The 144179-nt window shown below is 41.4% G+C and overlaps 1 protein-coding gene across 3 annotated transcripts; it reads left to right on the top strand.

Moving 5' to 3' along the window:
• Nucleotides 1–62659: 62659 nt before the first annotated feature.
• SLC38A4 (solute carrier family 38 member 4) lies at nt 62660–121565 on the top strand. Of its 3 annotated transcripts, XM_054025011.1 has the most exons (18): nt 62660–62745; nt 92718–92792; nt 93121–93182; nt 97845–98063; nt 99804–99894; nt 101745–101860; nt 105274–105347; nt 105463–105555; nt 107165–107246; nt 107348–107430; nt 107542–107600; nt 108019–108297; nt 108418–108497; nt 109632–109732; nt 110873–110997; nt 113478–113622; nt 114896–114993; nt 118809–121565. In XM_054025011.1, the coding sequence occupies exons 4-18, from the start codon at nt 97945–97947 to the stop codon at nt 118908–118910; spliced, it is 1647 nt and encodes a 548-aa protein (XP_053880986.1). In that variant the 5' UTR covers nt 62660–62745; nt 92718–92792; nt 93121–93182; nt 97845–97944; the 3' UTR covers nt 118911–121565. The 3 variants fall into 3 exon arrangements, with proteins under 3 accessions (XP_053880986.1, XP_053880995.1, XP_053881003.1); XM_054025020.1 differs by lacking the exon at nt 93121–93182; XM_054025028.1 differs by lacking the exons at nt 62660–62745; nt 92718–92792; nt 93121–93182 and adding an exon at nt 96200–96279.
• Nucleotides 121566–144179: the final 22614 nt, after the last annotated feature.

The raw sequence follows: 144179 nt of genomic DNA, 5'->3' as shown, positions 1-144179 counted from the left end.
TGAAAATAATGACATTTCCTTTCTCCCATTCTTTGTACAGCCCATTTGGAGTGATATTGTAGGGGGAGATAGGTGCCTATCCCCTCTTTGTACCATTGATATTTCCCTTTAAATTATAAATTCTTTGAGGCAGGCAGTGTCACACTATGCAATTGTACATTGCTTCTCACAATGGGCCCCAGTCATGGTTGAGACCTCTAGGTACTAACATAATACAAATAATCCTAATAAAAATAAATCACATGCAGCTAGGACTCCACTGCTGAACATGTTTGTTTATTCCCTTCTCTATCGTCTCAAGCAATCAGTACTTTTATGCTTGTCTACACCTAGACAGAAGAACGGAAGAGTGCTCTCAGCTCGGGACTAGAAGCAAGGAACCCTTGTATTCTAATTCTGACTGACGCGGATTCTCTCCATGGCCTTGGACAAATCACTTAACTCCCTTTTTCATTTCCCGAATTTGCAAGAGAAAGCTAAATTACGTTTTTCACAAGGGGGGCTGTGAGGCTTAATGCAGCCAGACACTTTGCAGATTAAAAGTACCGTTTAAACTAACATTATTGCTCAGGAGGCTGTCTAGTACGTAAACACTGAAAGCCATTGTTTTGTAATATCTGTAGTAAGGATAAGGCGTTGGTTTGTTATTTTCTGTAGGTGTTCATGCGGCTATAAAGATACGTTAAAGGTACCGAAAGCTTAGGCTAAGTGTTCCTGTAATACAGGCATAAAGCAAAATAACAATTAAAAACTACTCCACTCCATTTGTAGGGTCTAATCTAGCACTGGGGATGTTCAAATGGTAGGATATATTTACACATACTTGCACACTGCAGCATTCATTACCTCCTATTGCACAGTGACCTCAGCCGCCCATCTGTAAAATAGGGATAATATTTACCTACTCCAGATGGTTAGGCACCCTATGGCCCTCTTGCTTAAAGTTACACAGGCGCTCTATTTCTTGTCACTCAATTGTTGACACGGGGAGGTGTTTTACAGAAACAACACTGCAGATCTGTGGACCAGTGATCAGACAGTTAGCACTATATGTGGAAGCCCACCTGGGGATGCTTTAGGGAGAACCTAGAACAAGGCAGAATGCCACACAAACTGCTTGTAATAGGGAGTGGGAGGATGGAGTGGCGTTATATGAGATGCTGAACAACACGTCCATCTTTTCCAGATTCGTTGCCTCAAACCCGAAGTGATGCACATGGAGCAGGGTTGCCAACGCTGGCCCAAACACCAAGTAAACCCTGCCCCATGTCCACTTCAGTCCCACCCACAAAGCAACTTCATCTTCTCAGACTCCCCACAAAATTTTACTTGAACTTTTACCCAAAATGCTGCAATTTGGTAAGTGGAAATTTCATTGGAGGGCAAGGAGGGAGGAGAGGGAAATCCCTTTTTATTATGGGAATTTTACCTTGCTCGAGAACTGTGATCCTGGCTGCTAAGATTTAGTGTTCCATATCTAAAACTCAAAGGTGCCTGGAGCCCTACTGTGACACGCTGTACCTCAAAGTAGTACCCTGGACCCCCCTTATTCACCACTGTGATAGGATTATGATATGTTTTGTACAATGCATGTTCTGTGAGGTATCATTTTAAAAGTCTTGATCTATTGAACATTAATATCCTGTTGGATTGTGTGTACTATCACTGTATGTGAAGTTATGAAGTATTGCTGTACGTGTTACTGAAATATATTGGGAGGTTGGGAGACACCCACAGCTGGCCTTTCAGTAGGGACAAAGGAGCAACCATCACTGGCCAGACAGGCCTATCAAGAAGAATCCACTCTCCCAGAGGCTTTTTAGAGAGGGCACATATGCAACAGGACTGCCTGACCTCCACATCACAGCAAGGATCTTTCTAGCACCTGGAAGAAAGTATAAAAGAGGGACAGTGACATCATCATTTGCCTCTCTCTCCTCTCCCATCTCAACACCTGGAAAATCAAAAAGACTTTGAACTGGAGAGGTTGGTCCCAGGCTGGGAAGGATCCAGCCTAAGTATTGAGAACTGTGAGCTGCTTGTAACATCTATTAGGGTGAGAGACTGCTTGATTCTAATCTTGCTTAGTCTGTAAAATTTAAACTGTGTATTTATTCTTATTACTTGTGTAACCAACTTTGATCTCTACGCCTGCTAGTTATAATCACTTAAAATCTATCTTTCTGTAGTTAATAAATCTGTTTTATATTTTACCTAAAACACTATGGTTTTGGTTGAAATGTTTGGGGAATCTCAACTCAGGTAAACAAGGGCTGTTGCACATCCACTGCCTTTCGTTGGAGTTGCAAACTAATTAATGAGCTTGCACTGTCCAAGGAAGTTTTGAGTAGTGTAAGACAATATATTTCTGGGATGCAATACTGGGGGCTGGTATGATTGGCTGGTGCCTCTCTCTTAGGGATACCATACGTCTGGATTTTCCCGAACATGTCCGGCTTTTGGGGCCTCAAATCCCTGTCTGGGGGGAAATCCCAAAAAGCCAGACATGTCCGGGAAAATAGGGAGGGAGGGTGCGGTGGTGCTCGGCCGGGGCCGCTGGGGCTGGGGCCGGCGGTGCAGGGCCGGTGGTGCGGAGCCGGCGGTGCTCGGCAGGGGCTGGGGGCCGGCGCGGTGCTCGGCGCAGTGCTCGGCCGGAGCCAGGGCCGGGGGCGCGGGCACTTGGCCAGAGGTGCGGTGCTGGGCCGGGGCCGTGGTGCTCAGCCGGGGCCGGGGGCACGGGCACTTGGCCGGGGGCCGGCGCCCCAGGGCCCGAGCCACGCCAGGTGGGAGACGCCGGGGCCAGAGCCTCTTGGCCTGGGCCGGCTGGCCGCCAAAGGGAGCCACTTGGCCAGGGGGGCGGGACTGGGCCGCGCCACGCCGCACCCAGCCCCAGCCCCAGCTTACCTGCTGCCTCCCTGTTTCAGGCTTCCTGCGAACATTTGATTCGCGGGAAGCAGGGGAGGGGGAGGAGCAGGGGGCAGAGCGTTCAGGGGAGGGCGCAGAGTTGGGGCAGGGCTGGGGCCGGGGCCAGGGCCCCATGGAGTGTCCTCCTTTTTAAAAATTAAAATATGGGAACCCTACTCTCTCTGTAAGATTGAGTGGCTCAGGGAGCATTCATGCAATTTAGCTGGGTGTGGGGCTCCACATGCTGATGGCTGAGAGATCACAGCGCCTGGAGGGGTTTTGCTGCTTGTCACTAGCATAGCATTGTGTGAGACAGCCCAGGCTGGAGAATTAAGGGCGCACAGCAGTCCCACAGTTCCAAGTTGTACCCTAGGGATCCTGTCACACCCACTTTTTGTAATTTGGATGAGGGTAGTTATGCATTCTCATTCTAGTGCTATACCTTTAAACCAACTCACATTCCACAGTTCAAGAACTGCTGATCAAGAAATGATCATACCTTAGTTATATTGGTGTAAATGGCTTGAGGCTGAAGGAGAAGTAGTAGCTTTTAAACATGGGAGTAGTATAGTAATCTTGACAAGAACTGCACTGGGTTTATCAGATCTAACATACAAATAAAAATTTTAAAAGGCACAACAATGCATTTAGTAAGAGTTACAGACATAGATAATCCTTCATCCAGTCTTTTGCCATTCTGATAGCTTAAATTGTATTATATTAGAATAAAGTATCAGTTGATCATTTAACTGCTTTCAGATGGAGCACTCATCACTTGAATGCATCTAGTTAATCATACAATTAAGGAATAAGATTTGAATACAAGTTTCTGTTTGCACTTGAAGTTCTATATTTTAAATAGCTATCATTGCCTGTTAACATATTATTATTATTTTTTAAATCTTGCTAAATAAAACAGTATTGTGCCAGCACTTTTTTTACTTTATTTAAGAACAAGGCAGTTTTGGATGTCTTTTGCAACCCTTCCCAAATTGTTTGATTTAAATGACTCTTAAAAATTCAGGGACAGTCTGCTATATAAATAGACTGACAAATGTCAGAAGTATTAGTTTAGGAGATAACAGTTAATGATTAAAGATGATGATATGAAAGTGTACTGTGCTTTTGTGGCCTTTGGCGCTAGGAAATTATTGCAAAGACAAAGAGGAGTCACAGTCAGTTAGGGCACATCTCCACTACAACAAAAGACTCATGGCACAGCTGCCGCTGGCCCAAATCAGCTGACTCAGGCTTGTAGGGCTCAGGCTGCCAGGCTAAAAACTGCAATATAGTCATTCAGGCTTGGGCTGCCGAGCTCTGAGACCCTGCAATGGGGTGGGGTCTCAAAGCCCAGACTCCAGCCCAAGCCCAAACATCTGCACTGAATTTTAAGCCCCACAGCCCAAGCCCAAGCCCGCAAGTCAATTGACCTGGACTCTGAGACTCAGTGATGTGGGTTTTTTATTGCAGTGCAGACAACCTTTAAAACAGAAAGCTAAGATGGGCCAAATAAAATATACAGCTGAGAGCCACAGCAAGCTTTATACTGGGGATAGCCTCTATCTGGCTGCATTTTATAAGTGTATGTGTGCCAAGAGTGTGGAGGGAGGAATAATGAGGAAGAAAGGAGCCTTCCTACCATTGTGAGGCTGCCCAGAATTTCAACCCTTGAGGTGAGGTGAGTGCAGAGCCTGATACCCAGGTAGATGCAACTTAGTGGAAAGCAAGCAGGGGAGGAATGGAGAGTAGGTAGAGCCATGACTCTGTCCCTCACAGCCTGCCAGCTAGTAGAACTAGGCCAGGTTGGGTTGGAGGGAGGAGGATGGTCCGTTCCTGTGGAAACAGTCCTTACCAGCTGGTCATTTTTAGACAAGTCAAGACTGACAAACTTGACCAACTGCATCTGTTTAAACTGCACCCTAATGGCCCTACTGCCAGGTTCTACTTCAGGGGTCGGCAACGTTCGGCACGCGGCTCGCCAGGGTAAGCACCCTGGCGGGCCGGGCCAGTTTTATTTACCTGCTGACGCGGCAGGTTCAGCCGATCGCAGCCCCCACTGGCCGCGGTTCGCCGTCCCGGGCCAATGGGGGCGGCGAGAAGCGGCGCGGGTGAGCAATGTGCTGGCCGCGGCTTCTCGCCGCCCCCATTGGCCCGGGATGGCCAACCGTGGCCTGTGGGGGCCGCGATCGGCCGAACCTGCCGCGTCAGCAGGTAAATAAAACTGGCCCGGCCTGCCAGGGTGCTTACCCTGGCGAGCCGCGTGCCAAACGTTGCCAACCCCTGTTCTACTTCAATCTGTGTAATCAACCTCACTTTTCTGTTCAGCTTTGGATCTGGCATAGCATCCCTGCAGTGGCAGATGTGTGGCCTGCATAGGGCACCTCGTGTCATCACTGTATCTCCCATCCACACTGATTTTAAATATCAGGAGGAGGCGGTCACACAGTCTGGGTTTGCTTCCTTTGCAGCAAGGCTGTCTCCACAAGCTCCCAATTGGCTGCAGCTGCTGAGCAGTTTTCAAAGCTGCTCGACTGCAGGTTGATCTTGCTTGCAGTCAGTGAGCCAAGGATACAATGCTTTTATGTAGGGTTCACATATGGTATGTCCAGGTGCCTGAAGGGAAGATTTCTGCCCAAGGATTTTTCTGCATATCTGCTCAGATCTGCTCATTGACACTTTTTTTTGGGGGGGGGGGGGGGGACGGGATGCATATCTGATACTATTGCCACATTCTGCTCACCCTGCACACAGTGGGTGAATTGCAGCCATAAAGCAGAGTCAGGCTCTCAGGGTATCGCTGTTTGACACAGTATGATAAAAAAGAGAGAGAGTCAAAGCTTTTCTACTAACTTTTGTTTTAGTTCAATAACTTTTACGTCTGTGCCTTTGACAGTGCAAGGAACGGTGATTTCTAATCACAGACTTAGCTGTGCTAGGAAAGCCGTAGTTTTTAGGTAGAATTAGTTGCATTGTGAGGTGGAATTAAGATTTTACCTTTTCTCTGAAACCTCCTACTTTATTTCAGCCACTCTGTGAGAAAAAACACAGGACTAATGTGTCTATTCCAGTAGCACAGTTTGTATGTCTTTAAGTAAAAGAGCTGGTTAGACCTGTGAAATGATCTATAAAACACCTATATTAAACAAAAACAGCACAAGAGAGCTGTTAATAATGCCATATCTAGTTTCCCTTTATCATTATGACCCTTTCTTACGTTTTCTCATTTCCCCTCACTAAGTTTTTTTTTTAAATAAACCTTACTCCGCAGTTAACTTTGATCTTTTAATCATCACTCTTTCACACTCCAATCCCTGCTTAATTTATGCAGGACATCTTCTCTCTGACTCTCAAAGTTTACTTGAGCTATAATTCAAGTGCTACCCCTATCTTGTGTCCTATCCACAAACAAAAACCCTCAACTCAAATGCATTCAGTGCTTTAAACTTGAATTGGCCAGCCTGAGAGGCAGTATAGCCTAACATTCAAGTGAATTGAGCTCATCAACTGCTAATACACCTATCCCATAGTATGGCTGGAGGCTAGTGCCACTTGAGTGCCACTAGTTCTCCAATGCCTTACCACAACTCCCATTGTTTGCCCAGAAAGGACAGACAAGTTCTCTCACAATTACTGGGAAAGAATCCTTAGAGTGGCTCAGCTTACTACTTTCCAAAGAATTATGAGATGTATCCCCAGAAGTCTTAGCACCACACACAAATGAGTTCAGTGCCCATGTGAACACAGCATCTCAACTGTTATTTTGCAGTGTGACCATTTTCACTCAAGCTAGGATTGAGAAGAGTAACTTGAGCATAAGGGGGAGAATTTGCACAGAGCTTATCACTTGTGTGGCTTCAGTCAGCCAGTAGATTCATTTTTTCACTTTCATGAGCACTAGAACTACCTACATGCCCATTTCTCTCAAGGTGATGATGGTTAGTGTGTGAAAACAGATTAAAAGGAAACATTAATTGCAGTTGCTGTTATATCAATTTATACAATACCTTGAATACTGCATACTGGGCCCTGGTATAATTCCAGATGATAATTACAACAGGTGTGAATTTGGTATTGATACATGGGAGGAGTAGACAATGGGTCAGAGACCCAAAGGACAAAAAGATTTGGTTTTATTGTCAGTTAATCACCAAAGATGTGTCCTAAAAAGAGTTTTACCCCTTTAAGAGACCAGCAGAGCATGGCTTACCTGAGCCCAAGATTAAAACAAACAAGTCAGGACCTCCAGCCTACTTCCCAGTTTCAGTCCCTGGTGGTCGGGGGGATTCAAAGGGCTCTTTCAGACCAGTTATCAAAAGAAATTAAACAAAAGACTCAAGGCTGGCTTTAGACTTCCCTGAATCCATGAACCTAACTCCATCTTTCAGCATCCACGCTCTTATAAGAACAGAAGAAGGGTCTGCCCTTTTCCACAGCTCTATCTGCCCCTTCCTGAGGGTTTGTGCAGCTAAGGTGCACAGCTGTGGCCCTTCCCACAGAAAAATGGTTAACCATTTGCCTGCCAGCCCAAAGACAGTCTCTACAGGCCTGCTGAGTTCTAGCATGTCATATATGATGGGACAGAAATTACTATTGCGTCATGATCAATAGATATACAAATATAAAATGGAGGAATGGAATGTGACACAATACGAGTCAGGCATAGGCTTAAATTAATTTAAAAATATTGTTTAAATGTTGTCCCTTAATATTGCTAGAGCAAATTACTTGATTAATTATAAATTCCTCTGAGTTGGCTGACATCAGCGTGTGCGCTATAGGCTAGTGAATTTTTTTCCCTAAATGGTAACTTCATTATGTTTTCAGTGACCTTTGGTGAGCTGCAGTATTATCAGGGACTGTATTTATTAATTTGACTGATGTGCTACAGGTCTGAACAATTGTATTGTTGCTTTCCCCCCATGAAACAGTCAGTTGCTGATTCAATAAAATAAACTTGGCCTGTTATCTCATAAACTAGAGAAGTGAGCTCCCCAGGGCTTCCTCCTAGCGTTCACATTTTCTAAGCTTTGTCATGTGGAAGAGTTTACTGTAGGCTTTAAAAAAATTGACATGCAATATCTGCTCTCTTCTACCAGTCCCTGGTAGGATTGACAAGAATCCCAGTAGTACTTTTCAGAACCAACAGATTGAAAAATAAAGGATTACATATTCTTTTATCGTCCTGCACTGCAAGCACCAGATACTGGAAGAGAGCCATTATAGAATGGGATCCCTCTGGTCAGTCCCTAATTTTCAGTAGACATATTTTGTGACATTATTATTCCATAAATATTTATCCATTCGGGAGTAAAAAAAAATACTGATTGTATCATCTCACGATTCGCTCAAGGCTGCTTGTACTATGAGGCACTTTAGATTTAAATTTTGTGGCTAAGACAGGTGCCAGAGCGGCACTAAATTATGCAGCAGCATTAGCTGATTATACAGTCATTCAGTCATTTACAAAAATATGTCTAAAAATGCATCATGACAATATAACTAGTGTGCATTGCTGCTGGCATTGTAGCAGAGCAATATTACCACCGTATCTGAGGCACAGATCTTCATATGGATTTAGTTGCCATTGAAAGCAGTGGGAGTTAGGCTCCTAAATATCTTTGAGGCTCTGGGCCTGAGTGCCTGTACACAAGTACTGTCAGGCTATTTAAGGCTCCACATTAACTTACATCCAGAGTTGTTCATTAATGGTCTGAAACACATTCATTATCCGACCTTAGTGTTTTTTTAAACTGGTTCTTCCATTATTTCAGTTAGGGCCTGATCCTGTGAAGTGCTGAATGCCTTCCTCCCAGGCCTGAGCCCTTAAAAAGGTAGCACTTTGTGTGGATTCCAAAGGCCAACAAAGTTCCCCACATCATGCGATTCCCAGCCATGACATTTGTGTTTGTTTTTAGAAGAAGGAGGGCCTACATCATATTGGTGCATTTTAAAAAAAAATCATTGCTAGAATAATGGATTTTAAACAGTCATTTAGAGAGACAACGTCAGGGTTTGAATTTGATGGTGTCAAATGCTCACAAACTATTCTCTTGAGATTTTTGCCTCAAATGAAGTAAATATTATGAGATGAGCCTTTCTCATGAGATAGTCTCCATCATCAGATCCAAAACAGAGTACACATTCTGGTAGTGCAAAGCAAAGAAGCTCTAAAACCAGTTGAACCAACCATTTAAGGATTCATCCTGCATAGCGGGGAATCCTTGGAAGTGTAAAGCTTCCATGGTGACTCTTTTGCCACCGGCAGTGGCAGTTACTTGTGCATAGGGTATGGCAAAAAAGAAAGGATAGGGTGGTCAGGGCATCCACACCTCCTGCTAATCCCCAATTGCCAGACTGGTCCCTTTGGGTCATAAGCAACCAATATAAACTAGAGCAACCCTGGGACCTCAGAGCAGTTATCAAAAGAAATTTGACAATGTTTTTAATAGTAAGTTGTTTTTTAAATGAAAAAAAGCACAAATTTATTGTACTATTTTTAAAACTTTAGAATTAAATTAGCCCTCAGTTACATGAGTGCATCTCCCATTTAAGTCAATAAGATTTGTGAATGCATAACTGGGAGCAAAACTTGTCTTCTGCCCTACCTTTTCTTCAGCCACATAACACAATTCATATTGGAGTGCCAGAACAAATCATGGGTGGGTGGGTGGGCATGGGCCCATAGGAACAAAGATCTTTCAAGCTATATATATATATATTTTTTGTGTGTGTGTAAAGTATTTTAAATGAGAGTGAAACATAGATGAGTTTAGGACCCAAATGTGCCTAACACCATCAGGGGTTTTCAGTTTAGAACAGAGTAGCTGTCATACTGGCAATTGGCAGCTCCCTTTGAAACCAAGGTCGCTCAAGGGGAGATTGTGTTGCTTCAGAAAAGCAGTTTGTTAAACAAACTTTTTTTTCCTGCCCAGAGTGGAGTTTTTATGGTCTTCAAAACTCATTATTGATCGGATATAAAATTGATCATCTGTCAACCAACTGAACATAAATAGCCCATGCTGTGCCTGTCCACTGGTGGCCACACGCTAGAGTGGAGTAAAGAAATTAGCAGATCCCATCTTGCTGCATGTGTGTCCCACAATGCACCACAGCTGTCACTCGAACTAAGACTTTTCAACATGGTCTGCAGGCCAATATGTTACAAAGGGAGGCAAAGAGAAACCTCCCACTGGGTAAACCAATAAAATCTCACTGTGTGAAGCTGGTAGCAGAGTCATTCTCTCTTTATCTCACTGCTCAGGTTTGCTCAGGGACTTGAGGGCTTCAAAAGCAGACTGCCAGGGGAGTGACAGCCTCTCCAAAGGAAATTAAAAGATAAGCAAAGTCTGCTTCTTGCCCACTGCACTGCAGGGTCCCAAGCCACATGTATTTAGGAGGCTTTTAATAAGAAAGTACTAAACATGCTGTAGCAGGCAGTTACATGAGACACACACACACAAAAAAAAACTATATGCCTTACACAACCTAAAAATTATTAGAAACCCCAATTAATGCCAGAAAAGTTTGTTTTTAAGCACATATGGTTTTTGCTAGAAGTCATATCACATTTTAGGATGATATCTGAAACTTTTGTAAAATCATAATGGGAAGGACACAGGCATTTTGGATAGAGATCTCTGCAAAATGTGAGCTTGTACAATTATGCCTGACACTCGCCTCCCGAAGCAAGTACTCTTCTCTCAGTTAAGTCAAGGAAGAAGGGCTCGTGGAGAGCAATGGAAGTGTTTCAAAGACGTACTAAAAGTACATCTTAAAAAGGGAGGCATCAACCCAACAAATTGGGAGGATTTGGCGCAGAACAGAACACAGTGGTGCCACACTATAAACCAAGGCACAGCTCACTTTGAGGAGAACAGATGTGCTCATGAGACAGAAGCAACAAAGGAGGAAAGAAAGGGCACAACAGTCCAGCCAACAACTATGTCTCCTCCACGATTACACCTCTCACTTCTGTGGGAAAATCTGCAGGGCAAAAATTGGGCTCCTCAGCCACTTAAAACTCACCAATGAACTTCCTTGGCAGACATCCTCACATCGAGGGATAGCTGAAGAGCTCTTTGAAGAGCTACTGTTTTAAAGGATAGTTTTTGTTCATTTCATGTAAACTCTGAAAGAATGGAGGCATTTAGGGAAAACATTATTTATGATCACTTTCCCAAATCTTTATTTTTATATTGTATTTACTGACTTTTTAGTAACGAATGACATTAATTGGTTACAGTGCTATGATAACTACATAGCCATTAATACAGAGGTAAATTACAAAGATAAACACAAATGCATGCTGTGAGGTGTCATTCCATATTCTTTATGAAAATATGCTTATGATATGAATGACATAACAGGTATACTTTATGCAAGATGGCTCATGTGAGATATCATTGGAAAGGTTTGATTTACTGAATGCGATTATCCTATTTGTATGAATTATCATTTTTTGTATCTGACGTTAGGAATATTGACCTGTGTATCTGTATTTCATATTTGCTGCTTTGGGTCACTCCCACTGCTGACACTTCAGGGACTACAATGGAAAAGCCAGACAGTGCTGATGGCACATCAGCAAGAGACAATGGACTGTAAAAGAGCTTAGTCTTCTTGTGAACGTGTGGGTCAGCCTGAGAAGAATGGCTACAGGGGCCCCACAGAGTCAGATGGTCTTGTCACCTGATTCTAAAACATTACCTGGGACTTCTTGTAACTTTCCACTGTAAGGGAAGGAGGGTCAAACTAGGAAACAAAAGACTCCTGCCTTATGCAAATCCTATTTAAGGGTGGGAAGTGAGGTAATCCTGGTCGTCAGTTCTCCCCTGCTACCTCACCCAAGATGACTGCTGGAAACAACTAACACTCAACTGGGGGAAAGAACTGAACCCAGGCTGGAAGAGCATCTGGCCTGTGAAGAAGGTTATTAGAACCACATTTAGGGTGAGAACTTGCATATAACTAGTTTCTTTAGTGTATTAAGCTTAGTTTGCGTGCTCTGTTTTGTTTTCGTAGTAATCTGTTTTGTTCTGTCTGCTACCTCCTTAACTACATAAAATACACCTGTTATAGTTAATACATTTATTTCTGGTTTATAATACAACCCAGTTTAGGTGATTTCTAACTGGGGGCACAAGAAATTGTGCATACCCTCTTCCACATTGAGGGAAGAGGCAAATAGAATATCTCTTTGGGTCTGTATTCCAAGGGAGGTGGACATCTCAGTGCTGGAGCAAGTCCCTTAAGCTAAGTCTTTCCAAAGATGATCTGCAACTGGGTGTGGCCTTGCCTGTATGTGTGTTAGAGGAGGTTTTAAGAGCCTGGCTCAGCAAGACAGGTTAAAGGGGGCCCAGGCTGGCAGAACAGGTAGACTCAGTGGTATCTCAGCACATCAGGTGACTTCCCAAGGGGTCCAACCCATCAGACATGCCTTGCATGTTATACAAAGATACAAATGTATGTATACACAGAAGTAAATTGTAGGAAAAAAGCAAATGAAATGGGCCTGATCCAAAGCCCATTGGCATCACTGAGATTTGGATCAGATCCATAATGATTCACAACAAAACAAATATGGAAAATTACTATGTAAAAATGTCACTTTCTTACTCAGAGATGTGGATTTAGGTACCCAACTTTAGGTACCCAACTTTGAACATTTTGGCCTTAATAAAAATATCAGCTGATGATACATGAGATCAAATAAACTCCAACACCCTTCACTTTGTTGACTGTTCAGGACTAAGACTAAAAACTTATTTTTGTCCCTAAATAAACAGATGAAACTCTGAACCCCAAGGAGCAGATCTGTTGAGTGACCACCTCCATCATATTACCCCTGCTGCTCAGTCATAATTTGTATTTAATTCAGACACTCTGCTTCCTTCCCCAGAGTTTAAGAAGAGCTCTGTGTAGCTCGAAAGCTTGTACCTTCGATCAACAGAAGTTGGTCCAGTAAAAGATATTCCTTCATGTACCTTGTCTCTCTCAGATTCTGGGACCAACACAGCTCCAATAATACTGAAAATGAGTATGAATGTGACATTGTACAGTAGTTTTTCAGAGTGGAATGATATTTTGTTTTGTTGTCACAATTTTTTTTTAATAACGTCAGGTGTTCAGTACCTCTCAAAAACCAGGTCCCTTTTATTTAGATACCTAAATATAGATTTTAGGCACCAAGGCTGACAATGTTGCCCTCAGTTCCAATCAGTGAAGCATCTATAAGGATGATGCATGAGATGGAATGAACCCCGCTTGATTCTGAGAGCCTTGGATAAGTTTACAGGGTTGGTGGTTGTGAAAACCAAATAAACTGAGCACATTAGATTCAGGATTCATTGAGAGTCAATAACTATGCAAGTGCACAATGCTAAATTTATAGTCACTTTTCGGAATAGAGACTCATTTAAATGTAGCTAAGCAGTCTATATGGTATCCTATGATTAAAACCAGTGTTTTTGTTGTAATATATAGTTTAGTATAATGACCACACTGACCAGCAGCGGATACATATCAACATGCAACAAGGTGGGTGTTTTGACTGACATTATCTATTCAGTCAATTGAATCCCCATCTTATATAGCTGATGTTTTTCTCCATTTGATACATAATTTCCTCTCTTGCTGCTGCCTTCATCTCATTGAGGATCATGGATTCAATCAGTGACTTTGGAGAGCTATTCTACATTTGGCTAACAGCAGTGCTATGGGCACAAATGTTTTAGCTCTCGAGTTAAAACAATTAGCTGTGATGTCCATTGTTGCTCTCTGATGACAATGCCAGACAACGAAGTTAGCCAAACTTTCAGTCTGGTAATATGTATACTATACAAGTTAGATTTTTTCATATTATATAATTTAAGCAGCAATATAACCCTGATGAAGCAATTTAAAGTTCATTATAAATCTAGCATTAATAAAAATCTGTTTTCTTTGTAGATATTCAACCATTGAATAGCTTCTCTCTTAGTATCCACTATTTTTTCACAAAAGTCAACGGGGAAAGGGATTCTTCTATTTCTTTAAGGGAGCATATTTAAAATCAAAGTGTAAGTGCCACCTTGGCCTTTCTCAAATCTTATTAATGTGTTGGTGAAATAGTTGGCTGCAGACCCCCAAAGCCTGCTTCAGAAGCTTGTAGCAAAGAGACACCACTAAGACTTCTTCAAAGCAATCATATTTTCCATGTAAGAGTTTACTACAGCCTTAGAGAAATCAAAATACAATACATGCTCTTTTCTACTAAACCCTGCAGGATTTCCAAGAATCCAAGCAAAAATTTTTAAAGCTAAATGACTAAGTTTTTTGTAGTGTACAGTAAGGTCCCAAATGTAATTTTCTCATAGGTAGTGATCTTGAGTAATACCACTTAAATCCCTTTCATAGACTTAGGCAGTAGAAAGAAGAAAAGATAAAATCTGCAACAATGAACAAAATTTGTCTGTGATACTAACACCCTTTGGCTCATACAGACATCCTTCTAAAATCACTTTGAAAGTCATGCAGCTGAAGGTCATTACAGCAAATTCCGCATTTACAATAGCTAGAAGTATGTATTTCACTGTGTTAACAAGCATAACCCACATGATATGCTGACCAGATCTCTATTTGAAAATGGAAAGTTTATGGTCTGAGGTTAAGGCTTTCCATTAGAAGCAGTGACTTGCAATATTGGTAGTACAGGACTTCATTTTTCACTGTAAAACAAAAGCTAAGCTTCTCCTTAGAATAAACTAGCAACTTTACATTGCCTTAATTTTAGTTATATTTCTCTATTTTCTGTTAGATTTCAACCCCAAATAATTTTTTAGAAGATTATGATTATTTATTCCAATCCCCCTGAAAAAGGGATTGGAGTAAAAGTTGGAATTCAATTTACGAGGGGTGCCAGTAGCTATCGTTAAAGTTGAAGTTTCCCAGTTTTAGTGATAATCCAGACAGGAGGCAGAACTTCCAGTTTGTTCAGCCCTGCTATATTCTATTTTTGCAACCATTGTTTTTTATTATAATTTCAAGTATTTGGATTAAATATTGAGACCATTTGGGTTATAATTTCCTTCCCGAAGCTTAGTTACATGGAGTGTTACAAGTCTGTGAACCATCTAAAATTCTAATCAAGAATGAAAAACAATTTGTGTGATTAACAGGAAAGAAAAAAGTTAATGGCAAAAATGAACATATTTTATAGGAAAAGTAAAGCACAAACACTAAATGTCCATAAAAAAAGTGCTACTTCAATGCATTAAGTAGAATGAAAGGAGAGTTTCTAAAGACTGGTCATGTAATGTAACAGCTATTGGTTTTATGTTATTTCTAAAGTCTAGAGTACTCTCTTTGTAAACACCCCATGGCAAAGAAAATAATTGAAATACCAGTTTAGCAATCTGTTACCAGGATGTGATCTCAACCTATTAACTCTGTAAAACAAAATGATTTTTTTTTTAGATGGACCTAAAACACACCCCACGATTCTGAAACATATTAATCTAGGTATTTATGAGGCCCTTATCACCATAGCATCTGAGCGCCTCACAGTCATTAATGGATTATCTTCACAACATATCTGTGAGGTAGGGAGATATTATACTCATTTGACAAATGGGGAACTGAGGCTGAGCCCTGATCTATACTATAAAATTACTTCACTATAATTTACGTTGCTCAGGGGTGTGAATAATCCACACCCCTGAGCAACATAATTATACTGACCTAAGTGCCGGCATAGACAGTGCTATGTTGGTGGGAGAGCTACCACCGACATAGCTACCACCTCTCGTGGAGGTGGAGTTATTAAACCAACAGGAGAGCTCTTTCCCTTTGACTTAGAGCATCTTCACCAGAAGTGCTACAGAGGTGCAGATGCATCGGTGCAGCTGCACCGTTGTAAATTTGTAGTGTAGACCTGCCCACAGAATAGATTTAATGATTTGTCCCAGCTCACACAGGAAGACTGTGGCTGAGTCAGGATTAAAACCAAGGTCTGCTCAGGACTGATCAGTTTTCATACTAGATCAGTTTAGAAACAGATTGCTACAGAGCTTCAACCCCTAGTTCAGGACATGACTATAAACAGTTATAGAAGTGCTTAGTGGTAGAGCTTAGAGGTGGACGTGCCTTAAGAATAATAAAGGGTGGCATAAAAAGAACTGTGTGGTATCTATAACCATGGGCAGTCACTATGTCAACCGTCTCTTAAGAGAAAGTAAGCAGGTGTGATTGGGCAGCCTGTCTGTGTTGGGCGTAAGGCAGGGAACTGCATCTTGGAAATACCCAGGTCAGAAGCGGAAAAATCATTGGTCTTTTGCTTCACTAAATTAATTCATTAACTATCTGGATACGTTTTGTAAAGAAGTACAGAACATTGGCAGTAAATAAAGTTAAGGTAAAAATCTTGGCAGAGTTACCATTTTTATAACATTAATTCTGCTAAACCAGTTGATAATACGATTAGACTAATCTTTCCAATCCAGTGAGATTTGTTTTAGTAAGACTATGAAAGTTAAATCATAAAGTTGGTCAAATTTGTAAAGTAAGTTGGATTCCTAGGCATCTGAAGCCAGTATCTGTGTAATTTTGAAACGTGATATCCTTTAATCTAGTTTCTTTGGAGATCAAGATTTTGGATGAGGGGTTGAGGGAGAGAGTACTGATTTACTTTGAAGTCTAAAATTGAACCATGCAGTTCCAAAGTTTATTACTTCAGAATAGGCTATTTCAGGGTCTGTCAGATGATCAGGTGGCCTACACACACACACAGAATATTTAGATGGATCAACTTTAATTCCTTTTATTTTAGGGCTGATCTTAATGATTTGTGCCAAGGGTAACATGGCAAAGGGGCCAGATGGAGATGCCCTTTCTATTCCCCAGGCCTCCCTTGAAATGGCTGGTTTTGCCTCTGTCAGCTATGAGAGAGGTTCTAAGAGCTGCACTGGTGCCCTGAATTAAACAGAAATTCCCACTCCATGACCATATTGGAAAGATCTTTAAAAGTTTTGCTTGATTCAATCAACTGCCTTTTCATCCTAATGTTATGCATTTTAGTGGATGGTCAGGTTGAAGGATTTTTCAAACATTGCCTGCTGTATACCTATCATTCATAAACCAATCCTGGTCTTGGTGAATTTATATATATTTGCAATTTTGTCCAGAAACAGAATTTTTCTGCATTTCTCCCTCTGTCCCACTCCTGTCAGTGTTGCAAAATGATATAATGTAACTGGAGCAGTAATCCAGAGACCTGCCTTCCTTTAAATGATAGAGCCACATTGGTATTATTTATTGAAGTTTTTAATTGTAACAGTGCCTTGCTTATGTTAAATGATCTTATCTTTATAAAATTTATGTATTTTTCTATACCTGTGAGTTTAAATAGAATTTTTTTAAAGATGCAATAAACATGCATGAAAAAAGCAGCAATTTTATAGCCCATATTCATCCATTGATTTCAGTAGTCTTAACTCAGATATAAATATGGCTCTTTGAGCCAAGGGCTTTGTAAAGAACTCTGCGGGAAAGCCATCTGGGCCTGGGGAATGCTTTTATTGTATGGACACCCTCTAATATGTCTTTTTTGACTGATGTTAATTTCCTGTAATTGTTCTTCTGACAACTTGGGTCAATTAAATGGGTATAAAAGGTGATATTTGCTTTGTAGGCTTCTTGGAGATATCTGGAGGGTATTGTGCATCATAACCTGGGTGTGTCTGTGTGAAAGCTTCATGTCCTGTGCAGCTGTCTCCCACCCCCACCTCAAAAATTGTTTCCCTTCAGAAGTTGGGCAGGTTACCAAACAACTTTAACCACAAAGATATCCTGGTAATGCCTCACCTCTGTTTTTCAAAGTTTGTTACTCAGATCCGGACATAACAATTGGTTATATTAAAATGCATTTTTGTAATTTTCCCCTGTCTCTTACTATCAGTTCTTTGTCCTGAGATCACAGTAAGTTGCTATACTTGCCTTATGGATCTTGTTATCTTCAAGCCAGGGCATTAAGTGCACTAACCCCTTTACTGTGCAGTTTCGCTGGCCTCTCCTTTTCTTTAAATTAAAATAATGCCTTAAGTACGTATCCCACAACAGAAATATCTCCTCCTAATCCTCCTGTTACTTCAATGGCGTGGATGTCAAAAACAGAAATACACACAGCCCACCAGTCTCCTGGGATATTTTCTAATAAGAAATCTATGTCCACTCTGATATATATCATTATTTTCTGGCATGCTTTCTCTGGGCTAAGTTATAACAAACAAATACATGTGTGGAGGGAAAGAATCCCATGTAAATACAGGCTTCATTGGGCGTATGTGCCAAAGTGGCAAAATGAGCCCAAGCAACATCCTTCTCCTTCCTCACAAAGGCTCAGAGAAGTATCTATAGCAAAAATCCTTTGCAAAATCCCTATCCTGGCCTGTTCACATTCTGGGCCAGTGCTCTGGCACTACTGAAAGAAGCACTGAGGCTGCCCTAAGTTACATTTGGATTTCCAGGGCTCCGAGAAGCTGATCCAGCAACTAGAGATTGTGGATATGTTCCACTTATGGCCTTGTTTCCAGGCTACACCCACTCCAAGGGGCCCAGGAGGGGCATTTTTCAAGTGGGATGGAATTCAGTTGTAACACTGTTCAAAAATTAATCATATACAATGGGAATCTTGAGAGGAGAAATTAAGATAGCTTTCTGGCTGCTTTGTGCCAATAGCACAGGGAAGGAGCAAGGCCATTGTATTTTTACCATCTGTCCCCTAAATCTGAAATCTGAGTTTAATACATTTTTCCCCTCACAAATTGGGCACCTTAGTGAGCAGATTGATTACCAACCTTTTGTTTGACAGATTTTGCAATTATAATAATAAATCTTAATAGCAATTAGTATATCTGCTGTGCAAGACAGAGCTTGTTTGTAAGTAGGTAAATATACAAAATGTTATTAAAGTGTCACAAGTTTGGTAACTCAATATGATTGATTGTACTGACCTACTTTTCATGAGTACCTGATCCCATACAGTTTAATTTGTATGTCTCAAAATTTCTAATACCATAGATGAACATTTCTTCTTGCTCACTCTTTATAATAAGCTAAACTAAAATATTTTTCAGCTTTTGTCTGAATTTATACAGGTGCTAGTTGTGATCTTAACATACATTTTTTGCTTAAAGACTTAATGGCTTAATTATTTAATGGGATACTTTAATATACCTTTTATTTTAAGGAGTTTTAAAATAAACTTAGTATTTTCTTATTCCCTTTGATTTGGAATTGTCTTTTTAAAATGTTAATAATCAGCATTACTAATAATATTTTGTAAACCATCCTGGGCTTGAAATAGGTTCCCATCTAGGATAACATCTATATTAGAAATAGTGTATCTGGTGAAATTTTTAAATTCTTACAGTGTTTAGCAATCCATTATATGTTTTTACAACTTTTTATGGATAGCTCCAATTGCTGGTGCTTCATACCTCTTTGAAATGAGCATTGATCTTCCACAGGTTCTTTATCTTAGATTAAAAGAAGGGAGTGCATTAGCTAGTCAACGGTTTTCTTGTAATTAAAACAAGGTATATCACTATGTTTATTCCTCATAGCAACACTTAATTTTGAAAAACAACCCACTATGTTTTATTTGTGCTAATGGATTGGCATGTATAAAACAGAATGTATAACACATCTGAGATGACTGCTGTGAAAATGCATGAGTTGCTGCTCTCTCTAAATAGAGCACAATTATGGCACACATTTGCAGTGTTTTTACCTGTACTACCACTGCTGGAAATCTAACTGTATATGGGACTTGCATAGTTAAAGCACAATGGAAAATTCCATAAATGTAGCATAGCATGAAAGTACAGAACAGCCATCATTAATATTATGTCCAATACAAACTATCGCCAAATGATTACTACCAAACCACAGTACCATCTTAAGCATATTCTGTCTCTTATATTGATACAATATTCTTAGAGTCCCTTTTTAAAATGCCATGACTCTAGGCAACTTGCATAATAGGTTTTCTGTATATTGCATGTCTGTAAATCATTATCTACTGTATGCAGTTCATAGAATACCAGGGCTGGAAAAGACCTGAGGAGGTCATCTAGTCCAACCCCCTGCTCAAAGCAGGACCAATCCCCAGACAGATTTTTGCCCCTGCTCCTTAAATGGCCCCCTCAAGGATTGAACTCATAACCCTGGGTTTATAGCAGGCCAATGCTCAAACCACTGAGCTATCTCAGAGGTAGAAAACACTGTATGTAGCTCTCAGGTCCTGTGCCTTTTGTTTGATTTATTCAGAATAGGTTCTAAAAGCCACTACCAAGCTCGAAAGCAGAGCAAACATGAAACAGAAAGTGACCTGCAATTTATGTTCTCAGGTGTCTTATTACACTGGAATAGAATGAAAACCCATTCCTGCATCCCTGATTCCACAGCATCACTGGAGATAACACCCATATAACATTTCTTTGGAAGTTCTCTTCTACCATCATTTGTTACAATAGCACCAAATGAGGTCTGGAACGCATTGTGTTAAGCAGGGTGCAAACACACAGCAAGAGACAGTCTTGGCCTAAAGATCTTACAATCCAAATAGAAAAAAGACCAAAAGTAGAAGAGAAACAGAGGCAAAGTGACTTGACCAAGATCACAGAGCAGGTCAATGGTAGAGCCTGGATTAGTTCCCTAATCTCCTGAGTCCTAGTCCAGTGCTCTATCACTAAGCTACACTCTCTATTCAGCCATTGCTAGCAAGGGATGTATTCCACCTCTGCTTGGGCATGGGGGAGCTGCCTCTAGAACCTTTATTATTTAAGTGGAAAGCATAACAGGATGTGAATCTCTTCCCCTACCTTTGCAGGGAAGGCAGATGGGTAAATGTAGAGCTATTATAATTCTCAGACACAAATCTTTGTTAACTTGATGTTAAAATTGGTAAAATAAGAGAAAAACCAACATCCTGATGGTCAGAGCCCTTACTCAATGGCTCAGAGAGTGAGAGGCCTGCTCAGACTGGGACTCTAGCAGTGTGTGAGAAGAGCAGGGACTGCTCACCCAATGCTCTCTGTGACGGGTTGATCACAGAAACCCCCTTGGGAGCTGCCACCTAATGTACCAGGACTACCTCTGCTCCTGTTTTCCCTGCCAGCTCAGGACTCCAGCACCCTGTCTTGCTGAGCCAGACACTCCCATCTGCTCCAACACAGACCCAGGGTCTGAATTACCTGCCCCAAAGCTGCAGGTTTACTTGAAAACAGCTCCCAGAAGTGTGCTTGTCTTTAGACTCAGATGCCCAACTCCCAATGTGGTCTAAACCCAAATAAATCCGTTTTACCCTGCATAAAGGTTATATAGGGTAAACTCATAAATAGTTCACCCTCTAAAACACTGATAGAGAGATATGCACAGTTGTTTGCTCCCCCAGGTATTAATACATACTCTGAGTTAATTAATAAGTAAAACGTGATTTTATTAAATACAGAAAGTAGGATTTAAGTGGTTCCAAGTAGTAACAGACAGAACAAAGTAAGTCACCAAACAAATTAAAATAAAATGTGCAAATCTATGTCTAATCAAACTAAATACAGATAAGATCCTCACCAGTTCCAGAATGCTCCCTTTTACAGGCTAATCTCCTTTTAGCCTGGGTCCAGCAATCACTCACACCCCCTGCAGTTACTGTCCTTTGTTCCAGTTTCCTTCAAGTATCCTGTGGGGGGGGGAATTTGGAGAGGCTCCTTCTTTAGCCAGCTGAAGACAAAATGGAGGGGTCTCCCACGGGTTTAAATAGACTCTCTCTTGTGGGTGGAGACCCCCCTCCTCACTCCTATCCAAAGTCCAGCTCCAAGATGGAGTTCTGGAGTCACCTGGGCAAGTCACATGTCCATGCATGACTCAGTCTTTACAGGAAGAAGCCATTGTCCACATGGTATCTTGTATGTCTCCAGGAAGACTTCTTATGTGGATTGGGGCATTCCAGGATGCATTGTTCCCCAAATGCTTCCTGATCAGGTACTTAATCTTGTGAATTCCTTCCTAAAGAAGCTGACCAAATGCCTCACAAAGCTTACTTGGAAATCAAGCACGTATACATAACTTTGAACACACAAATGGTGCCTGCATACAACTAGGATGAACATAACAAGTAGATCATAACCTTTACATAGATATGTTACATGGCATATGTAGCAAAACCCTATTCCAGTTATATCATATATACATTTATAAGCACCCTCCCCCATAAAGCCTTATGGGGTACACTGTCACACTCTCCTCTACAAGCAAGTGGGTCTGAAGTGGGCAGAGAATGGGATGAACCTTACTTCTGCCTCCCCCTCTTCGCCAGTTAGGGTGGCTCAGTGCACACCAGGAAATAAGCTGCTCCCTGAAAAGGAGTGAAGTAATTCACTCCCTGCTCAGAGCATAGGGAGAAGAGAAGAACTGTGACCAATTCACAGTTTGTTCTCTGAGTGGCTCCTGGGAGATCCCATCCTACATGGTCAAGATTGATAGTAACACTACGGGCTTTATCCATGAATGTTACAGTTAAGAAACCAAAGAACCCTACCGCTCATTAAGAAGCATGGAAGTGATTAAAAGTGCTCCAGGATCTGCCTTAGCTGCTTTTTGGTCTGCAGGCACTAAGGCATTGATTCTGACTCTGAAAGCCTTAACTGACCCAGGACCTTTCTACTCAAGAGACCACGTGGAAGCCAATATGCAGGTTCCCTACCCACAGGAGGCAAAACAGTCAACTACAGGTCTCTTCACGTTCCATTCTTCAGGGCTGACTTTAGTTCTAAAAGTACAAACTCAAACTCAGAAGAAATCAACTCAAACTACCTTTCCAACTGCAGCCAGATGATACAGATATATCATTCACATAGGAGAGCCAAGCCACCTTCTGCACTGGCTTCCCCAGCTAGCCCCACCCAGATCAGTAATGTGACGAGTTACTGGGATCTTGCCTTTCACATGCTGGAGCACCTTTACGTCTTATCATGCCACCTCTTCTGTGTGATATTTCCTCGGTATGGGAAAACTTCAGTTTCATTTCTAATATGGGTGTGCCGGATCTTTTTATTTTAACTAGTGTAGGATACATAGATTTAAAAATATTTGACTGGGTATTAGCTGAAGTAAATTTCAAGACCCTCCCAGCAGTAACTATCTTTTAATGAAGATTTTGCAGGGCCTTCTCAGGTTCAACATTCACATTATTCTGGAACCTGTCTTCTCACAAGAGCAGAACAAACCAAGACTGCTGGGATGGCACAATCCCAAAATTCAGGTCCTGATTTTCACTCCAGGACTACATGCCTATTTTGTATCATGTTCTCACGTATGTGTGCACACATACATACGCACAAGCTAAGGATTCAAGAATGCACAGGGCTAGATCAGTAGAGTGTACATTGGCAAATCCCCAAACTATCTCTGCTCATGCAGTGGTACACACACAAAGCAGTATGGAACAGGAAAAGATGACATTAAAAAGCATTATGGATCTGACTCAGGAAAGTGCTTGTCCCATTCATTCAGTTCCAAATGCAAAAACTGCAAAAAGTTGCAGCAAATCTAAAATATCTATTTCAGGTCACATAAAACATGTTTGATCCAAAACATGTTTTGGGGCATTTGGAATGGGCTACATTCACAAAACAAGAGCAGCAGGTGCTGGCAGCCTCCTTGTAACTTTTAACCCAGTGGCTAGGGGTACTCACCTAGAATGTGGAAAACCAAGATTCACTCCCCAACCCTGGGATGTGGAAAAGGGATTTGAACTTGGGTCATCCACATTGCAGGAGAGTGCTCTAACCACAGAGATTTGGGATATTCTGATACAAGTCACTCACAGTCTCTCCTGCTGAAGCTGTTGTTCTTTGTATAATTAAATAAACGTTGGAGCAAGGATTTGAACTTGGGTCTCCCATATTCTAGGTGAGACCTAACCATAAAGACATTTTAATTCTTTCTCTGGGCCAATGACTATTCATGCTCACTCATGGGGGCAGTTCATAGCTCTATCACTGAATATAGATTAGTAATACACTGAAACCATAATTCCAAGCTCCTGCCTTGTTATTCTCGAAAACAAAATACTGTTAGGCTTTGCTAATTTATTTGCATATTTCTACTTTCCAATATCAGTCATCTGTAGTGAGCTTTAAAGTCTTCATATAATGCACTATTAATAATTGAATAACAAGAGAATAGGAAAGTTGTTTGGGGGTGGATATTGACTGCATTTGTGAAAGTAATTAAAATGGTAAAGAGTTAAATATACTAAGCATTATACTAATTATTGGCTTTGTTTCATATTATCATTAATGTTCACACTGTATTCAGAATTGCAATGCAAATGCCACTATTGTAATGTAAAGTATTTTTAAAAAATCAGCTTTTTCTAAGATTAGTAATTTCTTCCCCTGCATTGGTGATTTAAACCTTGCTATAATGATATGCCCTGCTCGTGCAATCAGATCTGCCAATACAGATCCCCATGCCGAAATTTTACCATTGACTTCCATGGGAACAGGAGACTCTGTTGCCAACTCTCAAGATTTAATTGAGAGTCTCATGGTATTTGGTGCTTTTCTTAAAGCCTTGGCTCCTGACGTCGTGGTTAGATGTGAATATCAGCTTTCATCTAAATAAAAGTAAATTTTTAGCCCTCATGGCTATGGAGATAAGCTTGAAAATGGGAACTCAGGACTACAACACTGGAAGGCAACTAAAAGGAATCCAAAAGTTATTTTTTAAAAAAACCACAAGATTTTAAAGACATCATGATTTTTTGTGGCCTGATTCATGAGGTGTTGTGTTCACAAAAGCAATTTTGAATACTTGCATTTGGTAATACTGGCAGCAGGTCTCAGCAGAATGCAAAAGTGAGAAGCTCTATCTGATTAATGCTCAGGCCCTGTAAGCACATGGTACATCACAATTTCACCAATAAACCTAGCCATTAAGTTTACGTGAAGAATTATTTTCATTTGGCTTTGGGACTGGAAACGTAAAGTGATGCCAGCTTCCATCCCAACAGAAAAATGCTGGGAATTCCTCTACACCTCTCCTGCTCCACAGTTTAATGACTCCTCTAATTATAGCTAAATCCTTCCAAGAAATTTTTTTGCATATATCAGCCAAAATATTGTTCTAAACAAACGTTGGGGGTGAGGTTAGAGTAGAGGCAGGCAAGAACTGGAAGAGTCAATGCACTGCCAAAGTGACAAACAGCCTTTCACCTCTCGATTGCTAGTATGAGTCCAGGCCACATGACCAGGCATTATTACCACATGACAGTTGAGTAACCTATGTGAAATAAGGTAATGATCTCAGTCCACTTCCTAGTGGGCAGTGTCTACACCAAAAAAACCCACAGCCAGCACCGCATTTGTCACTGACTGAAACTCTTGCTTGTAGTCTCAGCAGAGGCCAAGACTGAATTATCCCCTCAACTCTAGGTGGTGCTTCTGAGGCCAGAGTTGAAGCACATTGGAGCTAGTGTGCAGAGACCACTGCCTATCATGCTGGCTAACATTGTCTCACTGTTTCCATATACTCCCTTGCCTGTCTCTATCTATCTGTGGTCTCTTGTCTTATACAGGGAAACCCCGCTATAACGCGCCCTGCGATAATGTGCCCTAAGCGCAAAAAGAAAAAAGAAAAAAGGCGGCCGGAGCACCGCTGAAGAAAAACAAAAAAAGGAACGTGCCTTCCCCACTACCTCTACCCCCGCTTCTCCTTTTGGCGGGAAGAGCCAGTCTCCTCCCCAGCTGCTCCTCGCTCCTCCTCTGCCCCTTGCACGTCTCCCCTGCTCTCTGCCCAAGAGAAATTGACCGGCTTGAAACTGACCGGCTTGAAATGGTAAAATTTTCGTAACCCCGCTATACCGCGACCCTGCATTTATCGCGATCGAATTTTTTGGACCCCAATCATCGCGTTATAGCAGGGTTTCCCTGTACTTAATTTATAAGCGCCTTGCGGCTTGGGCCATCTTTGTTGCATGTGTATATAGACCATAGTATAATGGGGTCCTAGTCCCTGGCTGGGGTTCCTTGGTACCACATTCATATAAATAATGTGTGTAAGGAAGCTTGGGCATCTGCTGCTCATAAGATATTAATTATTATTTATTTGTATCGCGATAGCACCTAGGAGCCCCCAGTCAAGGACCAACACCCTATTGTGCTAGGTGCTGTACAAACACAGAACAAAATGTTGGTCTCTGCTGCAAAAAGATGTGCTCTGTACACAGATACCTCCATTTTCTAGGCCTGTCATTGTTGCCTGGAAGGCGGTTGCAGCTCTGTCCCTGTCTGTCAGGGCGGGAGCCCACGGCCCCTCACTACGACACTTCTGGAGTGCTTCAGTTCAGGGGCAATCAGGATGGGGCTGTAATCCAGTAGAGGCTCTGACCTACAGTCAGTTAGGTAGAGCAGTAGAGAGTCTATTCGCCTGGGCCCTCAATCAGGGCAGGGCAGCAATCAGTTCCAGTATGGGGCTCTTCCCTGCTGTCAGGCAGAGCAACAGTGCAGTCTAGGGGAGATCAGCTCTCTGGTGAGAGAGTCAGCAAACCATCTGGCGCCGTAGTTCAGAGGGGGCCAGACCAATGCAGGCCTCCTGACCACAAAGTGGTGAGGCTGCCACCCCAATGGTTGGGTGGCAGGGGGACGCAGGCCCTCCCGTTCTACTGCGTCCCAGCTCAGGGCCCTAACAGTGGCAGAGTGGTCCACCACTGGGTCGTGGGGAAATCCGACCACAACACACTGGCCAGCTTGCAATCAGTCACACAGCCAAACCCTATTCAGTTTTCCTGGGCTCCTTCCTACACTCGCAGTCCAGGGGTACCTGGGTTCGGGGTTGTTGTTGGTCTCACTCGGGTAAATGGCAAGCAGCAGCTCCTCGGTGTCCCTGGTGTCTGGCAGCTCCAGCAGTCCTTCCAGGTCTCTGGCACGGGAGCAGCCTCCATCAAGTCCAGGCTCCAGCAGTGGGGGAGAGACATCCTGCTCCTCTAGCTGCTCTGCCCCAACTGAGCTAGAGGGCTGGCCTTTTATAGTTCTGGTTCCTGTCCCGCCCCTCTGCTGCTGGCGGGGTGGCTGCGGGTATCCTGGTTCTGCCCACCAGGGGGCGGTCGTGGCTCTCTATGTCCGTCAGGGCAGGAGACAACGCCTCCCTCGCTACGTTGCCCCTTTCGCAAGCACTAGAATTAGTTTAATGTTTTTAAATTACTTTTTTTTAAATGTAAATATCTGTTTTTGCTAAATTTCCTCAGAGATTCCTTTCTTGTTTTCATTTAGTGTCTTAATGTTTGATGGGAAAAAGGAGTAGTGTTTCTTGGACATCTTTATTGACCATCTTAAGACCTACTTTATCTAGTGAAAGATATTTCTCAACTAATTTTGCCTTGTAGGACACTAAATTATGCTATTTTCATAGGCAGGAAACACCACTGAGTGAAAGCAAAGCAAGAAGCAGCTATTCCCTGCATTGTCTGATGTATGTAGCAATAGTAAACAGCAGATGTCAGCACTAACCCAGAACTTGAAAGGTTCACAAGAAGTTTAATGACACATTTCAATATTTCTAAACCATATACATTTAAACTATGATTAAGAGTATCCGTTTTGAGTGAACACTTCTAGACTGAATTAAAAACACTATTCAGCACAGCTTTTAAATGCTACTCCCATTTTAGTAGTCTTACCTATCGAGATTCTTATACCATATTTAAAAAACTGGGACTTGGATGAGAGTTAGTGGTCTGAAACAGGCAATCAAACTGCTGATGAGAGCCATAGTGAGCAGCCAGTACATAAGGGGCTTGAGAGATGGGGCAGAGCCAGAGAGCAGCAGGGGAAGTGCAGGGGGCCAAGATGAAGAGGGTCAGAATCTGGAGGTTCTGAGGGATGGCATATATAGACTATGGGATTCACCAGCCACTGGCTGCAGCACAACACTCTGCCACATTAGGAGAGGGGTATGATGTGGCAAGTGAAGGAAAGGAGAAGAAAAACAAGGTTGATTTTGGCTCAGAGACAGAGGTGGCATCCACACCCTCCAACCAGGATCTAGGAGCCAAGAAAGTCCTGCCTTGAAAAGAGGCATAGGTAATCGAGCAGTAACCCAGAAGCCATCACACACCTATGTGATGAGCTGAGTGGGGATTTGGAGATGGCAACACTCTCAGTCCCAGTCAGGGTCATCACTGCTCTAAGCAAAGGGTCTTCTCAGGAAACTATATCTGGCATAAGCCAACCTGCTGCCTCCCAAGCCTGGAGGACTTCATCAGTATCACGGGGAGGTGGTCAGAAACAAGCAACTAATAAATTATCTACCATTCTGTGGGAAAGCATATTATCCATCAGTGCTGTGCATAGTGGATGGGACCAGTATCCCTCAGGATTTCCAGCATAGTTAAGGCTACTTACAGAAACAGGAAACACGCATACCCCATGAACATGATACACATGTGCACCCAAAGTTGCTCTCTGTGGTGACTGGCAAGATTCTTTGAATCATGCCACAGCTCATGTCTTCAGCAAATTATCCCTGCCAGGACTGCTCCGGAGTGGAGCAACTGAGAGGAGATTCTTTTTTGATAACACTATTTGTCATATTAAACAGCTAAGTGGTATTGAGGCACCATGCCTAAAGGACAGCTGCTCTATCTTTCCTCATTTATTTGTTTTTCGGTTTATTAAAGCACCCACCAAAGTCTGAGAGCTGCACAAAATGTAAAAACAACAACCTATTGAATGGCATTGTCTTACTACAGCTGCTACTTGGGAATTATGAGTCACCACACACTCTAATAACCGGTGATGGGAGGAAAGACAGAAATATAGCCATGGTCTAGTATGTACCAAAAGTATCTGGTTGGCTGTTTTTTAAACCTTGTAAAAGGTTGACTAGTTCTGATTACAAAAGTCAGTGTAACATCCATTCAGAGTTGTTTATTACCCCTTTCATAGACATAGCAGAGTTAGACAGCTCCATCCTGAACTGAGAACTATGCCGTAACCTGAAGGAATTTGCTTAGCCCTGTGAGCAGCTGTTTAGGGCTTTGTCTCAGACTCCTTTTGGTTCCAGCCAATCAATCCCACTCCACCTCCACAAGCTATTTTCCACCATTATTTCACTGTCCCTGCTACCAAAACCACACTCCTTTCTGTATGTGCTTTTTTGGGGAGAGGGACAGGATTTGGGTTGTTTTATTTTTTAACTAGGAAAAAAAAGTCACCACCTTAAGTTTCTCTGGCCAGGAGAATGGAACAGCCTACCAACGCCAGCCACCTGTGACAAAACGAAGATGTCAAACAAGATTTAGAACAAACCAACCAAAAAAATAGGAAGCTTTAATCTTGCTACCAGGTGATGCTGTGTGAGGCTACAAACCAGAAGCATTCTGTGGTGTTTAGATGCTGCTTGTGATTATTAGAACTGGGAACACTGGCTGTTGGGAGTCTGAAAGGACAGGAAACAGGAAGGAGGGGGGAGGAGTTGACTCCAAAGTCCATTCATTGGATTGAAGATGGTGTTCCCCATCAAGTATTGCTAGGTTCTCCTGGATCCAGAGGTAACTCAGAACAGTCTTAAAAATACTCCTCTGAATTAAGAATGCCCAGATCTTTACTTCTTGTAATATAAAGGTCAGGAGGAAAACAGCTCCACACGCTGTACACCTGTGGTTAACTTCTCCCTCTTTATTTCATATAATATTCCAGTGAACGATTTTTAAATTAGGACACCCTTCTGTATTAACATATGACTAGGTCTCCACTTGGGTTCTCTCTCATCCTAAGTGGTGGCTTGCTCTCTTTCAAGTATAAACACCAAAAACTTATTTCTCCACCGATTGCAACACATACTTTCCAAAACTCAACCACACTCAGGCCAAAGCCTGAGAGATGCATTGGGCCTTAACACTATGTTCTGAAGATCAGCAAGCTCTGGTAGATCAGAGGGGAAATCAGATTTTATAGACAAGAGCCCTCCATTACAAATATCCTGCCTCCTGACTTCAGATCTAGAAACTGAGAGCCAAAGCAGCTCAGCTGTCCTCTACTGCCGTGTTGGCAATTACATGTAGGGTGAGAGCAGGACTCAAGCAATTTAGACTCTATAATCAGTGTCAACACATTGCATTGCCCTCAGAAATCCAATGCAGTGTGAGCTAATGTAGTCTTTGAACAGTTGGTGTATGCCCTCTTTGGCTAATAATGCCAATTCAGAGGGAAGCCATATTCTCCAGCAATGTTTTTTTCCAAGTGATTTCAGGAGTAGCAACATATAGAACATAGAACAGTTGTCCAGAGTTTACCAAGGTATGCAGAACCATGGTGAGGTCTGCACCAGAGAGAAACTGCTGCAAACCATTAACAAATGATAAACTAAATTTGAGACACTAACGATATCCAGGAATCTAGAAGCAATTGAGGATGACAAAGCAGATGGAAACCACTTAGAAGATACTATCCTTACCATATCTTCTATCAAGTATCCTCTATATGCTTCCTCTTTCTCTTGTGTGGACTGGACTTCTGCTCACTCATTCTCAGGCAAGATCTTGTCTCAACCAGACACTGGAAAGCAAAAGAACCAACTGAGTTTAACAGAAAAGGAGACAGAGCTTTTCTGTTTGTCATTTGCATGCTGATATCATTGCAGCCTAAATCATTCCATCTCCTCCAGTGGTCTCACATTCTTTTTGAATGGAAGACAAAGACTAGAACCCCGTGGAACTCCACAAAAAGAGATTTGTCCACTCAGCCCTTCCCTCAGGATTTCTCTTAGAAGAAAGAGCAAAGCCTCTTATGCAATGCTGCCTACCCCTTCCATGGTCTACAGGAGAGTTAACAAAAACCTGATAATCAAAGGTTATCAAACATTCCCCAGTAGATCTAAGAGAACCAACATGAACACTTTACTTCTGTCTATTCCTGGAGGGACATCATCATCAAAGAAGACTAGCTCCAGCCCCATGCCATACCTAGGTTCAAAGCCAGGTTGATAAAGAACAGGAAAATCTTAGGGTTTGACATATGGCAAAGCTAATGTGTCAGCACAACCTTGTCAATACCCCTACTTAAAAAGTGAACGTTTGAGATTTGGAAATAACCAGCCAGCTTATCAAAATCAAGGGACATTAAATTTGCAGTCACAAAGGAAGTAAGGAACTATTTCCTTTACATGTATCTGTCACATTTTAATCAAAATTTTCTATTTAAAAAGATGTGTTTCTGTCTAAGTAAAGGTTAGTAACTTCACAAAAGTCATTCACCATTTGCAAACATATCATTAGTTGCAGGGTTTTGAGATTCTGGGTGAACAGAACAAAAGAAACCCGTTCATTTCCTAAATGCAATCTTTCTTTAGATTGCAGTTTGCTGTTTTATTAGAACTACCGTAAATCTATGTCCCTGCATAACATCTATATAAGAAGATATGCTATATAAGACTAACTAAAGGGAACCTTCATAAAACGTGTTGTTTGTGAACGCACGGCTTGCCATTTGTGTGCAAATGAGTGGTCCTGGTTGAAATTTTTCAACCATCTCTACAAAAAAGACCCAAAAGTTAATGAGGTGCTGTTTAAACCAGAAGTGGGATGGTTCTCTCAGCACTGCTACTGACATTTTATTAAATATGTGTCAAATGAGATGTTGGAAAATACATTAAATCCTTTGTACTTCATATTTTTATGACTGATTCCAGGTGTCACAGGATACCCTCTGCATCCTTGGCTAATACATACCTAACTCTCAATAGGCATCCTCATCTTAAAGCAGATAAAATATCCATGAATCCAATATATACACACACAACACTACATCACTGAGCATGCTTCAGGACAATAAAATTGCCTTTTCACTCTCACTCTACAAAGACATGACATCGTGAAATTCTGAAGTGGGTGTGACATCCATCCACTTTGCATCATATACTATAGTTCTTGACTGTCGCTTTACATAAATGGTTTAGCAGAAGAGTATCTGACATGATTATTACAGCTTAGATCCTCCAGGAATGGACAAAGAAGACGTTGGGTGAGTTTATTGGTTCTACTAACATTTTTCTGTCTTGAAATACCATACAGCGGGACAAGTTCTGCTGTGTTACACCTACACTACCATATTCAGGGAACAGAATTTGGTCAGTCATGTCCTATCAGAGATGGGTGTCTTATATGGCAGCTAGAACACTGTTTCCTATCCAGTGAAGACCTTTGACAAATTACTGTCCACTGGGCCTGCACAACTCTGGATTCTATTTTTTTTTTTTTAATCACAACACATTGCCATGCAGGAATGAGATTAAACATGTTATTTTCTTCCAATTGTTCAATGTGTGGTCCCAGGCCTTATTTACTGCACACTATTCAAACCCTGCTCTGAAGACTGAATTATTTCCTCCTGGGCTTTCCTACAGCACCCATCACTAGAGTATCTGAGCTGTTCACAACCATCAATGAACTTTTCATAACACCCCTGTAAGGTTCAGGGGGCTATTATCTCCATTTTACAGATGGGGAATGGAGGTCTAGAGAGAGTAAGATCAAAAGAATCAACAGATCTGGGGTGTCCAATCTGAGATGTCTACGGTCTGATTTCTCAGAGTTCTTAGCATTATACAGCATGTAATATGTTCAAAGCACAGCTCCCATTGACTTCAGTTGCAACTGAGTGCTCAGCACTTCTGCAAATCAGACCTCAGGGTCTCAAGCACTCAGAAAAATTAGGCACACACAATTAGTGACCACCTGTGAAATGTCTAGTTTAAGTGATTGGCCCAGCATCAAACAGGAACTGTGTGGGCAGAGACAGGGATAGAATCGCATTCTCAAAGACAGCATTCAACTGCCTTAACCATGAGACCATCCTGCCTCTTCCTGCAATCCCCTGCCTTGTTCTTAACACCTCCCAACTTCTGCAAAAATTGAGGCAAGGGTCCTACAGATTGACAGCCTCTTCCACTGTATCTGATTCATCCACACTGAATGAGGCAGGGGACCTCTGAAAAATAGTATGCGATCATGTAAAGTCTATCATAATGCATATGCACAAGGGAGATGAATAAAGGATGCATAGTCAACTTTATACATATTTCTTGCTCTGATCCTGCTAGTTGTATCCTCTGTCCCACTTCTGCATTTTCAATTATTTGCTCTTTTCTTTGACCAGATCTAATCCTCACCTCAAGGTCTCTCACCTTCTTCACTTCCCAGCATCCCTGCAGGAACCCTCTTCCTCTCAGTCTCCCCACCTCCATATTTCCTGTTTCCTCTTAGCCCACTCCATGGCTACTGGACACACTCTCCATGTCTCCTCTCTCCCTGCCAAAGCCAACACACAGGTCTAAAGATCTTTCTCCCAGTGGGTCAGGAGCTGCCCTCTGCTGTTGCATTGCATTCCTTCAGCAGATGCTGTCTTTGTGCCACTCTGCTGTCACTGGAAGCAGAAGTGGCTTCTGCTCACCAGCTGATTAGCCAGCAAAGGAATGGGGAGAAACCGAGGAGGCAGCTGAAGGAGGCACACACAGCAAAGCTAATGGAGAAAACAGGTGGGCGGTCCTCAGATTTACTGAGGCTGATTTAAGTAAAACCAGTTGGAGTACCAGGACTATTCCTCTAGACCAGAACAAACCTTGCAAACCAGGATTCTGACCAACCTACTCTTTGCCCAGGAAAAAAAAATGGCTGCTTTAATGCTAGGAAACATACACAATACCATATCCTCCAAGAAGTGTAATTTCAAGCCACTGATGGTACGTTGACAACTGATCTCAGAGGCCATTAAAAATACTTCAGCATCTCACTGATTCCTAAAACATGGCATTCATCAGTGCTTGTAATAGAGGGGGAAAGGGATGGTTCCCCCCTCCCCCGGCTCATCACCATTTTTTCCTAAATGGCAGCAGTGAGGAATGTGGCTGTAGCATTCCCACTTATAACCCCCAGTTGGAGCACTGTCATACACATCACATTTTAACAAAAAACTGAAACGCATTGGACATGAAGTATTAAAATGAAGCCTCTTTTCTAAAATTTTCAGTTTGCCAGCTCTATGTCTTTAGTTATATATTGGTAAAGGTATCTAGGCACCCAGAAAGGCAGATAAGCACTTAGGGGAATTTTCAAAAGTACCTAGAAGCCTAACTTCCATTGATGTCAGGCCTAAACGCCTTTAAAAATCTAGCCCAACACCACAGTATCTGGGCTCTCTTTCCCCTATCCACCACTTGGGAACTTTAGCTTTGAATATATAATTATACCCAATTATTACACTTATTTCCAACAGATGATTATCAAAGCTGTTTTTAAATGCAATAAACTAGTCCATGATGTGTGCACTGCTTAACTATCTCCATTTTTTGTTTGCTGTTCCATTCCTCAATATTTAACAAAATACCTGATGTATGATATTCTATCAATAAATACACCATATTGGGTCTTGATAGTTAAGTGCATTGTAACTGAGTGTTTTACCTTGACCTGGGCTCTCAATTTTAAACATTGGGAAACATTATTTTGATCGGAGTGACATTAAACGTGAGAGACAAAAACAGGTATGAGTATTTTACCATATTTGTAAAAGAGAATTGATTTTTGAGAGACTAACAGCTGTATTAAGCCACTGAATAAGACAGACTGACAGTGGTTATTCATTTACTCGCATGGGCAGAATACGGCTCAACCTATAACTGTCACATCCTGTTGCTGAATTGTGCAATGTGTGATCATGTGGAGCATGCCCTCCTCACCCTCACTTTAGTTATGAAAAAGTTGCTTGCTTGCACCTTTGCAACAAATCTCTCTCCTCCCCTCCCCACTTATGTAATTCTGTCACATCCTTGGAAGACTTGGAAGACCCTCTGATTCCACTGGCATATAGATACTTCACATTAGCTACACTGAGCCTTATTCTCCAATAATGTACTATGGCCTGTAATTTATAAATTGCTCTAGTGATTTTTGGAGGAAAGTCAGCCTAAAAAAGAAATGAGACTTATGTAATACTAGCACAGACAGATAAAGACAGGATACTTGGCATATCTGGTGTCCCAGAAATAATGGTAAGATACATGTGGCTAGGGTCTAAGCAAAAGCTAAAGAATATTTTGAGTCCTGTTTTGCATGGCTAATGAGTTTAACATACTGACTTCTAATGCCATATAATTTTTGTTTGTATACATTTAAAAAACAGTGAAAAGTGAGAAGATTGACCCACCAATACTTAGAAAGAACTGAGTCAAGCCATGTAATAGGAACAGCTTTGATGTATTCTTGGGAGTGATCCTGCTGTTTGGCAGTTTGCTTCTACCCACACTGTATTGCTCACTCATTCATTAGTGAAGAACGTCTATCTTCTTTGCCAAATCACACTTGTCTATGCCAACTTAGTTTAGTCAGGCAGCATTGGTTCCTTTGCATGGCATGCACATAACTTTTTCACAAAGGCCACATATTAATCCTGATAACATTTGAATGTCTGTACCATAAAAAGGGAATGTTTGTTTGGAAACTTAGTGAACAGGTAGCAGCTAACAGCAGAGTTTGAGTGGGAGTTTGGTGGGAGAAGGTGGTCAGATGCAGAAGGTGCAGAATGTGCATCATCCTTGAATGGGTATAAAATTTCACCTGAGAGAGCTCATGGCAGAGAACATCCAAGAATTAGACATGCAGCTATAGGAATTGAGATGGATATATGAAAGTAATGCAGGTGAGGACAGAAGAGGTGGTACAGACAACTCAAGATTTGCAGACACCTGCTGAACAAAAGGACCTGCAGGGAGGACAGCCAGAAGCGGAGAGTGATCCATGGAAGAACATGACCACGAGGACAAAGCCCCGGAAAAGAGGAGCAAGTGGCAGTGAAGATGAGTTGATTAACAGTTTGCTACACTGGGCACGATGAAGAGAAACAGGCAAAAGATGGGATGGCAGCAAATAAAAGAAGGGATGCAGTCCTGGCAGAAGTGAGGAAGAGATGATGGAGGTAATCAGGGACCAGAGCCCAAAGAAAAATGAGGATGATGTACAGGAGCTGTGAGAGAGAACACCAGGAAGAGACAGGTCTGTGTGACTGGGAGTTCCAAACTCAGAAGAATCAACAGGCCTGTCACCAGACCAGATACAGAGAACTGAGATCCAGAGAACAGAAGAGTGTGCTCTCTGCCAGGAGCAAGGATCTGAGATGTGAACAAGAGGCTGAAAAGGATCCTGATGGGAGAGGGGAAAATCTACTTATTGTGCTGTATGTTGGAACAAATAACACTGCTAGATTCCCACTGGAATGGATCAAGAATGACTTTACTTGTTAAAAAATAATGTATTAATTAAATATGTGACTGAACTTCTTGGGAGAGAATTGTATGTCCCCTATTCTGTTTTACCCACATTCTGCCATATATTTCATATTATAGCAGTCTTGGATGATGGCCCAACACATGTTCGTTTTAAGAACACTGTCACTGCAGATTTGACGAAATGCAAAGAAGGTATCAATGTGAGATTTCTAAAGATAGCTACAGTACTCACCCCAAAGTTTAAGAATATGAAGTTCCTTCCAAAATTTGAGAGGGATGAAGTGTGGAGCATGCTTTCAAAAGTCTTAAAAGAGCAACACTCCGATGCAGAAACTACAGAACCCGAACCACCAAAAAAGAAAAACAACCTTCTGCTGGTGGCATCTGACTTAGATAATGAAAATGAACATGCGTCCATCCACACTTCTTTGGATTGTTATCAAGCATAACCAGTCATCAGCATGGACGCATGTCCTCTGAAATGGTGGTTGAAGCATGAAGGGATATATGAATCTTTAGCGCACCTGAATAAATATCTTGCGACGCCGGCTACAACAGTGCCATGAGAATGCCTGTTCTCACTTTCAGGTAATATTGTTAACAAGAAGCAGGCAGCATTATCTCCTGCAAATGTGAAGAAACTTGTTTGTCTGAGCAATTGGCTGAACACGAAGTAGGACTAAGTGGACTTGCAGGCTTGAATGCAGGGGAGTTTGAGAGGGAGTTTGCAGGGGGAGGTAAAGGGGGAGGCAGGAGGGCGCGGTGTGGTGTGTGTTCTGGTTCCCCAGGTGCTGTGGGCAGAGACTGCAGCAGCCATGAGCCAAGCAGCAGCAGCAGACAGAATGCAGATGGCGACATGTGGGAGCTGTGGTATGTATATAGTCCTAGCAGGGGAGCTGGAACACAGGTATGTGTGTATGAAGTGTCGCCTTATAGTGTTACTGGAGGAAAAGATTAAGGGGCTGGAGATGCAGGTAGAGACCCTGGTGGAGTTTAGACGGGGGTTTGAGCAGCTGATGGAGGATAGGCAAGGCGGGGCTGAAGGGGAATGCTCTAGGGTGCAGAAGGAGGCAGTAGTAGATGACAGCGAGAGGAGAATGGAAGGGGGAGAACAAGGGCAGTGGAAGCATGTGACTGTGAGAAGCAGGCCAAGGAAAAGGAGGGCCAGTGAGGGGGGAATAGAACTCAGGAATAGGTTTGAGTGTTTGGATAACGAGCTAGAGGGGCAGCAGGTGGTGACTGAAGGTGGGAGGGTGAGGAAGAAGAGAAGAGCGGCTAGTCCGAGAGAGAGGGGGGAGGAGTTGATGGAGACAGCACCAATTATGGGCCACCAGAGGATACAGGAAGGCATAAGGGGGAGCATAAGGGAAGATAGGAACAGACACAGGTCAGGACTAGAGGGATCGGAGACTAGATTACTAGATCGCACTGTTGCCAGGTGACGGCAGGTGTATTGAATTGGAGACTCTTTACTGAGGAGATTGGACAGGCCTGTGACCAGGGCGGACCCGGAGAACAGAAGGGTGTGCTGTCTACCGGGCGCGAAGATACGCGATGTGGACCTGCGGTTGAAAAGAATCCTAAAAGGAGCAGGTAAGAACCCCTTGATAATCCTTCATGTAGGAACAAATGACACAGCTAGGTTCTCGTTAGAGAGAATCAAGGGAGATTATGCCAGGCTGGGGAAGACTCTCAAGGAGATAGAGGCTCAGATTATCTTTAGTGGGATTCTGCCTGTTCCGAGGGAAGGGCAGCAAAGGGTTGATAGGATTGTGAGAATAAATAGTTGGCTAAGGGAGTGGTGCTATAAGGAGGGCTTTGGGATGTATGGCCACTGGGAGGCTTTCGGGGACAGACACCTGTTCTCGCGAGATGGGCTTCACCTGAGTAGGGAAGGAAATAGACTTCTGGGAGGAAGGCTGGCTCATCTTATCAAAAGAGCTTTAAACTAGGAAGTTTGGGGAGAAGGTTGGGAGATGCACAGTTAATCTCCACGCCAGATTCCAGTATTGAAAAGCTGAGTGAAATAAGAGGAGACATAGCCGGAGAGATGAGATTGGACTTAGGAAGGACAGGGGGGACGGACACAAAGAGGCCCGCAACATACAGTGCTACTAATGGGAGACAGGCTAAACGATATACATTAGGGTGTTTGTACACCAATGCAAGAAGCCTAGGTAATAAAATGGAGGAATTGGAGCTCTTGGTCCGAGAATTGAAACCGGATATCGTAGGAATAACTGAAACGTGGTGGAATGGCAGTCACGACTGGAACGCAGGTATGGAGGGATATGCGCTGTTTAGGAAAGACCGGGATAAAGGTAAAGGTGGGGGGGTGGCATTGTATGTCAATAGTGAAATAAGCTGTAAAGAAATAATAGTGGATGGAATAGATAACACGGAGTCCGTCTGGGCAATACTCACACTGGGTAAAAGGACTACTAGAGCCTCTCCGGGGATAGTGCTTGGGGTGTGCTATAGACCGCCGGGATCGACCCAGGATATGGATAAGGAACTATTTAATGTATTAAGGGAAGTAAATACTAATAGAAACTGTGTAATTATGGGGGACTTTAACTTCCCGGATATAGATTGGGGAACAAATGCTAGTAGCAATAATAGGGCTCAGATGTTCCTAGATGTGCTTGCTGATCAATTCCTTCATCAAGTGGTAGCTGAACCGACGAGGGGGGAGGCCATTTTAGATTTGATTCTGGTAAGTAGTGAGGACCTCGTTGAGGAAGTGGTAGTGGGGGACAACTTGGGCTCCAGTGATCATGAGCTAATTCGGTTTAAACTAAATGGAAGGAGTAACAGAATTAAGTCAAAGACTAGGGTTTATAATTTTAAAAAGGCCAATTTTAACAAATTAAGGGGACTGGTAAGGGAAGTGGATTGGGCAAACGTATTAAGGGATCTAAAGGCAGAAGAAGCCTGGGATTACTTTAAATTAAAGATGCATGAGCTGTCAGAGGCCTGTATCCCCAAAAAGGGAAAAAGATTACTAAGCAAGAGATTTAGACCAAGCTGGATGAGCTTGGATGACTCAAAGGGGCGATTAGGAAAAAACAGAAAGCGTACAAAGAGTGGAAGAGGGGAGGGATCAGTAAGGAAACTTACCTTAGTGAAGTCAGAGAATGTAGAGATAGAGTGAGAAAGGCCAAAGGCCGTGTAGAGTTGGACCTAGCGAGGGGAATTAAAAGCAATAGTAAAAGGTTTTACAGCCATATAAATAGGAAGAAAGCAAAGAAAGAAGAAGTGGGACCGCTGAAGACTATAGCCGTAGAGGAGATTAAAGATAATCTAGGCATGGCGCAATATCTCAATGAATATTTTGCATCGGTGTTTAATGAGGCCAATGAAGGTATTAGGGATACTAGCACCGTTACAGAGGGGCATACAGGATGGGGGATTACCGCATCCGAGGTAGAAACAAAACTTGAACGCCTTAATGGGACTAAGTCGGGAGGACCGGACGATCTTCATCCGAGAATATTGAAGGAATTGGCACGGGAAATAGCAGGCCCATTAGCGATAATATTTAATGAATCTGTAAACTCGGGGGTGGTCCAGTTAGACTGGAGAATAGCCAACGTGGTTCCTATTTTCAAGAAAGGGAAAAAAAGTGATCCGGGTAACTACAGGCCTGTTAGTTTAACATCTGTAGTGTGCAAGGTGCTGGAGAAGATTCTGAAAGAGAAACTAGTTGAGGACCTAGAGGTTAATGGCAAATGCGATAAATTACAGCATGGTTTTACGAAGGGCAGATCATGCCAAACGAATCTGATCTCCTTCTTTGAGAAAGTAACGGACTTATTAGATAAGGGAAATGCGGTGGACCTGATATACCTGGATTTCAGTAAAGCGTTTGATACTGTACCCCATGAGGAATTATTGGTTAAACTGGAAAACATGGGGATCGATATGAAAATCCAGAGGTGGATAAGGAATTGGTTAATGGGGAGAATGCAGCGGGTCGTATTAAAGGGTGAACTGTCGGGTTGGAGGGAGGTTACTAGTGGAGTGCCTCAAGGTTCGGTTTTGGGACCCATTTTATTTAATCTATTTATAACTGACCTCGGAACCGATTGCAAGAGTGGGCTGATAAAGTTTGCGGATGATATGAAAGTGGGAGGAGTTGCAAATTCGGAGGAGGATAGGGATATTCTGCAGGGAGACTTGAATGAGCTTGTGAATTGGAGTATCAGAAATAAGATGAAATTTAATAGTGAAAAGTGTAAGGTGATGCACTTGGGGATGACTAATAACAATTTTAGTTACAAGATGGGGACGCATTGGTTAGAAGTAACGGAAGAGGAGAAGGACCTAGGGGTCCTTGTAGACCGCAGGATGACTATGAGTCGACAATGTGACGTGGCGGTGAAAAAAGCCAATGCGGTCTTGGGATGTATTAGGCGAGGTATATCTAGTAGGGATAGGGAGGTCCTGCTTCTGTTGTATAAGGCGCTGGTGAGACCTCATTTGGAGTACTGTGTGCAGTTCTGGTCTCCCATGTTTAAAAAAGATGAACTCAAACTGGAACGGGTGCAGAGAAGGGCGACTAGGATGATCAGAGGAATGGAAAACCTGTCGTATGAAAAGAGATTAGAGGAGCTTGGGTTGTTTAGTCTGACAAAGCGAAGGCTGAGGGGGGATATGATTGCTATCTTTAAATATATCAGAGGGATAAATACAAGGGAGGGAGAGGAATTATTCCAGCTTAGTACTAATGTGGACACGAGAACAAATGGATATAAACTGGCCGTGGGGAAGTTCAGGCTTGAAATTAGACGAAGGTTTCTGACCGTCAGAGGGGTGAAATATTGGAACGGCCTTCCGAGGGAAACGGTGGGGGCGACGGACCTGTCTGGTTTTAAGATTAAGTTAGATAAGTTTATGGAGGGAATGGTTTAATGGTAAAACATAGTAGCCGAGGAAAACCAAGCAATGGTACGTAAATAGCATAATGGCCAACAAGGGTCAGGCTAGAGACTCTTGCCTACATGCTCGGGGTATTACTGATCGCCATATTTGGGGTCGGGAAGGAATTTTCCTCCAGGGTAGATTGGCTGAGCCTCTGGAGGTTTTTCGCCTTCCTCCGCAGCATGGGGCAGGGATCACTAGCAGGAGGGTCTCTGCCGATTGAAGTCACTAAAACACAGGATTGGGGACTTCAACGGCAGAGTCCAGGGAAGGGTCTTGTGGCCTGCAGCATGCAGGGGGTCAGACCAGATGATCATAATGGTCCCTTCTGACCTTAAAGTCTATGAGTCTATGAGTTGTTTTTTTTTACATAATTCTACGTTTGTAAGTTCAATGTTCATGATAAAGAGATTGCACTACAGTACTTGTATTAGGTGAATTGAAAAATACTATTTCTTTTGTTTTTTACAGTGCAAATACTTGTAATCAAAAATATAAAGTGAGTACTGTACACTTTGTACTCTGTAATTGAAATAAATATATCTGAAAATGTAGAAAACATCCACAAATATTTAAGTAAATGGTATTCTATTATTGTTTAACAGTGCAACTAATCACATGATTAATCATGATTAATTTTTTTAATCCCTTGACAGCCCTAATAAATATACATATACATTTGCAGGAATTACCTATAATTATTAAGAGGCTAAGTTTTTTTCTGAATTTTCAGCTCAGTTGAGATGAATCTTATGAACTAAGATTGTCTTGTAAATAATCTGCCATGGAAAAGCATATAACATGTATTTGTATTGACACCTACCAATATATTAAGTTTATTATTGGGAGTTGTATCTAAAGGAGTTAGATGCAAATCTCACTGGGAATTGGGTGCTTGGAAAATCTCATTCAAAGTCCCTGCCCAAAGAACTTTACATTCTGATAAAAATTGATCCTATATTCTCTGTGCACCAAAGGTTGCACTTGCTTGTCAGGAAAAGTGTAAGATTGGGACCTAAATGAGACTGAAAACATGAGCAGTGTCAGTAGAGCATGACTGTGGTTACTGAGGGAAAGTAGGGAAGCGGGAAGAGAGACTCAATGAAAAAGGAAAAAATTTATTTACAAAACAAGTCAGTCCTGTAAATTTAGATGCTGTCTTTGTGCCACTCTGCTGTCACTGGAAGCAAGTGGCTTCTGCTCACCAGCTGATTAGCCAGCAAAGGAATGGGGAGAAACCGAGGAGGCAGCTGAAGGAGGCACACACAGCAAAGCTAATGCAGAAAACAGGTGGGCGGTCCTCAGATTTACTGAGGCTGATTTAAGTAAAACCAGTTGGAGTACCAGGACTATTCCTCTAGACCAGAACAAACCTTGCAAACCAGGATTCTGACCAACCTACTCTTTGCCCAGGAAAAAAAAATGGCTGCTTTAATGCTAGGAAACATACACAATACCATATCCTCCAAGAAGTGTAATTTCAAGCCACTGATGGTACATTGACAACTGATCTCAGAGGCCATTAAAAATACTTCAGCATCTCACTGATTCCTAAAACATGGCATTCATCAGTGCTTGTAATAGAGGGGGAAAGGGATGGTTCCCCACCCCCCGGGCTCATCACCTTTTTTTCCTAAATGGCAGCAGTGAGGAATGTGGCTGTAGCATTCCCACTTATAACCCCCAGTTGGAGCACTGTCATACACATCACATTTTAACAAAAGACTAAAACGCATTGGACATGAAGTATTAAAATGAAGCCTCTTTTCTAAAATTTTCAGTTTGCCAGCTCTATGTCTTTAGTTATATATTGGTAAAGGTATCTAGGCACCCAGAAAGGCAGATAAGCACTTAGGGGAATTTTCAAAAGTACCTAGAAGCCTAACTTCCATTGATGTCAGGCCTAAACGCCTTTAAAAATCTAGCCCAACACCACAGTATCTGGGCTCTCTTTCCCCTATCCACCACTTGGGAACTTTAGCTTTGAATATATAATTATACCCAATTATTACACTTATTTCCAACAGATGATTATCAAAGCTGTTTTTAAATGCAATAAACTAGTCCATGATGTGTGCACTGCTTAACTATCTCCATTTTTTGTTTGCTGTTCCATTCCTCAATATTTAACAAAATACCTGATGTATGATATTCTATCAATAACTATACCATATTGGGTCTTGATAGTTAAGTGCATTGTAACTGAGTGTTTTACCTTGACCTGGGCTCTCAATTTTAAACATTGGGAAACATTATTTTGATTGGAGTGACATTAAACGTGAGAGACAAAAACAGGTAGGAGAGTATTTTACCATATTTGTAAAAGAGAATTGATTTTTGAGAGACTAACAGCTGTATTAAGCCACTGAATAAGACAGGCTGACAGTGGTTATTCATTTACTCACATGGGCAGAATACGGCTCAACCTATAACTGTCACATCCTGTTGCTGAATTGTGCAATGTGTGATCATGTGGAGCATGCCCTCCTCACCCTCACTTTAGTTATGAAAAAGTTGCTTGCTTGCACCTTTGCAACAAATCTCTCTCCTCCCCTCCCCACTTATGTAATTCTGTCACATCCTTGGAAGACTTGGAAGACCCTCTGATTCCACTGGCATATAGATACTTCACATTAGCTACACTGAGCCTTATTCTCCAATAATGTACTATGGCCTGTAATTTATAAATTGCTCTAGTGATTTTTGGAGGAAAGTCAGCCTAAAAAGAAATGAGACTCATGTAATACTAGCACAGACAGATAAAGACAGGATACTTGGCATATCTGGTGTCCCAGAAATAATGGTAAGATACATGTGGCTAGGGTCTAAAGCTAAAGAATATTTTGAGTCCTGTTTTGCATAGCTAATGAGTTTAACATACTGACTTCTAATGCCATATAATTTTTGTTTGTATACATTTAAAAAACAGTGAAAAGTGAGAAGATTGACCCACCAATACTTAGAAAGAACTGAGTCAAGCCATGTAATAGGAACAGCTTTGATGTATTCTTGGGAGTGATCCTGCTGTTTGGCAGTTTGCTTCTACCCACACTGTATTGCTCACTCATTCATTAGTGAAGAACGTCTGTCTTCTTTGCCAAATCACACTTGTCTATGCCAACTTAGTTTATTCAGGCAGCATGGGTTCCTTTGCATGGCATGCACATAACTTTCTCACAAAGGCCACATATTAATCCTGATAACATTTAAATGTCTGTGCCATAAAAAGGGAATGTTTGTTTGGAAACTTAGTGAACAGGTAGCAGCTAACAGCAGAGTTTGAGTGGGATTTTGGTGGGAGAAGGTGGTCAGATGCAGAAGGTGCAGAATGTGCATCATCCTTGAATGGGTATAAAATTTCACCTGAGAGAGCTCATGGCAGAGAACATCCAAGAATTAGACATGCAGCTATAGGAATTGAGATGGATATATGAAAGTAATGCAGGTGAGGACAGAAGAGGTGGTACAGACAACTCAAGATTTGCAGACACCTGCTGAACAAAAGGACCTGCAGGGTGGACAGCCAGAAGCGGAGAGAGATCCATGGAAGAACATGACCACGAGGACAAAGCCCCGGAAAAGAGGAGCAAGTGGCAGTGAAGATGAGTTGATTAACAGTTTGCTACACTGGGCACGATGAAGAGAAACAGGCAAAAGATGGGAAGGCAGCAAATAAAAGAAGGGATGCAGTCCTGGCAGAAGTGAGGAAGAGATGATGGAGATAATCAGGGACCAGAGCCCAAAGAAAAATGAGGATGATGTACAGGGCTGTGAGAGAGAACACCAGGAAGAGACAGGTCTGTGTGACTGGGAGTTCCAACATAATTCTACGTTTGTAAGTTCAATGTTCGTGATAAAGAGATTGCACCACAGTACTTGTATTAGGTGGATTGAAAAATACTATTTCTTTTGTTTTTTTACAGTGCAAATACTTGTAATCAAAAATATAAAGTGAGTACTGTACACTTTGTACTCTGTAATTGAAATAAATATATTTGAAAATGTAGAAAACATCCACAAATATTTAAGTAAATGGTATTCTATTATTTTTTAACAGTGCAACTAATCACATGATTAATCAATATTAATTTTTTTAATCCCTTGACAGCCCTAATAAATATACATATACATTTGCAGGAATTACCTATAATTATTAAGAGGCTAAGTTTTTTTCTGAATTTTCAGCTCAGTTGAGATGAATCTGCCATGGAAAAGCATATAACATGTATTTGTATTGACACCTACCAATATATTAAATTTATTATTGGGAGTTGTATCTAAAGGAGTTAGATGCAAATCTCACTGGGAATTGGATGCTTGGAAAATCTCATTCGAAGACCCTGCCCAAAGAACTTTACATTCTGATAAAAATTGATCCTATATTCTCTGTGCACCAAATGTTGCACTTGCTTGTCAGAAAAAGTGTAAGATTGGGACCTAAATGAGACTGAAAACATGAGCAGTGTCAGTAGAGCATGACTGCGGTTACTGAGGGAAAGAAGGGAAGCGGGAAGAGAGACTCAATGAAAAAGGAAAGATTTTATTTACAAAACAAGTCAGTCCTGTAAATTTAGTTTATCTTTCTTCCCAGTTTAACTTTCTATTTTTAATCAATTTATGTACATTGTTTTATTTTACATCTTAATTATAAGCCTGTTTGATTTGCTCTTTTACAGTGTTCAGTCAAAGAGCAGAAGACTGTGCTGAAACAGATTCTGTGATGAAAAGCTAGTCAGAAGGTACTGCAGTGTGTATAAGATGATTTGTTGCATACCTAGATAGGTATATCTAGCTATTGTTAAACCAATATTGTTCTTAGTCATGGATTTTACATGCTTTCTCCCTTTGTCTTGCAAGAGGAGAACCAAGTTACTGGCATCTCAGACCTTCCAAAAATAACAGCAACTATTCTCACAATTTCTGAGAAAGCTTCAAAGTGGTAGTATCCTTTTATATATACCTATAAAAAGATAATCCATTTTAGGAGAATTGGATTTGTTACCATAGCAGTTTATCAACCACAATACTTTGAGACTGAGTGTATGTGGAAATGCTCTACTGTACCTGTGCTCACTTTAAATTACAAGCACAAAAGAGTAGACTAATATTAACTTTTGACAGTTGCACTGTGTGAGAGGAAGTCATTCTCTACATGACTTATGGTGTACAAAATCTGAAAAAAATTATCCTTGAAATAAACAAAGAAAGCTCTGTAAACTCCCCACGCCAGAGGGCTGCATATGCTCAGTGAATAGCTGGGTTCTCTGTCAAACATATATAGATGTTCTAAAAATAGATCCAATAAATGTTATGAAAGTTTAAATTTATTCAGACTGCAAAAGGTACTTTTGTATTTGTATTGTATTGTAAGGCATTACTAGCTAAAGAAATGAGGCACTCATAAAGCATAGTCAAAGATAGCTTCACCTAGAGAGCAAGTTTCTTTCAGAAAAATATAAAAAAAGAGTCTTTAAGAGAGCAAAAGTAATTTTACGACAGAAAAAGGATGTTTTAAATGTTTTTCTGTTTAGATCATGACTATGTGTAGTTAGAAAGTAGGAATGAGTAGATGCTACCTGAAGGAGACAGATGAGTAACTATGAACATCTATATGTCATTTGGACAGAGCTGGCCAGAAAATTGTGATGGAAGTGAAGTTTCAAACAAACAAAAAAATGTTTGCATTTTCTTTCCTAGTTTACCAACCAGCTGTACTCTTGAAGATTACTAGTTTCAGAGCTTGGGCTTAACCCTATTTTGTTTCTTGACCCATTTAAGAAAATTCCTGATTAACATTTAGTTAAATAGGTATAGAGACCGCACATTTAACACAATTTGATTACTAAGATTATATTTAGCATTTAACAGCTCATTTGGTTACATATCACGATCCAAGTAATATTTAAATGGCTCTCTTAGGCCTTGGCTGCACTCAGGAATTCACAGCGCTGCCGCGGCAGCACTGTGAAGCGCGAGTGTAGTCGCGCCGCCAGCGCTGCGAGAGCTCTCTCGCAGTGCTGTATGTACTCCACCTCTCCGAGGGGAATAGCGTGCAGCACTGCGAGTGAGCGTGCAGCGCTGCAGGCTCTGATCACACTGGTGCTTTACAGCGCTGCACTCGCTGCGCTTGGGGGGGGCGTTTTCACACCCCTGAGCGCAGCAAGTGCAGCGCTGTACAGCGCCAGTGTAGCCAAGGCGTAAGTGTCTAAAATATGGTCATTCTCATGTTCTTAAAGCTGAGCCTAGCTTGCTTTAAAATGTCAGCAGCCAGCCTGTGACAGGGACAAACCTCCCACATCCCTCAACTAAGGAATGAAGTAACAGTCACTGTGAGCTTAAAATTATCCATGAATATCTAGAAATGTACTCCCTCAGTTTCACAATACTAGAAACCAACACATTGTAGCTTCATCATGCTGCTCTAGTATAATGTTTCATGTCATCCTAGGGAAAGTACAACAAAGAAGGCTAATGGAATAGTATACAAATGTGTATCTGAAAAGTTCAGTGAACTAGCAACTGGATTTATACTGGACTAATATTTGTAGTAGTAATAATCCATTTAGCTTAGCTTTGTTTCCTGTTTGCAAAAAATTATGACTAAAATTTTGTTTTTAGAAATGTTCACAAGCAACAAATTTTGGATCCATAACCAATATCAAGAAATAAAATCAGATTTATAATGAAAAAATAATTCTGGATAGAAGTTTATAAACATTAGGTCATCTAATTGGGAAACAGAAAAAATAACATGAATTAGATGATCAGTAATGCATAGCAGATTTCTAATTATCAAATAATGAACTGAATACCAGCTAACAAAACTGATTGAAATACAAGACATAATTTTTGTGAACATTTTCACACAGATTTTGTCCTTGTATTATGAAATTTTAAATTTCAATGAAATATTTCAAAACTTTTCAACCAGCTGTACTCATTACAAAGAATTTGCAAACATTCATTGGTCAAATGTGTTCATAAAAAACTAATAGACAAGCAATTTCTAAACAAATAAATCTGTAAAAATATTGAATAATTTGCAGAGAATTAATAAACCAAAAAAAGACTTCAATTTGCCAAATATATTGTTTACAACAGACCTCTACTAGCTCTAGCAATAAATAAGCCTGTCTTGAATAAATATGTATTAGTTAGATTGCATTTTAAGTGGGCTGTAGTCCACGAAAGCTTATGCTCTAATAAATTTGTTAGTCTCTAAGGTGCCACAAGTACTCCTGTTCTTTTTGCGGATACAGACTAACACGGCTGCTACTCTGAAAATTGCATTTCAAGTAACTTTTTTCTCATACAACATCCTGATACAATGTCAGCATGGAATTTCTTTCCAACACCTTTAATGGAGCATCAGCTTGGAATTTCTTTGCAGGTCTAAACATATCATATATTTGTAATGCATTTTTTGATTTGGGATTTATACAGCACAGGCCCCTGATTCAGGAAAGCAATAAAACACATGCTTAAATCCAGCCCTCTTCAGGGAAGTATTTAAGCACATGTTTTCCAAAATAGGGTTGCTTTCTTGAATTAGGGCCTAGGCTCTGATCTGTTCATATAAATCATGTACTTGATTTTTCCCCTCAGACTCTATGCTGCAATGGATTTTTTCCATCTAAAATACCGAAGGTTCCATTAGACTAAGGTGACCAGATGTCCTGTTTTTAAAGGGACAGTCCCATATTTAAGCCCTCCTGCAGGTGTCCCGGCTTTTTCTTAAAAATGGGCAAATTGTCCCATATTTTCTGTCTCCCCACCATCAGTACTGGTGGGTCCTGCTGCTGGCCGGATCCCTGCTTGCCAGCCGCCCGCTCACCAGCAGTGAGTGTGTGTGTCGGGGGGGGTCCAGTGGCTGATGGAGATAGGTGTGCAAGGCTGGTGGTGGAGCAAAAAAGCAGGGCGCGGGGCTGGCTGCTCCCCCTGCTGGTCCATCAGCACAGCCCCTGCTGCGTGCTGGCTCTTGGCCAGCAGGGCCCCATCCTCCATCCTGTTTCCAGCTGGCACTGGCTGCGAGCGCTGGTGGCTGGTGAGTACAGGTAGACGCTAGGCGACGGCCGGTTACATGTCACCTCTGCTGCCCACCAATCAGCCCTTTACATGCTCCTTCTCTCACTGTCCTCTCTTTGCTTTGCCCTTCGCCTTCCCCCAGCTGCACTGCTCCTCTATATCCCACCTGGTGGGGCGTGTCTCGCTCCCCACGCTGTGCAGAGAACCAGCCCCTGGTTGGAGTGCTCAGCTGACCAACAGCTTGGCTGGCAGGCTCCTTCCTTCCCAGCACAGTCTCTGGCTTTGCTGGTACCCCAGGAAAGCCCAAGACCCTCCGGCCCTGAAGGAGGAGCCGAGCCCTGTTTGTGCCTGAGCCCCGTATAGTGCTGGCACGGGGAAGCCTCTCCACCCCTCAGCTAAGCTCTGGAGTGGCAGGAGGAAAGCGATTTCCAGCCTGTTCATGCCCCGACCCTGCAGGCTCCGCAGCAGGCTCCCGGGTAGGGGCTTAGCACCCTCTTTCCCCCACCCTGGGTCCTGCCTTCCAGGAGTGCGGGGCTGCTACATCTGGCCCGGTTTGCTAAAGCCCCTGCAGTCACGTTCCCTGGGCCCTGGTGCACAATGCAGCCTTAGGGCTTAACCCCTTCCTGCCTGTGCTGTAGCCGGGGGACAGAAGGCGGCTGGGTTATGTCGGTGGCCAGCAGCAGCCTGGAGGTGTTAATTGCCTTTCAACACTGTGTGGGCAGAAAGGGATGAGCTGCTTCCCGCCACAGGGGAGCAGGGGCTAGAGGGGAAGAGATGAGCTCTGCAAAGACATGGGCCAGCTCATCCCTCCCCCGCTCCCCTGTGGCTGGAAGCAGCTCCTGCACAGTGCCAAAAGGCTGCTGCTGGCCACATTCTGGTCTGAGCCCTGGCAGAAATATGAAGGGGGGGACATGTGACCCTGCATTCCCCCAGGAACACGCGGTGCCAGGTACCAGGAGAGATGGGTCCGTCCTGGGGGCCCAGCCAGGCATGGAGGGCAGAGAGCGCTGGGCAGGGAAGGTTGGGTTGGTTGGTCACCCCCACCCCCTGTGGACGAGAGGTGTACGGGAGTGTGGGTGTGTTACCTCTCCCCGTGGGGGTGTGTATGTCACCCCTCCCCATGTGAACCCTAAAGACTTAAAGATAAGGTAAATAAAAAGAATCCAACTATGTAGTATTTCCTTTTAACAGAGGCTCAGTCAACTCGATGGTAATTTGAACGTTTGTACTGCATAGTTCTGATTGATTGCTGTTGAACTTGCTTGAATGGGAGTAATTTTTCTAGGTGTCCCATATTCAGCATAGGAAAATACGGTCACCCTACATTAGACCATAACAAGGAGTAGCTCTATTTCAAATCACTACCCATCTGATTTGCATAGTCCACTCTCTTTTCACTTTAAGTACCATTCCTTTAAAGTTGACAAGTAACAATCTGCAGATCACCTAATATTACATGACAAAACATAACCCAAGTGACCAGAGACATGCTATGTGTTGCTGATTAATTTTATAGACACCCCTTTTCGTTATAAAAGCCAGCTCCAGTCATTAACAGTAGCAAAATTCTTATGATCCCTGTTGGTCAACCATTATGTGTTAATGACAACCTCAAGCTATGACAGGTGTTCTAGTCAATCAGGATGGGTACCCAACTGGTTGAAAAACCATACTCAAAGAGTAGTTATCAATAATTTATTATCAAACTGGGAGAACATATCTAATCGGGTACTGCAAGCTCTGTCCTGGGCCTCGTACTTTTCGATATTTTCAATAATGACTTGGATAATGAAGTGGAGAACATGCTTATAAAATTTGAAGATGACATCAAGCAGGGAGGGTTTTTAAGCACTTCAGAGGATAGGATTAGAATTCCAAATTACCTTGATAAATTTGAGAATTGGTCTTGACTCAGTGAGATGAAATTCAATAAAGATAAGTGCAAAGTACTACACTTAGGAAGTCAAAAATCAAGTGCGCAAATACAAAATGGGAAATAACTGGCTAGGCAGTAGTATGCAGACACGGACATTTCAGTGAATCACAAACTGAATATGAATCAACAATGTGATGCATTGCAAAAAAGCTTAATATAATTCTGAGATATATTAATAGTAATATGTAAGAAACAGGAAGTAATTGTTCTGCTGTACTTGGCACTGGTGAGACCTCAGTTGAAGTATGTATTGGGCATCGCTCTTTAAGAAAGATGTGGACAAATTAGAGTCCAAAACAATAAAAATGATAAAAGATTTAGGAAACATGACCTTTGAGAGAAGGTTAAAAAAACTGGGCATGTTTAGTCTTGAGAAAAGAAGTGAGGGGGGAACCTTCAAATATGTTAAGGGCTGTTATGAAAAGAACAATTGTTCGCCATGTCCATTAAGGGAAGGACAAGAAGTAAGTAATTGGCTTAATCTTCAGCAAGGGAGAATTAGGTTAGAGATTAGGAAAAACTTTCTAACTATAGTTAAGCACTGGAACAGGTTACCTAGGGAGGTTGTGGAATCACTGGAAGGTTTTAAGAACAGGTTACACAAAAACCTACTAGAGATGGCCTAGGAATACTTGGTCCTGCCTCAGTGCAGGGGCTGGACTAGATGACCTCTTGAGGTCCCTTTCAGCCCTACATTTCTATGATTCTATTTGAGGGGGAGGGAATTGGAGTTTTGTAGGAGCTGAGATGGGGGATTTCCAGTTTTGTGGTCTGACTTCTTTTGTGCAGAGAAAGTTGTTGTTTTTCTACCACTATATATGTGTCTTTGAAATACATTTTTAATTACTTCCCAGATTGCCTAGATCTGAGATAGGCAATCTTTTATGTTTTATATACTGAAACTGAAATAAATTAATGAATAAACATACATTTTCTACTTCATTCTACACTCCGGGACTCCTGCATTTAAAATAGAACAATGATTCAATTTCCTGTGATGTTATAAACTGTATATTCCTTTCAGAAATGGCATTTATGAATATTAAGAAAACATTCCTGAAGAAAGAGTCACTCAGTGTCTCATTCTTTCATTCTCAGAAGACTATTGCATGTCTATTGGTTTTGTTTGGCTCATCATTTGGTTCTTTTAGTTCATAGACCAAAAGTGAACTCTGACTATAAAAATAAATTCTGGCCATTTTGAGGGGGGAATGTCCCCATCATATACTGGTTGTTTTTAACATCTTTAATAACAATGGTGTGCTTCAAATGCTTTGCATTAGAACTTTGTGTTAAAAAAGCTGAATGGATGCCAAAATCAACTTCATTGTTTGATAAACAGAACCACTGTGTCTAAGCCTTGAATTATTCTGACACAGAATTACTCACCCACCATTAAAGACTCATTATTCTACTCTTAGTATTTAAGTAACACTGACATAAGAATTTAAATTAATCAGACTATAAATATTAGTTAATATAAATTATATGATAGATTTTATCCTCCTGGTTTATACTTTAATAGTCATCATATATCTATATTTTATAGCTAATAAACATGCATATAATAAATGTTCCCTCTGTATCTGTCCTATGTGCAGAATGAATGTCTGCCTGAGGTCAAGTTTAAAACCTGTAAGTTCAGTCTCTCCCACATTCAGGCTATTCCTTTTTCATTCTGTACCCTCCTTCATTTAATCTACTTCTTTATTCATTCATTCCCTCTCCCTTGACTCACTCGCCTTTCTCATTCATTCCATATCATTGTCTTAAAGAGAAATAGAGGGAATCAAAGGAAGGGGAGAGAATGAGAGAGAGAGAGAGAAGGGAGGAAATGAGGCTCATAGACTCTCAGGGAAAAAAATATAAGAAGTTTTTGATTTGCACATACAACAATGATGGATCACAAATCATGGAACAACAGGAACCTAATATGTAAAAGACCTATTGTTTCAACATTCATATTGGTATATTACCTCACAGCTGGTAACGTTATGAAATTTTCCTCATTCAGGCTGAAAATTTCCATGCTTTGACTGAAGGTGAAATACTGTGCAAAGTTTAAGCAAAAACAATTTGGCTGTTTTTAGCATGAAGAGAGTGGAACCAATCCATTATTCCTGAAAATTAGTACAGCAGCAAGTTCCTAAAGTCTCAAGATTCTTCTACTGATTGTCCCCAAATATTTTAAAAACAAAACATAGGAAATTCCATGCAGTAAGTTAAGGGTGTATTATAGCTGCAAAAACAAATAAAAAGTCAGAAGCGAGGAAATGTCAAAGTTAATGTAGTGTGCGTAACCTTTGCTCTGATCCTTTGTTCATATGTATTAAGATAGCCTTTACTTATGTGAACATATACTACTTCTAAAGCATTAGAAGATATTAGCATACTTTTTCTACCATTACATGTCAACATTATAAAAAATAAAATTTGAATTCTACCAACCCTAAATATGTACATAAAACAGTAAGGAACAATGGAGCGTATACTATCCACCCTGCCACAATGCTTAGATATTATAGTTTGTGTGTAAAGTGTGGTGGTATTTTATAAAATGTTAAGATAGCAAAGTCAAATACTGAAAAGTTAGAAAATGCTAGAATTAAGGCTGCTCATGCACCCGTAAGTCTTCCCCTTTATGTATGCATTTGGATACCTTCTTTAATTAAATGATAATATACTAGATTTTCCTCAGCAAAATGCCTACATAGTTCAAAGGGTGAATGTACAGGTTGTTCACAAAACACTTGACTCAAGTGCAGAATTCAGTGTTTTTGTAAGTACAACTTGTCAGTACAGACTTTAAAAATGTTGACCTAATCAATTACGGTAATTCAGCAGTGTTAGTCTGTCTGTTCTCTGATACTAAATGCTGCCAGATATTACTGATAAAAAAAATTCTGTGTTAACCTTCTGCAAGTTGCTTCAGGTTAAACAAATTCTGGCTCAGAGGTAGATACTGAGTTCCTGTGTTCTCTTCTTGCTATCGTTGTTAAAGGAGGAATTCATCACATAATGGTTTAACTTGTTATTTACTACTAAATAAGCTACTAATAAGTAATATTGGACAAAACCATGCTCACTTTACTCTTCTGAGTAGTTCAGTTGACTACTCGTCTGAATATGGTGAACAGGATTAAGTTCATTGATTGCTAACCTATCTATAGGTTTCTTTTTAACCCTACTTAAATAGTAGACTCTTTTGTACAGGGAACATCTTTTACTTATGTTTGTACAAAGGGACTGGAATCTGTAGGCACTACTTCAGTATTATTACTGCCACTGATGATGATGATAATAATAATAATTAATAATAATAACAATCAAAATAAATTATATTACAATGAGTAGAGGTGGGAAATGTCTAAATTTGAATCCTTAAAACCCAGAAAATTCAGAGTTAAACATGAACTCTGTCCTTTACTCACCACATACCGCAAGTTCTTGCAACAGATCTTACATAACCAACAGCAGATGCTGCAATACATAAACAGAGCATGTTGAGTTACAGAAAAAAAGCTGATGCCTTAACTCTGAATTTCTTCACTTTTGTGCATTTAGTTTCAGCCACTGATAATAAATTAATTTTGTTTTTGGATGGTTGTTTTTTGCACTAGAGAGTATTACTATGCCATGGATACATTTTCCAGTGTGTAGACGTTATCTAAGTGAAACTGTTTACCCCCTAGGCAAAGGCAAGTGTAAATTCACATTGCTGTGATTATTAAAATGAAGTCTCAACTTCAGTTTTTAAGAAATAATTATTCAGTGAAAATACTTTAAGAAAAAGAAAAATTAGATGCCACTAAAGGGCCCCACAACACCACTCAACGCTAAAATATCTTAAAATAAGAGTAACTTTTTCCCTTTAAAATACATTGTGCATAAATCCTGCTGGTTCACTCAGAGCTTATTTTAATATTTTTTTTTTTTTAATTATCTTACTTGTCTTTACAAAGTATGTATGTTTAGGTCAAAGTATCTAATATATGCACACATTTGGGCCAAATTCAGAGTGATGTGCAAGATGTTAACTTAAACTCCATTATATTTACTTAAATGTCTTTAAACTTACTCCACCAGTGCCTAATGGAATCTAAGCGAATGTAACCCACATGTGGAGGAGACAGAAAAAGGTGTATGTCTACTTTAACTTAAACCAAGCTTAAGTCTACCCCTGTAGGGATGCTATTAGAAACTCCGGATTAGTACCTCAACCCTCCATAACAAACACTGCCACTATATGGTGTCCAACACAAAAGCACCTTGGTGCATACAGTCTAAAGATCCTCTCAGGGGAGTACAAGCATTTCCACTTGTCAGCTAGTATTTTGATACTATTCCACCGGAATCACATTGACTTTTCTCTCTGCTTACTTCCAGCAGCAACATCACAATCAAAGAGGTTGACAATACTGAACAGGATTGTTAACACTGCCTTTCCTGGAGTGGTCACTATAATGGTATCAAATTACAGACAGGAGAGGTGGCAACAGGGAATTGTAAATGGCAGGGAACCCAGTCCTTGATTCAATCTCTCTCTCCCTTACAATGAATGGAGTGCATAATATTAGGAAACGTAAAAAATCCCAGGATTTAGTTATTTTCTTTATGGGTAGATATACCACATGGAAGAAAATTATTCACCATTCCTCAAATAACAAAGTTGCAAGATATTGAAGATATTCTGTCTCACTGAGGGGCCATGGAGCCAAATCTGAATGGCACTGTGACCCTCTATGTCAGGTCACAATGCTCAGAGTGGGAGCTGGGCCCACTCCTGAGGAAGGAGCCATCACTGCTGAGTGAGGGTGGGCAGGCTCGATTTGGGCCTCCCCTCATATGTAACTGTTTAGGAAGGGAGGGTCAATTTCATTTCTCCCTACCCCCAAAACGCAGGGAGGCTGTATCTGTCAGTGGCCAGCCCTCATCTGCACCTGCTCTCACTGTCCTGTGAGTGCTGCTCTTAAGCACGTGAACCACCATTCCTGGCTGGCAGTTGGAGAAACCAAAAATGCTAAAAATTACCATAACACATTATTTGCATTTGCTGCATTGTTCTCATGGGAGACTTCAATCATCCTGACATTTGCTGGGAGAGCAATACAGCGGTGCACAGACAATCCAGGAAGTTTTTGGAAAGTGTAGAGGAGAATTTCATGGTGCAAGTGCTGGAGGAACCAACTAGGAGCACAGCTCTTCTTGACCTGCTGCTCACAAACAGGGAAGAATTAGTAGGGGAAGCAAAAGTGGATGGGAACCTGGGAGGCAGTGACCATGAGATGGTTGAGTTCAGGATCCTGACACAAGGAAGAAAGGAGAGCTGCAGAATACGAACCCTTGACTTCAGAAAAGCAGACTTTGACTCCCTCAGGGAACTGATGGGCAGGATCCCCTGGGAGGCTAATATGAGAGGGAAAGGAGTCCAGAAGAGCTGGCTGTATTTTAAAGAAGCTTTATTGAGGGTGCAGGAGCAAACCATCCCGATGTGCAGAAAGAATAGCAAATATGGCAGGCGACCAGCTTGGCTCAACAGAGAAATCTTCAGTGAGCTTAAACGCTAAAAAGAAGCTTACAGGAAGTGGAAGATTGGACAAATGACCAGGCATGCAGGAGTGAAATCAGGAAGGCCAAATCACACTTGGAGTTGCAGCTAGCAAGAGATGTTAAGAGTAACAAGAAGGGCTTCTTCAGGGATGTTAGCAACAAGAAGAAGATCAAGGAAAGTTTGGGCCCCTTACTGAATGAGGAAGGCAACCTAGTGACAGATGATGTGCAAAAAGCTAATGTACTCAATGCTTTTTTTACCTCTGTCTTCACGAACAAGGTCAGCTCCCAGACTACTGCACTGCACAGCACAGCATGGGGAGGAGGTGACCAGCCCTCTGTGGAGAAAGAAAAGGTTCGGGACTTTTTAGAAAAGCTGGACGAGCACAAGTCCGTGGGGCCGGATGCGCTGCATCCGAGGGTGCTAAAGGAGTTGGCGGATGTGATTGCAGAGCCATGGGCCATTATCTTTGAAAACTCATGGCGATTGGAACAGACAAGTGTAATTAGAAGGGGGAAAGTATGGGAGGGAATATACAATTCTAAATATTATGCATAAAGTACTGGGCATGGTTTTTGTAAAGGGAAATCATGCCTCGCCAATTCACTAGAATTCTTTGAGGGAGTCAAAGAGCATGAGGACAAGAGTGGACATAGTGTACTCCGATTTTCAGAAAGCCTTTGACAAGGTCCCTTGCCAAAGGCTCTTAAGCAAAGTAATCTGTCCTGGGATAAGAGGGAAGGTCCTCTCAGGGATCAGTAACTGGTTAAAAGATAGGAAACAAAGGGTAGTAATAAATGGTCAGTTTTCAGAATGTAGAGGTAAATAGTGCTCTCCCCCACAGAGCCGGCTCCAGGTTTTCTGCCACCCCAAGCAGTGGGGGGGGGGGAATAATAAAACAAACAAACCAAAAAAACGATCGGCGGCACTTCGGCGGCAGCTCAATCGCGCCGCTCCACTCTTCAGCGGCACTTCGGCGGTGGGTCCTTCACTCCCTCCCTTCCTCTTCGGCGGCACTTCAGCAGCAGCTCAAAGAGGAAGAGAGGGACTGAGGGACCCGCTGCCGAATTCCTGCAGAAGACCCAGACGTGCCACCCCAATAGCGGGCGGAGTGCCACCCCTTTGTATTGGCCACCCCAAGCACCTGCTTCCTTAGTTGGTGCCGGGAGCCAGCCCTGCTCCCCCAAGGGTCTGTACTGGGACTAGTACTGTTCAATATATTTCTAAATGATCTGGAAAAAGGGGTAAACAGTGAGGTGGCAAAATTTGCTGATTATACAAAATTGTTCAAGCTAGTTAAGTCCAGAGCAGACTGCGAAGAATTACAAAGGGATATCACAAAACTGGGTGACCGGACAACAAAATGGCAGATGAAATTCAGTGTTGATAAATGTAAAGTAATGCACATTGGACAACATAATCCCTATTATACATATAAAATGATGGGGTCTAAATCAGCTGTTACCACTCAAGAAAGATCTTGGAGTTAGTGTGGATAGTTCTCTGAAAACATCCACTCAATGTGCAGCGGCAGTCAAAAAAACTAACAGAATGTTGGGAATCATTAGGAAAAGGATAGATAATAAGGTGGAAAATAGCATATTGCCTCTATATAAATCCATGATATACCCACAACTTGACTACTGTGTGGAGATGTGGTCACCCCATCTCAAAAAAGATATATTGGAATTGGAAAAGGTACAGAAAAAGGCAATAAAAATGATTAGTGGTATGGAACAGCTCCCATATGAGGAGAGATTAATAAGACTGGGACTTTTCAGCTTGGAAAAGAGACAACTAAGGGAGGATATGATAGAGGTCTATTAAATCATGACTGGTGGAGAAGGTAAATAAGGAACTGTTATTTACTCCTTCTCATAACACAGGAACTAGGGATCACCAAATGAAATTAATAGGCAGCATGTTTAAAACAAACAAGAAGAAGTACTTCTTTACACGACACGTAGTCAACCTGTGGAACTCTACCAGAGAATGTTGTGAAGACCAAGACTATAACAGGGTTCAAAAAAGAGCTAGATAAGTTCATGGAGGATTGGTCCACCAAGTCTATTAGCCAGGATGAGCAGGGATGGAAAACAGGGGATGATGGTTCTGTTCATTCTCTCTGAAGAACTTCGCATTGGCCACTTCAGAACAGGATACTGGGCTAGATGGACCATTGGTCCGACCCAGTATGGCTGTTCTTATGACAGATCTTCATATTCCTGACCAGGACTTTGGAAAAAAGAGTGGAGAGACTGCCTTCCAAGGGATCCATGTCAGGTTTTACACTAAACTCATAGCATGCTGGGACAGAAGGATGTGAGTTTAGTTAGAGCTATGTCAATACTCATACAATGCAAAAAGGGTCAGTAAAGTGCATAGTTATGTACCTCACTTATGAGTCTGAGTGTCTTGATTTAAGAACCTCCCCTGTAACATAACAGCATGAGAATTTGCTTTAAAGCACAGCTCTTCTCTACAAATTGACTATAAACTTCTTATCCTACTATTCGCAGAGAATTTGTTCATTTTGTGTATTCAGTGTTACATGTATTCATTTTTTTTACTGACAAAAATATGTGTTATTGCTTTTCATTCTTGTCAGTACTGCAGAACAACTCAGTCAGCTGGAGTCTGATTTGGCATGAGCCACAAAGAAAACAGCTTGACTTTCAGATCCCAGGATGAGTTTTCAGGGCTAGCAGTCAAGAAAACTGTGTTTTTATTTGTAAACTGAGAAAAGGTTTGTAAGTAAGTCACTGAAAGAAAATAACTATGGAACCCTGCAATGCCATTTTATAGTCACTTTCTGGATGCGAAGCAATGTTTTATGTAATTTATTTTGAGTTATAAAAGTTTTATTGTTTGGTTCAGCCAAGAAAACATTTCATTTCAATAAGGGTTATGGATGTAACTGAACTGTGTGATGTTATTACTTTATTTAAAAATACATTGTAATTATTGTACTGATGATATATATATAAAGGTTAATTTAGTGGTGAGGAAAATGGTAAGAATAAATGAAAACATATTACTTAAAATGTTTCCAGTACCTGAAGTAACCAAATTTTAATTAACTAACTTTACATTGGATTACCTTTTGGAAACTGACTGGCTATCTCAAATAGCTGGTTGGTGCAGGGACTACCATTTTCTGTGTTTGGGCAACACCTAGCATCATGGTGGTCCCAATCTGGTTGGTCATTAGCTACCTCAACATGAATAATAAAAATAATATACCTCACTTTGAGGCTCATATAATATATGCATCATCCGTGCTTAGGAATCTTAGAAATACCTACTTTAGGAAAGAGAGCTCACTTTCTTAATATTTTGCAATCAAAAGAAATATAAAAAATACAGTAACAATGATTACTTTTGTGAGTGTATGAATTAAAATAAAAAAAAATCTGTCATGTATACCAAAAATCTAAAATGGCTGGTAGCTATCATAGTAATGGTGAAAAGGTTGATACTGCTTTGAACTACATAGTGTCTGAAATTTAATTTTAACCTATCTACAGGTATACCATTACAAAGTATTCAGATAACATATTATAGTTACCTGAAGAATTTCCCTTGAAAAAGTTGAATCCTAAGGTGGTGAATTCTTTTTCAGAAGGTAAATTGGAATTGAATTTTTGAAAAAAAAAACATGCATAAAACTATAAAAGAATAACATGATGTTAGATCAAATGATCTGTGGAATAGATTGTTTCCATTGGGGTAATGCAGGTGGAGGAAAAGCAGAGAGGAAATATATTGTTGTGAGGAGAGAGGATATTAAGGCAAAGGGATGTGACTTTTCAAGGACTGGAACTATTCAATTAATATCTACAACAATACATACTCAGTTGTCATAATGGATCTTAATGGCTTGTTATTTAGGTTTAATTTTTTGAGGTAGGATGTGGGGGGCTACTTTAAAAAACACTTAGTGTTGAAAGAAATACTTAGTTGAGTTTATAGCAAAAAAAGGGCAAGCTATGCCATGGAGATTGGATTTAACTATCCCCCTGTGTTGTCCGAATTCAATCACAAGAGCCGGCTCTGCTGTTCATGTATAACAACCAAAGTGAAACTCAGGGCTGGATTTAGGGGTAGGTGACCCAAGCGACAGCCTGGGGTGCGGGGCTTGGAGGGCGCCAGGGCTAGGGTGCTGTTTTTGTTGTCAGCCACAAAAGGGAAAATAGAATGTTTGAAGTAAAATATTTCAGTATTCCATATGTGGATTTATTTATCACTAATCTCCTAGAATGTTCTGGATCTTTTTAGAATCTTGTGGAACCTTCCAGACTTTCTTTGACCCTCCTAGAATGTTGTCAACCATGTCCTTGTGGATATATAAGGGACGGGGCATCACCAGTCAGTGAGATATAAGAACGAAGTGAGAGCTCAGCTGTGATATTGTGAACCTTGTTCTATTGTTTTATTATGTAATTGGGAAAGTATACTTGTGTTTTAAGACTAATAAAGGACATATTTAATGAGATGCCAGAGATATCTATGTAACCCCTATCTACGCAACAATATAAAAAAATACTGTTACTTCTTTCACCATGCTTAACACATAATGTTTGATGACTTTCTAAGACTGCAGAACATAGACTTTTGCTCTCCCTCATACTGCCTGTCCCCCTCTCCTCCCATAGAAAATAAAAGATGCCCTGAAGCAGATTTTCCTGAAGATAAGGAATGGACATGTAAGGAAACTGCTGGAGGGGGGCAGGCGCTGAAGAAGCTCCTCACCTGGGGCACCATTTGGTTTAGGGCGGGCCCTGATGAAACTTACTAGAAACAAATGTGAAACTGACTAATCAGTTCCATTGTTTAAACAGAATGAAAAGTTTAACATAACATAACAATATAAACCTTAAAAAGTCGGTTAGATTTATAAAAATTATTTCAGTTTCAATAATCTCAGGGGGCCCTTCCTAGCAAAACATTGTTTTCAAGAGCGGGTAAGGCCCTGATGTCCTCATATTGGGGCTGAGCGCTGTATCAACCTATTTAATTTACACAGTCCAACTAGCATGCAAGGGAAAATAAAAACAGAGGCACTGGCTCAAAGAATGGTGGTGGCAAACTGTCTAAGGGCCTGGTAAGCTCATCTGAAATAGCAAAATGGTAGTTATGTTATATTAATAATATGTAAATACTTAATATACTTCTTATTAATAAGATCACCACACTCCAAGGGAGAATATGTAGATCAGTGAGTTGTGGTCCTATATTAAACAATTTGTTACTCTGCCCATAGCTAAAATATGCCAAACTATGCTGTCACAGGAATATCAAAAAACAAAGGAGACCAAATTCAAGCAGACACACTGGGTTATTTGGCAACTAGTAGTTTTCCTTAAAAAACAGGTAAGTTTAATGGCATTATGACTCAACAGAGGGATGGTCAAAAATGTGTACATGGGATCAGTTTTAAAGGATTCTTTTAAATGTCTATAATAATAAATAATATAGCCATTGGATATATAGAGATTGCAACTCAGGCTTTGCATCTTATACATTTCTGTTCCCACTTCTACTGGACAAACAATTATGATGAAGTATTGAAAATGAGATTAAATATGCCCTACTCAACATCACTAGGTGCTTTCTTTTGTAAGCACTGAATATGTACAGACATCACAGTACATTATGCAAAAAAAAATACATTAAAACACAACTCCCTAAAAACTGTATATTAAATTATAACAGAATAAAATCACTTGGAATAGAGTCAATTCTATTTTGTTTAGAAAGTAATTGTGCTACTTTTCTTCATAGCCATGCTCCCTCTTTCACACACAGAACAGCTGAACACATCCACCTGGGAGGATGCTTTTTGTTTACATCTCAGGTTGCTAGCTCACTACTATTGGTGGTTTTTTTCTGAAAGGGAGGGGTCCGGGTGAAATGAGAGGCTGGGGATGCTGCCCCCTATCACATGATGGAAATTTCCACTCTTTAGAAAGCAGGAAAGAAAAGAAAAGAAAAGAAAAGAGAGGGTCTCAATCCACACTTTCTAACACTCCTCGTAGGGTCGTGCCATTTTCACATGTGCTTCATCCTAAAAGAATTTGCCAAAAGCAAGGTGGGTAATTCTAGCTCTTTGAATACAATTCTACGCGATTTCTAAAGACCGAGAAAGCTTGTTAAATACGAATGTAGTTATTTATACATATGGATCTACAGGTATCTCTTACTACAGGGTGTAACACACCCTCACATCCTTGTGTGAGTACAGCCTACGTTTATGCTTGGCAGAGCGGCTGTTTTTAACATGTTGGCTTTCACCATTTCAAATGAGCCCGCTTTGAGTGGATTGAAGTGTAATGACCGTATTAACTGTGGGCATGCAGCACGGCACAAACCACCGAGGATGACTGGGGACGGCTTTTATTGTATGTGTGGGAGTTTGCATTGGAATAGTGAGCCTGGTTCTTGGAATTGCAAACAAAACCGAGCGAGTTGTGTTTTGCTCGTGGTTTCATTGTGTTCTTTGTTGTTGTGTGCATATCGAAAGCACTCTACTAGTGTGGGAGGGAAGTTGTACACGGGTCTGTGGGGAAGGGCTGCAGAGTGCACGGAGGGCGTCGTGCAGCTGCTGGGGAGAGGGTTTGATAGGAAGGGTGGCAGAATGTATTAAGTGTGCAGTTTGCAAAGTGCCATGGGGAGACTGGGTGGGTGCACAGTGCATTACGGGAATAGGATCCGGGTTGCACCCCCCAAAAAGGGTGGCAGGCTTCCACTGGGAGAGGACTGCACAGGATCGGATTGCGGCGGGGGGTGGGGGGGAATGGCCCTGTGCCGGGACTGTGCTAGATGTGTGTTACAAGGGGTTAGTGAATTTAGGGAGGGGCAGTAATTCAGAGTGCCCGTGAGAGGGGGAGCAGGGGAGGAAGGAGACTGTCTGTGCTGCGGGCGGCGGGGAATACGAGTTGCTAGATAGGAAGGAAGGGATGTAGAAGTTTTCATGTGTATGCAGCTTGGAATAGAAGAGAAAACCCCTGCCACGTTCAGCGCTGAAAACAGACACGTCCCCCTACCGCCAGAGCAGCTGCTGTGCCAGTGCCTGGGAGGGAGGGACCCCGCCTGTCCCAGCTCTTGGTGACGCTTGTGACCAGGTGTGTTCACGCTGAGCAGCTCCCCGGCTGAAGCCAGGGGCACGGGATCTGGCCTCGCAGGATCCTGGCCCTGCTTTGCTGGCGCGTGGCACTAGCCGCCTCGCTAGTCCCGTGGCGTGTGCCCCGGAGGCGCCGCGCTCCCCTCGCCGCCGCAAACGCAGTACAGCGAGCGGCGCAGCCGTGCCGGGGGGCAATGGATGCGGGGGGGGGAGTTACTGTCTGTAGATGGGGGCGGCTGTTCCCTGGGGGTCTCTGTGCCCTACTGCCCCACCCGCCGCCGGGTCTCCTGGCTGCTGGGCTGTTTCGGGCGCTGGCCTCACTGGCAGCCCGCGCCACCTGTCACCGACCCAGCGGGGGCCCGCGGCAGCTGGGCAGGGGCGGTAACGGGAGCCGGGGCACCCACCCTGCTTGCCGGGGCCAGCGCCGGGGCTCGCCGCGCCTGCGCGCCGCGCCGCCCCCCTCTGCAGCAGCTCTAGAGGGAGGGGAGGGGCGGGGCGGGGCGGAAGCGGCTGGGGAGCTTTCCATTGTCTGCTCTGGGCGCAGCCTGCCGGGGCGGTGCGACCGGGGGGCTGCGGGGAGCTAGGCGGCGACAAGCGGGGGCCGGGGGAGGCGAGAGCCGCTGTTGGCCACACGAGCTGTGAGGGGGAGCGAGCCGCTTTGGAGCGCCAGGCACAGCCCCTGCAGGGGGGTCGGTGTTGAAGGGATGCTCCAGGCCACACCATGAGGAGAGGGGCTTTGCGGCTCTTGTGGCCCTTACACAGTCCCTGGCGTTTCATCCAGAGAAGGGGGGTCGATCTGGTGCTCTGCCCACGTCTCCGGCTGAGTAATTGTACTAGACAGTCTGGTGCCCTTGCAGGTTCCAGTGGCAAAGAGACCTTCAGCCCCATCCCTGTACTTGTGTGTTTCACCCTGCCAATAAAATACTTGAGATACTGGATTTATGGCTTATTACAACACTGTAACCCACTAACCTCCTTTTTTGGCTTATGACTTGCAGGGGTGTTAATGGGCCACTCTACCTTGAATGGTCCCTTACAACAGCGGTTCTCAACCAGGGGTTCAAGGCCCTTTAGGGGGACATGGAGGCAGGTTTCAAGAGTCCACCAAAATAAATCAGAGAGTAGGGCCAGTGTTAAGACTCACTGGGGCCCAGGACAGAAAGCCTAATCCCAAGCCCCTCTGCCCAGAGCTGAAACTGAAGCCGGAGCAATTTAGCTTCCTGGGGGCCCCTGTGGTGTGGGTCTCTGGGCAATTGCTCTGCTTGATATGTCCTAATGCCAGTCCTGGCTTTTAATTTCCTGAAAAACAGCCCATGTTATGACTTGGGACAAAATGTGGGAGGCAACTTGTGACAAAGGCCCAAAGTGAGGGACATAAAATAATTATTTGTGCAAGAAACTTAAAATGCTGTAGGATTCCTTCCTTTAGTCTGGCTTCACTGTCATGATTCATTATTTCAAAAGTAAATAATGTTCAACAAGAAAAGTGAGAAAACACCAAATTTGTAGGAAGGAAGATAGTGGAACTGAAACAATTGAGATGCATGTACTAGCTAGACCATGCTTCTTAATCAAGTGATTTCTGTGTATAGTTTGTAAAATTCTTTGGGGAAGAAAGGTGTCGTCTGATGATAAAGGAGAGAATGAAGGTCAATCCTTTTCTTTCTCTGTTAAAATTGCTAGGACATTGAATCTGTGCCTCAGTCACCAAAACTCAGCTTACTTTGCTGAACATTCTGACAACACTGTAGTGTATTGATTGATAAGCGCTCCCTGGACCCTGTGATTCAGGAATTATAAAAGTCCTCATGAGAAGTGACAGGGCATTATAGGGTGATATCATATACAGTATACTCCCAACTATCCAAATAGCATGGGGGGACATGGGTTTTATTCAGCTCTTCAGGAGTTCAGATAATTAAGAAGGCAGGAGTGGCAGCTCAGGGACACGCATGGCAGCTCTGCTGTCATGGCCCCACTCACTCACTCATTCCTCTGACAGCCAGGTTGCAGAGACCTCCTTCAAAGTGCTCCTGCCCTCTCGATTATTGTAAGTGCAGGGGGAGGCAGCAGTCCTGGCAAGGCAGAGCAGAGACCCTCCGCAGGACTTTGCTCTCTGCTCCACCAGGGTCTCAGCCTTCCCTGCACTAGCTTAGGGAGCCAGGACTCTGCTTTGCTGCAGGAGCCATTCAGCAGCAGGGTGGCCTCCCCCTTGGCTGGGAGACTCTGCTCTATTATCCGAACCTCTACATTATATGAATCCATGCTGGGGGACAAGAAAAGGATTTGGATAACATAGAGGTTTGGATAATAGGGTTTCAGAAAATTGGGAGTAAGGTGTACTGCCAAATGCAAGTGACCATTAATTGGTATTGATTTAAAAATAAGTGGAATACCACCAACCTGTGAATTGTGTGACTGTAGTCACTTAGAAAAGTAAGAAAAAATTGTTCATTCACTATTGAGGAGGAGGGTACAACTGAAAAGTTAAGAGCATGAAAAGTTAATGTTTCCACATAACATTAATTCATCCACAGTGTACATATACTGTATTTTTTTTAACTACTAGTTAGATCATTAGCATTGTTATTTGTACTACAGAGGCACCAATCTAGATTAGGCCCTATTGTGCTGAATAATCAGTTAAGACATACGTGATCCTTGCCCCAAAATGCTGGCACAGGGAATGTATTGGTACTGGAGTTTAATCCTGACTAGCTGACAGAATGCTGAATATGAGTTGCCCTGGCCTGATTGACTGGTCTTTACTGGTCAACATCATGTTATCTTACTCAACTTTCCATGATCATGTTTGGACATGATATCCTTTTGTAGTTTCGACAAGCCCTTATGGCCTGTATACATTGGTTTTAAAATCGGTTCAGCTAAACCTATTTTAAAACCAATTAGATGAAAACCCATTATTAAATGATTTAAGGTAGTTATGTACTGAATAGGTTTCAAGTCTATGAGACTATTGAAGGGTGGCAGAATTGGGCCCTAAGTGACTCAGCATAAGGCAATGTGATTATGCTTTTGGGAAAGATACTAGCATTGTTCAAGTTCCTCTTGGACATAGTTTATCTTCACTCCTGTAAAGACTTATGCAAGAGTCCTATAGAGTTCATTTAATTAATTACACTGAGGTCAGTGGGACTATTCACATGTGCACAAGTCTTTGCAGGATCGAAGCCTTGGTCAGAAACTATTAGCATTGAATTTGGTGTTATAGAAGAACTCTTGCACTAGAGCAAACTTGAAAAAGAAGCATTTCTTTAAAAAGAAAAAAGATATTTCCTTAGCTAGAATTTCACTTTGTCCTTGCATGTTAAAAAATTCATGATAATTGTAGAGTCAGTAACAAATATTTATCAAAGGACAAATGACAACATCAATAAGATGAAAATAAGATTTAACTGTTTATTAATTTATATGGAGACAAGCAGAATTTGGCTTTGTGCACTGGAAGAGAAACTCCATCTCCTTTCTGTGACAATGAAAGAGAAGATGTAGGTACAAAGACCTGCGTACAAACGAATATTTCAGCCATTTGACAGCTGTGTCATTTTGAGCTTAAACGGTCTCAGTTAACATGTATATCTCAATAATAATAGATTTTCTAAGGATAGAGGCAACTGAGAACATTTTTTATTATTGTGACTGTTATTTTACTTCCCTCAGCACTGACAAAGGCAGAGTTTCTAAGCAATAATTTATTTTGACTGAGTCTATTTCAAACAAGTCTACCTATCAAGCCTAATGAGGAAGCTCCTGTTTCATCTAAGTGCTGTATATTCACAGCCTTTGAGGAATACCAGAAATTGCGGGTTAATAGGTATCAGTTTGTTAATTATTATGATTATTATTATTACACAGCTCTCTGAACACTTGTTTTACCTGCAATCATACGGTTTGTTATATTTATTTATTTATTTGTATGCAGTTTTATGGTGTTTCCAGGCATTTCTGAAGCTTTGATGCAAAGCTGCCTGATTTTTGTGTTTCTTCTCAGGAGAGAACAGAAATATGCCCATAACTTTAAATTTATATTTTTGCTGATGTTCTGTTTTTGTAATATATCACAGGATTTTTCTCTATTCACGCATGAGAAAGATATTTATTTTATGTAGTAATTATAGCACATCATTTGGAATATTAAAATTAAGTGGGTCAACCTGAAACACTTCAGCGATGTAAATCTGTTGGATATTTGCTAGAAATAAACATTTAAGAGAAATTGCAAATATTGAAGATGCCTGAATATTTTTTACCAGGTGAAACTTTTTGTTTCTGTACTTGTTGTACTGAAGAACGTATCATTAGTTCACTCCATTATGTATCTATTTTTATCTTTATTTTGTTTCTAAATTTTAGGGGTTTACATTCTTCATGTAACATATTCATCCTGTTTGGGGAATTTGGGGATAGGTTTAAGATGAGAATACTTATAGTGTAAACTCTACCTCATCAGAATTCCCATCCACCCATGACACTGGGGTTGCCCATGCTTATTGTTCTAGATTACTTTAACATTTTTGTGTACAATAGCTCTTCTGGGCTGGCTCAAGATTTAATGGCTACCATCTCACATCACTGGCTTATTGCAGGGGATGTGTTACTCTAGTTATATAGGTGGATCTCGTTATTGGTCTGCTATTGGTAACTGAATGGGCAGAGGTACCACCTTTGTTGTAGTCATCACATCTCCTCCTTAAATTAGATGTCAGGGTTTATTTTACTCTTGAGGGTAGAGGATCTATTTCATTGGTCTCCATCACTGTCTCTGTCTTTGACCATGGCCAGTTCACCTAACTCCTCAGTGTCCTTGAGGAGCATTTAGCATACCCATCTGTAAAATAACATATAAAACTACCAGCTTCACATGGTAGCTATATTGAGCGGCTTAATTAATTCATGTCTGTAAAAGCATTGTAAGAGTCTTGCATGAAAGGCACTACTGAAGTGCAAAACTATTATCAAGTATTATCACTGATGTTCCAAGTGGACCACTGCACTTACTGCTGGAGCTTAGCTAATAATTAATAGTGATGATTATGCTAGATGATATTTTAGAGCTCTAGCAGGGATGTGATTCTGTGGCTGACACGTAATGGGGATACTAAGATTTGGTTGGTTTGTGGTAATTCTGCAAAGGATATTTGTTCATATTTAGAAAACATAGAATATTGGGATTGGAAGAGACCTCAGGAGGTCATCTAGTCCAACCCCCTGCTCAAAGCAGGACCAACCCCAACTAAATCATCCCAGCCAGGACTATGTCAAGCCCGGCCATAAAAACCTCTAAGGATGGAGATTCCACCACCTCCCCAGGTAACCCATTCCAGTGCTTCACCACCTTCCTAGTGAAATAGTTTTTCCTAATATCCAACCTAGACCTCCCCCACTGCAACATCAGACCATTGTTCCTTGTTCTGTCATCTGCCACCACTAAGAACAGCCTAGCTCCATCCTCTTTGAAACCCACGTTCAGGTAGTTGAAGGCTGCTATGAAATCCCACGTCACTCTTCTCTTCAGCAGACTAAATAAGCCCAGTTCTCTCAGCCTCTCCTCGTAAGTCATGTCCCGCAGGCGCCTAATAATTTTCGTTGCCCTTTGCTGGACTCTCTCCAATTTGTCCACATCCTTTCTGTAGTGGGAGCCCAAAACAGGACCCAATATTCCAGATGTGGCCTCACCATTGCCGAACAGAAGGGAATAATCACTCGTTCTGCTGGCAATGCTCCTTCTAATGCAGCCCAATATGCTGTTAGCCTTCTTGGCAACAAGGGCACACTGTTGACTCAGTTCCAGTTTCTCGTTCACTGTAATCCCCAGGTCCTTTTCTGCAGAACTGTCGCTTAGCCAGTTGGTCCCCAGCCTGTAGCAGTGCATGGGATTCTTCCATCCTAAGTGCAGGACTCTGCACTTGTCATTATTGAACCTCATCAGATTTCTTTTGGCCCAATCCTCCAATTTGTCTAGGTCTCTCTGGATCCTATCTCTACCCTCCAGCGTATCTACCTCTTCCCCCAGCTTAGTGTCATCTGTAAACTTGCTAAGGGTGCAATCCATCCTATCATCCAGATCATTAATGAAGATGTTGAACAAAACCGGCCCCAGGACCGATCCCTGGGGCACTCCACTTGATACCAGCTGCCAACGAGACATCGAGCCATTGATCACTATCCGTTGAGCCCAACGATCTAGCCAGCTTTCTATCCACCTTATAGTCTATCCATCCAATCCAATTCATCCAATACTTTTTTAACTTGCTGGCAAGAATACAGTGGAAGACCGTATGAAAAGCTTTACTAAAGTCAAGATATATCACATCCATCGCTTTCCCCATATCCACAGAGCCAGTTATCTCATCATAGAAGGCAATCAGGATGGTAAAGCATGACTTGCTCTTGGTGAATCCATGTTGACTATTCCTGATCACCTTCCTGTCCTCCAAGTGCTTCAAAATTGATTGCTGAGGACGTGCTCTATGATTTTTCCAGGGACTGAGGTGAGGCTGACCGGTCAGTAGTTTCCCGGATTCTCCTTCTTCCCTTTTTTAAAGATGGGCACTATATTTGCCTTTTTCCAATCATTTGGGACCTCCCACAGTCACCATGAGTTTTCAAAGATAATGGCCAATGACCCTGCAATCACATCAGCCAACTCCCTCAGCACCCTCGGGTGCATTAGATCCAGACTCATGGAATTGTGCATGTCCAGCTTTTCTAAATAGTCCTTAACATGTTCTTTCACCGCTGAGGGCTGCTGACCTCCTCCCCATACTGTGCTGTTCCGTGCAGCAGTCTGGGAGCTGACCTTGTCTGTGAAGACCAACATAAAAAAAGCATTGAGTACTTCAGCTTTTTCCACATCATCTGTAACTAGGTTGCCTCCCCCATTCAGTAAGGGTCCCAGACTTTCCCTGACTTTCTTCTTGTTGCTAACATACCTGTAGAAGCCCTTGTTACCCTTCACATCCCTTGCTAGTTGCACCCTCAATAAGGCTTCTTTAAAATACAGCCAGCTCTTCTGGATTCCTTTCCCCCTCATATTAGCCTTCCAGGGGATCCTGCCCATCAGTTTCTTGAGGGAGTCAAAGTCTGCTTTTCTGAAGTCCAGGGTCCGTATTCTGCTGCTCTCCTTTCTTCATTTTGTCAGGATCCTGAACTCGACCATCTCATGGTCTCTGCTGCCCAGGTTCCCACGCACTTCTGCTTCCCCTGCCAATTCTTTTCTATTTGTGAGCAGCAGGTCAAGAGGAGCATGGCCCCTAGTCGGTTCCTCCAGCACTTGCACCAGGAAGTTGTCCCTAACACTCTCCAAAAACTTCATGGATTGTCTGTACACCTCTGTATTGCTCTCCCAGCAGATGTCAGAGTGATTGAAGTCCCCCATGAGAACCAGGGCCTGTGATCTGGAAACTTCTGTTAGTTGTCCAAAGAAAGCCTTGTCTACCTCATCATCCTGGTCTGGTGATCTATAGCAGATGCCCACCACGACATCACCCTTATTGCTCTATATCTCTATAGAAAGTAAACTGGCAGCCCTGCTCCAGTGAACCCCAATGAGCAACATATCCTGTACACAGCTAAAGGTAGAACTAGTATTTTGAAGAAGACTGACCAGTATAATCTTTCACCCTTCTTTAAATACAGCAGAGATAAAAAAAATGCAGTTGCCAATAGCAATTCCAATAATTGCTCAGGTAATCAGTGCAGGAAGGTTCAAAGTGGAAGGTATGTACCAATATGCAGCGTCAGCATTTCCTTTGGCAGCCTTATCTAGCAAAATGAGAGCACGTAGGGCCCATTTACCAGGAAAGATCAGACTATGATTGGACTGTCATGTTTGGATCCTACCGCCATGGTTGGACCAAAACAAACTGAGGGCTTCCTTCTCAGTCCTACAGAAAATTCCTCCATGGAGCTATTTGGGCTGAAGGTATGTTGATGGCTTGGCAGCAAGGATGTAGTTTGGTTGGATGAGGCTTGGGTACCAGTTTTGCCAAACCAGGAACATGATCAAGAATAATCGTTAGGCATAACTGAAAAGCAGCAGCATGAATGATTTCATGTCTATGCCAAGGATTTGGGATTTTTTGAGATACAAGATTATGCCTCTGGTACGATAAGGTTTGGACCTCATAGATGAAAGTGAGGAAATTAGATTCACCTGGGAAGCTACTTAAGCCTAGCAGATTGAGAGAAAGTATGCATACTCCTAAACAAAAAGAAAGAAAACAACTGCCTGGTTAAAGGGCAAGGATTCAAGAGATTTTTCATTTATGCAGAAATGGAAAGCCAGCCCAATCAAGACAATTAAAAGGAGCATACAGTATGGCAGGTAAAATGCATGATGAAAATTAGTAGGGAAAATGAACAGCAAGTAGTCAAAGGCTTTGTCTGCATTGGTACTTTTGTTGGCAAAACTTTTGTTGGTCAGGGGTGTGAAAAAACACAACCCTGATTGACGTAAATTTCACCGACAAAAGTGCTGGTGTGGACAGTACTGTGTCAGCAGGAGAGGCTCTCCTGCCGATACAGCTAACGCTGCTTGTGGGGGCGGTTTAATTATGCTGGCAGGAGAGTTCTCTCCTACCAGCAAAGAGTGACTACATGGGAGACCTTACAGCGGCACAGCTGTAGCAATACAGCTATGGCACTCGAAGGTCTGTAGTATAGACATAGTCAAAGACTTAAAAGTAAACCATACATTCTCATAACCCCAGTTCTGTAAAAACATAACATGTGCTTAACTTTACTCCTAAGTGTAATTCCACTGAAGTCATTTTCCCTCATGGAAGTCAATGGGACTTCTCACAGATATACGTCTTCGCAGAATCTCGGGGTATCGAGAAGGCGGAAGATTGCAAGAGAAATAGTGGGTCTTCTGGACTGTCAGGGAACAAAGGGAGCCCTTAAGGATATGACATTTCTGAGATGCTAAATAATTTATTTGCAGCAGTTTTTACCTCAGAGGCTATTGGGTAGATATCCAAATTTACTTTTTTCCTGACAATAAAGCTGAAGCACCGTCAATCAAAGGCAAAGATGCAAGAATAAACAGATAAATTAAATAGCAACAAGTTGTGTTGTGTTGTACTGTTAACAATATATTTTAAAAACACAATTTGAAATTGATAGATGTTTGTCTGAATGTATTTCTTCAGAAAGGTTCCACTGTATCTTAGAAGCAGCATATCTGCTATGTGATGCAGGGGTTGCTATGGTGAGTTCACATATCTTATTTAATACTGTACCAGAGTAAATAGACATTGTAACAATCTCTGTTAGTGCTGCTATTAGTAAGGCAATGTCAGCATTTTCCTCATAAATACTTGTTTTCATGATGAAACTTGGCCTAAAAGGTCTAACCTAAAGGAGAAAAAAGAAGGCTTTTCAAAACCAAACCAACAGCTTCCTTACTTTTTTTGAATGCATGTGTTTTATATGTATAATATGGATGTATGTGTACACATAAAGTGAAGAAATATTAGTGAGAGATATTTTGTTTGTTAAAAAAGATTCAAAGTTTATTGTGCCAATCCTACTTTTTAAATCCTCTCACTCCAAAACGGCTTTTTTGGTTGTTGTTTACTTTATTGAAATGTGTAGGCTATTAACACAAGATGTTGATTATAATGTTTTGTATTTAGGAAAACTTTTATTATTTGAGGCTCAGTTTTCATTTACACTAAGGCCCCTTTACACAGCATAAGAAGCCCCTCAAATCTGTGTAAATTACATTATACTCAATTTACTTCCTCTTTGTACTGCCAGAGACGCTAAAGGGACATTTGTGTAAATGAGAATCAGGCCTTTAACTACATAATGACTCCGTTAACTAAATGGCACCAGAATTTAACTTACAGACATGACAGTCCATTGTTTTAGAACAATTATTTGATCTGTATTCTAGGATAACATATAATACAGCAGGGCATTGATAAGTAAATATTTTATAAATCTATTTATTTTTCTAATCTTTACCTCTGGAAAAAGTTAAATAACTTTCTGAGAGGGCCTATCCTTTGCACTTGGTGAGATCTCACATTGTGTTTGGTATGTCTCTATCAGTGTTCACACATTAGTTTGTAAGTAGAGCTGATTGAAATTTTTCCATCAACTTTTTGTTTTTGTTTTTGACAGAAAATCAGGTTTTCAACTAACTGAAAATTATTGCGGGAAATGTCTTTTCCTCAAAAAAAATTCCCCACTGGACAATCAGAAATTTTGAGCCAAGAAACTGCAACAACAACAACAAACCCACTGAAAAGCCCCAACAATTGATTTTCAACTTAAAATCTTCATCTTTCACTTTTGGGGGGTTTTTGATTAAAAATCAACATTTTACATGGAAAACCTCTCACCTGCTATTTTCCACCAGCTCTTTTTGTAAGACCTAATTACACCTTATTCTTGTATGTGTAATATTGGGACTTGCATATGAGCTAATGTGTGGCACTTGTGGAGTCCATAAGTTAGGAGCAGGAATAGTTCCAATCAATCAGTTAGAGTAAATGGAGTTCTCAGGACCAGAGTGTTTCTCCTGCCTGAACACGTGAGGTTGAGCAAACACATCCTTCCTAGCAGCCAGGAGAAAAGGGGCGGGAGATATAAATAAAAACCTCCAACCTGTCTGCACATCATCAACTGGCAAAGGAAGGGGTAAAAGCTATTTTTCTGGCTATTCAGTGCCACAGCCAGAAAGAGAGAGGAAATAAGGCGTCAGATTTGGCCCTGTCTTATGCCATATGCCACATATGCTTAAGGTATAAATCAAGGCCTGTTGTGAAAAATAGAATTGTTGGGAACCTCCAGAAAAATTGTTGTGATATCCTGGCATTGCAATGTTTGTTTTAAGATGTTATAATATCAGGACATCACTCCTCCATTATTTGATCAGTCTCTGGAACGCTATTGATGTAATGGATGTCCCATGCTACAAGGTTAAATATTATTGGGCTGCAGAAAGATGACAGAGAGAACACTGTATTAAATAAAATGTTACTCCTGGGAGAATTGTGCGCCACCGTGCGTGCACAGAATTTGTGTTCCCCGCAGATTTCTTTGCTTCCCTGCAGAAAAATGACTTTTTGATAGGGAAGCAAAGGGAAGCTGCAAGAGCAGTCACACACCACTCCCTAGCTGCACAGGTACATCATTTCAGGCACCTGGAGCCGCCAACAGAGAGGTAAATCAATGCAGGGCTGGAGACACTCCAGCCAGTGGCTCCTACCCTGAGCCAGGATTAGCTGCTAGTCCCGGCTGGGCTGAAGGCAGGAGAGGACAGGACTTCCTCTTCCCCTGCAAGGATTGTCTGGGGCTGTGTCAGACCCACCCCCAAAACCTCCCCCAGTTGCAGGAAGCTCAGCATCCTCCCCTGCTTCCTGCCCCCATTGCTCCTCAGCTGCAGAGGGAGGGGTCATTGTACGGGGAGCTGCTCCCCCATCTGCCCAACCCCCGTGCATCTGGACCTCCCATATCCAGACACCCCCGCCAAGCCTCACCCCATACACCAGAACCCCCCTAGCCCTCCATACCCAAACCCCATCCCATTGAACCTGAATCCCTGCATCTGGAGCCCCCTGCACTCAGGCCTCCGGACCCCCACTCCTGCACCCAGAGCACCCCTCACTGAGCTCTCTGCACTCAAACCCCCACTCTGATAAGCCCCACCCCCTGCACCATCTTAAGCCCCCACATCCAAACCCCCATGCCACTGACCCCCAATTACTTCATGGCACCTAAAACATAAAAAATTGTAATTTTAAATTCACTTATCTGCTGAAGGCCTCACCAACCTTTGTTATTTGGAGCGTTCAGCACATATAGCTTTACAGTTAACTACTTTTTAAAAATATGCATTGCAGGTCATCTTTATAGCTGAAAGTCAACCCATAATTTGCCTAGCAGTACCTATGTTTTGCAATGTCTGATGTCATGGGCATATATTACATTTTTGAGGAACAATGGACTGAGTTTAAGACTGTGTCTTAACTACAAATTTACTTGCTCTTCATTTTGTGAAAGACTTGGCATTTCATAAATATAGTTGTTACTTTGGAAGAGTTGCAGTTACTTCATAAATTGGTTCTAGAAATACCTGCTCCTCTATTACATCAATAGAGCTATAGACTGTAGATCTTGAAAGCCATTCCACAGCCATACCTGCTACCTTCCATTAGCTGGAAGAAGAAGATTCTCTTTCAATCTTGCTCAGGGCCTGTTCCAGGCACCAGGCACCCAAGCACATGCTTGGGGTGGCACCTGGTAAGGGGCGGTGGGGGGAGCGCGGCGCGGTGCGGCATTCCGCGGGGGGGGGGCGCTCCGGCGGCGCAGCGCTCGGCGGGGAGGGGGGGCGGGCTCCGGCAGCGCAGCGCTCGGCGGGGGGTCGGTGTGGGCGCGGCGCTGGGGGGGGGTTCCAGCGGGGCTCGGCTGGGGGCGGGGCTTGGCGCTCGGGGGGGGGTTCTGGCGGCGCTTGGCGGGGGGGCGCGGGGCTCGGCGCTCGGGGGGGGTTCTGGCGGCGCTCGGCAGGGGGGCTCCGGCGGCGCGGCGCTCGGGGGGGAGGGGTTCCCCGGCGGTGCGGCGCTTGGCCGGGGGGCGGCGCGGGGGGCGGTGCTGGGGGGGGGTGTTCTGGCAGCGCTCGGCGGGGGGGCAGGCTCCGGCGGCGCGACGCTCGGCGGGGTGGGGTGGCGCGGCACGTCACTTGGCGGGGGCTGGGGGGGGCGGCACTTTTTTTTGCTGCTTAGGGCAGCAAAAAAGTTAGAGCTGGCCCTGATCTTGCTGGGCCACAATGATTTGCTGACTGGTTTGTGTTCCATGTGCAGATGTTCAAGACATAAGGCTATAGCCTGTAGCATTTACTCCATTTTTCTGGTTACACAAGCAACTTCCATGCCTTATGGAACTATACCTTTCTCTATGGAATCAAATATTTTTCTTTCTGATCTGTGCTCCAATTCTTGGGAAAATGTATCATTCCTAGGAGCATTTGTTTATGAAAGTGTTTTTACGCTGACAGGTTGTGAGATATTAAACATTAAAAATTATATCATTCTATTTATTATTTTGGATTTTTTTCCACCTTAGTTTTGACATGATTTTAGTTGCTATTGAGAACAGCTATATCCAGAAACCAGTGATTTATTCTTTTAGGACCAACTTATAATAACCCTACTCATATTGAAACCAATGGAATCACTTGGAGTAAATTTGCTATTGAATGGCTAACCCCTTGAGTAAGTTACTGTTCAGTGTGGAAGGGGCATCATTTGATCCTTAATGTCTGGAAGACCAGCTTTCAAGTAGAGTAAAACATTAGACTCTAACTTTAGCTGCTTATGAGGTATCAGATGCTAAAATCACTTCAGAGAGAAAGGGGATGAAGTTTGGAAAGCAAGAGAGTAATCGGCATGGAGTGTGATGCTGTTGCAAAAAAAGCAAACATGATTCTGGGATGCATTAACAGGTGTGTTGTGAGCAAGACACGAGAAGTCATTCTTCCGCTCTACTCTGCTCTGGTTAGGCCTCAGCTGGAGTATTGTGTCCAGTTCTGGGCGCCGCATTTTAAAAAAGATGTGGAGAAATTGGAAAGGGTCCAAAGAAGAGCAACAAGAATGATTAAAGGTCTTGAGAACATGACCTATGAAGGAAGGCTGAAAGAACTGGGTTTGTTTAGTTTGGAAAAGAGAAGACTGAGAGGGGACATGATAGCAGTTTTCAGGTATCTAAAAGGGTGTCATAAGGAGGAGGGAGAGAACTTGTTCACCTTAGCCTCTAAGGATAGAACCAGAAACAATGGATTTAAACTGCAGCAAGGGAGGTCTAGGTTGGACATTAGGAAAAAGTTCCTAACTGTCAGGGTGGTTAAACACTGGAACAAATTGCCTAGGGAGGTTGTGGAATCTCCGTCTCTGGAGATATTTAAGTGTAGGTTAGATAAATGTCTATCAGGGATGGTCTAGACAGTATTTGGTCCTGCCATGCGGGCAGGGGACTGGACTCGATGACCTCTCGAGGTCCCTTCCAGTCCTAGAATCTATGAAATCTATGATAACGAAAGCTCTTATATAGCACTTTTCATGATCAAAATCCTGTGCAGGCATTAGCTAATACTCACAACACCCCTGTAAAGTAGGAAGTAAGTATCGTTATACATATTTTATATATAAGGATTGGAAAGGTATACTTCATATTCCATTGAAAAGCTTTATAATCAGTAGTGTCCAAAATTTGCTTTTAGTCTTGATGGTTCCTACGATGATGCTCTTTCTTAAAACTATCACTAATAGTCTTGTTTCTCGTTACTCTCGTAACAAACAGTAGAGATGATCCAAGGTTTTCAAAATATTGATGGGGAAAAAAGGAAAGAATTTTTTTTCTACCAACGGTAATAAATAGCAAGTCCTGAACCTTGAACTGGTGCTAAGTTACAGAACATGTTCAGTCTTACAGAGGTACATGCTTTCTGCTTTTTCTTTTTCTTCTTATAATTTTTTAAAGGACAAAAGAAAAGTTGCATATTTCAGAAATGAATGTAAAGTGAATTGCAGAGAAGGAGAGGAGTCATGTGATAAGCTAATAAGAGATAGAAAATTCCACTGAAAGTAAGGGTATATCTATACAGGGATAAAAGACCCACAGCACAGCCAGGACTGGCCTGGGTCAGGTGACTCTAGCTCATGGGACTAAAAGTCGCTGCGTAGACATTTAGGCTCTAGCCTGAGCTCTGGGACCTCCACCCTTGCCGGGTCCCAGAGCTCAGGCTCCAGTCCAACCCTGAATGTCTACATTGTGATTTTTCACAATCAGGAAATGAATGTAGCCCACGAAAGCTTATGCTCTAATAAATTTGTTAGTCTCTAAGGTGCCACAAGTACTCCTGTTCTTTTTGCGGATACAGACTAACACGGCTGCTACTCTGAAACCTTTATTTCACAAGCCCACTATATAGCTTCCCTAGTCTAAGGTAATATTTCATACCGCTTTTAAAACAAATTCATGTGTGATGATCTGACTAATATAACAATAGCAAGGAGCAAAACTGCTACCCACTGCAGGACCATAAATTTCTTGTGATTTAAGAGAGAAAGAGTAAATATTAGGGCCCAATCATGTGATCTTCAGGCAAAATAGCAGTGTAGCCTGAATAAGAAATTCAGGATTGGGCTCATGGTTTTACTTTGCAGTTTACTGCCTAAGTACATTGATGCAGGCACCAAGATACAAAGCAAAGGAGATAATGATTTTCAGTAGAGTGACACAGAAATGCCTTTTCTCTCTAGTGCTGGATCATTTTCTGTTTTTAGTTTATATTTGAAAACACCATTTCAGGTGTGCAGAGTGGTTTTTTGTTGATGCATTTAGTTGCATTGAACTAGGGCCATGCCCTCTTTCCTTATGCAGCCTCACTGAAGTCAGTGGAGCTACTCATATGCATAAATGCTACTTGCATGACTAAGGGCTTGTAGGATCTGGATATTAGCTTGTAGTTAGGTCTTTATCTAGCAAACAAAGAGAATTAAGAAAAGGAAGACTAATGCTACAGCTCCTGTGAAAGCACATCATGGGTGCTATGTTCTATTTGCATTAACATTGACTTTCATTGTTTCTGGCTTTCAGAGCTGGAATTGCTGCAGAAGACATAAATTTATCCTAAAGAGATGAGGAGTGCTTTGGGTTGTTTAGGATTAACTTCTCCAGCTAATTGGCAGATTGAAAGGTGTCCCATCCTGACATTGGCTGGAGAATGGCTAAAACAGAGCTGAGAAGGGACATGTAAAGTGTGACTGGTTCAGGAGACAGAAACTTTCACCTCTAGGTCACTGCATTGAACCTAGCCCAGAACAGTAATGACTGAAAGTCACTATTACCACCTGGTGGCTGTTCAGTAGCTTATGTGAAATGATTTGATGGCTAGTCCAAGTGCCTACATCATAAAATTCCATGTCATTGTAGACACCTGTTTGCAGTCTCACCTAAACCCAAGGCACAGGGGATCAGACACAAGAACTACATCCTGGGTTCTGGGCATGGCTTGGATTGAGGGGACCACAAAATTCTCCTTACACACCACTTTCTCCTTCCCTCCTAACACATCAATGAATCTACAGTAACAAACTCATTGCCATTAAAGCAAAGATTGACAACTAGAGTCCAAATACATTAATACAATTGAAAATAGAAATCTGACTGAACAATACAACCATACCATGCACCTCCACAAGAGCTTGCATGCCTGCCATGTTTTATTTAAATGGGAACATATAATGTAAAAGGTAGTTCACTTACCATGTAGTGCTTCTTGATATAAAAAACAGATTTATCTTCTGAGTCTTCTTGTTTTGTCAACCCTGCTGGAATGGATACAAAAAAAATCTCAATGCAGTGCATCAACATGTTTAAATAGTGCCTTTCAGAAAGGATTCAGGAGCAAATATGTACAGTTGCACTGGGCAACTGCACTTGCAGAGTTCAAGTTAAACAAATATCTATTGCAGGGTATCTCTCGTAATGAGGTTGTTCTCTCACATTTTTTCAAGGGTCATGGTCGTAACCTGTGATTGTGTTTTTCAGATTTGCGAAATTGCTAATCAACATTTTTACAAAATTACACAATATTATAATGAAAACATAATGTAAAAGCATGTGGTGCAAAAAATGAGAGTTCATTTACTGCTGAAATTGTTGGATTCCTATTTTACATTTAAACTGTATTTTAATACAGTCAAATTGAAGAAGTAATAACATTTTTATTATATTGAATAAATTATAGCTGGCGGTAAGAAAATAGGCATTTTAAATTAATGAGGACATTTTGCACAGTCAGATGAAATGACAGTTATTAAACAAAAATACTGAGGTATACAGTTAAACACTCAGTAGAACTACTACTTGCCTGTGTGAAGTCACTCAGATGCAAGAGTGTTTGCAGGATTGAGGCCCTAATGTTTGGTATGATATACTTGCGGTGTTCTCTAGAATGTCGACACAGTTGACTCAGGAACTATGATTACTAATGGGATTTAATAAAAATATACACTAACTACATATTAAAAGTCATGAACTTGTATTTTATTAATACTGACAAAAAGATACTAACAGGTTTTCTCAGTAGGTGCTGTTTCTACCAGTATGAAATTTATTTTTTTTAATAATCAATTTCAGACAGATTAAAAATTCAGACCATTAGGTTCTGTATTTCTTTTCTGTGTTTGTGAATATTTTTCTAACCTTTTTGTCCAGAAAGGCCTTTCAGACTGAAACATCATTAGCATACAGTACACTTCGTGATTTGCAGTAGAGTGCGCCACATCTCAGTGAACTGTGTCTTTATTTGTCCCAGTTTTTAAGTGGCCGGTCTATGATAAGAACATAGGAACATAAGAACGGCCATAATGGGTCAGACCAATGGTCCATCTATCCCAATATCCTGTCTTTCAAGAGTGGCCAATGCCAGATGCTTCAAAGGGAATGAACAGACCGGAAATTATCAAGTCGTCCAGTCCCAGCATCTGGCAGTCAAATTATGAGGTATGATTAGACCTTGACTGACAACATCTCTCACCTTGAAAAGAGCCTGATAGTTGGGCAATCCTAAATTCTTTAGGCTCCTCTGGAGCATTTTGCGACAAAGGATCACTTTGCCTTGCCTTGCCTTTAGCATTGTTAGTGGGATCAATGGAAGAGAAAATATGTGGTCTGACTGGAAATTCCACTTTCTAGACTGAGCATCCATGCCGCACCAAAATCCCCATGTAAATTGCCTTCCCAACACCCAGTGGATGAAAGCCACCAGCTAAAGACACTGTCACAAGTGTCAGTGGCAATAACCACCCTGGATTTTGTTACTAAAAGAACTATGGCTTGACATGCAAACAAAACTGTAATTTTTAAAACTATGACAAAGAACAAAAACTGAACAGGAACATTTGATAAAGCAAAAGAAAATATCTTTCAAGGTGATAGCCCCAACATCAGAATAAATATGTGCTACCTCATCACTGCCTATGACAGCTTGTTACATTTTTTAAAAGACCCACCAGTCCGTGTGCACTACCAAAGTTATTCCTAGATTGCAAGAGACTAGAGAGGCCATTGAAGAGAAAAATAATATAGATGGAAAAGCTAAAACATTACAGGTCTAGTTAAGATTATTCCCTAATGGCTAGTGATGTTACTTTTTGGATAAGAAAAGATTTGCACATCTCCAGGAAGTCACAGCATTAACAAAATTTCAAAATCAACTCTCTCTCAAGAGTTCTGGTGAGCAGGGACTTTGTTGTTTTAGGATTAGCGAGAGAATGAAAAACAAATAATGAAGGCCTTTTGATAGCAGTAGGGGCTCTCTAATTAAAAATTTGCTTGTTGTGGACAAAGAATGTAATTGCTTAAATGAACCTGTCTTTAATTAATTAGAAAAGCAATCATCTCAGTCACTGTGCCAAAATATTGCAGTTAAGTTGAAGAATTTTATTGAGTGAATTGATGTCATTGTTTTATATAATGCTGTTATACTGATCATTATTCTTAATATAATTTCCTGAAACTTTAAAACTTTTATGAGACAAGTGATTTGAATGTTAAAACAGGTTGAGACAACTTTGATTAAAGAGAACAGTTTGGCTGGATCATGTTTCATTAGGAATTACTGCTACATAATTTTGAATATAATCATGTATAAGATAAAATATGTTATGAATTAAGTGCACTTACATTAGCATTTTCTGTAGCTCAGACACAAAGGGATTTGAAAATTGGTTTGATCCTATTTATCTAATCCAGATGTAATGAGCTAGATCCTCCAGTCACTAAATCCATGTTATGCTGTAGTGCTCAGCTGGTGGAAAATGGACTCAAACTGGTCATAAATAGTCAGCAGAGAATTCCCCCAGTGCTGGGAAGTTCCCCACTAGTGCAAAGCGGGAGAAGATAGTAGAGCCAGCTGCTGTGCTGGATACTTCTATCCTCCGGGGGTAAGGTCATTGAGAGAAATTTATGTCAGTGGTGTAAACTAGAGCTTCTTCTGGCTGACACTCCACTGTATCCAAGCAGAGCTCAGATGGGGCAGAGAATCCAATATACAATGCAAATATAGTAAAGTTTTAAAAATTTAAACCATTTGACTTAGTATATTAATCACATGTGCAATAAGTCACTTCTGCAAGTTGAAGTTGAAGCTAGACAAATTTGGGCTGGAAATAAGGCATAAATTGAGAGTAATTAACCACTACAACAATTTAGAAGGTAGATTCTCTATCACTGTCAATTTTTAAATCAAGATTAGATGTTTTTTCTAAAATATATTCTCTAGGGATTATTTTGGGGAAGTTCTATGGCCTGTGTTGTACAGGAGGTCGGACTCACAATGGTCCCTCCTGGCCTTGGAATCTATGATCTATGAAACCTTTTGTGTCTGTGACAACGTCAATAGTTAATCATTTTACTACAAAGCCAGACAAACTTTTTGTAGTCATTTTGTAGCAGAGTAATCTGTGGGCATGCATATAGTAAAATCCTATCCTTTACCAAATACTGCATAATTTTATAGATGGTTTAGCATCCTTTTACTAAAGTTCTTTGAGATAAAATGGGATGCAACGGTTTTAAGAACTGATCATTTGAGACTGAGTTTCCACAGTGTGCTTATTTCTATGAAATTTCTTGCGTTAAGAAAAAACAGCAGAAGTTCTACATTCAGGTTGTTGGTTTAGCGGTTGCGGCTCAATCAGCACAGAGCTGCAGCCCATGTGACATCCTCAGGGCGCTAGAGATAGTATTGGATGCGGCCCACATAAACACATTGTGGGCCACAATGGTAAATAGGTTGAGAACCACTGGTTTAGTGGGAAACAGAAATAGAGTACAGGTTTAATGAAGTGTTTTGAGACCTTTTGATCAAAGGTTCTGGGTAACTGCAGTGTATTTGTAATGTATTAAAATAGGATTTTTATTATTGTTGTTATTTATTTATTTAATATTTATATTGCAGTATCTCCTACAGGACAACCTGGCTGGGGCACCATTGTGATAGTTACTGTACAAACATACAGTACATGAGAGTCCCTGCCTCAAAGAGTTTTAAGGCCCTATAGTATAGAAGGAACGGAGAAACACAGTAGAATAAAATTTGATGTTTTAGGTCTAGAAGTCAGGAAGGAACTTGCCCCCATGTCGAGCCTCCCAGAATTAGGGGAACTATTAGATCTTAAGAGCAAGATTGCTTTCTTCTAAAACATCAGACATTGGCCAATGTCGAGGTAGGTGACTGAAGTTGGTGGATCAATAGTTTGATCAGGAATGGCAAACCTCACAGTACGTTCAGTTTGATCAGAGCAAAAACATGTTTTCACAGGTTAAGAAAAGGAATCTAAAAAACACGTTAGTATACTAAATATGATTTAGAGTCTAAAGAGCTGAGCCAGAATACTCTTTTTAAAGGGAAAAAAATGCACATCCAGGCATAGTCTCCTATGACAATAATAATAATGAGCAATTACAATAATATGAATAATATTTTGTTATAAGCCATATGGTTCTCTGTTATTGCTGTAAAAGCTGATGAAGCATTACATAAATCAACTAACCATGGGGGTTAAGGGATGTTGGATAATACAAATACATGGAACTAACAGGAAAAAATACTCTTTCCAGAGCTGAAATTTTAAAAGTTTAAACAAGAAACGTAATAGAATATTTTCACATTAGACTACATTTTATGGGGTAGTTTTTTTCCCCACTGTATTTTTACAAGACTTTAAATTTTATCATTAATTCTGTTAATTAATAACCAATCTATCTTCAGTATTTATATGGCCCCCATCACCATAGTACCTGAGCACCTCACAATTTTTAATGTATTTATCCTCACAACATCCCTGTGAGGAAGGATTATCCCCATTTTACAGATGGGGAACTGAAGCACAGAGAGGCTAAGTGACTTGTCCAAGATCACACTGGAAGTCTGTAGATAAGCAGGGAATTGAACCTAGATCTCCCAAATCCTTTGTTAGTGCCCTAACCACTGGATTATCCTTCCCAGAGTATAAAGATGAAGAGCCTGAATCTCTTGCACTAAGGCCCCTCTGAACTGCCAAAACAGTGAAAGGAGTTGTACTGTAAATGAGAATCAAGCCCCACTTTCATCTCTCTAATTATTAATTTAAGTAAACAAGGAAACCTTGTAAGTTGCCACAAGTCTCCCAGGCCATTCTTTTTTTTTTCCTTGTCTTTATTTTAGATTGTAAGCTTCTAAGTCCTTCTGATACAGAGCTGAAGCACTATCATTGTCTATGTACCCAGTCTGCTATCCCTATATTGACTGGGTACATGTCATCTCAGGACACGATACAGAGATAAAATTTCTAGACACCATTAATGATTGCATCCTGAAGCAGCTACTCCTGGAACTCACAAGGGGAGAGGCAATTCCTAGTTAAGTCCTAAGTGGAGCACAGGCTCTGGTCCAAGAAGTGAATATAGCTGAAACGCTTAGTAGTAGTGACCATATGTCATTAAATATATCATCGTTTTGGGGGGGAGAAGCCCTACACTGTAGCATTTAACTTCAAAAAGGGGAACTAGACGAAAATGAAGAAGCTAGTTAAATGGAAATTAAAAGGGATAGTCACGAGAATGAAATGCCTGCAAGCCTCGTGGAAACTTTTTTAAAAACCATAATGGAGGCTCAAATTAAACATATACCCCCAAATTAAAAAAAATAGTAAGAGGACCCAAAAAAATGCCACTATAAAAAGAGGTGGTTAGAGGCAAAAAGGCATCCTTTAAAAATTGGAAGTCAAATTCTACTGAGGAAAATAGAAAGGAACAAACTGGCAAATCAAGTGTAAAAGTATAATTAGGCAGGCCAAAAAAGAATTTGAAGAGTAACTAGGAAAAGACACAAAAACTAACAGCAAAAAAAAAAAAAAAAGATCTAAGTACATCAGAGAAAGGAAACCGTCAGTGAGGCCACTGGATGATTGAGGTACTAAAAGAGAACTCAGGGAAGACAAGACTGTTGCAGAGAAGCTAATGAATTCTTTGCATCCGTCTTCACTTCAGAGGAGATTCCCACAACTGAGCCATTCTTTTTAGGTGACAAATCTGAGGAACTGTCCTACAATAAGTTGTTGATAGAGGAGGTTTTGGAACAAATTGATAAATTAAACAGTAATATGTCACCAAGACCAGATTGAATTCATCCAAGAGTTCTGAAGGAACTGAGATAAGAAATTGCTGAACTACTGACTGTGGTATGTAACCTATCACTTAAATCAGCCTCTGTAGCTATTCTCCAGTCATCTGGTAATGTAACTCCAATTTTTAAAAAAGGCTCCAAAGGTGATCCTGGCAATTACAGGCCAGTAAGCCTAACTTCAGTACCAGGCAAATTGATTGAAACTATAGTAAATAACAGAATTATCAGATACCCAGATGAATATGATTTGTTGGGGAAGAGACAACAGCTTTTGTAAAGGGAAATCATGACTCACAAATCTATTTAATTTTTGAAGGGTTCAACAAACGTGGACAAGGGTGATCCAGTAGATACAGTGTACTTGGACTTTCAGAAAGCCTTTGACAAGGTCCCTCACCTCTTGAGCAAAGTAAGGGATAAGATCCTCTCATGGGATAAGATCCTCTCATGGATCAGTAACTAGTTAAAAGATGGCGGGAGACGAAGGGTAGGAATAAATGGTCAGTTTTCAGAATGGAGAGGTAAATAGTGGTCTCCCCCTAGGGTCTGTACTGGAACCAGTTTTGTTCAATTTATTCATAAATGATCTGAAAAAAGGGGTAAACAGTGAGGTGGCAAAATTTGCAGAGATACAAAATTGCTCAAGATAGTAAGTCCAAAGCAGACTGCAAAGAGTTACAAAGGGATCTCACAAAACTGGGTGACTGGGCAACAAAATGGCAGATAAAATTCAATGTTGATAAATGCAAAGTAATGCACATTGGAAGACATGATCCCAACTATATATACAAAATGAATGGGTCTACATTAGCTGTTGCCTAGTTTATAGTTCTCTGAAAACATCCAGTCACTGTGCAGCAGTAATAAAAAGAATTAACAAAATGTTAGGAATCATTAGAAAAGGGATAGATAATAAGACAGTAAATATCATAATGCCACTATATAACACCATGATACGCCAACACCTTGAATGCTGCCTGAAGTTCTGGTCATCCTGGCTCAAAAAAGATGTATTAAAATTGGAAAAGTTACAGAGAAGGGCAACGAAAATAATTAGGGGTATGAAACAGCTTCCATATGAGGAGAGATTAAAAAGCCTGGAGCCATTCAGTTTAGAAACGAGACAACAGAGGGAGGAGAGGGGGATATGGTAGAGGTCTATAAATTCATGAATGGTGTGGAGAAAGCAAATAAGGAAGCATTATTTACCCATTCATATAACACAAGAAATAGGGGGCACTCAAAATTAATAGTCAGCAGGTTTAAAACAAAAGAAAGTACTTCTTCATGCAAGGCACAGTCAGCCTATGGAACTGGTTGCCAGAGGATGCTGTGAAGACCAACATTATAATTGGGTTCAAAAAAGAATTAGATAAGTTCATGGAGGATAGATCCATCAATGGCGATTGGCCAAGATGGTCAGGGATGCAATCCCATACTCTGGGTGTCCCTAAGCCTCTGACTGCCAGATGCTGGGACTAGAAGACAGGGGGATGGATCACTCAATAATCACCCTGTTCTGTTCATTCCCTTTGAAGCATCCGGCATTGGCTGCTGTCGGAAGACAAGATACTGGGTTAGATGGACCACTGGTGTTCCCCAGTATGACCATTCTTATCATTGATTGATTTAGATCTCATCTCATCTTATCTGATTTATTTGAAAGTGTCATTATTCTCCTAAATAGAAAAAGTAGATCAGTGTCTTCAAGAATGGTCAGACTAATAGTTATCTGTTTTAGTAAATTGCAAAAAATTATCTGATTCACAGGAGGATTAAAAAACAAACAGAAAAGGCCAGTTTGTGGATAGCCTGAACATACATGGGATAGAGGATGACATGCAGGCATAACTGCAGTCCTTGCATTCAGAGAGGCACAAGCACTGCTCAGTGTAATAGTCTGCCGCAAAATTAGCCCTTATAAATTGGGTGGGTGAGGTTCTGTGGCCTGCAATGTGCAGGAGGTCAGACTAGATGATTATGATGGTCCCTTATGACATTAAAGTCTGGTGAGTCTATGACGGAAGAGAAAATATTCAGCTATGATTTTGTCACTTCTCTACCAGCCAGCAGACTTTGCCCCACCTGGATAGGAGTGCAAGCTGCACCCCTTCAAAAGGCATAGCAGCAATTTCCCTTCTGCTCCCAAAGACACTGGGCTTGTGTAACCCACACACCTCCTGGGTGTGGTGTTCTGTCCCCTCTAGTGGCACCGAGACCATTTAGAGCAGGGGTGGGCAAACTTTTTGGCCTGAGGGCCACATCTGGATATGGAAATTGTATGTCAGGCCATTAATGCTCACAAAATTGGGGGTTAGGGTGTGGGCAGGGGTGCGGGCTCTGGGTTGGGGCCAGAAATGAGGTTCCTGGCCAATGGGAGCTATGGGGGTGGTGCTTGGGGCAGGGGCAGCGTGCAGAGCCCCCTGGCTGCCCCTACACGTAGGAGCTGGAGCAGGGACATGCCGCTGTTTCCAGGAGCTGCACAGAGCCTCAGCATGCACAGAGCAGGGTAAGCCCTGGACCCCACTCCCCGGCGGCAGCTCAAGGGCCGGATTAAAACATCTGAAGGGCTGGATGTGGACCGTGGGCCATAGTTTGCCCACCCCTGATTTAGAGAGAGAGAAAGCAATTAATGAGTCTGCTCTACAGCCTTAGCTAACAGCAAATTGACTTTTAGCTCATTGGTAGAGGCTCATACATCAAGCTCCAGACGTCCCAGGTTCGATCCCACCCACTGACGACCAGGCTCCGTCAGCGTTTCACTTGCATGAGACACAATGCCCCAAAATGCTCCTGCAGAGTTACTGGGCCTGTACACCACTCACTACCAAGGACACTGATTAAAAGCCACCATTTAGCCCAAAATGTCATTACAAAAAAATTCATTTATCTAATAGTCCTTTCCCTTCAGCTGCTGAAATCATTACTTCAAGTTAGCTTTCAGCCATAACTATTGCATGAGTTTGGGAAAGAGGTTAAGGGGGGAAATTAGGTGTTTGTTCTCTTGTTATAACAAAAGGGAGCTCTCTGGAACAAATACATGGTGTAGTGTGAAGTGATTTGGTGAATGGGGAGCAAGAGCATCAGTTCAAAGTAGACAGATGTAAAAGGCCTGTAATATCTGCAAGTAACTATCATGTCATGGCTATAGGGTAATTTGGGGTTCCCTACACATCATATCCCAGGATTTCTGTAATTATTTTATTTACATACCTTTGTAAATAAAATAATTACAGAAATACTGGGCTACGACCAATTACTACCCAGCTACGCTACTTGTTGATTGTTCCCATACCTTACAGCTATGTAAGGTATTTTTTGTAGAACAGGCACTGCTTTCTTTCTTTTTTTTTTTTTTCTTTCTTTTTTTTTTTTAAAGCATCTAACACATCATGGGCACTTATAGAATACAAATAATAGCCAGAAGCTTGCAATGAGAATCCCCTGGGTGGACCCCCTGCATCTGTGCAGTTCTCAGTGCAGGATCAGGGCCAATAATAATCATCCTAACAATGTAGATGTTCTTGAGTGTGTTGGGAAAAGAATATATTTTTGTAACAAGTTATCTGAAAAATTGGCTTCACTGAAGTAGTGGAACAACAAGAAGCCCTGGGGTGAAAGCCTAGAGAGTACATTTATGTCCGTTACTGGAAGCATTCAAACAAGAACATGTTTTGCATTCAGTCACAATTTATTTTCTGAATATTCTTTTAAATATTTTGCATTTATTAATGTATGTCCCCACTATCTGCTTTTAACTTCTGCTTGAACAATCTAGCAACAATAATCATAATTGGTGACATAATGGCTCACTACAATGCAGAGATACTGTAATGTCATAAACAAATATTGTAGGCCATCTATATCTCCACTTAAAATGGAAAGCTAACTGCCAAAGGTCTATTGGCAAACACATTAATATATATGAAATATAACTATAATAGCACAATTCAGAAATTAGTGCTGAATATGAGGAACCAGCTTTCTTAAGTAAAAGTGAATCACCCAAGTTTTATATTATCTGTTGTAGACATTCCTCAATGAACTTTGGAATATTCCTGGATATTTCTTCTTTCAACATTTGTTTTGTGAGACCTGTTATAAAGGGACTGGTGTAAATGTGGAGATGAAAAGACTAATATTCTACAGTAGACTCTGAGTTCCACCAAAGTCTCTCACTTTTTCGATGTGAGAAATGCAATGTTGCTGCTTCCCTCAGAATATTTGGAGGTCATTCTGCTACAGAAAAGCTAGTGAACCTTGTCAAGTATTCTTGACTTTGTTCAGCAAAATTGTAAATATTAACGGATTCATTTAAAAAAGTATATTTCCCTCTCACTGTGTGGGTCGTTATGTATATAACTATATAGACCAAGATCAGAAGACCTGTTGTGTCCTGTGATTCTTTCTCAGGCAAAACTCCCACTGAAATCAATGGACTATTGAATTCCTCAATAAGGAATACAGGATTTGGCCCTTTCTTTGTATATTTTTTGACATAAAGTATAGAATGGGATTTATCTAGGACTGAAACAATCTCTAGAGAGAATGTATTCTAATCCTTTATAAATGTGGATTGGGGTGTGTGTGAGAGAGAGATCCTTTTATTACATCTGTACTAATATTCAGACAGGCTTATAGTGCACTAATGAACAGGGCCAATTATTATACAAAATTAAAATTTGCTTTTTCTTTGAAGTTTTATTTTGGTCATTTGTGTGATGACAATTGTTAGAAAGTGGTGGCCCAATTCTGTGGTCCAGGACATCAGGGTTGTATGCAATGTTGTTGTAGCTGTGTTTGTTCCAGGATATTAGAGAGACAAACCTGAAGAAGAGCTCAGTGTAAGCTCAAAAGCTTGTCTCTCCTACCAACAGAAGTTGGTCCAATAAAGGGTATTACCTCACCCACCTTGTCTCATCTTTTCAGGAGTAGGTCCGGGAGTTGGTCCTGGAGTTAAGTGACCAGATGCTGTCCTAGGGGCTCCATCCAATGGCAATGCACCCACTAATAAAGGCAGGCTAGCATCACTATGATTGTGGGAGAAAGAAAAGAAAGTCACTCTTTTGAGTCCTCCTAACTTGGCTGTAAATAGAAGGTCATGGCAGATTACTAAATGGTAGAACTCATGTTCTTGGTATTTAAAAAATAAATGAAAGCTAATCTTGATATGTATTTTTTCAGTTAGGTCAAAAAATAATTAAAAGTAATTTTTACAGCTGCGCCTGAGTTGATACTACATTTATCGCTGAATTCCCCTGCAGGTTTTTGTGGTTTGTGATCACATTTTCATTTGTTTAAAGAAATGTTTTTCTCTCCCCTGTTGCTGCACAAAACACCATACAAACAATAGGGGGAAATGGTGAAACTGACTACATCCAGTTTACAAAGTAAACAAACTGAAAATCAATACTTTTTTCCTCTAATCTCTTTCAGTTACAGTAATATTAAGGTTTACTTATAACAATAGTAGTTACAACATTTTGGGGTAGAATTGTGATTTTTAAGTTGACTGTGGCCTATTTAAATTTTTTAATGACACAAGCTCTTTTGGACAGGTTTTCAATAATGTTTTTTATTTGTATGAATTAGCTCTCCCCCATTAAAAAATGACTAATTGTGTGAGTGAGTGTATGTGTATTTACAAAGCCAATTTTAATTGAGTGTAATCCTTTGCATAAAATCAAAATAACAAAAAAACATCCTAAGTTGCATCTTCTCTAATATGTAATTAGTGTTTTAATCACTATGCCCATATAGCATCAGAGAGTCTTGTGGCACCTTTAAGACTAACAGATGTATTGGAGCATAAGCTTTTGTGGGTGAAGAAGTGGGCATTCACCCACGAAAGCTTATGCTCCAATATATCTGTTAGTCTTAAAGGTGCCACAGGACTCTCTGTTGCTTTTTACAGATGCAGACTAACACGGCTACCCCTCTGATACTATGCCCATATAGTTTATTAAGAATTATAATAATAAATAATAATAATAATTATTATTATTATTATTTCCTAAACTATGTAATTGATATATTGAAAAGTAGCTTCTCCCCAAGTACGTGTTTCAAATAAATAATATTTAACACTTCCCATATATAGTGCACTACGTATATTAGAATGAATCCTTGCAACAGCCCCATGAGGTAAATAATTACAGTAAATAGTCACCATTTTCCAGATGGGGAAACTACCACAAACACAGGCCAAACAATATGTCAAAGACCACACCCCATGGCCCCAATCCTGCCTAGGTAGAACTCAATTAAGGATCTGGACCTAATTCAGTGGTAGACTGGGAATGAGAACACAGAAGCCCTGGCGACAGGTAAACCATACTGTCACTCACTTTCATAACTAAATTGTGTTACTGTAACTTTGATGCTGATGAAAAATTAGCTTACAAATATTGTATCTCTTCACTGAACATCGAGATTAGCAAACTAAGATAGCAACTAATCTACATCATCCTGACTATGACATAAGTCTAGGTAAAACTTTCTGTAGATATGCATTTTGTTAGAACGCCAAGCTCAAAGAGCAAATACCTCTGATGACTGTTGTTTGCACCAGTAAATTGATTTACCTTTTTTTTTTTTTAAAGAGCTGACGCAAGTTTGACAAAGGGAGGTGTTGGGGTATCGTTGTTGCTGATTGGTTCATCCGATACACTCCCATTTGTCTTTAAATGATTGTCCAGCTGCACAAGGTCTCATATGAGCCAACTTTCTATTACAGGTGCAAGTTAAGATATTACTTGCTTAGAAAGCAAGCAAGCAAGCAAGCAAGCAAGATTACGTGTTTGATTTGGAGGTAAACCTAAAAATGTAACTTTACAATGTCTATTCATTTTATTTTATACTTCTTCCACTTAACACATTTTAAACTGAAGAATTTGAGAAATAACTTTGTGCAACTGTAATTCATTTGTAAATTTAAAAGAAGTGTGAAGAACTGGCAGTTAAGATTTGCTATACTGTAGTTGTAATTGGCATTAGCAGGTGTATTTGTTTTTACATCAGGCATGAAATTCAGTCCCCTTTTTTTGGACAGAAAATCAAAATCTAAGAAAGAAATGAAATAGCAGGAGGTTTCTAAAGTTGACCAGATAATTAGGAATGATATGCTTGTGTTCTTTTAGGGCCTCTGGTTAACTACTGAGAATTTTTATCAAGACTCTTGGTTTACCTAGCTAACATCCAAGTAAGTAAATGAATATGAAAATAAATTGTTCATTTTAATTGTGTGTTTACTTTAAGGTAGCAATTATGGTACTTTTAGTCTTCAAATTGCTTTAGAAACAACATTAATTCTTTAAAAGCCTTGCCATTGAGACTAAGAGACAGGAAAATCTACTGATTCATATACAGTGATAGGACATAAAAATACCAGCCATTGCAAAATGCTTGAAAATGCAACTGTTAGGCAGATAAGGCAAGGTCACAGATAAACCTAATTGATAAACCTCCACTTATTCAGAATCCTAGATGCGGTGCAGAAAGTAAATCAAAATTGCTATGAAATAAAATGGAAAAACAAGTTTATGTTTTTCTTAATTGTTTCATTACATATTAAAAAGCAGTTATTTGAACACATTTTCTGAGTACCTTTTACAAAATTATGTTCTATTCTAGCAGATGAACATAACCCTAGGTTTTGAGAGAAATATTGCTTTAGAGGGGTAATACTTTTTGCATCCAATATTTTCATTTTAATGTAATATCTTAAAAGAAAAAATCATCCTTTTGTTTCTGTCTGCCTTCTTGTTCCACAAGAAGCAGCAAAAGCCTAGGCATGTTATAGCTGAATTTAAGGAACATAGTTAAGCTAGTAGACTTTTCTGACATGTATACCTAAGGAAAAAAATAGTAGTGGTCTAAAATAGAAAAAGGAGCTGGTGTATAATATTGCCGTTTAGCATAGCATTCGCAGTACTTCCCTTTTTTTATGTTTGGGCCTTTAGAAGTGCTTTGTGGGGAAAAGACATTGTTTCCAAACATTGTAGCTTGTACTAATTAGGGTAGCAATAGCAATACCCAGTGCTGGCTGGCAGCTGAGCATGTGAAATCTGTATTACATCTTTGATATATAGGCCAGCTATTGGAAGATTGGAATTTTATGTGAACAGTGTATTTTATGTGAATAGATTCTTTTGAAGGTGAAGTACATCGGAGATTTTGAACATGCAGGATTTTTTTTCACCCTAGATACAAGTTAAAAATAGGTTTGCCTGTAGTTACTTGTCTGCGGTGATCATATTTCAGAAGTTTGCACAATAAATAACTGATTCCACAAAGATTTGGGTAAGATTAACTAACATTTCAGTGCATAAAACATGCCTGGGAAATATTTATAAATTTCTGAAAAAAATTGAGCTTCCAATTATGTGACTAAATAACAGACCCTGATTCTGCAAATACTTATGCAAGTACCAAAGTTTACTTACATGAGTAGTCCCAGTGATTTCAACAACATTTCTCATATGTGTAAAGTTACATATGCATATTTGCAGGACTGGGACCTAAGGATTGGATGTAAAAAGTCTGTAATCTGCAAAATACATGATAGCAAAATCCAAACAAAATATATATACATATTAATTAGGAGTCTTTTTTATTAAATAAAAATGTATACAATTTCAGAAAGGAAAGGTGGGTGAGGTAATATCTTTTATTAGACCTACTTCTGTTGGGGAAAGAGACAAGTTGTCGAGCAACACAAAACTCTTCTTCAGCTCTGTACAGCTCTAAATCTTGTCTCTTCCATCAACAGAAGCTGCTCCAATAAAAGATATTACCTCACCCCCCTTGTCTCTCTCCTATCCTGGGACCAACACAGCTACAACAGTACTGCAAACTACAATTTAAGATTTCATTAGGTATGAGAAGTGTTCAGAGTAAGGAACACTATCCTGACAGACTGACCGATTACAATTTCTCAAAATAAATCATCATGGAATTGAGGTGCAGCAACATGCGAGTCTTCAGCTATCCCCTGATCCTGCAAGCCCTTAAGCATGAGAGTAGCTTTGGGCATGTGCATATTCCCATGGAGTCTGGAACTACTCACATACAGGGCCGTCCTTACGCAGCTGCGTAGGGTACCAGGAAATTTGGGGCACCACATTTCCTGGTGCTCTGCACAGCTGTGTGCTGCTCCAGCCCCTGCCCAGCCCCTGCCCAGCCCTGCTCCCACTCCCCTGAGCTCTGCAGCAGGGCCGGGGCGCTGCACTCACCAGCGGCAGGAGTGCAGCAATCCAGCCCCAGCCGCGCCACTGATGAGTGCTGGGGGGTGGTTCTCCCTGCCCCCCCAAGCCAGCCCCCCCCCCCATGGAGGCCTGGGCCCAACACACACCCTCCACGGGGGGGGCTGCGCAGGGCCCCAGAATAACTAGGGACAGCCCTGCTCACATGACCAATGTTGCTCATGTGTGTGCAAGAGTTTGCAAGACCAGTGACCTGGAGAGAAGGATTTCAACAAATTAAGACCCCAATTCTCTAAACACTGATGAAGATCAAGGGAAGTACTTGTGGTAATAAGCACTACATTCATTAGTAAGTGTTTACAGGATTGGGACCTAAAATTAATGATGATTCAATACCAAGCGCCTGATCCTGAAAACAGTTCCACACATGAGTAATTGTATAGTCCTTTGAAACAAGAAGTAAAATGACTCACTTAAGTAGGTGTTTGAAGGATCAGCCTTTAAAATAGTACCTACACCCTAATACATATTTTTCTGTCATATTCTTTTTTCCTTTCCAAGTATAGTACAGACTGTGCAGTACAGAATTTCTCTTACCCTAATCTCTGTGTAAATTAATCCATGGTAATATTTCTGCTACGCTGTTCTCTTCGTTTTTCTCAACACTAAAAATGTCAATATAGCAGGGCTGATACAATTGGAAGAATATTTCTAAAGCGAGCATTTGTTAGTGTTCACAACAGAGATTTTCTTCATCACTAGCAGGCTGTGTGTTCGATTGCCTGATTTATTTGTCTGATTTTCTTAGATATAGATTTAAAATAAGCATCTGGATACTATATGAATCTGCTTCTTGGAATGCAAAAAAGTTTGGTTTTAGAGATACTGCTATGAATGAGTTTACCATTGTCTCAGCAAGGACCCAGTTCTTTTCATTACTTCAGCTGGAGTTATTCATGTCCTCATTGGGCAAAATCAGACCCTTGGAATGTAAGCCTGCCTAGCTATCTCTGACCCAATGCCAGATTCAGTAATCAGTCTCAGTCTAAATCCTGGAGTGGCAGCAGAAAGGAATAAACAGAGCAGCTATCTCTGGTAGGAAATTGGCAAAAACACCTTGATATTCTTTTGCATTTCAATTATTAGATAAAAAATAAATGTTACTAGAGTAAGGAAATTTATTGTAGTTTTTGACACAAGGTCAGTTTTAGCCTCCAGTGTTGGTGTTTAAAGTTTACATTTACATTTTACACACACACTTTAATGTTGCACTGCTAAAAATAAGTTTGAGACTGCAGATATTAGGAATGGCATATTAATGGCTATATAGACTAGTGAAGGTTTGGTAATTAAGTGAGGAACTAAGCATTCATGAATGCAAAAACTGGAGAATTTTTAATAGGTAATTGAAGGTTTAGGGCTAGAGTAAAGCAAAAATAGAATTTTGCTTGCCCTGTTTTTTTTTATTCTAATTTTTATCCTGCAATGTTTCTAGGCATTTATAGCATTGAGAATACAGTATTTTATTTTCTGGTACACAACTCAGGAAATATATGGTGGATTCTTTTAATGTGTTATACCGGGAGGCACAAAGATAGAAAGTCCTGGGTCCATAGTTCAGTAACCAGCTAGATGACTTGCGGCAAGTCACTTCATCTATCTATGCCTTTGTTTCCCCATCTGTGAAATGGGAGTACTATTATTAAGTCATTTTGGTATAGTACTTTCAGAAGAAAAAAATGCTGTACAACTGCATAATATTAGTGGTTTATTATTAAATGTGGGAATGAGTAAACAAATGTAAAAGTGTATCTGTAAACTGAGATTGTAAAGATAAACTGATGTTAATGCCAAAGACAAATCATCATACTATATATATTATAAAGTATATGGTTTATATTGGGCCACATAAAAAGATGATTATTTATCCAGATGATTATTATTATTTATCCAGACTCTCTCTTGTGAGAGTAAAGGCATATTAAACTGTGTAAATAGGCAATAATTCTCTTTGAGAGATAGTTTTAAATTATATAAACTATCTAAAAGTTTTGATGGACAAGTATTAAACTGAGATATGATAGGGTGAAGTGCATAGTGCAGCCAGCAGCAGCTTGATTATTTTTAACATGTAGCCATACTTATCTAGCAATATATGTTTCAAGACGCCAAGTGTTTCCTTCAGAAAAATAATCTGCATACAATGGTCAGTAAAGTTTATATATAGCATTTTCTTATCAACAACCCAATCCTGATGTATTTAATCTCAGGTTAAGGGTGCATCTTAATGATTATCCAGGGTATCAGTCAAAAAGAAAGAATTTGACAAATAAATTATTGCCAGATTTTATGTTAAATCTGTTTACAGTGATAGTTATTTATAGATAGACTATATATACACCTGTTGTTTTATTATTATTCTAAGAGAGGTTGGAAATCTATTGTGTAGGTCTGTCTTCTTACATTTTGAGAAAGATCAAGTGGAAAGATGCTTTATTAAAAAAAAGAGTATTGTGCTTGTATTTATCCAGAATTTTCGCAATCTGCAGCAGTTGCCTCTCTTAATGTTATTACAAAGAACAAACACAAACAGAGTAAATCACACTCATTTATCTAATTTGAGGAAAATTCTAATGAGTTATTTTGTGATCTGTTTGCAGAACAGAGTGTTCTGAAAGTTAACACATGGTGGAGAGAACCTGTAAGCAGAAGGTACAGTATTGTTTGCATTGTAGAAGCTAGAAAGCGCTGACCACTCAAATGGATCGCATGGAACTGCAAAATGTCAACATCAAACTTGATGAGGAGAGCAATAGCGGAGAAAGCATTGAAGACAGCTACACTGATATAATAGATCCAGAAAAGGCTACTATTAGCAGGTATGTACTTAAACAAAAAGGGTTTTATGTTCAGACTAAAAAGAGGTAATCAAAGACTAACAGATACACCAGGCTTTCACTTATGGCATCCTGAAATTAAATTCAGATTAGGTCACAAATTAAAACTAGTCTGATTGTTTAGTGGCTATTCCCCAAATCACAAAATCACTGCACTCTTTGACATGATTATCGTTGTGGGTAGAATAGCTGAGATATTCCAGGTCAATAGTGAGATGCATTGGTAAAATCTGTGCTGAGATTTGCCAGCACTGACTTGCCAGTTCATGACTCTGAACACAAGCTGTCCAATATCATAAACACTCAATTCTCATAATACCTGTATATTTATAAAGGCAATTGTAGGGTTCTTTGACACCTAGATACATGTAATTACTAAGTTTTAGCACATTGTTTTCACTCAGAATTGTTTGTTTGCAATTTACATGATCAGAAGTCTCTTAGTTTTAAAATATGTAGTCTTCAAACTAATTTCAAGACAAAGCAATGGCCTTTTAAACATGCAATTTCAATGTGAAAGTTTTATACAGAGAAGCGGTTTATTTCTTCTTTTACTTTACTCATTAATAGAAAAATTTCTGGAGAATGACTCCGTTAAGACCAAGAAATCAAATAGAAATCCAATGATTCTCTGAGCTAAAGTTAATATTGACTGTTAAGAAGCATCACAATTTTAAGTCCTGCTTTACTGAGGCAAAATTTCAGTAAAAATCAATAGGAACCGGAGGGTTCTGAGCAACACTGAAAATCAGGCCGCGTCATTAAGTACCTAAATATGGAGTTAGGAGCATAACTTTGGGAACCCACATTTGAAAATCCTGGCCATTACTCTTAGATGATACACATGGCTCCAGAATTCAATTTAATTCTTAAAATAATATGATCTTTCTTCACTGCCCGTAAACACAGCCATGAGCCAAAGTTCAGGTCTGGATCCAGACTTGGGCAAATAGGGGAGATCTAGGATTTCACATTGATCCTCTGTAAAGATAAGGTTTACCTGGAAAGTCAACTCAAATATTCCCCAGATGTGTTTGGATCCTGTAGTTCCATTTAGGTTCATATCAGTATCTTCCATTTTAAGTCTCTGGTCTTGCAATTAAATCTGCTAGTGTTGATCCTTGCACATTGTGGTGCAGTAGGCCTTTTTGTTGGTGGGAAGTGGTTTTATTTTATATCAGTAAATAATAGCAATTCTTCCGGGGCGAAGTTAACAGTGATAGGGTTCACAGAAATGTGTTTTGAGGAGGGATTAGAAATGGAGAGGTGGATACTTGGTATACAGGGCTTCTGAGGTAAAGGGTAAGGGGTAGCCTGCAAGAATGTAAATAAAATTAACAGGATGTGTGATATTGGGAAGGAAAATGCTGCTAAGGAAGGCAACACTGTTGACAGAATTTGGGAGGTGTATTCAAAGCTACGAATCTGCCATGTATGGTTTAGACTTTTTTTAAACTAAACAAAGTTCGTAGGCCCAATCCTGAGTGTCTCATTCAGTTTTAATGCAGTGCTTCCTTCAGTAAAACTCCCATTGACATCTGTGGGAGTTTTGCTAGAGGTAACACTGAATAAAACTGAGTAAGGAGTTTTGAATACAGGGCCTGACTGATGCAGTTGGAGTCTTTCCATTGATTCCAGTGAGCATTGAATTGGACCCTTAGTCTCTTGTGTGTAGTAAACTTTATTTATTGTTTTCTTATTTTGCTATTTCTTTGTGTTCAGTCAATTTGCTAACGATGATGCAGAAAATCAGAAGTTCCTTCCAAATGGATTTCTGGGCAAAAAGAAATTGGCAGACTATCAGGAGGAATATGTAAGTTTATTATTGGTTTTTAAGTACTGTAGTAGAAACAGGAATATTGGAAAGTAGGGACAATCTACATGAGTCTCTTTGCAAATGTAAACAATGTTACTGCAAAACTCACCAAAGAATCTTACCAGCATATTCTGTTTATTCCTGCCTTAGTAGAGTGGTTACAATTTGGCTGCCTCGATCATTTAAAGTATGAAGTCATGGCTCTACTCTGACTAGAAACATGGCATCACAAGGTTCTACATGGATTGTGTCTCAATGATTGCTAGATAAAATATGCTCTGTTTACATGTAAACAGGCATTTTCTTTCCAACTACCAGCAAACTCACTCTAGCGTATGATAATTAAGCTGGGGTCTTTTTTCCCTGCTAGCCCTAATAGTAAAGGTTCCTTTGATTAAATGCTGCCCTCAATAACTCTGTGCCAGCCCATTGTTCCACTTACACCTATTAGCTTTACATTGACTTACACAGGTGTTACTGAGGGTAATGTTTGGCCCACAGAATATCTATTACTGCTAATGGTAGAGAAGCTTGAATTTTAAATCCCATGTTCAAGCTTTCAGGTAGTTAGAAAAAAATCTTGTAACCTGTAAACGAAACAAATAAACGTGCACCCAGCAGTTGTAGTTTTAGTCACATTTCAGTTTACAGCCAGACTTTAATGTGATCAGTTTAAAACAGTGGGGCCAGATGTGATCTTATTTACACCAGATCACAAACCAGCCTGGCACACCAGGGGCTTTCCCTGACGGGCCGCGTGCCAAAGGATACCGATCCCTGTCCTAGGTGAATACCCTAATTACTGGTCTAAAAGCTAGAGAGGGAGGTCCCAGCTGTTTGTGTGAACTCACTTGAGGGGCCTGATCACAGATCAATCCCTGAACATGACTTATCCAGGCAATACTTATCTTTCCCTGCTTTGTGAATCATTCTGGGAGACAGGCACTGGACAGCTAGAGGGAGGCCGCAGTGCAAATGCCCAAAGACAGAAAGACAGGTGACTCAGGAACTTTTACTGGAGCAACATGGGTGCCAAGGGAGTTCATTGGGAGCTTTGTGAATCACAGTGGAGCCTAAAACTGGGTTTTAGGTGGCTAAACTCAGACTTAGGTGCCTAAATCTGGGGTTTAGCCACCTAAATACTTTTGTGAATCTAGGCCCACATTTTTACAGGATCAGGAACTTATATTGTAAACTTTTGGGGCAGGATTGTTTCTTCGTGTGGGTTTCTTCATGTGGGTTTGTGGTCTATAAAACAACCTGAACCCTACTATAGTATAAATATTTAATACCAATTCCAAGTCATTCACTGCACAGTGAAGTTACTCCACTGGTGTAAATGAGAATACAGCCCAAAGAGCTAGTTTTTTCCATTTTCAAATATTGGTGTTTTTCTTTATTCAGGCCTGTTATGACCAAAAAAGATGACACTTATGGTTTTTAGTGACACGGGGTAACTGTAGTCATTGATGGCAGTTTTATTTTGATCGGTTGTTAGTATGGACATAACTCTACACCCCATTTGGACCAAAAAAAGCTGTTGTGTTGATGCTGCAAACACACACTACCGTGACAGTACTTGAAGTGAAGGGAGTTCTCATAATAGTACTATTCTTGTAAGCCCTCTGAGGTAGCTAGGGACCCTGGGCACTCTGTAATACAAGTAATAAATGGTAAGTACTAGTTCTGTAGTAAAAAATGTTGGTAGAATCAGGCAGTGTAGTAAGACAACATCCATAGTACTCAACAGAACAGAAGAAGGGAAAGCCAGCAACTTGAAAAAGCAGTTTTACACTGCACTCATTAAGCCACAACTTAACTACCATGTTTGTTGCTGTTTTCAATAGAATCCAGGAACTACTTCCTTTGGAATGTCAGCATTTAACCTGAGCAATGCCATCATGGGGAGTGGCATCTTAGGGCTGTCATATGCCATGGCCAACACAGGAATTATACTTTTTGTGTAAGTATTCAAAAAGTGGGGAGAATATAATTAGCGAGCTAGCATCAGTGTTTCTGTGATTAGAGAAAAATGCTTAAGTGAAGAACAACATTTTATAGATAAAGAGATTTTTAAGGTCTCCAGTAATGAAAACAGTTTAACAGTATTGCAAGAATCTGTCTAATGATGATAAACCACCCTAATTTCAGCTGTGTTTTGTATTAGATTCATTGCTGGGAATTTATACTGTCCAGTCAAAAACCAAATTGGAAGGACAGTGTACTTCTTTCTCCTAAAATAACAACAGCATTCCCACTATTTCAATACAGGCAATTCCACACAAGCAGTAAAGTATACATTTATTTATATGTTCATAATTATAACTTTGTAGAGACGGAGGAAGAATACTTTGTGCCCATATAACTCTAGCCCTGAAACAGAAAGTGGGGGCTTAATGCAAATATGGCTATAGATTTACCAATATTTAATGTCACCCACTCTCTCTAAAGTCTGTCTGTACCACTGAAGACAGAAATGGCATGTCGCTGACATACGGTATGTACACAGCATATGCTTTGATAGACACCAACAGACATCCCCGGCTACCCCTATCAGGTTGAGAGACAACATTTAAAAGTTGTCCCACTTTAGTAAGTGGCTTTAGTTTTATAATCTGGTTGTTTATGTGGGCCTTAATGTTAATCCTCCTTTGTTTAGTAGAAAGCCTAGAATGCAGTGTGGGTGATTGCTTTACATTACTGGAAAAAAGTAAACCTTCAGATCAGCTTGCAGAGTTTTCTCTGTGTGATTCCTCTTGACTTTTGAAAGTTGTGTAACAAAAACTCTGCAGCAAGCTCTGAAACTGTATACTTAGGTCCCAAGAGAGAATGGCATCTCCTATTTTTGGATGCAGAGTTTTTGCCTGAAATTAATTATGAGTGCAGATGCTACCACTTTGACAGCTAACTACCTAACAGCACCTGCAAATCAGGTAGTTAAATGTCTTAGTGAGAGCATTTGCTCCCACAGAAATGGAAACTGGTTTTAAAAGGGAGTGCTCTAGAGCCAAGAAACTTTGAAAGGCTTTTTAAAAAACTCTTTAGAGTTCAAAAACTCTTCTTCCTTAGGGTGTTCAGTAATAACCAACCTGGCTATGAAGTATCTCTATTCCATTGTATATTAGCCCTGGCTAAAAAAATTCTACTACATCTTCTAAATCCTAACTGTTAGGGCTCCGCACATTCAAAACTATGGCTAATGAATCTTAAATTTAACATAAACACTATCATGAGCCAGTCATGTTAGCTTTGGCAGAAATAAAAATTGTCACCCTTAGACTGGGATAATGTTTAAATAGTGCCATCTAATAAAAAAACAAACATAAACCCCTTTCTCCACTCAGCAGCTCACTTTCTGTCCTATCATAGTTTCATACTTTGGGAATGAGAACATTCTCCCTTCTTGTGGGGGAGAGTCTCATTTAAAAGCAGACAAGTTTGTGGAGGATATCCTTACTTCAGTGTCAGGCATCTACTTGCTATACATGATCCTGTACTTATAGATTGTGACTTTAGCTTTCAAAAGGATTGAAAAATTCCATTTGCCAAATGAAAACTGCTATACTAACCCTAATTCAGGTTATATTTACTGTCACTAATGTATTGTTCAGAGATGGCCCGAATGCTCCCCTTCAGTGAGATTTTCCACAGGAGAGGAGAAAGGGTTCCTAAAGTTCAGAAAGTTTAACCCTGTAGCACCCTCCCTGCATTCTCCCCACATAGGGGGATGGTTTGCAGCTGCATGGAGGGGACAGGGGATGTGGCCTGGAAATTCCACAGCTCTACAAAATCCACAAGAAACTCAGGTCCCAACGCCACACGGATCCTAAGGACCTGCATGGTGGACCAGCACCTTTACACTGACCCCAGTCCTTCTTTCCTCTTGTACTATAGCTAATTCAGAAGCCTTGCTATCATTCAATTCTTTACGTACCTTTCTGCATGGGTAGAAGGCCATGGATTGGTACCTTAATACTGCAATGATCAGCATTAACTCCCGTGTGGATTTTTCACCAAAATCTTCTGGTTAATAGGGGAGTAGCTACATAGAGTACCCCAGAATATCTCCCCCAAAATATGTACAACTCAGTCATGCAGTGTTTATAGGAGCTTTTCACAGGCTGAAGGCAAGGTGGTGAGCAGTATGCTGCCCAGAATATAGTGACTCATAGACTTTAAGGCCAGAAGGGACCAACATGATCATCTAGTCTGACCTCCTGCACAATGCAGGCTACAGAACCTCACCTGTAATAGGTGAGATTTTATTACTCCTGTAATAAAACCATAATCTTGGCTGAGTGACTGAAGTTCTCAAATGATCATTTCATGAGAATCCACCATTTACACTAGTTTAAACCTGCAAGTGACCCATGCCCCATGCTGCAGAAGAAGATGAAAAACCCCAGGATCTCTTCCAATCAGACCCAGGGGGAAATTCCTTCCAGACCCCAAATATGGCAATCGATTAGACCCTGACCATGTGGGCAAGACCCACTAGAATGACACCTGGGAAAGAATTCTCTGCCGTAACTCAGAGCCCTCCCCATCTAGTGTCCTGTCACCAGCTGTTGGAGATATTTTCTGGGTAGATATTTGCCCTGAAAAAGTTACATAAAGCATTAGTTTCTTGCATCAGTAGTTCTCAAAATACCAGCCATTGAAATCATGTAGAATTGAAATAGTATGTGGAGGAAGCTTGAGGGCAGTCAGAATTATATGAATTCAAGAATCAGTATCTCACAGTCTGCCAGCCTGGGTTAGAAGCTAGTGCTGTATGCTTTCAGAAAGCAAGATTTCCAATGTCATACAGTGGTCTTTGCTATCCCTGATCATTACATGAGATCTCTCTATATATCTATAGTGTCAAATATGAGCTCCTAAGCTCAGGCTCCATGGTTCTTAGGCAGCCAAAAGCTCTGATTTTCAAACATAGGGGGTAACCAACAGCTCCCATTGAAGTTGTTATGGTTTTTCAGATGGTTCAGAGGTGCTGGGTAAGGAGAGAGGGTTAAGTTACATGTCGGTAAATGGGTGGGAGTCTAAGGCCCTGGATTCTGGAAGGTCCGATTACGCGGAGTCCAGTTAACTTCACTGGGGCTCTGTGTGAGTGCAGGAATTTGCTTTTGGGGGACAATGCAGAATTGGAGCCTCAGTGAGTCTAAGTAAGTCTCTAGAGGCAAGCTAAGATGGTGTAACATGCATGCTCAGGCTAAGCTTACCTCTGCCTTATCATGGCCAATGACTCCAGTACTCAAACTGGTTTTGGGACAACGTACATGTTAAACTGATGGAGAGCAACTCAATATATGTTCTGTTAAGTCAATTTATTATTTCTATTGTCAGCTTCAAGATTCTAATTTCTGTTATTCCTTACAGAATCCTACTGCTCAGTATAGCAATATTATCACTCTATTCAGTTCACCTTTTACTGAAGACCTCAAAAGAAGGAGGTATGAGGACACTATTGGTTAACTGAATGTTCATGTTGCATGCACATGTTTCTCCTTTAAATGTGTTTAACAATGTGCATTTTTACAGCCCACCATGTTTTCTTTTTGCATCTAGGCTCCCTAATATATGAAAAACTAGGTGAAAAGGCATTTGGATGGCCTGGCAAATATGGTGCTTTTGTTTCGATTATAATGCAGAATATTGGTGGTAAGGACAAAATGTTCTTATAAATAAATATTTTAAAGCTTAATATTTTTCTCCATAATGAAAATAAACACTGGTCTCCCGTGGTAGCACATGTCCTCAGGCTTATGTGGATGCCATCATGGATTGAGCACAGTGGAGTATATGTTTCCCAGTGATCTGCATAGCAAAAAAAGGCAGACACATTACTTTTCACAGTAACAGAAAAAAATAGGAGAAAGGTGCTCAGCAATTGATTTTCCAGCTCAATTATCTCTTGATGCCACATTTTATTTTGGGCCTGATCCTGTGAGATGTTGAGCACCCTCAGCTCCCACTCCCTAAGAGCTTGATCCTGTAACCATCATTCACACAAGTAGACTTTACTCACATGAGACATCCCATTACATGCATAACAGTCCCAAGTTATTTCCCATGTGAGTTAAAGTTGCAGGATTGGGCCTTAGCTCACTGGAAATGAAATGGAAATGTGTATGGTCTCAGTGTTTTAAAACTTTGTACTGTTTTGAAACCTCTATAATCTGGCTGCCAATCACAATCAGCCATCCAAAGCAAAAGAATCTTGTTAATTGTATAGCAATTTAATAATAATTGTACTAAAATAGTAGCTATTCACAACAGAGAGAATTGCACAATCAGTCCTTCTCTTCTGATTGGCTACTATGACACTTCAAAGAGTGCATCTATGAGTGCATAACAAACATCCCATCTATGAGTGCATAACAAACATCCGTGTCTCAGCTTCTGTCCTTCCCTAGTGAAGCCCAGATATCAAATACAGTTTAACTAGACAAGGAATTATACTTAGTTGATGAAAGAGGAATGTAACACGGGGAAAACAAAGGTTAAGTAGGTTGACAGTTTGGGAAGAGGGGGGTCAGAAGTTGAGGCAGCCAAGTTTATTATGAGTAATGGATGGAGAGTTCTGAGGAAAATAGGCCCTCAGAGCAGCAGAATTTACAATAACAAACAAAGAGATGGGGTAAGAATGTATATTTCAGCATAACAGCAACTCGAGTGCACTGTTAATTCAATAATAACTACACCTCTACCCTGATGTAATACTGTCCTCGGGAGCCAAAAAATTCTACCGCTTTATAGGTGAAACTGCGTTATATCGAACTTGCTTTGATCTGCCGGAGTGCGCAGCCCTGCCCCCCTGGAGCGCTGCTTTACCGCATTATATCCAAATTCGTGTTATATCGGGTCACGTTATATCGGGGTAGAGGTGTATATCATATTCTAAGGCTGAAAACTACTTTTAGTTCAGAATATGACTCTAACCTTATTAATAGGGAGCACTGTCAAGTTATCATCTGTTTATTCGCACTGCCAATTATGGTACATAAATGGTGATTTGAGCGCCAAAATACAGAACTGCCTAGGTACCATAACTTAGACACCCAATTCTGAAAATGGGACTCTGTAGTTCATTGCATCTACATGTTCATATAGTTAAGCAAGTTTGACTAAAATCAATGTATATATTGCATTTTCAAAATAATATATAGTTTGTCGTTTCTCTTATTTTTTTAAAGAATGTTAATAGTAATGACCCTGCATTGGAACTATATTATTCTACTTTACTTAGCTGATGTGTTTGTTTTTTCAGCAATGTCAAGCTACCTCTTTATTATTAAATATGAACTTCCTGAAGTAATCCGAGCATTTCTGCATCTAGAAGAGAATTCTGGGTATGTTTATTTTGCACGGCCTATGACTTGAACGAAAATATTCTAGTTAACCTTGGCAGAAATGATTAATATTGGTTTGATTTGTTTTTTTCCCTCTTTAGAGAATGGTACCTGAATGGTAACTACCTCGTTATACTTGTGTCAGTTGGAATTATTCTTCCACTTTCCCTTCTAAAAAATTTAGGTAAAACTATTTCCTTACTTAAAATATATTATTTTGTTTCTTATCTTGATTAGTCATCTGAATTTATGTGTGGTTTAACTGCATGTTTATTTTTTTATTCTTTCTTTGAAGGTTACCTTGGTTATACGAGTGGATTTTCACTTACCTGCATGGTTTTCTTTCTCACTGTGGTATGTGACTATATGAAATATATCACTAGCTATAACCAAAAGTAGGAAATACAGAATCTGTAAATAATTAAGAAACTTTAGATGTCTTCTCTGTACTTATTTATTATTACTAGCGTTTAGAGGCCAGCCTGGTCAAAACCCTATAGTGCTAGGCACTGTATATGACAGTCTCTATCCCAAAGAGCTTACAGTCTAAAGAGCAAAACATAACAGGGAGCTGAGACAAAAAGCAAGATGGAGGCAGAGTAACAAAACTAATAGGATATGCTCAATTCCTAGCAAAGCAGGGGCAGTAATCACAACTTGCCACCTTCAAACATTAAGTTTTCAGCCACTAATGTTTTCAGTCAAGGGTGTAAATAGAAGCCACCTTTTCAAAGCTATAGACTTGTGTTGACATTTTCTATTCTTATTGTAGGTAATCTACAAGAAATCCCAAATACCTTGCCCTCTCCCTGTCCTGGAAAATAATGTTGGAAACTGGACCTACAACAACAACTCAGTTCCGATGCACTTAGTGATGTTACCAAATGAGTCTGTTAATTCTAGAGTGAATTTCATGATGGACAATACACCTGGGCACACCACGGGTTTTGAGGAGGCAAAAGACACCCTACACACAAGTGGAGTGGAATATGAAGCCCATAGTAATAGTGATGACATGTGCGAACCCAAATATTTTGTGTTTAACTCACAGGTAGGGAGATTCCATAGAATCTGTCTATAGTCATTAACTCCATAACCAAACTGCTGCCAAACACGATAAATTCAGATGATTCAGTAGTGAATACTCATATTAAACACCTTTGTTTTTCAGACTGCCTATACAATACCCATCCTGGCATTTGCATTCGTATGCCACCCTGAGGTGCTACCAATATACAGTGAACTTAAAGAGTAAGGCTCTTAACTTTACTTTTAAAAACAATTGTCACACACTGCCATAGTTAACCCAGTAGCAATCATCAGACCATAAAAAAGCAGATATTGGTGATAAAACATACATCAGGATTACTGACCTGAGGTTTACCTTTGTCAGTACTTACCTTAAGAGACCATAAATCTTGGTATTCCTTGAAATGAAGTGAAATTTTATGAAATATCACTCACCAGAAATATTTGGAAACATTTATATTATGGTAGTGAATTCAAGTGTTGCAGAACACCAAAAACATCTTCATGAGTGAGGCTCCAGTCCTGCATCTGGCAGTGCTCACCTTTACATCTCCCGGAGTCGCATTGACTCTAGGTGGGTGCAAAGATCTGCCCTGCAGGATCTGGCTGCAGGAATAAGGACTGTATCTTGTAGCAAAGATTTTTCTCATGTGGTCTGATTGAATTCTCATTAGCCAGTAATTATTTCTTCCAAATTTATGCTACAGCCAATCAGATGCAGTAATTTATCACACACGTCCATGCTAGCCAGTTTACATTACTCCATATCTTAACATTGTTGAGTTCTGAGGAAGTAAACTTATGGATGCTTAATGCCCATTTCCGGCCAATCCTAATTCAGAACTTTCTTGTAAAAATATTTAACTGATGTGCATTTTAAAGAAGAATTGACCTTGCCTATTCTTCTGTCGGTCCCTGATCCTCAGTGTATATCTGCATTGACACAAGTGTGCGTTCATGCAAATCTGATGGTAGGCTTCGGGCCTAGAGTTAGGAACAATGCTTTTATATTTTAGTACCTACATTTTTACTTAAAAAACCTCAGCCTGAAGTTGATACTATATAAATATGTAGTTATAATACATTTAAATTTTAACACTATCAAGTTAGCAATTGAATATAAAACCTTAATATATACAAATCGTTCTGAGCTGTTCTGTACAGTGTGATACTGGGGTTTGAAATAGTGGGTTTCGAAACTCACTTGAGCTTGTTATAACATTGATTTAGGTTTAGTTGCTTTGAATTCACTAACTAGTGACAATGTTAGCAGAATACAGCTTGAACTGTTAGTTCACTAGAAGATACATACAATATAGACTTTATTTACACTGTTATTCTTCCCTTCTTACCCAGCCGGTCACGAAAGAGGATGCAGAATGTTTCAAACATCTCCATTGCTGGAATGCTGATCATGTATCTGCTTGCTGCTCTCTTTGGTTATCTTACCTTCTACGGTGAGTCAGTGAGTCAAAGCCATATTCTCTGTAGAAGTTTCTCTCTTCTTTTAGAGGTTATCAGTACCTGCTGGTGAGAATGAACAGCTGTGTGTGTCATGACTGCATGCATTCAGTAAACAAGATGCTGTAGATGTCACACTTTCCCAGGGCCACCCAGAGGATTCAGGGGGCCTGGGGCAAAGCAATTTTGGGGGCCCCTTCCATAAAAAAAAGTTGCAATACTATAGAATACTATATTCTCGTGGGGGCCCCTGTGGGGTCCGGGGCCTGGGGCAAATTGCCCCACTTGCCTCCTCCTCCCCCCGGGGCAGCCCTGCACTTTCCACATGGCCAAAGGAAGCCAAGCTGGCGATACTCAGCAGGTTTTCACAAAACAATGGAGCACTTCTGTCTCTAGCTCTTACACTACTGCTACACCACTGTTGCAGCTTCACCTTTCTTGAAAACATGTGCAATACATGCTAGTGTACAAAAGGCCATAGGGAGGGACTACCTAGTATAACTTAGTCTGTAGACATAGTAGACTATATGTTACTGCTGCTGCTGCACTCAGCTTAAACTTGCACTGCTTTTTACTTTATTAGTTCCTCCATTATGACATGGAAGCAAATGGCACAGAACAGTTAGTGCTGCACATAATTAGTGCATGTGGAATATTTTCAAAACATAAGTGTCCACTGTCCCTTTTAGAGAAGCAGTTTAGTCCAGTGGCTAGGGTGCCAGACTGAAAGCCAGGAGTTCTACACACTTTGGGGAAGTCAGTTTGCCTCTCTGTGCCTCAGTTTCCCCATCTGAGGTTTATATAGCACATTTTGTAAAGTAATTTGGTCCTGCCATGTGAGCAGGGGACTGGACTCGATGACCTCTCAAGGTCCCTTCCAGTCCTAGAATCTATGAATCTATGAATCCTTGGATGAGATGCATTATATAAATGCTGAATGTTATTACTACCAATATTTCTACCACAGAGGGACTGATGTTGAGCAAAACTGCATTTTTTGTGTCTAATCAGTAGCATGTGTCTGACCACAACTGCAGGGACACGTCCTCTTTCATCTTGCTAAGTTATAAAATCTTAGTTTTGAAAATATAGATTGTGCCTGAATGAGCTTAGCCTGTTTTCATTTTCTTTTGTAGGAGAAGTTGAAGATGAATTACTTCATACATACACCAAAGTGTACACCTTCGACACCCCTCTTCTGCTGGTTCGCCTGGCAGTGCTTGTAGCGGTCACCTTGACTGTGCCCATAGTCCTTTTTCCTGTAAGTAAATACAGCTTCTGAAGATTAAATCTGGGCAGCCTATACACATGGACTGTAATTATCTATTTTACATTCATTTTGTCATACTTTAACATTTAAGAGAACTAAGCCCTGGGATTTTATGACATTTTCTGTTTTCTCATTTATATTTCACCTGAGACAAACAGCTGCACTTTGGGTAACTCGGAGTACTGAACATTTAAAAACAGAAGCATATCAAAGCCAAAGGATTATTGCCAAGTATATCTGTAGTCTCTTGTGTACTGTATTTAACAAGATTAGCAAAATTAGGCTGGCGTGTTAGTGATTCTGAGCAACTTCTTGGGACAAACATTCGTAATAAAAAATAACAATAGAAAGTGAGCACTGTACACTTTGTATTCTGTGTTGTAATTGAAATCAGGATATCTGAAAATGTAGAAAAAAATCCAAAAATATTTATAATAAACTTAAATTAGTATTCTATTATTGTTTAACAGTGCGATTAAAACTGTGATTAATCACAATTAATTTTTTTTTAGTTAATTACTCGAGTTAACTGCGATTAATCGACAGCCCTACTTTTTATGCTCATATTTGAAGTAGTGGATGTACTAGCTTATAGGATGTCAATGCAGTCAGCCATACAGAACCAAATCCAACACTGTTTTTGATCGAGCTCCGACTATCTGCATCACATGCTCTAGCAGCTCCTGTGCAGTTGACTGATCCTCTCAGCAGTTCTGGGTTTCTCAGAGTCCTGCTGCATGATGGCCTTTGCATTACAGCAAGGTTACATTTTGAATCATAAGTCCTGAATGTGTATTGTTTACAGACATACTGATGTGTATTTAAAAGCAATGATAACTGCTCAAGTAATATAATATATGCCCTTAGGAATATCTTTGAGAGGTTACGGTGTAACCCCAGTATAAAACACACACAAAGTGATCAACTCAGCTAGCTTGGATTGAGTCCTGAAGCTGTGGTGTAAATATCACTTTTGTTTTCACAGTTAAACTATTAACCATGGTGATCATTTTGCTGTTGAAAATAGGCTAAAAGGCAACACCGTTTTGATAACCGCATATAAAAATCCACATCTGCCAGATTTTTATCAAATAAAGTTTTAGCAATTAGATGCCGCGGTCATAAAGTGCTCTATTAAGGTAACTCCAAAGAAGCAGTGTCAGATATTCTAAAGCCAGTGTACGGAATGATTCTATATGGCCCATCAGCCTAGCCAGTGTAGAATGAATCATAAAATTTACACCAACAATTAGTTTTTCTCTACATTTTTAATTTCGAGAACAATATTTGTAATTTTAATTATTTGAAGTATTTGGCATTTTTATTCTTTTACAAAAAATTATACTTCAAATATCAGAGTTTTTAAATTTACCTTTGTATGGCATTAATCATCAGTGAAACGTAAATATTTAATTTCAAGTGGAACCACATGCCAGATACAACATACTGGAAACGTCACAAGTAGAGAGAAAGAAACTAGTGCTTTAGCTGGTATAAATCAGCATGAGGGCCTGGCCTAGAATTTTTAAAGCTGTTCAATATTAAATTCAAAATCTATTATTTTAAACCCACTTATCTCTTCACAACACTTAGACCTGAAACTCTAAAATGCAGATCTCTCAATATTTTTTTAAATGTAAAGACTCCAAGTCTGACAGAAAATCATACTCCTATTGAATTACCCAACTGGTTCAGAATCAGCTATTTTAAAAGATGGGAATGATTTGGAGCATATGTTTTTTAAAAGTATATGAACATACACTGTTCTACTTCCACCCCGAGGATCTCTTCATCGCTTTGCAATATTGCAGTGTAACACTATCTGCTGTTGCCAAATGGATTTGCTGTTGACCTTTTACCTACTTATCTCTGCTTGTACAAAAGCATAGAAACTATGTTCAAATCTGTGATGAAGTCACAATAAGCAAAGAGAATTTGCTCTCTATACGTCTTATGAATACAGTTTTGAATGTTCTAATCCTCATAGCTGTTTATTTTTTATTTTGTTATATATTTTAAAATGGAAATAAATTACAGCTTGATCTTGGTACCACTGAAGTAAGTGGTAAAGCTCCCACAGAATTCAGTGGAATCAGGTTCAGGTCTAAAATAACTCATCTGATTATATTTCATACATACATACATTTTTCCTCTGCCAGTTAGTATTTCTTATGGGGTTCTTTGTATTTTCCTGATACCAGCACCTTTTAGTGGAAGAGATTTTTTTTCTCCCTAATTTTTACACCCTATTTACTTGTCTTCTACCCGGTAAATATTTGAGCTTCTGTAATAAACTGTGAACCCAAGCCTCAAACTACATCTGTGTGGTAAAAGAGATTGCATTAAGGGAAGAAAATGAATTAAAATATATTTCTTTGTTTAAAATTCCTCACTGGAAAACTAGCACAGATCTTAAAGGAGCAATGAGTTGCAAAATCCACTATCTTCTGCTTTTATTTTTCCTGTTACAGATCCGCTCATCAGTCACCGCATTGTTGTTTCCCAAAAGGCCATTCAGTTGGATAAGGCATTTCCTGATCGCAGCAGTAATTCTTGCATTTACTAACACACTTGTAATTTTTGTGCCTGCTATTAAAGACATCTTTGGATTCATTGGTAAGTTTCATGAATATTTTCAGTTTATTATGTTAATCTGTATCAAAACACAATGCCTCACTTTCATATATTGAAAGTGAATTTTGTCTCATTTACAATGCAGTAGCTTCAGTGCACTTATTCCTGATTTTGCACTGGAAGGGTTAAAAGAAAAAAAAAAAAGAGACTGAAAATGACTCATCCAAGCTAAATGGTACCAGACTTTAGTTGGCAGCCTGTGTAAGTCACAGAGAACAAAAAAATGTCAACAAGTTTCATTTCAAATTTTGAGAGTTAGGAAACTCCACCATCTATAGAACTGGTCAAGATGTATTGAATTTCCAAATTTGGATTAAAAAAAAGAATTAGGAAAAAGATTTCTGTCCCTGACCTCCCAACACACACACACTTGTTTTCTGTCAGTTTGAAAGTGTTGGTTGAGGAGTCAGGAGTTCCAAATACTCCTGGAGGAAGTTTCCCCTGCATTTATAGTACTGGTCTCCTTTTCATTTTTTGCTTTTTACCCACTCCTGGTCTGTAAAGAAGGTCTATGTCACTCAGCAGAATTGCCAATATAGTTTATAGTCTCTTTTTTATTATATTATTGGTTAGAAAACTTTCTGCTCTGAATAATCTTACTATGCAATGAAAATAAATATGAATAATTGTATAGTAAGTTAAACCACAGTGGATAGAACCTTGCCAGTGATTAAAAGAACAGCTTTCCTGTCCAGAGTTTGGGAACTTTACTCGCTGAAATAATCTGAATGGAACTATCAGATGGAATTCATAGCACAAGCCCACAGTTTACTGTAATCTTTTTAAAAGAGTATGACTTTTTGTAATTTTCAAAGGCAGAAATATGTAGACTTAGGGAAATACCACAAAACTGCTATATTGTTGATAATTTATTAGGATAAAGAGAGTGTCTTTTAGTTGTTCTAAAAAACAAAGGAGGAAAACGTGACAGTCCAAAGTGACTGGCCTCTCTCTGATATGCAGCTCATTTTGGAAGTCAGATAGTTATAGGAAAAAAGCAGATGATGCCCCTCAAAGAAATAATAACACTGCTATACCCTTTCCTTTGCTCCCAAAGGGGATACTTTTTTCAGTCTGAAGGGTGAACATGTAAAAAAGTTATGACTAACTGAAAACATGGTGTTATAATGAACACCCTTGCACCACCTGAACTATAGCTGAGCCTGTATCTAGCACTCCAGGTATACTTTCTTTTCTGTAAAATGCTGTACATATTTACATATTAACCAGAACTCAATTATGGTTTCTGTTCCAGGTGCATCGGCTGCCACAATGTTGATTTTCATTCTTCCTGCTGCCTTCTATCTACGGCTTGTCAAGAAAGAACCCTTGAGGTCACCCCAGAAGATTGGGGTGAGAAAAGTAGGGGGAATTACAAGAGGAGGGTTTTTTTGTTTTATTTTGTTACAATTAGCTGTTGTTTCACATTGATTGTTGCAATTATGAGCCCAAATTGGCTTCATTAGAATTAATAAGCAGTACAAGATCTGTGGGATTTTGCCCTATATTATGAGCTGCAACATTAGCTCTTACACAAGAGACGGAGCTGACCAGTAGATGGTTCTAAAGTCCCTCAAAAGAGCAGTGGAATCCCACAGTCCTTGACTAGCATTCAGGATATTAGTGCTCTTGAGAAATGCCAGGCTTGTCTACACAGGGGGGTTAAACCAGATTAAGAAAAATTAATCCGTTTTGAAAATGCTTGTGTACACAAGACACACTGCATTGTAGGTAGGCTTGGAAGGATTAGATCAGGAGTGGCCAACCTGAGCCTGAGAAAGGGCCAGAATTTACCAATGTACATTGCCAAAGAGCCAGAGTAATACATCAGCAGCCCCTCTATCAGCTCCCCACCCTCCAGCCACCAGAGCCTCCCGCCCACCAGCAGCCCCACCAATCAACACCTCCCACTCACTCCCCATGCCTTCCACTCGCCACAGTCATTTGTTTCGCATGCGCAGGCTGAGGGGAAAGGGTAGGGACCTGGGGGGAAGGAGTGGCATGGGGGCAGAGTAGAGGGTTGAGCAGTGAGCACTCTCTGGACATTGGAAAGTTAGTGTCTTTAGCTCCAGCTTGGAGTCAGCACCTATGCAAGGAGCTGCATATTAACCTCTGAAGAGCTGCATGTGGCTCCGGAGCCACAGGTTGGCCTCCCCTGGATTAGATTCTTAATTGGTAAATGCCAGTAAACATCAATTTCATCATCCACACACACAAACCACTATACAAAAAATCTCCATCAATAATAACTGAAATTTACAGATAGGTAAAGTCAGAAAAATGTCACCTAAGAACTTATTAGCATTTGATTTAAACATATTTGCTCTGTATATTTTGACAATTTGTGTTTTAATGGTTATAAAGCTTTAACTTTTTGAATCTCAACGTCTACCATCATTACGTAACTATTGTCTGACACCCTTCCATTGTGTGATTCCCCCATAATTTCCCACAATTGTGAAAATTTAAAGGGACAAAAATCAAATAACGATTAAAAATAAACTGATATAATCCATCAAAACTATAAAAAAAAATTGAATTCTGCCACGCCTAATTATAACACACTAAATCCGCATTTATTGCAAACTGTGGAGTCCTCCTTCAAAGTGAACTGAGTTCAATGCAAATCAGATTAGTTCAGTCCATTGTTCATGTGCACGCAATGCTGCTATCTCACACTGCTTTGTGGACAACTATTACTGAGTGACTGTCTACCTGTGTGCCCCCACCTGCTCTGGTGTCAAGTTAATTGGATGTCCTCCCTCCCACCCCCATTTAAAAACTGGATTGGGGGTCAGAATTTGCCCATTTGATGCTGGATGGTAGTACATCAGCATTGCTGCGATATTAGTTCAGAAGCCCTACCACATGTCTCAAACAGCCACTTGGAGCTGTGCTGAGCTGTTTGCCATTTGGAGAGAAGCATTGGTCAGTGCAGCAAGCTCACCAGAATAGCCATTTTTTTGTGGAGATTGCTAAGAAGATGTCCACGAGGAGTCACTACTGGGGATGCTGACCAGTGCAGGATAAAGAGAAAACAGCTCTGGAGAATGTACAAAATATATTAACAAAAGATGAAATCCTATCGAAGTCAATGGCAAAATTCCCATTGACTTCATTAGGGCTGAGATTTCACCCTTAGGTTATGCCTACACAGCAGGAAAAAGAAAAGATGTCGTCTTAACTTGAGTTAAAATGGCAGTGAAGACATAGCAACTTTTAACTCAGGTTAGCAACCCCAGGCTTCTCTACTGGCTTTACCTCGAGTTGCGAATCCGAGTTAAAAGCCAAGTTGTCTTGTCATCACTGCTATTTTAATCCGAGTTAAGAACACTTTTTTTTTTTTTTGCAGTGTTTGCATACCCTGTATTATTTTAAAAATAGAGGGCTCACGTATTGCTCCCAATCTGGGCATAGTGCTTCTATTCATATTTTTGAGAGTCTAATGCATGGGCTGAAGGCAATGTGTAGCCCACAATGTTACCCACATTGCAATGCAAATATCTGCAAAATGGTTAGTGAAGAAGCAGCTTTTGGCTGCTGGAATCCTGGCTGGGCTGGGGTAGAACTAGCCATTATAAATGAAATTATTTTAGTTTGGCTTTAGATGAGCATCATAAAATTAGAACAGAACAAGATTTATCACTGCAGCATCTGCTCCAGAGTGGCGAATAATGAAGCATGCAAACCTTGACTAGATTATAATCTGTATATGTATGAGTCTGTCTCTGACCTTTTATGCTAGAAGAAATGATCAGTGTAGGCATAAGGAGGACTGGTAGGACAGTACATGGGACGCTGTACCAATTCTATTTGTGTTAAAACTGCATCTGTCTATTCATAGCATAGTGGAAGTTACCTTTGTAAACTGGTACAGGCATCTGTTTGAGAAACATTAAATGGACAATCATTTTGTGATGGGCTAAATGGCAATATGTGGCTGAATTAACATTTGTTTTAAACCACATATAAAAGGCATTTACTCATTTCAAACAGTCCCTAGTTAACATCTAGACATAACACACAACTGCCACATACTTTAGAACAAGTGACAGTCTCCCTCAGAAGTAGTCAGCAGTGGACTAGGAGGGAGATTACACGTCACAGTTAACAGGGATATTGTAACACTGATTAATAGAGGTATTTAAGATCCTGATTGAGGTAGGTTAGTAAACATACAGGAGACATGGCCTATATATCCGCAGCAGGTATCCATATCATGCTAGGCTCTAGCCAGTGATTTCAATGTCTTCTTTTCCTGAACACTAGCATCTATAATTTCTTTAAACAAATATCTTTTGGGAAAGTATAGATTGAAAATTAATCAGAAAAGATTTTGATAATATATACATAAATATAATTATTTGAAATATTTAACATGGAAAAAGTTTCATTTATACATATTAAATAGATAAAAAGAATAAACATTTCAATAACTACATTACTACGTAAGATATATTTTTGCAGATTCTTGGAGCAAAGTTGTGTCTATTCACTGGTGTTTCTCTTTGTGTCTGAAACATTCAGAATTTATCATCCTGCACTTAGATTGAATACAATGTTAATTTTTGTGGCAGGAGTTGGAATGTCCTAAGATTATGCTCATTAAAGGTCCCAATTCAGAATTTGAGAATGTAAGTCCCATTGAAGTCACTGGGACTTAACCACATCATTAAATTTAAGCACGTACGTAAGTGCTGTCCTGAATAGGGATGAACTGAAGCACATTCACAAGTGCTTTCCTGAATCAAGGCATAAGGGCTTAATACTAAAAGCTGTTCTTGCTATCAGACCATGTGTGGCCATTTTTAAAGGTAAAACAAAACCAGGCAATACATAAATCATATTAGTGTTCATACTAATGAAGCAAGTAAATACTAGCAAGTGGTTGTTTAGGGCCCATTCTGCAAAGCCTTGCTCACGTATGGTGACATTCACCCCTGTGCAGAGGCACTTAAATTGTGAACTAGCTTCATGCTGGCCCTCTGCACAGGAGTAACTTTCACCCAGATAGGTTCACCGAGGGACTAGCAAAGATTGCTCATGCAAGTAGAACTTCATAGGTTCAGGCCTCTAGTAGGAGACAGATATAGAATATGATTCCAGTAGAATTATTCTGTGACTTAACATATTTTCAATATTGATATGTTTTTTTTCCCCAATTGCAGGCTCTGATATTTCTCATAGTTGGCATAATCTTTATGCTCGGAAGCATGATTCTAATTGCATTGGACTGGATTTACCACTCTTCAAGTTCCAAACATCACTAACCTGTGCAGCCGTGAAAGTACGTCTCAGACAGGAAATGCTTGGATACCATGCTCCAAAAGACTCCTGACACCTAGATGGGAGTGTTATTCCTAGCTAATAATTGCAAGATTCCAAAGACTGTGACTAGTAATGCCACTAGAACCCTATGGAATACTAAATCATCCTTCTTTCAAGGGATAGTTATTTATACTTTAAAAACCTGTGCTGAACATTTCTAGCCAGGTTATAATAAAATGCGTGTTGTGAATTTTTTCCCAAAAGCACAATAAGAGTAACCGTGCATATAGTCTTCAAATCGATTTTTCCCCCATTATTTTGATAACTACAGTTCCTAGAGTATTGGAAAACAAAGCAGTGTCTAAAAATCAGCTAGTGCCTTTTTATAACTGAAATACATGGATATGGCTTAAAAGCAGGGCAGAATGTAAGAGAAAGGGCCGGAACTACCTAAATCTAAGTATCATTGATCTTTCAAGTCAGGAAGATGACAACTTTGACCAACCAGTCAACAAAGCTGAATGTTAAATTTGTTGTTACCTGTACTGTCAGTCATCAGGTGTGTTACAGCTGTTAAACCCTCATTCAAAATAAAGCAAGAAAACATACCAACATGGGCCCCAGTCCTACAATCAGATCTGAGTGAGCGGACTCCTGCACGGATATGACTGCCCTCTGAGGCAGGGTTCCACCTGCATAGATTCTGTTGCAGGGCTGGGGCCTGTATTTAAATAAGACTTCTACATAGCTATTGTTCTGTTATTATATATATCTGTGCTGGGAGCTGCAGGTGGTTCTGGTGTGGGGTTTGGGTTTTTTTGTAAACAGGTGTGAATTTAGGTCACTGAACAAGTTATATTCTGTCTATAAACTCGTCTTCCATTATAACTCAGAGATTTAAGGAGACCACAAGGCATGTGAAAGCACACCACCCAGTATTGTTTGATACATTTTTATTTGATGTGTTCAGTGCAGGAAACTGTGATTTACTATATATATATTTATGTATATATTCTTTTTCTCTATCTATCAGAATGTTAACGTATGGTACATTATTTTTGATTTTTTTATATGTGTAGTTCTTTGTTTTTATAGCCACAAACTTTATACTATTTTGAAGAAAACAGATTGGGTTGTTGGGTCTGTAAAAAGTTCATTTTTATGTATCAGTGCTTGACAAATACCTGTGAAAGCCCAAGCTGTTACCTGTGTAACAAGACACTCTGATGTTTACTACAATATCATCTTATAAAAAAATTGCAAGAATACAGGCCCCTCTTCTCCTAAGAATTGTCTATGTATGCTATACAATTCTGTATTTTTGCCCTAGATTACAAAACTAGGTAGTTTCTACTGTTAATATATTTTAGCTTGCATATGTATGCGTTAGCATTAAGTCAACATATACAATTAAGCTATATAATTCAATACAAAGGAAAAGGTATTAATTCAAGAGCAAGTTTATCATTCTAGGCTGTTGAGCAAAACAAAGAGAAGTTACATATTACATGGGTGGTTAGTTAGCACTCACTAGCCTAGGGGCTCTGGCTGTTTACTTAATGACATGTGGGGTAAGTTCTGATCTAATTTAGACCACACGCTCTCTCCATTCTCACCAGTGCAAATCAAGTCAGTGGAATCAGATTAGATCGACACAAAATGTGACTGAGTGGAGAATCAGGCCCACTGATTTCAGTGGGATTACACAAGTTAGAGTACAATTCAGCCAATTGTTTAAATTTGAAAATTAAAAACTATGATGTATTCAGCCGTGTATTAATTAGTAAAGCCATGCAGAGTTATGGTTTGTCTGACTAACCTATTTAGTTTGATATAGAATTGACTGTGTCTGTTACTGTGTGTGTGTACACACAGAGAGCTATTAATGTCTCAAAGAAATGGTCCCAATTGAGTTATATCTTTTTGTGTACTATTTTATTCTTATATAAAAGTACTGTAACCTTGGTATCCTGGAGCACATTTCTATGTATGTATTCATTATTAAGAAAAAAATGCAATATTATTTTGGTTAGGATCTTTAAGGGGATTAATACAAACAAGGGAGTGCATTGCACTGATGCAGAACATCTTTAACATCAGTGTCTGATGCTGTAATCCTTTCACACACACAAAATTCCCATTGACATCAGTCAAAATTATGCATGTAGAAGGACTACAGCATTGAATTATAATTGTGTTTTGGTTTTGGAGGGACTGCTCATCCAGGACTTGGAAATGCATTCAGATATTTGATAATTATTTAATCTAACTCTCCTGACAGAACTGCAGTAAAGATACAACCAGAAAAACTATAGGGAAATAGTGCAATCTGCCGCCTTTTCACTGCATGACAGTGTTTGGTTTCACATAAAAAATGAGTGGTTAACTTGAACCTGCCATAACTGTGTTCAGAAACAGTTTTCAAATTCATTATAAAATGTCGAACATTAAAGCTACAGCATATTTCCCACGATATGCAGAGTTAGCTGCCACACATATTGCGGGATAGGCAATAGTATTATATACTAATTTATTTAGCACCTCTTGGGGATGGCTGATGTTGAATTTTCTTGTTCATTTTGTAATATTTAGGCCTTGGGAGGATTTTTATTATAAAAATGTATACTGATGCATAATAAATTAACTTTTCAAAAAGACTGATGATTTTTTTTAAGTTGGTATGTTCTGGTTTGTTTTTTTTTAAATGAGGCAAGGAGCAAAGCTAGAAGCAGCACTCTCTAGTGGTTAGAGCAACAGCCTGGAAGTCAGGAAACTTGGGGTCTATTCCTAATTCTTCCACTGTGCTGCCAGGTGACCTTGGGGAAGTCATTTAACTGCGCTATTTATCAGTTTCCTCCATATGTAAAATGAGGATAATACTTAGCAACTGTTGATACGTGCTTTGAGATATTTGGATGAAAGGCACCATATAAGTGTACAGTATTATTTTAACAAAATCACAGGCCATGCTTCTCAAAAAAGAGTAGTGATTTTGACTAATGATTTTGGGTGCCCAATTGAGACTCCTGATTTTGGGAAGCTTAACACTTTCTGAAAATGAGGCTTCTTTCAGGTGTCTCACATTGGGCACCCCAAATCACTAATCATTTTTTAAAATCTTGGGCATATGTTTAACTTACTCTTTGTGCCGCTAATAGTATACAAAAATATTTATGACTTTATTGGACTTCGGGATGCACATACAAGGTTGATCATTTATTTACTTTCTCTGCTTAGTTAACCCAATGGATTGTGTGACTGAACATCCAATGCAGTAGCATAACCATGCCGCCTACCATGACTTTTCCTTGAACTACCAGCACAAACTGTTATCCAGTAATGAATAATAATTAAAATACCCTTCTCACATTAAAAGCCTCTATTCCTCTTCTTTTGTATCAGGCTTTAGGAAAATTCTACCTTCTACTCTTGTTCGCAGCACTCTGGCTACTACTGCCCTTTCCTTCCTCTGCATGTCCCATAGAGAATATTACTGCCTTGCCTAGTGGATCACTGTGTGATTATACATTAATATCAGGCTGGGGATATGTGTCACTCAGCTATAGATGTTGTCTACCTTCACCACATCTAGGAAATTGCTCTGACTGCTGATTTTGCTTCTTGCACATATTTTATTTATCCATCTCTCTTAAGTGCTCACGGAGCTCAAAAATAAAAGTCAGACTCTGATTATCCAGATGGAATCAGGAATGCTGAACTTATTCAACTAGACAGATGATCTCATGTGATTAATAACATTGGGTGATATTGCTTCTTTTTGAATAGAATGAAGCTTACGGATCATCTAAATTCAGAGACTCAAGGCTTGAATACAAGTTTTTAAAGGTTAATGGGCTATTCATATTAAATAAAGATTACTCTAGTGGATAGAAATCAGCCAGGCTTGCTTCCATACCTGCAGTATTTCCCAGCATGCATTACAAACTCTGGTAGTCAGCTGGATTTGCACATTGAGGCATCACTAAAACTTTAAAAATTCAGCCCTCTCTCGGGAGATTTATATCTCCACATATATTTCAAACCAGAAAGGCAGCAAACAGTGCCACCTCCTTCATAAAATAGCTTCTTCACAGTCCCCACTTTTGCATCTGTTCATAGATCTGTGCAGTTTCTACACTGCAAAGAGAAGTTAGCACCTAGAAGAGATTGTGTGGCTATATGCATGTATATGACATGGGTTGTGTGTTCTATGATAGAGTCATCCAGGATATTTACTGGGATATCCTAAATACAGTAGCTATTTGGAGTGGATAGCATATGGTAATTTTCTGTTTAAAAACTTTTAAGTTAGAGATGGAGTTTTAAAATGTAATTTGCTGCTAGCCTTTCTTTTTGACCATGCATGTTTGTCTGAGGAAGAACACAGCCCAAAATATGTTTCTCCATACAAATTGTTGGGACAGAAGCACCAAATCTTCAGACTCAACCATGACAAATGCTTATGTAACCAGCCTTTTAACCCAGTGCTAGCAAGGAATAGCAGACACAGATCCCTGCTTCCCCAACTTCCTGTAGCTGTGCTGAAGTGTGTGCTGTAGAGTAAGTTCTCCAATTTAAGTTGTATATGAACAATGCTGGGGCAAATCAATTGGGGGATGAGCAAAAGATTGCTCTTCTCCTAACAGTGGCAGGCACAAAAGCCCTCGATGTACACAATGCATTCCGTGCAGATGGTGGTGGGGACAGACAGGAAAGTTTTGCAGAAATAATGAAAGTTTGAGGAACTCTGTGTCGTCCCTAGGGGAAAAAATGTTTTTTATGAGAGCTGTTCAGGGTGAGAACACACAATGAAGGGGAAAGGCTTATAGAATATCAGAACCAGTCAGTCATGTATAGGGCCCTACCAAATTCACGGGGTTCACTTTGGTCGATTTTACAGCCAGAGGGTCTTAAAATGGGTCAATATCACGATTTCAGATGTTTCCAGAGACTCCCAGAGGTGGAGGTGGATCCGATCTCCGCAGTGCTGCTGGGAGCGCTCCAACCAGTGGCTCCTAGCTGCTAGTCAGGGCCAGTGGTGGATTAACGCAGGGGCCCTGGACAATTTGAAAAATGGGTGCCCCAGCCCTGGCAGGTGTCACGGGGAGAGGGAGGGCAAGCAGCAGCCCAGAGCTGCAGCAGGAAGTACAGGCGGCAGAAGCAGCCCCTGAGATGCCCTGAGCCTGGCGCCCCAAGCACTGGCAGGAGCTGGGGGGGGAGAGGTGACAGCCCCCAGCCTGGGTCCCAGAAAAGACCCGGGGTGGGCAGAAGCCTGGAGCCCAGCTCGGGGGCTGCTGCAGCGCAGAAATGAGGTGGTACACCCTCACTTCTGCGCTGCCTGTGTGGATCTAATCTCCCTCCAATAACAGCCTTGCATGGGAAGAACAAGTCCTGTCCCTCCCCAGCCCGGCTGATTTGGGGGATATCAGATTTCATGGGGAAGGGCTTATTTCACGTTCTGCGACATGTTTTTCACAGCTGTGAAATAGGTAGTGCCCTAATCATAGATCTATAAAGCACTTGGGGTTTTTCCCTAGGCTTGGGCCCTAAGGCAGTCCCAGGCAAGTATTGCTTGATGTACCATCTGCACTAACTATGGGGCAGCTCAGTTAAAGCTGGGTCTAGTCCATCATTGTGTTCCCTTTGCTATTCCACATGGTTTGATCTTGTGGCCTGGGGCTCTGATGGTGAAATGGGATAGCAAGTCTGCTTTTTGATTGCTGCTGATGCACCCTTCTGACTTTAACCTTTTGGGTTTCTTTTTAAGGACTGCATTATTGTGATAAGTATAAGCCCATGGGATGTTCAATATCTTGTTCAGCATTTGAAAAATTCAGCTCAATTCTACACTGGGCAGTGGTTCGGGAATCTGGTTTACAGCAGCTAGTGCACTACTTAGATGATTTTTTGTTCACAGGCAAGATGGATTCGGACAAGCCTGAGAGACTGATGGACTCCTTCCAGTTTTTGTTGGATAAATTGGGCGTACCTCGAGCAGGGGAAAAGACAGAGGGGCCCTCCTGTAAGGTGACCTACCTGGGCATTCAGCTAGACACACTAATGGGTATACCTTAACTCTCTCAGGATAAGCCTTGGGAGCTACTGGGCTTGATTAGCGGCTGTGTAAACGCCAAGAAAGTTACATTTAATGAGCTGTAATCTATTATAGGTCATCTTAACTTTGCTTGTCGGGTGGTGGCACCTTGGTGGGCAGGGCCGGCTCTAACTTTTTTGCTGCCCCAAGCAGCAAAAAAAAGCGCTGCCCCCCGCCGAGCGCCGCGCCTCCCCCGAGCGCCGCGTCCCGCGCCGCCCCCCCGCCGAGTGCCGCCAGAACCCCCCCCGAGCACCGAGCCCCACACCGCCCCCCCACCGAGTGCTGTGCCACCGGAGCCCGCCCCCAACCCCCGCCGAGCGCCGCCGGAACCCCCGCCCCAGCGCCGCGCCGCCCCCCCGCCGAGCGCCGCGCCGCCGGAGCACCCCCCCCCCGCAGAATGCCATGCCGCACTCCCCCCGCCGCCCCTTACCAGGTGCCGCCCCAAGCATGTGCTTGGTTGCCTGGTGCCTGGAGCTGGCCCTGTTGGTGGGCATTTTGCACCCGGCTTTCAGAGGCCACCACAGGAATATCTAGGCCTCACCATTTTATAAAAGTTACTAAAGAGATGAAAAAGGATTTGGGGGTGTGGGAACAATCTGAGCCATTTCAGTGGGGTTTCCTTGTGGAGGGAGGAATGGACACTTGAGGCTGATTTGAAGATCACCTGACATTAATTAGGGAAAATGCCACAAGCAGGATACATAATCATAAAACTGTGAGCAGGATGCCCACCCCAGAGTGCATGGGGCAGTGCCTTCCGCCTCATGTTCTTGAGTCCTACAACCAAAAGTTCCCTTTCCCTCACCATATCCTACTCACAGTGGTTATCCTTGGTCAGAAAGGACCCAGGGTTCAGAGGCACATCTCTGTGAGTTCACTTCCCACCCAGGGAAGAAGGCACCTTGCTTGCTCCGGCATCTGAACACTCACCAGCCACTGCTCCTCTCCGCTGACTGTCCTGCCAGCCACAGTTCCTTTGTGCCTCACCAGCAGCTCGTTCTGCTCACCAGCCACTCATTCACCAGCTGACTGCCAGTCACCTTCTGCTGCCATCTGCCTCGACCTCTGCACATCAGACTCTTAGTAATTTTCAGCTCTTTGCAGACTGGACAGAAACACTGCCACAATCTCAAGTGATTTCAGGGCTCAGTGATTTTTAGCTTTTAGCAGGAAGGGCAGAAACACTACCCCACCACAACTGATTTCACCTCTGCTTGAGCATTTAAAATAACAAAGAGGCTCCTAATAAAGCCTATTTAGCTCTTTCTTTGAACAGTGGGGAAGAACAGGTTAAACCAGTCCAGGAAAGGTCCATACTCTGCTGGCTAGGACACCTGTCCCCACCTCTCTTACTTTCACAAGATTCTGGCATTCGAGCCCCTGACTTAACGAGGTCCTTTCAGCTGAGGGTGACCTCCTCATTTGGGACAGGTTAAGCACAGTTCTGCTCCCCTTTTTTTCATACAATAATTACAACATTGGTAACAGCATTTCACTACCCCTGCATTCAGTACTAAAATGATTTGTAACCCAACACCAGCCAAAGTTGATTACTTTGAGCAAAACACCACTCTAAGCAGAGCAGGAGCAAACTGTATTTACATGAACACACCTAAAGTCTCTCCACCTCCCAGCTAGCTGTCAGGGAAGAATTCCTTCAGACCCTGCTTACATCTTAAGAAGGGAGCAAGACCTTTTTTTCTACTTAAAAGCAGACTGAGAATTTGGCAAGATGGGAACTGGCCCATCAAAGCTACAGTGATCAAAGAAGAATTGCTTTGCTCATACTAGGTTATCACAGACAAAGGCAAAAACCTTACAAAGAAATCAAAAGCATCTGCTCTAGATACCTGACAACTTGGCCAACACAAGTGAAATGAAAGCAGATTACAAGGCAAAAACAATTCACAAACTGAACCTGTCATTGACCATGAGACTGACGAGTTTGTCACAGACAAGGACTTGTCTCATGGGGGTTTGCAATAAAGCAGTTTGGGAATGCCCTAAGAGTCTGATGGAGACACATTTAAAGTTGGGTTAAAGCAACCTGGAGGGCTGGTAATTCAGTTATTCTATTCTATTTGTTAATGTTTGCTGTTATTTAATTTAATAGAGTTTTAATTCAGTAAAGGGATCTTAAACAGGAAAGATATGCTATAGAATAAGTCCTCCAGGAAGCATAGAGATGCCACATTTCCTGTATACTCTTTATGCACTCTTCGGTTTCCTGTGATACTTCCTGCTTGAAGCAGGAAAAAAAAGAAGCCCAGGACAGGGCAGTGGGAGGGTGTAGCTACACAGAATAGTAGAAAGTTTTGTTACTTCATTTCTATACATATTTTCTATTCATAATAAAGGTTTTATCTTGACACCAGTCTGCTTGTCAAAACAACAACAACAACAACAACCCACAGTGGACTCACCTAGTGCAAACATTCATTCTCCTCATCTTTAAATCACCCCTAATCCTCCACACAGCACAGAGCTCCACATCTCTGCGGCTGGTACTATACACAACTGCAAACTACTCACAGCTATTTGGGCCTCTTGCTGGCATGTAGAGTACCCATGGATCTGGGCCATAAATAGTTATACACATAAGAAAAATTAGTGGCCCACTGTGATCTGTCACTTACCTAAGGCAAATATTGAGTTTCAATTCAATGAAAAGAAAACAAATGTGATTAAAGCCAGGGCCGGCTTTAGCAAGAGCGGGGCCTGATTCCTGGGGGCGGGGCTTGCTGCAAGCCCCGCCCCCAGGAATTGAGCCGCACTCCGGCCGTGTTCACCGGGCTTGGGTCCGGCCCAGAACCCCTTGGCGGCCGGACCCGAAGCCATGCCGCGGGGGCCGGGCCCGAAGCCGCGCCGCGGGGGCCGGCCGGGCCGGGTCGGTAGCTGAAGCCGCACAGTGGGGGCCGGGCCGGGGGGCCGGACCCGAAGCCGTGCCGGGGCCGGGGGGCCGGACCCGAAGCCGCACCACGGGGGCCAGGCTGGGCCGGGCCGGGCCAGGCCGGGGGGCCGGCGCTGAAGCCGCGCCGCGGGGGCCGGGCTGGGCCAGGGGGCCGGAGCCGAAGCCGCACCGTGGGGGACGGGGGGACGGAGCCGAAGCCACACCGCAGGGGCCGGAGCCGAAGCCACGCTGCGGGTTGGGCTGGAGCCGCGCTGCGGGCCAGCGCACTCGGCCGGAACCGCGGCCGGACTAGGCCGTGCCTCCCCGGAGCCCTTCTCGCGCCCCCCCACCACCCCGGGTTATCTGGTGCTGCCTGCCCACCTCTGCTTCTTTTCAGACTTCCCGCGAACCTCTGATTCGCGGGAAGCAGGGGAGGGGGAGGAGCAGGGGCGGAGCATTCAGGGGAGGGGAAGAGGGGGAAGTGAGCTGGGGGCAGGGTGGAAAGCTGCGGCGTGGGGACCTCTTAGCGCTGGGCCCACTTCAGCCGAATCGGCCTAAAGCCGGCTCTGATTAAAGCCATATAAAAAATCCTCTCCCTTTCAAGTCTTCTGGCATCATCGTCTTTCAAATTCCTCCCTCACACTTCATGCAGAAATTTTTCCCAGCTTGTTCTCCTCACCACATACTCTCTCTCACCTGAAGTTCTGTCCTGGCTTGGTGCTTCTTATGGTGTAAATTCTTTGGAGCAAAGAAAATGTCTTACTTTAGAAATTGTAAGTTCTGCAGCACAGAAGATTGATAATGGAAGCTAAAGTCATCAGGGAAAAATCCATGTCTGGTAGGACAAAGGACAATAAGGAGTTTAAGTATATTAGGAACCAAAGAAATCTTAGCAATGGTATAGGCCCATTAGTAGATGGAGATGGTAAAAATATTAATACTGATGCAGAAAAGGCAGAAGTGTTTAATAAATATTTCTGTTCCTATTTGGAAGGAAGCAGGATGATGTATTCATAGCATATGAAGATGATGAAGTACTTTCCAATCCTCTAATAACCAAGGAGGTTGTTAAATAACATCTACTAGGATAAATATTTTAAAATCAGCAGACCCAGATTTCTTGCACCAAAGAGTCCTAAAAGAGCTGACTGAGGAGATCTCTGTCTCACTGATCATAGAATCATAGACCCATAGGGTTAGAAGGGACAGCAAGGGTCATCTAATCTAACCCCCTGTCAAGATGCAGGATTTGTTGTGTCTAAACCATCCAAGACAGATGGCTGTCCAGCCTCTTTTTCAAAATGCCCAGTGAAGGAGTTCACGACTTCCCTAAGAAGTTTGTTCCATTGTCCTACTGTTCTCACAGTTAGGAAGTTTTCCTTTGATTAATCTAAGGGCTGGTCCACACTAACCCCCCACTTCAAACTAAGATACACAACTTCAGCTACGTTATTCACATAGCTGAAGTCGAACTGTCTTAGTTCGAACTTACCGCGGGTCCACACGTGGCAGGCAGGCTCCCCCGTCGACTCTGTGTACTCCTCTCGCCAGGCAGGAGTACCGGCGTCGACGGCGAGCACTTTCGGGATCGATCCCAGAAGATCGATTGCTTACCACTGGACCCAGAGGTAAGTATAGACATATCCTAAATCTGCTATGCTGAACCCATTGCCTCTTGTCCTGCCTGTGTGGCAAGAGAGAACAATTTTTCTCCAACTTTTTTATGGTAGCCTTTCAAGTATTTGAAGACCACTATCATGCCCCCCCTTAATCTCCTCCTTTCCAAACTAAACATACCCAGGTCCTTTAGCCTTTGCTCATGTGACTTGCCTTCCATCCCTTTGATCATCTTTGTCGCTTGCCTCTGAATCCTGTCCAGTTTCTCTACATCCTTTCTATACAGTGGTGACCAAAATTGGACGCAGTACTCCAGCTGAGGCCTAACCAGTGCCAAATAGAGTGGTACTATCACTTCCCACAATGTGCATTTTATGCCTTTGTTAATGCAGCACAAAATTGCATTTGCAACAGCATCTCATTGTTGACTTACATTGTGGTTGTGACCCAGCACAACTCCAAGATCCTTCTCAGCAGTGCTGCTGCCAAGCCAGTTATCTATTCCCCATTCTGTATTTGTGCATTTGGCTTTTCTTCTCTAAATGTGGCACCTTATATTTGTCTTTGTTGAATTTAATTTTGTTATCTATAGCCCAATTCTCCAATTTATCAAGATCCCTTGGCATTTTAGCTCTATCCTCCATCCCCAGCTTTGTGTCATCTGCAAATTTGATCAATATGCTCTCTAGTCCTATATCCAGGTCATTAATAAAGATGTTAAATAACACAGGACCCTGAACAGATCTGTGTGGAACCCCACTTAAGACCTCCTTCCAATCTGATATCATTCCATTAATAGTTACTCTTTGTTTGTGGTTCTTTAACCAATTATGTATTCACTTAATGATAGTTCCACTAAGCCCACATTTCTCCAGCTTACTTATCAGAATGTCATGTGGGACTATGTCAAAAGCCTTGCTAAAGTCCAGGTATATTATGTCCACCGCATAGGAAAGAAAGAGTAGGAATGAATAGTCAGTTTTCAGAATGGAGGGAGATAAAATCAGATGTCCTGATTTTATAGGGACAGTCCCGATATTTGGGGCTTTTTTTTTAATATGGGCTCCTATTACCCCTCAACCCATTTCCCGATTTTTCACACTTACTATCTGGTCACCCTCACCCTAGACCCACCAATTATGTGCATACCAGATAATTGATTTTACAATAGTAAGAACCGTTTAACAGAGTTTGTGGTTGCTTGACAATTTTCTTCAATTGTGGAAAAAAACAAATAATTAAAACAAGAAAAGAAGAGTTTCCTATAATAGATGGGCTAATTAAATTGGATTGTTTGCACCCATGCAGAATATTATTTTAAGTTTAATCTTTACTTTCAGTTTTCATTCTAAGGATTTATGAATAATGAAAAATATTAATTCAATAGCGAGTGTGAAATGACACTAGACATCGAACCTTATCATTAGAAGGGCCCCAAAGGGGTGCTAATATTCTCCTCTGGCAACATGAATCCACACATGGAATTAATTTTGTCATCTCAAACTAGTGCCAACTGAAACTGTCAAGTTTTGCCTGGTTTGGAGTCAAAACCAAATGAAGCTGAACATGAAACTATAAATCAGCACAGGTTCATTCTAAACTCAGCTCTGGTTCACCATAAAGTTTGTTAAACTAAAGGAACTATTTGGTAAAATTGGCCTGACTTTCAGGTTTGTAATGAAGTTTTCCCTGATTTCAGATTTCGTTACAACATGATTAATTTGCACAACTTAGTGAAGACCTCCTTTAATGTTTCAACTAGTCATATATTCACTGCTTTACAAGTTAGTCCCTAAAATTGCTTATAAACATGGATCACCTAACAAAAACCAAAAATGAAAAGTGATGTGTGACCAAAGCAAAATATTCATAATGCCTTCAAAATGGCATTTTATAAAACTTCCTCTTTCAAGCACTCTGGCAGTACTCCTACAAGAAGAGCTCAATAGCACAGCCTCATTGGCAGCATGTCTGAACATTCCTACTCCTGTTTCTGTTGTATATTTCCACTCTTATCATGGTGTTGTGTTATCATCATCTGGTTACTGGGAGATGCAATGAAGTGCAATGTAAGTTAAATCTAGAAACAATGGCTTCCTCTTTCTGTGAGCTGAGACCTGTAATTACTTGTCCCTCCACCCCCAAAGGCTTAAAATAATTTTCTACAAATCAGTTCAGTAAGACAGACACTACAGGATTGTGAAATAGGGAGGACATTTTAAAAAATATATTCAGTGATTTTGGGGGACATTTTTAAGTTCATGCAAAAGTCTGTAGTTTAGAATTAAATATGTGGGAACCAAGACTTCCAATTGTTTTGCTTTTCAGGTTGTGTGTACTGTGGTATAAGAATATCTAGTAACAAGCTAACTTTCATCTAAGTAATGGAAATTGAAACTATTCTGTCAGCTCCTTCTGGCCTTTCATTGCCCTTGGTTATTAACTAACATTATAATTTGAGGTCCATGCCATTTACCATAGTCATCTAATCAGCATTTCAAAGCATGTCTATAATAGAGGTCTCCAAAAAAACCACAATTAAAAAGGCTGTATTTACCTCTGCTTCCACAAGAAAAATCCAAATGAGTAACGTGTTCTTTTGTATATTTGCTTTATTAGAACTATTAATACGTAGGGCTACACTGTTGAACTTGTGCTGGTGAATAGTTACTCACATGAATAATCCCAGTTAAATCATTGGGATTACTTGCAGGACTAAATACTCACCAACATGAGTAAGGATTCTACAATCTGACCCTTAGTTTAGAGACAAGATCTGAAAATTCTTTACCCCCATTATTTAATAACAGTTCTCTTTCAGCTAGACGGCTTAGAGGTCAGAATGAATAAAGCTGGGCAAATACTGAAAGTATTTAAACATTTGTTCAAAAAAACATCAAAAATGTGCTCCAGTGGTATTCATGATGCCTTTTCTTTGCTTTACAAATGTTTGCAATAGTGCAATTGTTTGTTCACAAGAATTCTATCCACCCGACACAAGCCCTGAGTGGGTTAATATGGGCCACAAGGGACCAATTAACTGTATATGTTGCACCTGGTAGGAAGCCAGGGCTTGATAAAGCCTAACTATAGATGAAGATCAGCTGGGGGAGAAGCTGGGATAGGATTATAAACCAGGAAGCATCTGCAGAAATAAAGTCTGTTGTCACTCGCTCAAGGGAAAGGACAGGGACAAGGAGGTGATCCAGAGGAAGAATAAGCCCTGGGGTCCTGCCCAGGACTGGGAAATCTTAGAAGAGGCTTAGAGGGGTAAAATAGCTATGAGGAGTAGAGGAAGTTCTGAGGACAACTCCAAAGATTGGTAAGCAGATAGAGAGGTGGGGTAGGAAGGAGCTCAGGGAAACAGCAACAAGGTCTTCTCAGTCTCAGACCCAGGTTGCTAGTCATAGGGTCCCTAAGCTGGAACCTGGAGTAGTGAGTGGGCCCAGGTTCCCCTACCAGCCAATGGGACGTGCTACAGGACCTGAATATGTGGAATGAAAGGCCATCTGGAATAGTGTCCAGACAGCTTGTCTGGTGGGACTTCGTTACTCTGGAAGGAAAAGACTATAAAGTGACCTGGTCGGAGGGCTAAATCATGAAGCGGAAGAACCATGAGTTATAGAAAGAGGGGCTGCAATGTGAACAACGAACAGAAAGGTGTGCCAGATGGGGTGAGAGCTAACTCCCAGACCCAGCCACAAGGAGGCATACAGAGTGAAGGGAACCTGTCTCCACTTGGGAATGCTGATGTGGAGATGTATTTACTAGAGTTATGACTATTTGTTTGGAAATGCACAAGCTCCTTGATGGATAGTATGCAAAAAACAGACTATCCCTGCTCCAAAATAGTATCATGTAGTAACTAGAACTGATCAGGAATTTTTTGACAAAATGACTTTTCATCAGAAGATGCCAATTTGTCAGAACTGAAACTTTTTGTAGGAACTGAAATGGTTGACAAACTTTCATCGGGAAGGTTTCTCAGGTCCACGATGGAATTCGTGGTCAAGATAAGAGAGATTGGCACAACCCCCGAATTAGGGTTGCCTGGAGTTTCCAGTAATTAAAGATTATGCCATGTGACGAAACCTTCAGGAATACGTCCAACCAAAACTAGCAAACCTATCCAGAATAGCCAATGCCCCCCTGGTTATGGTGCTCACCTGGGAAAAGAGAGGTGCAGAGTCTAGACTCTGGTCTACCTGATTCAGAGCAGGGACTTGACCCTGCATCTCCCAGGTCAGTGCCCTGACCACCTGGCTATCCTGGGGTAGGTCTTTCTCATTCACTCCTATTGGAGCTGTTCCATTTTGTATAAATATTCATTGGGCCAGAGAAACTGGAGTGGGATGCAATACTTTTCCAATTTTTTTTTGGAAGGTCTTGTCATTTTTTAGGTTTGTCATGATGTGGAATTGTAAAAGTTCTTGAAATCTCAAATTTTTGCAGGCCAGGAAACCCATGTTCTCACTCCCCCTCCCCCCCATTTCTAGTAGTGACAATACAGAAAATATGGCACCTCTTAATGTCACGCACAGTTATACACAGGCCAGAATCTTAGCATAACTAAGACATGTTTTAAAGCCTTAGGCCTAAAAGCAGATGCTGTTTGTGTTTTACACAGGTTAAGTAACTATAACTGCTTACAAGCTAGGCTTAACCAGAACTTCTTACTAAGTTGTGAGGTAGCTTACTCTTTTACCTTTTTCTTCTATTTTACATTCAACCATGCTGAAATGATCTGTGACAAAGGTGTGTAGATATATCAAGGTATTTGTTTGATATTAAGAAGCTGATATATTTAAGGGCATAGGTTGAGAAGCCAATGTGAGTAGTTTTTAAGCTGAACCCCCCAAAATGTATTGGGTCATAAGGCTTAATCAACTGTATAATATGGCAGCTGCATATAAACATATATAACCATATAAAGTGATCCTACTAACTTTATCACTGAGATATAGGGAATAATAAAATAAAATAATAATAAATAATAATAATAAAAGACAAGAACACCCTATCATCTATGGGTGAACACTTTTCACAAAGCAATCTCTCTATATCTGACCTCTCAGTACTCATCCTCAAAGAAAACCTGCACAACTCTTTCCAAAGCTGAACCTGGGCACTTAAATTCATAACTTTGCTAGAGACACGAAAAATCATGGTCTTAATAAAGGCACTGGATTTATGGCCTTTATGGTCTTACAATCTGTAACTCACTAACCCCCCTTCTTGTCCTATGACTACAGGGGTGTTAACAGGCCACTTCTCCTTTCATGGTCCCTTAGAATATGTGCTAACTACTTATGTTAAACTTTCTATTCAATCTTATATTTAGCTGTGATACTCTTAGTACCTTTTCCAGACCTGAGGAAGAGCTCGTGTAGTTCAAAAGCTTATCTCACCAACAGAAGTTGGTACAATAAAATATTACCTCACCCACCTTGTGTCTCTAATATCCTGGGACCAACATAGCTATAACAAAACTCCTTTAAATCACATACAGTTCAGATATACCCAAAATTCAGCTACAGCCTAAACTATGGCAGGCAGATTTCTGATCAGAGAAAAACAGACAAAAATGAGAAATTTTAACATTTCATGAAATGTTGCCCCCTTATTAGAAAGTACATGGAGCAGAAAGTTACATTCACCCTTTGCTTATACCCATCAATTTCATCGTCATTAGAGATTGCACAGGTGTAATTGAGGGAAGAATTTAGACCACTGAACTTACTTCTAAAAACCACATAGTTCAAAGATGTTTTCTTTGCACCCTTATTCTTTGCAACTGTGGAAATGGGCCCAACTGCTCCCTGCTATTCTGTAAAATCCAGATTGGCTGGGTGAGGAGTGCCACTCCAAAGCAAGGACACAGAATGAACTACAGCCCACCAGGGTGATGGGAGGAGGTTGAGCCAATGAGCAGAAGTGGAGATGAGCTCGGGAAGATTTGGAGAGAGAACAAAGAAAGAGCCAGAGCAGCAGCAGCCCTGAGCTGGAGGGGCAGAGACAGTGTCTGAAGTAGAAGTTTCTTGGTGGAGGAACCAGCGGCTGCATTGATGCTTGCAAAAGGGGACTCTTACAAATGCATAGTCATAAGATGACAGGACAGCTGAGACTGACCACACAGAGAGACCTGCCAGTTTGAGCACAGAGCAGCAGCAGAGCGCGGGGCAGAGAGTCTGTGTGTGTCTATCTAGGGCAGTGGTGGGCAACCTGTGGTCCACGGGCCGCATGCGGCCCATCAGAGTAATCCACTGGTGGGACGGGAGACAGTTTGTTTACATTGACCATCTGCAGCCATGGCCGCCCGCAGACTGAGTCATCTATCTGCCACCCCGACCGAGAAAACCGAGAAGTGTGCTGCTTGCCAGGAACTAGGATTCACGATGTGATGGCAAAACTGCCGAGACTCATTAAGCCCTCGGATCGCTACCCATTCCTGCTTCTCCACGTGGGCACCAATGATACTGCCAAGAATGACCTTGAGCGGATCACTGCAGACTACATGGCTCTGGGAAGAAGGATAAAGGAGTTTGAGGCACAAGTGGTGTTCTCGTCCATCCTCCCAGTGGAAGGAAAAGGCCCAGGTAGAGACCGTCAAATCGTGGAAGTCAACGAATGGCTACGCAGGTGGTGTCAGAGAGAAGGCTTTGGATTCTTTGACCATGGGATGGTGTTCCAAGAAGAAGGATTGCTAGGCAGAGACAGGCTCCACCTAACAAAGAGAGGGAAGAGCATCTTCGCAAGCAGGCTAGCTAACCTAGTGAGGAGGGCTTTAAACTAGATTCACCAGGGGAAGGAGACCAAAGCCCTGAGGTAAGTGGGGAAATGGGATACCAGGAGGAAGAATGAGCAGGAGAATGCAAGAGGGGAGGACTCCTGCCTCATACTGAGAAAGCAGGACGATCAGTGAGTTATCTTAAGTGCCTGTACACAAATGCAAGAAGCCTGGGAAACAAACAGGGAGAACTGGAAGTCCTGGCACAGTCAAGAAATTATGATGTGATTGGAATAGCAGAGACTTGGTGGGATAACTCACATGACTGGAGTACTATCATGGATGGATATAAACTGTTCAGGAAGGACAGGCAGGACAGAAAACGTGGGGGAGTTGCCTTGTATGTAAGAGAGCAATATGACTGCTCAGTGCTCCAGTATGAAACTGCAGAAAAACCTGAGAGTCTCGGGATAAAGTTTAGAAGTGTGAGCAACAAGGCTGATGTGGTGGGAATCTGCTATAGACCACCAGACCAGGGGGATGAGGTGGATGAGACTTTCTTCTGGCAACTAGCAGAAGTTACTAGATTGCAGTCCCTGGTTCTCATGGGGGACTTCAATCACCCCAATATCTGCTGGGAGAGCAATACAGCAGTACACAGACAATCCAGGAAGCTTTTGGAAAGTGTAGGGGACAATTTCCTGGTGCAAGTGCTGGAGGAACTGTTATACCAAGAAAATAAAAAACAGCAGGATCTTATTGAAGGGTATAAGGCAATATGCCGCATTTATTGTGAATACAGAAAGAATCATAGTAAGCAGTCAGTTATAGTTATAACATTCCATTCAATTTCACATTCATTTACACATTCATTCATACACACACACAGGTTCTGCAAGGTTGTTATCATATTTACCAGCCTTAGAGTTGCTCGTGCCAAGCCACGGTACACAAGGAGGGAGCAGGGCCTTGTCAGATGCACATCTGATGCTCCTGGAAGTTGGTTTGCAGAATCAGACCCAAAGTCCTCAGTCTTCAGGGTCTGGTCTTATAGGGATTCATCCTCATGTATTTGCCTCGTCATGCTGTTCTCATGTTTGAACTGATAATCAATGGCTGTTCTCACGTTTGAAGTGATAGTCAATCACGCAGATGGCAGAGCAATGATGGAATGACAGTATGTTGTTATCTTGTTCTTCGGTTCTTCCGCTCTCCTGTCCTTGAGGCAAGTATGCCCTCAGGGTTATTGGGCTATCTTGTCCACTGTTTTCTTCAGCCAAGCGGCCTTATTTTAAGGCTGGCACCTCAACCTTTAATCTTTCATTCCTCATTCAATCATACATATAATAACACTCAAAATCAAACATATATCCTGTCACATCTGCATTTTATCAGCTACCCATCCTTTAACATAACCATTCTAAAATCAGTGGGACATGGCAGACTTCAATAAGTCTATTAATCCCACTTGTTACATCTTAAAGGAAACAAACAAGATAAGCATGCAGGAGTGTGTGTGGGCAGGGATGGAAGGGTTCACAAATCTTATTCTGGAGTTCAGGAAAACAAAGTTGTACCAGCCATACTTTTAGAATAAACTCTTTTGTCTCTGGATGTTTTTCTACAATTAGCACAGATTTTGCAAACTGGCAGGCCTGTTCCAATTAGCACAAACTCAGCAGGTTGAGAGAGCAGGCTGAGATACATTTCTTTCTAATGGTCTGGCCAAATCTGGGGTCTGTTCTGGAATCATTCTTTCTTACATTTTCCACGACATAAACGTATTAATTATTACTTTTAATCCAATATAATCAACTCGGTGCAGAGCTCTTCTCAACCTGCTGCTCACAAACGTGGAAGAACTAGTAGGGGAAGCAAAAGTGGATGGGAACCTGGGAGGCAGTGACCATGAGATGGTTGAGTTCAGGATCCTGACACAAGTAAGAAAGGAGAGCAGCAGAATATGGACCCTGGACTTCAGAAAAGCAGACTTTGACTCCCTCAGGTAACTGTTGGGCAGGATCTCCTGGGAGAATAACATGAGGGGGAAAGGAGTCCAGGAGAGCTGGCTGTATTTTAAAGAATCCTTATTGCGGTTGCAGGAACAAACCATCCAGATGTGTAGAAAGAATAGTAAATATGGCAAGCAGCCAGCTTGGCTTAACAGTGAAATCCTTGCTGATCTTATACACAAAAAAGAAGCTTACAAGAAGTGGAAGATTGGACAAATGACTTGGGAGGAATATAAAAATATTGCTTAGGCATGAAGGAGTAAAATCAGGAAGACCAAATCACAGTTGGAGTTGCAGCTAGCAAGGGATGTTAAGAGTAACAAGAAAGGTTTCTACAGGTATGTTAGCAACAAGAAGAAGGTCAGGAACGTGTGGGCCCCTTATGAATGGGGGAGGCAACCTAGTGACAGAGGATGTGGAAAAAGCTAATGTACTCAATGCTTTTTTCGCCTCTGTCTTCACGAACAAGGTCAGCTCCCAGACTACTGCACTGCACAGCACAGCATGGGGAGGAGGTGACCAGCCCTCTGTGGAGAAAGAAGTGGTTTGGGACTAAATAGAAAAGCTGGACAAGTATAAATCCATGGGGTCGGATGCGCTGCATCCGAGGCTGCTAAAGGAGTTGGCAGATGTGATTGCAGAGCCATTGGCCATTATCTTTGAAAACTCATGGTGATCGGGCGAGTAAATATGTAGCATATAAAGATGACTGGAAAAAGGCTAATGTAGTGCCCATCTTTAAAAAAGGAAAGAAGGAGGATCCAGGGAACTACAGGCCAGTCAGCCTCACCTCAGTCCCTGGAAAAATCATGGAGCAGGCCCTCAAGGAATCAATTTTGAAGTACTTTGAGGAGAGGAAAGTGATCAGGAACAGTCAGCATGAATTCACCAAGGGGAAGTCGTGCCTGACTAACCTAATTGCCTTCTATGATGAGATAACTGGCTCTGTGGATGAGGGGAAAGTGGTGGACATGTTATTCCTTAACTTTAGCAAAGCTTTTGATATGGTCTCCCACAGTATTCTTGCCAGCAAGTTAAAGAAGGATGTGCTGGATGAATGGACTATAAGTTGGATAGAAAGCTAGCTAAATCATCAAGGGCTCAACGGGTAGTGATCAATGGCTCCATGTCTAGTTGGCAGCTGATTTCAAGCGAGTGCCCCAAGGGTCGGTCTTGGAGCCAGTTTTGTTCCATATCTTCATTAATGATCTGGAGGATGGCGTGGATTGCACCCTCAGCAAGTTTGCAGATGACACTAAACTGGGAGAAGTGGTAGATATGCTGGAGGGTAAGGATAGGATACAGAGAGACCTAGGCAAATTGGAGGATTGGGCCAAAAGAAACCTGATGAGGTTCAACAAGGACAAGTCCTGCACTTAGGACGGAAGAATCCCATGGACTGCTACAGACTAGGGACCAAGTGGGTAGGCACCAGTTCTATAGAAAAGGACCTAGGGGTTAGGGTGGACGAGAAGCTGGATATGAGTCAACAGTGTGCCATTGTTGCCAAGAAGGCTAATGGCATTTTGGGCTGTATAAGTAGGAGCATTGCCAGCAGATCAAGGGACGTGATCATTCCCCTCTATTCGGCATTGGTGAGGCCTCATCTGGAGTATTATGTCCAGTTTTGGGTCCCACACTACAAGAAGGATGTGGAAAAATTGGAAAGAGTCCAGCGAAAGGCAACAAAAATGATAAGGGGCTGGAGCACATAATTTATGAGGAGAGGCTGAGGGAACTGGGATTATTTAGTCTGCAGAGGAAAAGAATGAGTGGGGATTTGATAGCTGCTTTCAACTACCTGAAAGGGGGTGCCAAAGAGGATGGATCTAGACGGTTCTCAGTGGTACCAGATGACAGAACAAGGAGTAATGGTCTCAAGTTGCAGTGGGAGAGGTTTAGGTTGGATATTAGGAAAAACTTTTTCACTAGGAAGGTGGTGAAGCACTGGAATGGGTTACCTAGGGAGGTAGTGGAATCTCCTTTCTTAGAGGTTTTTAAGGTCATGCTTGACAAATCCCTGGCTGGGATGATCTAGTTGCGGATTAGGTCCTGGTTTGAGCAGAGGGTTGGACTAGATGACCTCCTGAGGCCTCTACCAACCTTGATATTCTATGATTCTATGATTCTTTGCCTGGATTAGATAAAAGTGTTTTTCTATTGTTAGATGTTGTACTTGTTCCAGGAGTTAACTCTAGGAGGGAGTTGGTGTTTGTGTGGTGGCCTGTGGCTGGGACATGGGACCCCTTCCCCAATTCTGGGAATCCCTCATCTGACAATGTCTTTCATCTAATGATCCTCTCCTTAGGCCTGGTCTACACTAGCAGGTTATGTCGAATTTAGCAGCGCTAAATCGAATTAACTCTGCACCCATCCACACAACAAAGCTGTTTAGTTCGACATAGAGGTCTCCTAAATTCGACTTCTGTACTCCTCCCCAACGAGGGGAGTAGCGCTAAATTCGACATGGCCATGTCGAATTAGGGTAGGTGTGGATGGAAATCGACGCTAATAGCTCCGGGAGCTATCCCACAGTACACCACTCTGTTGACGCTCTGGACAGCAGTCCGAGCTCGGATGCTCTGACCAGCCACACAGGAAAAGCCCCGGGAAAATTTGAATTCCTTTTCCTGTCTGGGCAGTTTGAATCTCATTTCCTGTTTGGACATCGTGGCGAGCTCAGCAGCACTGGCAATGATGCAGAGCTCTCCAGCAGAGATGGCCGTGCAATCTCTGAATAGAAAGAGGGCCCCAGCATGGACTGATCGGGAAGTCTTGGATCTGATCGCTGTGTGGGGCGATGAGTCCGTGCTTTCCGAGCTGCGCTCCAAAAGACGGAATGCAAAGATCTACGAGAAGATCTCTAAAGCCATGGCAGAGAGAGGATACAGCCGGGATGCAATGCAGTGCCGCGTGAAAATCAAGGAGCTGAGACAAGGCTACCAGAAGACCAAAGAGGCAAACGGACACTCTGGATCCCATCCCCAGACATCCCGTTTCTACGAGGCATTGCATTCCATCCTAGGTGCGGCCGCCACCACTACCCCACCACTGACCGTGGACTCTGAGGACGGGATATTGTCCACGCCCGCTTCCTCTGAGATGGTAGTGGACGGGGAAGAAGAGGAAGGAGATGAGGAGGACGAGGCAGTCGACAGCGCTTACAATGCTGATTTCCCAGACAGCCAGGATCTCTTCATCACCCTCACAGAGATCCCCTACCAACCGTCCCCAGCCGTTAACCCGGACCCAGAATCAGGGGAAGGATCAGCCGGTAAGTGGTTCAAACATGTAAACATTTATTTATAAAAGAATATAAATATTAACTGTGGCTTTTTCATGATTAGACTGTCCTAGGCACTTAAAGTTCTAGTCTTTGGCAGTGCAACTGCTGCAAAAAAATCTAACAATGTCCGGTAAATCTTGATTGGTTTGCCCTAGGCGCTGTACTGTTTAGCCCTTGCCAGTGCAGCTACAGGAAAATTCGGTCAATATATCCGGGGATAGAGCAGAAATCCTCATGGGACATCTCCATGAAGCTCTCCTGGAGGTAATTGGAAAGCCTTTGCATGAGGTTCCTTGGGAGAGCGGCCTTGTTGTGTCCTCCGTAGTAGGAAATGTTTCCACGCCAGGCTACCATCAAGTACTCCGGGATCATTGCCTTGCACAGCATGGCGGCATATGGCCCTGGTCTTTGGAGGCTTTCCCGAAGCATGCGTTCTTTCTCGCTGTCAGAAATACGCATCAGAGTGATGTCGGTCATGGTCACCTGCTTTGAATTAGGGCAATGTTAGTATTGGGACTGCTTCCCTGTTCCTTTACAGAACTGTGACCGCCGGTTTACAGCCATGCGGTGGAGGCGGGAGAGGGACAGCATAGAGGGATCTTTCCCGGGGACAGCCGCAAGGGGGTGGGACAGGGGCAGAGTTCATGCTTGCCGGATTGCTGGCAGCAGGAACTGGCCAACGCTAGGAGCATTGCTTTGAACGTGAAAGTAGGGCAGTGCTATTATTAAAGTTTTAAGCTGCCACAAGTCTACGGCTTACCATGTCAGCCCGCTACCCACATTCTGCTGTGCTGTTCCGATTCTGTGATCTGCACTGCAGGACCCCAGGGACTGAATGCGAAGGCCGAAAATTCGACCTCGTCCTGAGTGCGCATGTGATAGGCGCTGTGAATGGTCCTTTTTAACAGAGAAAGACTATTTTCATTGTTCACTGAAAAATTTATCTTTCTGAGGAATTCACTCCCTTTTTCCCATCCCACAGCTGTGGCTGTCGCCCGACCTACCCTGTCATCAGACTCTCGGAGGCTGTCGCAGATTAGGTGTAGACGGAAAAGGACACGGGACGACATGTTCTCTGAACTTATGGGCTGCTCCCGTGCCGAGTCAACACTGCAGAGTCAGTGGAGGGAGAACTTGTCCCAAATGCACCGATCACACATGGAACGGGAGGAGAGATGGCAGCAGGAAGACCAGCAGGCGACTCAAACACTGCTTGGACTAATGAGGGAGCAAACGGACACGCTCCGGCGCCTTGTGGATGTTCTGCAGGACCGGAGGCAGGAGGACAGAGCCCCGCTGCAGTCTCTCTGTAACCACAGTCCCCCGCCACAAAGTCCCATAGCCCCCTCACCGAAAGTACCAAGAAGGAGGGGCTGCAGAGCCCGTGAAAACTGTCACTCTACCCCTGCAGACTGCTCAAGTGGCAGAAGGCTGTCATTCCCCAAAATTTGATAAGTCCTTTCCTTCCCGCATCACCCAAGCCCCCATCCCAGTTTCATTGTTCATTTGCTAATAAAAAATACGTTTCTGTTAATTGCTGTTTCCATCATGTTTTTTTAGAGGACAGTCTGTTTTAAGGGGGGGAAAGGTGGTTGGTACAGACACAGGGGCAGGTTCAGCAGCAGGTCACACACACAGTGCAGTCACTAGGCACCCTGGTCAGTCTGGGAGGTGGTTTTCATTGTCTGGGGGGGGGGGGGTTATGAGACTTTGTGGCGGGGGAGGGCGGTTACAGATCTTATGCAGCGGTCCTTATCCTGGATCACAGAGTCACGCAGCAGGGAATCTGTAACCGTCCTCCCCCTCCCACAAAGTCACATAGCCCCCCCACACAGAGTCCCGAACAGGAGGGGTGGCAGGCTCCGTTCAAACAATCAGTCCGCCAGTGCGGACCACTGTAGAAGAAGGAGCCTGGCATTCCTCCAGTTTAGAAGCGTCCTTTGCATGAGTACTGTACACCCGCTCCCCACCACAGTCTGCGTCCCAGTTTCAACACTTTACCGCGAAAACAGTAATAAATAAAACGTTGTTCATTAACAAATTTTCAGTGATTTTATTTTTAAACGTGTGTTGGAAGGGGGTGAACGGGGTATGAAACTGGAGAGGATTGTGAACAGTCACTGGGTAAAGAAACGGGGACAGGTTCAGCTTCTCTGTAAACCAACAAAATTGTCACAGGTTACCCTGCTCACTCAGGAACCTAGCTTTCAAAGCCTCCCGGATGCACAGTGCGTCCCGCTGGGCTCTTCTAATCGCACGGCTGTCTGGCTGGGCGTAATCAGCAGCCAGGCTATTTGCCTCAACCTCCCACCCCGCCATGAAGGTCTCCCCCTTGCTCTCACAGAGATTGTGGAGCACACAGCAAGCTGCAATAACAATGGGGATATTGGTTTCGCTGAGATCGGAGCGAGTCAATAAGCTTCTCCATCTCCCCTTGAGACGTCCAAAAGCACACTCCACCACCATTCTGCACTTGCTCAGACGGTAGTTGAAGAGTTCCTTTTCACTGTCCTGGGTGCCTGTATAGGGCTTCATGAGCCATGGCATTAGCGGGTAGGCTGGGTCCCCGAGGATCACTATAGGCATCTCCACATCCCCAACAGTTATTTTATGGTCCGGGAAGTAAGTACCTTCCTGCAGCCGTC

This window comes from Malaclemys terrapin, chromosome 1, assembly GCF_027887155.1.
Source record: "Malaclemys terrapin pileata isolate rMalTer1 chromosome 1, rMalTer1.hap1, whole genome shotgun sequence".
Lineage (NCBI taxonomy): Eukaryota > Metazoa > Chordata > Testudines > Emydidae > Malaclemys > Malaclemys terrapin.
The sequence above is the reverse complement of the archived record's forward strand: the minus strand, read 5'-3'. Positions and strand labels throughout refer to the sequence as shown.

Coding starts and splice junctions, on each gene's coding strand:
- SLC38A4 (XM_054025020.1), top strand. CDS start 97,945: ATGGATCGCATGGAACTGCAAAATGTCAACATCAAACTTGATGAGGAG. Junction 107,601..108,018: donor TGGTTTTCTTTCTCACTGTG/GTATGTGACTAT, acceptor TTCTTATTGTAG/GTAATCTACAAGAAATCCCA. Junction 109,733..110,872: donor TGGTTATCTTACCTTCTACG/GTGAGTCAGTGA, acceptor TTTCTTTTGTAG/GAGAAGTTGAAGATGAATTA.